The sequence below is a fragment of the Macaca thibetana genome, chromosome 2 (assembly GCF_024542745.1).
Source record: "Macaca thibetana thibetana isolate TM-01 chromosome 2, ASM2454274v1, whole genome shotgun sequence".
Taxonomy (NCBI): Eukaryota; Metazoa; Chordata; class Mammalia; order Primates; family Cercopithecidae; genus Macaca; species Macaca thibetana.
The window spans coordinates 111946196-112090374 of record NC_065579.1 but is presented as its reverse complement, the minus strand read 5'-3'; the positions used below and the strand labels follow the sequence as shown (position 1 = coordinate 112090374).

General features: G+C 41.6%; 2 protein-coding genes and 1 non-coding gene across 8 annotated transcripts in view; 2 read left to right on the top strand and 1 right to left on the bottom strand.

Annotated features, from left to right (window-relative positions):
- Window positions 1–30863: 30863 nt before the first annotated feature.
- Window positions 30864–102137, top strand: DENND6A (DENN domain containing 6A). 5 transcript variants are annotated; one of them, XM_050781173.1, is made up of 20 exons: window positions 30864–31165; window positions 55411–55449; window positions 55551–55593; window positions 61693–61805; window positions 64216–64296; window positions 66345–66450; window positions 67057–67136; window positions 68727–68789; window positions 70177–70232; window positions 80481–80603; window positions 81175–81270; window positions 86165–86259; window positions 92952–93017; window positions 93099–93163; window positions 94368–94457; window positions 96627–96680; window positions 96781–96890; window positions 97382–97484; window positions 98694–98768; window positions 99233–102137. In XM_050781173.1, the coding sequence occupies exons 1-20, from the start codon at window positions 30929–30931 to the stop codon at window positions 99362–99364; spliced, it is 1827 nt and encodes a 608-aa protein (XP_050637130.1). In that variant the 5' UTR covers window positions 30864–30928; the 3' UTR covers window positions 99365–102137. The 5 variants fall into 5 exon arrangements, with proteins under 5 accessions (XP_050637130.1, XP_050637131.1, XP_050637132.1 ...); XM_050781174.1 differs by having other exon boundaries at window positions 30888–31165; window positions 64219–64296; XM_050781177.1 differs by lacking the exon at window positions 30864–31165 and adding an exon at window positions 45613–47738.
- Window positions 102138–108030: 5893 nt separating this feature from the next.
- Window positions 108031–108156, bottom strand: LOC126949529 (U6atac minor spliceosomal RNA). Its single transcript, XR_007723807.1, has one exon. It is a non-coding gene; the product is annotated as a U6atac minor spliceosomal RNA (small nuclear RNA).
- A 13733-nt stretch (window positions 108157–121889) lies between these two features.
- The window catches only part of ARF4 (ADP ribosylation factor 4), a 27207-nt gene continuing 4917 nt past the window's right edge, over window positions 121890–144179 (top strand). Inside the window, exons 1-5 of one of the 2 annotated variants that reach the window (XM_050781184.1) lie at window positions 123368–123449; window positions 125485–125589; window positions 136008–136088; window positions 136462–136571; window positions 143459–143530. In XM_050781184.1, the coding sequence (XP_050637141.1) occupies window positions 125568–125589; window positions 136008–136088; window positions 136462–136571; window positions 143459–143530 (285 nt within the window). In that variant the 5' untranslated portion in view covers window positions 123368–123449; window positions 125485–125567. Of the gene's footprint in view, window positions 123450–125484; window positions 125590–136007; window positions 136089–136461; window positions 136572–143458; window positions 143531–144179 lie in introns of both variants that reach the window. The other variant, XM_050781183.1, reaches the window with a different exon arrangement.

Genomic DNA, 144179 nt, shown 5'->3' with positions numbered 1-144179 from the left:
CTATCAACAAGTATTTATTGGATTTTTCCATGTTCAGCACAGTAAGGCATACAAAAGCATAAATTACAAAACAATTTAACTTGAAAGAAAAATCTTACCCATATAAAAGAAGTTACTATGAGATTGTATGTAAGTCTATGACTAATGGAGCTATTAGTCTTTTTTTTTTTTTTTTTTTTTTTTTTGAGACAGAGTTTTGCTCTTGTTACCCAGGCTGGAGTACAATGGCACGATCTCGGCTCACCGCAACCTCCGTCTCCCAGGTTCAAGCAATTCTCCTGCCCCAGCCTCCTGAGTAGGTGGGATTACAGGCATGCGCCACCATGCCGGGCTAATTTTGTATTTTTAGTAGAGATGGGGTTTCTCCATGTTGAGGCTGGTCTCAAACTCCTGACCTCAGGTGATCCGCCCGCCTCGGTCTCCCAAGGTGCTGGGATTACGGGCGTGAGCCACCGCGTCAGTCCAGAGATACTAGTCTTGATCCAATACAGCTCTGTCCTGGGGGGTACAAAACCACCGAAGACGTGTATGGGTGCCTGGGCCCTCAACTCTAAGAAATGTGGCCATAGAACCTGCAGTAAGATGCCTCCAACAGAGCTGCTTATATTCAAACAGAAAATAAGGCCGGTGAATATCTCCAAGCCATAAGATGATAAACCAAAGGCCAAGTTTCTTCATTCAATTTTCATGTAGTCCATAATTTCCAGGATTTATGTATGCTTCAAGGAGGGAGGGACACGAAAATATTGGTCATTACATGAGACAGGCAAATGAAGCCAATACCAAATTTAATTTGATTTAGGAAACTCAAAACAAAGAAGGAGGCTGGGCATGGTGGCTTGTGCCTGTAATCCCAGCACTTTGGGAGGCCGAGGTGGGAGGATTGCTTGAGCCCAGGAATTTGAGACCAGCCTGGGCAACATAGGGAGACCTCCATCTCTAAAAAAAAATTTTTTTTTAAATTTAGATGGGTGTAATGGCACATGGCTATAGTTCCAGCTACTTGGGAGGCTGAGGCAGGAGGATCACTTAAGCCCAGGAGGTCGAGGCTGCAGTGAGTCATCATTGCACTCCAGCCTGGGTGATGGAGTGAGACCCTAACACAAAAAAGTAGAAAAGAAAGAAAAGAAAGGCTTTATGAATAAAATGGGACTTGAATGAATCAGAGAGATAAGGAGAGAGAAAAGTATAAGAAGTAAATGAGGCCAGATAGGGTGGATCACACCTGTAATCCTGCAAATTGGGAGGCCGAGGCAAGAGGATCACTTGAGCCCAGGGTTTTGAGACCAGCCTGGGCAACAAAGCAATCTCATCTCTACTAGAAAATAAAAATAAAAGTGAATGACTAAAGCCTTGGGGTAGGAAGGATCACATTGGGTCAGTGGAGCCCTGGGAAGAGGAGGAAAAGTATGAGGGAAGACTAGGATGGGAAGTTAAGCCAGATAGGATAGAACTAGATTATGGAGAGCCTTGAAACTGGGGAAAAGGAATTTAATGTGATGGCAATGGGAATGGATTGGTCATTAAGGAAAATTAGAACATGTTTAATGTGGCTAAGGATGTGAGAACCCGATATTAGGAAGACTGACTTTCTGAATTGATGCATTAATTTGAACCTCAAGAGATACAACGGTGGGACCAGCAATGGAGAAGAGACAGAAGGAATAGAAATGAGAGCTGTTCAAGGGAAAAACTTACACATTTTGTGGATATGGAAAGTGAAGAAGATGAGCTACATGTGGGTGGTTCTATCCTTTGAACATTATAGGCAGAACATTGTAAATAGTAAATTGAATACAAGTTAAAACCCAAAAAGGAGTGGGGAATTGGAGAGAAAGAACCAAATTTCCCATCACTATATCAGCTGAGGAGTTCCTTTCTACACCTGTATTTCCACAACAATGATAATATTTTAAAAATCTTTATGTTTCTCTTCATCTTGCCACCATTCTAGTCCAAGCCATCATTGTCTCTCATCTGAATTATTGAAATTGCCTCTCGAAGAATCTTCCCACTTCATTGTTATTTTCTCCTCCTCTGTATAGGGGTCCCCAAGACCACCCCCAGTTTCAATTATTTACTAAGGAGAGTCACAGGACTCAGAATATAGTCATACTCACATCTGTGATTTATTATGGCAAAAAGATTCAAAGCAAAATCAGCAAAAGGAAAAACTCACATGGGATAAAGTTCAGAGGAAATGAGACCCAAGCTTCCAAAGGTTCTCTTCCACTGGTATCACATGGGACATACTTAATTCTCCCAGCGGCCAGGCGCAGTGGTGCACACCTGTAATCCCAGCACTTTGGGAGGCCAAGGCAGACAGATCACCTGAGGTTAGGAGTTCAAAACCAGCCTGGCCGACATGGCAAAACCCCGTCTCTACTAAAAATACAAAAATTAGCCGGGTGTGGTGGCAGGCACCTGTAGTCCTAGCTACTTGGGAGGCTGAGACAGGAGAATCACTGGAATCCAGGAGGCAGAGGTGGCAGTGAGCCAAGATCACGCCATTGCCCTCCAGCCTGGGCGACAAGAGGGAGACTCTGTCTCAAAAAAAAAAAAAAAAAAAAAAAAAAATTCTCCCAGCAATGGGTTGTGACAGTACAAGTGAAGTATTGCCAACCAGGTAAGTTTGTTAAAGACCCAGCACCCCAGGAATTTTTTTTTTTTTTTTTTTTTTTTTTTTTTTTTTTTTTTGAGACAGAGTCTCACTCTGTCACCCAGGCTAGAGTGCAGTGGCGCAGTGGTGCGATCTCAGCTCACTGCAACCTCCGCCTCCCGGGTTCAAGCGATTCTCCTGCCTCAGCCTCCTGAGTAGCTGGGATTACAGGCACCTGCCACCACACGCGGCTAATTTTTGTATTTTTAGTAGACAGGGTTTCACTGTATTAGCCAGGATGGTCTCGATCTTCTGACCTCATGATTCAACTGCCTCGGCCTCCTAAACTGCTGGGATTACAGGCGTGAGCCACGGCGCCCAGCCGCACCCCAGGATTTTATGGGAGCTGATTGCATAGGCACCCCCTGCCTATGCAAAATGTACCAAAATTCCTGATTCCTCACGTGTACCAAAATTCCTGATTCCTCAAAGGAAAGCAGGTGTTCAGCATTGCTGTGGTCTGAATACTTACATGGTTCCAAAATTCATATGTTGAAAACCTCACACAAGGTGATGTTATTAGGAGGTGGGATCTTTGGGATATGATTAGGTCATGGGAGCAGAGTGGGATTAGTCCCCTAATAAAAGAGGCCTGAGAGAGACTCCTCATCTTTCTACCATGTGAGGACTCAGTAAGAAGGTACCTTCTATGAACTAGACCCTCACCAGACACTGAATCTGCCAGTGCCTTGATCTTAGATATCCTAGTCTCCACAGCTGTGAGAAATACATTTCTGTTGTTTATAAGCCACCTCGTTTATGCTATTTTGTTTTATCAGCCTGCACATAGACTAAGATAAGCATAAAGCACAGCATTCATACAATTTAGACACAATGAGCCATTCTTGTCAGTTGGGTGGTGGAAACCCTCCCAAGATCCAAGTTCCAACCAAGGACCACCCTTGTAAACTGGACTTTGCTTTTGTTTTTTTCCTTTGAGATAGGGTCTCACTCTGTTGTCTAGGCTGGAATGCAGTGTCATGATCATAGCTCACAGCTGCCCTGAGCTCCTGGGCTCAAGCAATCCTTCTGCCTCAGCCTCCTGAGTAGCTGGGACTATAGGCATGCACTATCACTCCTGGCTAATATATATATATATATATATATATATATATTTTTTTTTTTTTTTTTTTTTTTTTTTTGAAATGGAGTCTCTCTCTGTCACCCAGGCTGGAGTGCAGTGGCACAATCTTGGCTCACTGCAACCTCCACCTCCTGGGTTCAAGCAATTCTCCTACCTCAGCCTCCTGAACAGCTGGGATTATAAGTGTGTGCCACCACACCCAGCTAACTTTTGTACTTTTAGTAGAGACAGGGTTTCACCACGTTGGCCAGGCTGTTCTCAAACTCCTGACCTCCTGATTCGCCTACTTTGGTGTCCCAAAGTGCTGGGATTACAGGCATGAGCCACCGAGTCTGACCAATTTTTGTATTTTTAGTGGAGACGGGATTTCACCATTCTGGCCAGGCTGTTCTTGAACTCCTGACCTCAGGTTATCTGCCTGCCTGGGCCTCCCAAAGTGCTGAGGTTACAGACATGAGCCAACACGCCCAGCCTAAGCTGGATTTTCAAAGGAGAGCTATTGGACCTACTATTAACCATATTCTGCATACCTTCCAACCTATTATTCAGCAAATAACTAGAGGGAATCTTCTTAAGATATAAACCAGATTATATATGTTAGACTAAAATTCAAACTCTTACCATGGTGCACAATTCCCTGCATGACATTGACATTGCATTCCTCTCCAAACCCATCTCTTGCCAGCTGTCCTCAGCATCACCCTCTAGCCACACTGGCCTCTAAGTTTCTAGAACATTATTGTCCAATAGGACTTTATGTGATTCGCCTATAATCCCAGCACTTTGGGAGGCTGAGGCGGGCGGATCACGAGATCAGGAGATCGAGACCATCCTGGCTAATATAGTGAAACCCCATCTCTACTAAAAATATACAACTTTATGTGATGATAGAAATGTTCTGCACTGTTCAGTTGTCTGTTGGCATTCACCAACCATATGTAACTATTGACCACTTGAAATGTGGCTAATGGACCTGAGCAAATGAATTTTTCATTCTTTTCTTAATTTTAATCGACTTAAATTTAAATAGCCAAATGTGGCTAGTGGCTATTCTACTGCAGTTCTAGAACATATTATTTAGTTTTTCTTATTTTAAGGCATTTTGTTGCGTGGGAAATTACCCTGATGCAATGGTAAACTTCAATTACACTATCAGGCAGGCTATCCCAAAGATCAAAGGACACAAGGGCTTACAGACCAAATTAAAATGCTTGAATCACATACAGTTTATTAAATCAACTTAGGCCAGGCATGGTGGCTCACGCCTGTAATCCCAACATTTGGAGGGCCAAGGTGGGTGGATCACTTGAAGTCAGGAGTTCAAGACCAGGCTGGTCAACGTGGCAAAACCCCATTTCTACTAAAAGTACAGAAAAATATTAGCCAGGCATAGTGGCACATGCCTGTAATCCCAACTACTAGGGAGGCTGAGGCAGGAGAATCACCTGAACCTAGGAGGCGGAGATTGCAGTGACCTGAGATGGTGCCACTGCACTCCAGCCTAGGTGACAGAGCGAGACTCCATCTCAAAAAAAAAATCAACTTAAAACATACAGCAAAAAGCAAAAGAAAAGAAATGGGGTAAATTAACACACAATTAGGGAAGGGTGCAAACAGGATAGAAGGTTCACACAACATAAATCCTGGGTTATACAATGTTGGTATGACTCTTTGCATCAACCTTCTCTGTTGATGAACGGAAGTTGACGTTTAAGTAAAGGTGCCCACAGACAGAAGGTGCCCTGAGTCAGTGGCATACACTTGTTCTACCAGAAGGACTCAGGAGGAACACGTACACCTGGCCTGTAGCTGTCGCTTGCCAATTAACTTGCTGAACAACTATGGGTTTTATTCGGGTTATGAGTTTGTGTTTTTGGGCAGAGGACACATGCACCAGAATAGTTATTACCAATGAGTAGTTGAATTAAGACCTCATAAATATTAAGTATTCATGTATATTTAGTGTATCCTGAATGTTAAATGTCTCGTATATATTTAACTTGCCATGAATATTTAGTGTCTAGGTCCCTCATGCATATTTATGCCTCATGAATATTATTTTTGGTTCTTTCATTTCTTTTTATCTACATTTAAAACACACATGCTGTATCCACTACTTATCTATATTTAACTCATCTTAGGAGTTTCCTCTATTCCATTTGTTTTTTATTTTTTCCTGCAGCATAACTCAGTATTCTCAAACAGTATAACAAATTTACATTTCACTTCTGCACACATTTCTGCTCTGTAGTGACCTTCCTCTGCCTCATATCATAACAAGTTCCTGTAGGTGCTTTCGTTCTCAGTGAAAATGTCACCTCCTCTGAGAGGCCTTCCCCCATTAACTATCTGTTATGGATTGAATTAGGTCCCTCATCCCAAATTCTCATGTTGAAATTTTAATCCCCAATGTGACTGTATTTGGAGATAGGGCCTTCAGTGAGGTAATTAAGGTTAAATGAGGTCATAAGGGTGGAGCCTTAGTCTAATAGGATTTTTGTCCTTATAAGAAGAGGAAGAGACAGGCTGGGCACGTTGACCCATGCCTGTAATCCCAGAACTTTGGGAGGCTGAGGCGGGTGGATCACCTGAAGTCAGGAGTTTGAGACCAGCCTGGCCAACATGGGGAAACCCTGTTTCTACTAAAAAATACAAAAACATTAGCCAGGCATGGTGGCAGGCACCTGTTATCCCAGCTACCCAGGAGGCTGAGGCAGGTGAATTGCTTGAACCTGGGAGGCGGAGGTTGCAGTGAGCCGAGATTGTTCCACTGCACTCCAGCCCAGGCAACAAGAGCAAGACTCCGTCTCAAAAGAAAAAAAAAAAAAGAAGAAGAGGAAGAGACAACAGAGGCCAAGTAAAGTGGCTCATGCCTATAATTCCAACACTTTGGGAGGCCAAGGTGGGAGGACTGCTTGAGCCTGGAAGTTTGAGACCAGCCTGGGCAACATAGTAATACTCTGTCTCTACAAAAAAAAAAAAAAATGCTGATTGTGTAGAGTGTGTCTGTAGTCCCTGCTACTCAGCAGGCTGAGGTGGGTGATAGCTTGAGTTGCAGGTCAAGGCTGCAACAAGCTGAGATCGCGCCACTGCACTCCAGCCTGGGTGACAGATCAAGACCCTGTCTCAAATTTTAAAAATTAAAAATAAATAAAATTGAATTTAAAAAAAGAGAGACAACAGAGAATCTGTGTGTATGTGTGTGTGTGTGTGTGTACAGAAGAAAAGCCACGTAAGGGCATAGCAAGAAGGCAGCTGTCTATAAGCAAGGTAAAAAGGCCTCACTGGAAATCTAACTCTGATAGCACCTTGATCATGGACTTCTAACCTCTAGAACTGTGAGAAAATAAATTTCAGTTGTTTAAGCCACCCAGTTCGTAGTACGTTGTTATGGCAGCCTCTGAACTGTTTTCACTGGCAATATCTCTGATGCCAAATGTGTGGGTTTTTTTCTCATGCCAACCAATTCTCCAGCTCTCCGGATACCAACTGAGTGTCCAACAATTCAGTTCAATTCTGACCCTCTCCCTGGAGTGAGCATGAGATCACACAAGTTATAGGCTCAGTCCCACAAGACTGCTCCCCATTCAGATGTCAGTTGTAAGTCCCAGCTTGCCACCTGTACTTCTGACCAACCAGCTATAAACTGGAGGCTCCCATTACTCCCTCATTACGTTTCATGATTTGCTAGAATGGCTCACATAACTCAGGAAAATGCTTTTTTTTTTTTTTTTTTGAGACGGAGTCTTGCTCTGTCGCCGGAGCTGGAGTGCAGTGGCCGGATCTCAGCTCACTGCAAGCTCCGCCTCCCGGGTTTACGCCATTCTCCTGCCTCAGCCTCCCGAGTAGCTGGGACTACAAGCACCAGCCACCTCGCCCAGCTAGCTTTTTGTATTTTTTTTTTAGTAGAGACGGGGTTTCACCGTGTTAGCCAGGATGGTCTCGAACTCCTGACCTCGTGATCCGCCTGTCTCGGCCTCCCAAAGTGCTGGGATTACAGGCTTGAGCCACCGCGCCCGACCAGGAAAATGCTTTATTTACTATTAATGGTTTGTTTTATTTTATTTTATTTTTTGAGATGGAGTCTTGCTCTGTCGCCTAGGCTGGAGTGCAGTGGCATGATCTCAGCTCACTGCAAGTTCCGCCTCCTGGGTTCAGATGATTCTCCTGCCTCAGCCTCCCAAGTAGCTGGGATTATAGGCACCCACCACCACGCCTGGCTAATTTTTGTATTTTTAGTAGACATGGGGCTTTGCCATGTTGGCCAGGCTGGTCTCGAACTCCTGACCTCGGGTGATCCACTCATCTAAGCCTCCCAAAGTGCTGGGATTATAGGCATGGGCCACTGCGTCCAGCCCTATTAATGTGTGTATATATATATGATATAACTCAAGAACAGTCAAATGGAAGAGATGAATAAGGCAAGGTACGGGTCATGGGGGGGGCTTCCATGCCTTCCCTGGGAGTGCCACCCTCCAAGCATCTTGATGTGTTCACCAATCTGGGAATCTCTCTGAACCCTGTTCTTTAGGGTTTTTATGGACATTTCATTGTGTAGGCATGAATGATTAAATCACTGGCATTGGTGATTAAGTGGATCTCTGGTTCCTCTTCCCTCCCCACAGATGAGGCAGTGGGGCTACAAGTTCCAAGCCTCTAATCATGCCTTGGTCTTTCTGGAAACCAGCCCCAATCCTGAAGCTGTCTAGGGACACCCACGCACCAGTCGTCTTTTAGCATACAGAAAACATTCTTATCTCTCCAGAGATTCCAAGGATTTTAGGAGCTGTGTGCTGGGAACCGAGGTCATAGACCAAGTATTTATTTTTATTATATCACTCAGCTCTAGCATACAATAAAGCAACTATCAGATCCTTCCCCACCCCCATTAATCTGTATCTTAGCACAATGTTTACTTCTTCACATTTATAATTCATTATTTTATATGTTTAAGTTCTTTTTCTTTCTTTTTTTGAGACAGAGTTTCATCCTGTCGCCCAGGCTAGAGTGCAGTGGTGTGATCTCAGCTCACTGCAACCTGTGTCTCCCAGGTTCAAGCAATTCTCTTGCCTCAGCCTCCCGAGTAGCTGGGACTACAGACATGTGCCACCACGCCTGTCTAATTTTTTGTATTTTTAATAGAGATGGGGTTTCACCATGTTGGCCAGGCTGGTCTGGAACTCCTGGCCTCAAGTGATCTGCCCACGTTGGCCTCTCAAAGTGCTGGGATTACAGGCGTTAGCCACTACACCCAACCTATTTATTTAACTTCTTTTTACCTATTTCCCCCAATAAACGGTAAGCGCTGTTGTGGCTGCAACTATGTCTGTTTTGCTCACTGTTGCAACTTCAGCAAGTTGTCAATGAACATTTGTGAATGGAACTTCAAAGCACGCATTCAGCAATGAATGAACGAAACTTCAAAGTGCATATTAACCTTCGGGGGAAAAAGCCCTACAGATAAGCAAGCCTGATTCTTGAAAATTATTCTCAATAATTATGAGCTTAAGACAACAAAAAAAGATGTTTTCAAGGCAGGGTTGCACTCTGTTGCTCAGGCTGGAGTGCAGTGATGGGCTTATGGCTCACTGTAACCTGGACTTCCTGGGCTCAAGTAATGCTTCCACCTCAGCCTCCAGAGTAGCTGGGACTACAGGTGCACCCCACCACAACCAGCTAACTTTTTTGTTTTTGTTTTGTAGTGACAAGGTCCTACTATTTGCCCAGGCTGGTTTCGAGTTCTGGGCTCAAATGATCTTCCTGCCTTGTCTTCCGAAAGTGCTGGGATTACAGGTATGAGCTACTGTGCCTGGTCAACATTTTTTTTTTTTAATTTTGGAAATATATATATAACATAACATTTACCATTTTAAATGTGCAGTTTGATGGCATTAGGTACGTTCCAATTATTGTGCAGCTATCACCACTACTCATCTCCAAAACTTTTTCATCATCCCTAACTGAAACGTACGTCCATTAGGTAATAACATCCCATTCCCTCCTCCCTCTAGCCCTGGGCAGACACCATTCTACTTTGTCTCTGTGGATTTGATTGCTCTAGGTACCCCATATAAATGGAATACGATATTTGTCTTTTCCAGTTGTTACAGTTGGTAGTTAGTTAGACATGAGCAGGGAAGGGGAGCGCCCCCCACATCTAGGGATGTCACAACCATCAGGTGATGGTCAGGCGGTTGTTAAACTGCCTCTCTGAAATAATAATTAGTTGGTCGGATGTGGTGGCTCAGGCCTGTAATCCCAGCATCTGCCGAGGCAGGCAGATCACTTGAGGTCAGGAGTTTGAGACCAGCCGGGCCAACATGGTGAAACACTATCTCTACTAAGAATTTACAAAAATTAGCTGGGTGTGGTGGTGGGCGCTACTCAGGAGGCTGAGGCAGGAGAATCACTTGAACCCAGGAGGCAGAGGTTGCAGTGAGTTGAAAATGAAATAAAATAAAATATCTCAGGAGTTGGGTGAGTGGGCTCAAGCACGTGCACTAAGAGGCAAACTGGCAGAGTTTAACTGGTATGTGACCTTCCTTTAGGAACATTTAACTGGTAAGGGAAAAATGCCTCAAGTCACTAAGAGGCAAAATGGCAGAGTATAAACACACAACTGGTAAGGGAAAAATGCCTCAACTGAGCATGCATACAACTGTAGTAAACACACTGTGCTTGTGGCCCTTCTCAAGTGCTGGCAGGCCGCTTTGCATGCTGACAGCCTACCCCAAAAGGGAAGAAATAGGGGAGAAGGGATACAACCCTCCAGAAGCGTGCCAATGCATAAAACTCCAAGTCAGGCCTGGTGTGGTGGTTCACACCTGCAACCCTAGCACTTTGGGAGACTGAAGTGGGAGCACTGCTTGAGCCCAGGAGTTCAAGACCAGCCTGAATAACAGAGCAAGATCCCATATCTCATCTCAAAAAAAAAAAAAAAAAAGAAAGAAAGAAAGAAAAGAAAAGAAAAAAAAGAAAAGAAAAGAAAAGAAAAGAAAAGAAAACAATTAAAACTCCAAGTCAAAAGCCAAACTGTGCACTTGAGCTCTCAGGTTGCCCACTAGAACCCTCTTGCAAGTGTACTTTACTTCCTTTTGTTCTTGCTCTAAGCTTTTTGATAAACTTTTGCCTCTGCTTTAAAAGTTGAGGCCAGGAGTTTGAGACCAGCCTGGTAACATAGGTAGACTCCTGTCTCTACAACAAGAAGTCTATTCATTTTTAGATGGACATTTGGGTTGTTTCCACTTTTTGGCAATTGTAAATAAAGCTGCTATAAACACTGGTATGCAAATATCTGTCTGAGTCCCTGCTTTCACTTCTTTTGAGTATATACCTAGAAGTGGAATTGCTGGATCATATTGTAATTTTATGTTTAAATTTTTTTATATTTACAAGTATTAAATTTATTGTAACTAAAATGAATGTGGTTGTTCTCAGATTTGGCCACTTTATAGGTCTGTTTAAGGAGGGGATTTTTTTAAAAGAGAAAAATGCATCATAACTTGGTCAAGGCTGGGGACGGTGACTCACACCTGTAATTGCAGCACTTTGGGATGCTGAGGCGGGTGGATCACTTGAGGTCAGGAGTTCCAGACCAGCCTGACCAACACGGTGAAACCTCGTCTCTACTAAAAATACAAAAATTAGTTGGACATGGTGGCAGGTGCCTATAGTCCCAGCTACTCAGGTGACTGAGGCAGGAGAATCACTTGAACCCAGGAAATGATGGTTGCAGTTGTGCCACTTCACTCCAGCCTGGGTGACAGAGTGAGACTCCATCTCGAAATGAACAAAAAAGAAAAAAGCTTGGTCAAATTACTTTCACATTAAGAAAAAAACTTCTGGATGGGCACGGTGGCTCACACCTATAATCTCAGCACTTTGGGAAGCCAAGATGGGCAGATCATTTGAGCTCAGAAGTTCAAGATCAGCCTGGGCAACATGGCAAAACCTCATCTCTACAAAAAATACAAAAATTAGCCAGATGTGATGCTGTGCGCCTGTAGTCCCAGCTGCTTGGGAGGCTGAGGTGGGAGGATGGCTTGAGCCCAGGAGGCGGGGATTGCAGTGAGCGAAGATTGTGCCACTGCACTCCAGCCTGGGCAACAGAGCCAGATCCTGTCTCAAAAAAAAAAAAAAAAGAAAAAGAAAAAATAAACTTCTAAAAAGGAAAACAAAACAAGCAACTCTTCAGTTTCACATAATTAAGGAAAAGGAGAAAGCATGCAAGCTGCATCATAGCTAAATTTATGAATATGTTTAATTTTTTGCCAGGCACGGTGGCTCATGCCTGTAATCCCAGCACTTCGGGAGGCCCAAGCAGGTGGATCACTTGAGGTCAGGAGTTCGAGAACAGCTGGCCAATATGGTGAAACCCCGTCTCTACTAAAAATAAAAAAATTAGCAGGGCATGGTGGTGGGCACCTGTAATCCCAGCTACTCAGGAGGCTAAGGCAGGAGAATCACTTAAGCCTGGGAGGTGGAGGTTGCAGTGAGCCAAAATCACACCATTGCACTCCAGCCTGGGTGACAAAGTTAGACTCTGTCTCAAAAAAAAAAAAAAAAAAAAAACAAAAAAAAAACACACCTTTTTTTTTTGAGGAAACTCCAAGTGTTTTCCACAGAGGCTGCACCATTTTACATTGCCCTGACACCACACAATGTTCCAATTTCTCCACATCCTTGTCAAAATTTAATATTCCCTCCCTCCTTCTCTTCCTCTCTTCCTCCCTTCCTCTCTCCCTTCTTTCCTTCCCTCCTCTCTCTCTCACATTCTTTTGCTGTCCTGATGGATGTGAAGTGGTATCTCATTGTGGCTTTGGTTTGCATTTTCCTAATGATTAGTGATGTTGAACGTCTTTTCAAGTGTTTATTGGCCATCTGTATGCCTGTTTTGGAGAAATGTCTGTTCAAGTCCTTTGCCCATTTTTGAATTGGGTTGTTGGTTTTTATGTTGTTGAGTTATAGGAGTTCTTTATATATTCTGGATATTAATTCCTTATCAGATAAAGGATTTGCAAATGTTTTCTTCCATTCTGTGGGTTGCCTTTTTATTCTGTTGGTGGTGTCTTCTGATATATAAAAGTGTTTAATTTTGATGATGCCCAATTTATCTCTTTTTTTGTTGTTGTTGCCTGTGCTTTTGGCATCATATCAATAAATCATTGCCGAATCCAGTATAGTGAAGCTTTTCTCGTATGTTTTCTTCTAAGAGCTTTACAGTTTTAGCTCTTATGTTTATGTCTTTGATCCATTTTGAGGATTCAGGGCAGTGGGGAGTAATGGTCTTACTCTGTCACCAAGACTGGCATGCAGTGGCATGATCATAGTTCACTGCAGCCTTGAACTCCTGAACTCAAGTGATCCTCCTGCCTCAGCCTTCCCAGTAGCTGAGACTACAGCCGTGGGTCACCATGCCTGGCTTTGAATTGTTTTTCATATATGCTAAAAGGTAAGGGTGCAACTTCATCCTTTTGCATGTGGGTATACAATTTTTCAGTACCCTTTGCTCTTGAAGACTGTCCTTTCCCCATGGAATGGTCTCAGCACTCTAGTCAAAAATCATTTGACTATGCAATGGTTTGTTTCCGGGCTCTGTATGGTACTCTGTTGGTCTGTCTTTATGCAGTACCACACTGTTTTGATTACTGCAGCTTTGTAGTAAGTTTTGAAAATGGGCAGTGTGAGACCTCTACTTTGTTCTTTAAAACCAAATTTTTAATCCACTATCCCAAATTATTTATAGGGAGTTGCCATATCAGTGACACTGTAAAAATTGTACTTCACAGCAATTATTTCTAATGAGAACAGGTCCTGTTTGTAAGTTCTTGACAAGAAGGTGTCTAGAAATAACAGTGCTAGTTTTGAATATTTGTATTTTCATTATTTCCCCTAGACAAAGCTCTTACTCACAAGAGAATTAGAATTTGCAGTGTTTAAGTCTTTTGTTCAGGCTGGCACTGCCACACTGGGAAATCAGCCAAAGAAGACTTCCTGGATTAAGTTTAACTTAGGTAACTAAAGTTTGCACTCCCAGACTCCATTAGTTTGCCCAGAAGAGAAAAGAGAACAAACATGTTCAAAACAAGCTGTTTGGGATTTTGCTCAGGCAAAGCTGTTGCACATTCAAGGTTAGACTAACAAAAAACAAAAGTCAATGAGAGAAAAACCATGACAGAAAACTGAAGCCAAACTCTGAGAACTGAGGCAGAGTCGTGGCTGTTGTACCTCTATAAATGATTTTTAAAAAGAGAGAGAGAGAGAATCACGCTTATTTTAGTGTGGTCTTGGAGATTCTCTCTCCATTTCAGGTTGTGCTGAAGAAAAATTATAGTTCAAGATACTTCTTAGTATTTTGTTTCTCTTCTAACAGAGGTAGGGTGGGGTAATAAGAAAGAATGTTGGACTGTGTCTAAGAAGTCTGGTTTCTAGTGGGATTTTGCCACTGACTTGCTATGGGAACTAAGTCACTGGCTCACTGAACTGCAATTTCCTTCACCACGTGTTGAGAGAATTGTCACATCTCCAAAAACTCTTACAGCTTTAAGAATATTACAGGATTTTTAAAACCTCTTCTAGATATTATTTATTTTTATTCTCTGATTCTCAGGGAACACCGAATAACTTATTTGCATACATGTTTTATCTGTCCTGCTAAATTACAAAGTCCTAAAAAAAACTTACTCGTTTTGCTGTCTCTCAGAGTTTAGCACTGCATTTTTCATAAATGAAACAAATATTTGAAGGAGGGGAGAATGAATTGAGCTATCTCTTTTTGCTTTTTGTTGTTTTTTGTTTGTTTGTTTTTGTTTGAGACAGAGTTCCCTCTGTTGCCCAGGCTGGAGCGCAATGGTGCGATCTCGGCTCACTGAAATCTCTGCCTCCCCAGTTCAAGTGATTCTCCTGCCTCAGCCTCTTGAGTAGCTGGGATTACAGGCATGTGCCACCACACCTGGCTAATTTTTGTATTTTTAGTAGAGACTAGGTTTCACCATGTTGGTCAGGCTGGTCTCAAATTCCAGACCTCAGGTGATCTACCAGCCTGGGATTACAGGCTTGAGCCATCGTGCCCGACCACTATCTCTTTTTGTTTTGAAGATTATTTTTCATGAGAATTGTTTATTTTTTGGTGAAATAAATATCCTTTACTAGGTGATAACGATTATATTATAGTAATGACATTTCCCCTATTTTATCCTATTAAAAATAATTTGTTGGCCAGGCATGGTGGCTCACACCTGTAATCCCAACACTTTGGGAGGCTGAGGAGGGTGGATCACCTGAGGTCGGGAGTTCGAGACTAGCCTGACCAACACAGAGAAACCCCAACTCTACTAAAAACACAAAATTAGCTGGGCCTGGTGGCGCATGCCTGTAATCCCAGCTACTCGGGAGGCTGAGGCAGAAGAATCGCTTGAACCCGGGAGGCGGAGGTTGCAGTGAGCCGAGATTGCACCATTGCACTCCAGCCTTGGCAGCAAGAGTGAAACTCCATCTCAAAAAAAAAAAAGAAAAAGAAAAAAATTAGCCAAAGATGGTGGTACCTGCCTGTGTAGTCCCAGCTACTCAGGTGAGGCAGGATGATTGCTTGAATCCAGGAGGCAGAGGTTGCAGTGAGCCGAGATGGCGAGATGGCGCCACTGCCCTCTAGCCTCTGTCTCAAAAAAAAAAAAACCTGTGAATTATTTTATTTTAAAATTTTTGTAGGTACACAGTAGGTATATATACTTATAGGGTACATGAGATATTTTGATATAGGCATGCAATGCATAATAATCACATCATGGTAAATGGGGGTATCCATCCCTATCTACTTTCCATACTCATTAACCATCCCCTCTTCCCCCTATGCCTCCACTACCTTCCCCAGCCTCTGGTAACCATCCTTCTACTCTCTGTCTCCATGAGTTCAATTGTTTTAATTTTTAGCTCCCACAAATAAGTGAGAGCATGTGAAGTTTGTCTATCGGTGTCTGGCTTATTTCACTTAACATAATGACCTCCAGTTCTATCCATACTGTTGCAAATGACAGGATCTCATTCCTTTTTATGACTGAATCGTACTCCATTGTATCTGTACCATATTTTCTTTATCCATTCATCTGCTGATGGACCCTTAGGTTGCTTTTGTAGATTATTTTAGGATATAAAAATCCAGAAATAATTCATTAGTTAAGTATTGTATCATATGGCTTTTTTGGGGGCAAATAAACTCTAAGGGAAGATTTCTTTTCTTTTTTTTTTTTTTGAGACAGAGTCTTATTCTGTTGCCCAGGCTGGAGTGCAGTAGCACGATCTCGGCTCACTACAACCTCCGCCTCCCGGGCTCAAGCGATTCTCCCATCTCATTTTCCCGAAGAGCTGGGATTACAGGTGTGCACCACCAAGCTGGGCTAATTTTATTTAATTAAATTAATTAATTTATTATTATTATTTTTTTTTGAGACACAGTCTCACTCTGTCGCCGAGGCTGGAGTGCAGTGGCATGATCTCAGCTCACTGCAACCACCGCCTCCTGGGTTCACGCCATTCTCCTGCCTCAGCCTCTCGAGTAGCTGGGACTACAGGTGACTGCCACCATGCCCGGCTAATTTTTTGTGTTTTTAGTAGAGAGGGGGTTTCACTGCGTTAGCCAGGATGGTCTCGATCTCCTGACCTCGTGATCTGCCCGCCTCAGCCTGCCAAAGTGCTGGGATTGCAGGCGTGAGCCACTGTGCCCGGCCTCAAAGTTTTTTGTATTTTTAATAGAGATGCGGTTTCACCATATTGGCCAGGCTGGTCTCGAACTCCTGACCTCAGACAATTTGCCCACCTCGGCCTCTCAAATTGCTGGGATTACAGGCGTGAGCCACCGCCCCCGACCGGGGAGATTTTATATAAGCACTTGGCATGGTAAAAGACTAATGTAATGAATCAGGACTATTAACCATGTGTAATTATATTAGTCAGGACTCCTACAGTTGCACCTGTCAGAAGATCTAGCTCAAACTGGCTTCAATCTAAAAGGAAAATTTATTGACTCATGTATGTGAAAAGTTCAGCCTTGGCTGATTCCAGGGCTGAATGATGTCATTAGGACTTTGTCTTCCTCTTTCTATTTCTTGGCGTTTTCTTTGTTGGGTATGCTCTTCCTTTACAGTGATAAGACTCCAAGTTTATATTCTATCCTTTCAGCAATCCCAGTGTCAGGACAGTGCCTCTTTCAGAACAGTTCTAATGACTCCCAGAGTGGAGTTGCGTTGTTTGATTGGGTCATGCACGGGGAGATGCCTGCACCCATCATTGTTCTAGGTATATCGAATACACTGATGGTCTAGGCCTGCGTTACATGCACATGCTGGAATCCAGGAGTAGTGCTTACCTCCTCTTGAACCTCATAGACTGAGATCACTGGGGGAGGTGGCTCCCCATTAGAAAATTTGGGACTTTTTTTTTTTTTTTGAGATGGAGTTTCCCTCTGTCTTCCAGGCTGGCGTGCAGTGGCACAATCTTGGCTCACTGCAACCTTGCCTCCCGGGTTCAAATGATTCTCCTGCCTCAGCCTCCTGAGTAGCTGGGATTATAGGCGCACTCCACCACTTCCACCTAATTTTTGTATTTTTAATAGAGATGGGGTTTCGATATGTTGGCCAGGCTGGTCTCGAACTCCTGACCTCAGAGGATCCTCCCATCTTGGCCTCCCAAAGTGCTGGGATTACAGGCGTGAGCCACCGTGCCTGACTGAAAACTGGGGACTCTTAAGCAGAAGAGGATACAATGGATGATGGGCAAGTAAAGGCAGTGAGACTCCATAACTAAACAACGACAACAAAATCCTAGTTTTGCAAAACAGAACTTTGTGTTGTTGTTTGAGACAGGGTCTCATTCCCATTGCCTAGGCTGGAGTGCAGTGGGACAATCTCGGCTCACTGCAGCCTCGACCTCCCAAGCTCAAGCAATCCTCCCACCTCAGCCTCTTGAGCAGGTGAGACTACACGTGCGTGCCACCATGCTCAGTTAATTTTTTGTATTTTTAGTGGAGATAGGGTTTCACCACATTGCCCAGGCTGGTCTTGAACACCCAGCCTCAAGCGATCAGCCCACCTCAGCCTCCCAAAGTGCTGAGATTACACCACTGCTCCTGGCCAAAACAAAAGTATTTACAAAAAAAAATAGTAATCTTTACTTTAATTCATAAGTACACTAGTTTAATTTGCTAATTAGGCAATTTTTTGGTTGTCAGAAAAACTGGACATGAAAAAAGTTTTGTTATATGGATTATCAATACTTATATTAGAAATTAAAAGTGTCATGATCTCTTTAATAAAAGAGATCTAGGTTCTTATGTGCTTCTGCATTCCATTAATTCCATTGTGTACCTGTCATGTAATTACTTGGAAACTCCACTATTTACTTGAGAATTGTAAAAAAGTCCAAATAATATCTTTTTTTTGAGTTGGAATCTTGCTCTGTTGCCCAGGCAACAGAGATTCTCCTGCCTCAGCCTCCCAAGTAGCTGGGATTACAGGTGCACGCCACCACACCTGGCTACTTTTTGTACCAAATAGTATCTTAACGTTATTATGACAATTTTTTTCTTCTTTTTCCTTTAAAGATGTGGTCTCACTATGTTGCCCAGGCTGGTCTCAAACTCCTGTCCTCAAGCAATTCTCCTGCCTCAGCCTCCCGAAGCACTAGGATTACAGCATGAGGTATGAGCTACTGTGCCTGGCCATTATAACGAATTTTGACCTCATGGGCACTCTGAAAGGGTCTCTGCCTCCCAGGTCAAAGAATCATACTGTCTTAACAGACTGCCCTTATTCAGTGTCTTCTGTAATTTCTTATAAATTTCAATAGGGGCCAAGCACCATAGCTCACACCTGTAATCTCACCACTTTGGGAAGCCAAGGCAGAATAATCAGTTGAGGTCAGGAGTTCAAGACCAGCCTGAGCAACATAGTGAGACCCCCCCTCCCATCTCTAAAAAATTTTTTATTTTTTTAAATAGCTGGGTGTGGTGGCATGTGCCTGTAGTCCTAGCTACTTGGGAGGCTGAAATGGGAGGGTTGCTTGAGCCAGGATGTTGAGGCTGCAGTAAGCTGTGATCATACCACTGTGCTACAGTCTGGGTGACAGAGCAAGACTCTGTCTCTCAAAAAAAGAAAAAGAGGCCGGGCGCGGTGGCTCAAGCCTGTAATCCCAGCACTTTGGGAGGCCGAGACGGGTGGATCACGAGGTCAGGAGATCGAGACCATCCTGGCTAACACGGTGAAACCCCGTCTCTACTAAAAAATACAAAAAACTAGCCGGGGGCAGTGGCGGGCGCCTGTAGTCCCAACTACTCGGGAGGCTGAGGCAGGAGAATGGCGTGAACCCAGGAGGCGGAGCTTGCAGTGAGCTGAGATCCGGCCACTGCACTCCAGCCTGGGCGGCAGAGCGAGACTCCGTCTCAAAAAAAAAAAAAAAAGAAGAAATCAACGGGCAGCTGGTCAACTGAGCAGTCTATTTTTTTTTTTTTTTTTTTTTTTTTTTTTTTTACTGTTTCTTAAGTTGTGGTTCTGGGATGACATGAGAATTTGCATTTTAACCATTTCCCAGATAATTCAAAAGCCTTTAATTCAGGAATAGCAGACTTTTCTGTTTCCCTCTGATTTACTCCAAAGAGCAAGCTTAAAAAGAAGTCCAAAGTGCCCAAGCATAAGATTTTCAAGCCCTTTCCATACTTATCTTCCAAAAATAGTATACCATTAACTTCACCAACTCTCCCTGCTAAATAAAAAATCCAACATTACATATTAAGTGTCAATCACCAAAAGTCAAGTAAGGTTCCTCTTCTCTTCCCACATCAAAGTTATTTGGAATACTCAGCGAATTTGAACAAAGTGAATGCTGAGTACTGCTAGTCTTTCTTCAAAAGAACAAACCTATTTTCAAGTCTGTTTTTATATAAAAGTAATTAAGAAGTCAACTCTAAACACAAATTTGTTTCTAACTTCTATGTACTATTCGAACTTTCTGATGTAGTTTTGCACATGGTGAAAGTTCTAATGAAAAAGCTGACTCATGTCAGTTACAAATTGCATTTGGCTGCCAGTGACAGATCTAACTAACAGTGCCTTAAACAGATAGGTTAGTTTTTCGCATGTAAGGAGAGGTTCAGAGGCAGACTGTTGCTGGCATTGGTTTGGCACCTTATGGATGTGACTCTCTTGATATTTTTTTTACAGTCCCAAATGGCTGCTGAAATTTTGGCCTTCATGTCCAGGATGCAGTAGGAGGAAGCAAAGGGGTAAAAGGGCAACAAGGATGGGTGAGGTGGCTCACGCTTCTATTTCCAGCACTTTGGCAGCCCAAGGCGGGCAGACCTGTTGAGCCCAGGGGTTCAAGACCAACATGGGCAACACGGTAAAACCCCATCTCTACAAAAATACAAAAATTAGCTGGGTGTCATGTTGCATATCCAGAGTCCCAGCTACTCGGGAGGCTGAGGTAGATCAATTGAACCCGCAGGGCAGAGATAGCAGTGAGCTGAGATAGCACCACTGTACTCCAGTCTGAGCAACAAGTTAGACCTTGTCTCGAAAAAAACAAAAACAAAAACAAAAACAAAAAACAGAAAACTCCAAAAGGGCAACAAGTACTTGCTTTATTTATTTTTTTTCTGCTTGCTTCTTAAAGAATATAACCAGGTATGCCAGGCTGGGCACGGTGGCTCACACCTGTAATCCCAGCACTTTGGGAGGCTGAAGCGGGTGGATCACGAAGGTCAGGAGATCGAGACTATCCTGGCTAATGCAGTGAAACCCCGCCTCAGGCCGGGCGCGGTGGCTCAAGCCTGTAATCCCAGCACTTTGGGAGGCCGAGATGGGCGGATCACGAGGTCAGGAGATCGAGACCAGCCTGGCTAACACGGTGAAACCCCGTCTCTACTAAAAAAATACAAAAAACTAGCTGGGCGAGGTGGCGGGCGCCTGTAGTCCCAACTACTCAGGAGGCTGAGGCAGGAGAATGGTGTAGACCCAGGAGGCGGAGCTTGCAGTGAGCTGAGATCCGGCCACTGCACTCCAGCCTGGGCGACAGAGGGAGATTCCGTCTCAAAAAAAAAAAAAAAAAAAAAAAAAGGAAACCCTGCCTCTACTAAAAATACAAAAAACTAGCCAGGCTAGGTGGTGTGCACCTGTAATCCTAGCTACTTAGGAGGCTGAGGCAGGAGAGTCGCTTGAACCCAAGAGGCAGAGGTTGCCTTGAGCAGAGATCACACCACTGCACTCCAGCCTGGGCTACAGAGCGAGACTCCGTCTCCAAAAAAACATCCATTTCATCCCAATAACTTGAAAAGTCTTATCTTGTTCCACCATTCAACTCTACCTAAAGTTGAAACCCTTACCTAAATACCATCTAAATCAGATATGAGTGACACTCGAGGCAGAGTCAAACTAAGACAAAATTCCTCTCCAGCTACGAACTTCTGAATCAGATAATTACGTGCTTCCAAAATACAATGGTCACGTAGGCATAAAATAGATACAGTAGTTTCCCCTTTTCCATAGGGAATATTTCCAAGACCCCCCCCCCCAGTAGATGCTTAAAGCTGCAGATAGTACCAAATCATATATACACTAACTTTTTCCCTATATATAATACATAATAATGATAAAGTTTAGCTTATAAATTAGGCACAGTAATAGGTTAATAACTGATAACGAATATAACAAGTATAACAATACTGTTCACAGTTTCACAGATAGATTTGCTCTTATTGTAGATCTTAGCAACCTCAGCATATGAGTTTTTTCTTTGCTTATTAAGTCAAGAACTTTTGGCCAGGCACCGTGGCTCACGCCTGTAATCTCACCACTTTGGGAGGCCAAGGCAGGAAGTTTACTTGAGGCCAGGAGTTCGAGACCAGTTGGGGCAACATGGGGAGACCTCGTCTCTACAAAAAAAATACAAGCATTAACTGGGTGTGGTGGCCTATGCTTGCAGTCCCAGATACTTGGTAGGCTGAGCTGGGAGGATTGCTTGAACTTGGGAGGCTGCAGTGAGCCATGACAGCACCACTGTACTCCAGCCTTGCAAGACCCCGTCTCAAAAAAAAAAAAAGAACTTTTACCTTTTCACTTAAAAGAAACACTTTATGGCTTCTCTTTGGTATATCCTAATTGCCAGCATCACTGCTGTTGCACTTTGAGGCCATTTATTTTCAAGTAAAATAAGGGTCACTTGAACACAAGCACTGCAATACTGTTAATAGTCAATCTGGTAACGCAGACAACTACTAAGTGACTAACAGTAGAGTTGCATATACCAGGGGTCCCCAATCCCCTGGGCAAGGGACTGGTATCTGACTCCATGGCCTCTTAGGAACTAGGCCACACAGCAGGAGGTGAGTGGCGGGCCAGTGGACGAACTTCATCTGTATTTACAGCCGCTCCCCATCGCTGGCATTACCGCATGAGCTCCTCCTCCTGTCAGATTAGCAGCGGCATTAGATTCTCATAGGAATGCAAACCCTATCGTGAACTGCTCATGCAAGGGATCTAGGCTGCCTGCTCCTTAGGAGAATCTAATGCCTGATATCCGTCACTGTCTTCCATCACCCCCAGATGGGACTGTCTAGTTGCAGGAAAACAAGCTCAGGGTTCCTGCTGATTCTACATTATAGGGCAAGATGGACCACTCTGGGATTTCATTATGCAACTCAGAATGGTACATAATTTGAAACTTATGAATTTTAAAAATATTTTTATACTTTTACTTTTTCTTTTACCTTGCAGCTCCAGTTCAAAGGAATTAATGTATTCTTATTATTATTGAGACAGAGTTTCCTTCTTGTTGCCCAGGCTTGAGTGCAATGGCATGATCTCGGCTTACTGCAACCTCCACCTCCCAGGTTCAAGTGATTCTCCTGCCTCAGCCTCCCGAGTAGCTGGGATTACAGGCATGAGCCACCACGCCCAGCTAATTTTGTACTTTTAGTAGAGACAGGGTTTCTCCATGTTGGTCAGGCTGATCTCGAACTCCTGACCTCAGATGATCCACACGCCTCGGCCTCCCAAAGTGCTGGGATTACAGGCGTGAGCCACTGCGCCCGGCCTATATTATTGTTATTATTATTAGTAGTATTTTATTTATTTATTTTTTGAGACCGAGTTTTGTTCTTGTTGCCAAGGCTGGAGTGCAATGGCGCGATCTTGGCTTACTACAACCTCTGCCTCCCAGGTTCAAGTGATTCTCCTGCCTCAGCCTCCTGAGTAGCTGGGGTTACAGGCATGCGCCACCATGCCCGGCTAATTCTTTTGTATTTTTAGTAGAGACGGGGTTTCTCTATGTTGGTCAGGCTGGTCTGAACTCCTGATCTCAGGTGATCCACCCGCCTTGGCCTCCCAAAGTGCTGGGATTACAGGTGTGAGCCACCACGTCTGGCCCTATTATTTTTGAAAACTGGTCTCATTCTGTTGCCCAGGATGATGTGCGGTGGCATGATCACAGGTCACTGCAGCCTTGACCTCCTAAGCTCAAGCGATCCTCCAGTCTCAGCCTCCTGAGTAGCTGGAACTACAGGTGCACACCACTATACCAGGCTAATTTTTTTGAATTTTTGTAGAGAAATGTTAACAGGTTGGTCTTGAACTCCTGGGCTCAAGCAATGCGCCCACCTTAGCCTCCCAAAAGGCTGAGATTACAGGCATGAGCCACTGTGCCCAGCCTGTGATATATGATTTTTTCAGTTCAGTTCTCTATTGTTGGACATTTAGGTGGCTTCTAATTTTTTACTACTATAACTAACTCTATATAAATTATCTTAATATTTTACTTACAAAAGCAATATATGTCCTTCCTAAATAATTTGCAAAATATAGTAGTGTGTAAAACAAAAAGCAAAATTCCCCATTTGATTCACCAGTACTTGTATTTCCTGGCACTTTTTTTTTTTTGAGACGGAGTTTCGTTCTTGTTGCCCAGGCTGGAGTGATCTCAGCTCCCTGCAACCTCCGCCCCCCAGGTTCAAGCGATTTTCCTGCCTCAGCCCCCTGAGTATCTGGGATTACAGGCATGTGCCAGCACGGCGGGCTAATTTTGTATTTTTAGTAGAGACGGGGTTCCTCCATGTTGGTTAGGCTGGTCTTGAACTCCCAATCTCAGGTGATCTGCCTGCCTCAGCCTCCTAAAGTGCTGGGATTACAGGTGTGAGCCACCGCACCTGGCCTATTTCCTGGCACTTCTATGCCTCATAAGGAAAGACTATTAATTTACTGTGTATCATCTAAAGTTTTGTTTTCTGACTCATTTTTTTCTTTTTCCTTTTCTTTTCCTTCTATTCTATTAACCTGTGGTGTTTTGTTTTCTGCTCTTGTCATGCTCTGCCTCAAGCAACCTCTTTGCTCTTCATATTTGCTTCTTAGTCTGGGAAACCAGACAAGTAAATCTATTAAAATTATCTGTAAATTTATTTATTTATTTATTTATTTATTTATTTATTTTTGAGACGGAGTCTCGCTGTGTCTCCCAGGCTGGAGTGCAGTGGCGTGATCTCGGCTCACTGCAAACTCCGCCTCCTGGGTTCACGCCATTCTCCCGCCTCAGCCTCCCAAGTAGCTGAGACTACAGGCGCCCGCCACCACGCCCGGCTAGTTTTTTGTATTTTTAGTAGAGACGGGGTTTCACCATGTTAGCCAGGATAGTCTCGATCTCCTGACCTCGTGATCCACCCGCCTCGGCCTCCCAAAGTGCTGGGATTACAGGCTTGAGCCACCGCGCCCGGCCTAATTTATTATTATTTTTAAGGCTAGTCAAAGCAGTGGGAGTAGAAAAGGAACAAGGAAATCTCTAATTGGTTGCACCACTGCATTCCAGCCTGGGTGATGGAGCAAGACTTGGTCTCAAAAAAAAAAAAAAAAGAAGAAGAAGAAATCTCTACTTGGTTGTGTTCAATTAGTTTCAATCAGTTGTAAACACCATTGCACTTGAACCAGCCAGAATTATGTGTAAACCTAGACAAAATAACTTACGAGTGAAGGCCTCACATCTCTGTGATTGAAGAGTATGAATTTGATTATATTCTCTGTTTTGCATTTTGGCTTACATTGAGCCTATTAAACCAACTTCCTAGTGCTAACTGCATCAGACAGTTGGAAAAGTAACCTTTATTTTTATTTTATGTATTTTTTAAATAGAGACAGGATCTGCTCTGTTGCCCAGGCTGTAGTACAGTAGCGTGATCATAGCTCACTGCAGCCTTGAACTCCAGGGCTCAAGAGATCCTCCTGCTTCAGCTTCCCAAATAGCTGGGGCTATGGGTGTTGGCTACCGTGCCCAACTAATGTTTTAAATTTTTCTGTAGAGATGGAGGCAAAGTCAAGATGCTTTTTTAAAGTGCATTCATGGCTGGGCACGGTGGCTCATGCCTGTAATCCCAGCACTTTGGGAGGCTGAAGCGGGCAGATCACGAGGTCAGGAGATTGAGACCATCCTGGATAACCTGGTGAAACCCCATCTCTACTAAAAATACAAAAAATTAGCCAGGCATGGTGGCAGGTGCCTGTAGTCCCAGCTACTCAGGAGGCTGAGGCAGGAGAATAACGTGAACCTGGGAGGCAGAGCTTGCAGTGAGCCGAGATCGCGCTACTGCACTCCAGCCTGGGCGACGGAGGGAGACTCCGACTCAAAAAATATAAAATAAAGTGCATTAATTAATTAATTAAATATTTACTGAGTGCCTGCCACATGTCAGGCACTGTATAAATATTAAGAATGTAAAAACAAAAATAAACAAAAAAGGCTCTTCATTATTTTTTCTTTTCTTTCCTGTTTTTATTTATTATTATTATTATTATTATTATTATTATTATTATTATTTTGAAGGGCTGGGGGGACAGAATCTCACTCTGTTGCCCAGGCTGTGCAGTGGTACAATCACAGCTCACTGCTGCCTTGACCTCCTGGGCTCATGTGATCCTCCAGCCTCAGCCTCCTACGCAGTTAGGACTACAGGTGTGTGTTGTCATGAATCCTCTTGCCTTGGCCTCCCAAAGTGCTGGGATTAGAGGTCTGAGCCACCACCACACCCGACCACCATTTTTTAAAGCTGTCACAAACACTGTTTGGGAAAACCTGTTAGTGCATTTTATTTTTTATTTTATTTTATTTAGATGGAGTCTTGCTCTGTTGCCCAGGCTGGAGTGTAGTGGTGAAATCTTGGCTTACTGCAACCTCTGCCTTCCAGGTTCAAGTGATTCTCCTGCCTCAGCCTCCTGAGCAGCTGGGATTACAGGAGGATGCCACTATGCCCAGCTAATTTTTATATTTTTAGTAGAGATAGGGTTTCACCATGTTGGCCAGGCTGGTCTCGAACTCCTGACCTCAAGTGATCCGCCTGCCTTGGCCTCCCAAAGTACTGGGATTACAGGCGTGAGCCATGGCATCTGGCCATGATCGTGCATTTTATAGTCTTCTTTGGCTGGATCCTCCCTTCAAAATCTGTATTTGAGCATTTTTGTCTTCCAGAGAAGTACAGCAGTAAACTCAGTTCTCTATTGATAACACACTGGTATGGGGCCTCTGTGTATATCTCCATGTAGTTTTTTCACCACCGCAAGTATAGTTATGTCCCAGCAGCCCTGGCAGCATTTACCTTAAGTGCAAGAGGGAAGTCCCCTGGCTGCCCATCTGGGTAAATATCTAGGACATCTGGACCCCCTGTGGGTCCTTTTGGTAAAACTAAACCCAGAGACCTGACACTGCATTTCACAATTCACACCATTGTCTAATGCTCAGCCTTTTATTTTTTCTTTCTTCTGTTAAAACTACTGAAATGCCCGGAGTTTGGTTAAGGGTGAGTAGAGAAGTCTGGAATGTTTTTAATCCTGTGTTCAGTGTTCTTGGTAACATTAGAAGAGCAGCAGAGCCATGAATCTAGTCATGCTCTTGGCTAATGCGGTCTACCCTGACTTAAGTGCTCCTCACATGAAAAGAGATCCAGGGCTTTAGTTGACAGTAAATGCAACCTGAGCCAGTGATGTGACCTGGCTGCCAAAACAAGTAAATGTGATATGAACTGGCGTTAAAAGAAGCCTGGTGGCTGGGACAAGAAAAGTAATAGTCCTAGAGTACATTCTGCAATGGTAAGATCACACCTGGAGGATGGTGTTTCCTCCCACACTATAAGAGTGATGTTGACAAGTTGGAGTATGCCCAAATTGGGCAACAGGATGATGAATGGCCTAGAAACTACATCTTTTGAGGAACAGTTGGAGGATTGGGGTAGTTACCCTGAAAACTGGAAGGCATGTGGGTGTGGGATAACTATTTTCAAATGTTCACAGGGTTATCATGTAGAAGAGTGGGACTCTTCTATGTCATCTCAGCAAGCACAACTTAGACCAATGGGTATGTATTACAAAGTGGCTGATTTTGTCTCCGTAAAGGGAAGAACTTTCTAGCCCTTATGAACACCCAAAAAATAGCAGCTCTGAAAGTAGTTACTTAACTTTTTATTTATTATTTTTGAGATGGAGTCTTGCTCTTATCACCCAGGCTGAAGTGCAGTAGCGCTATCTTGGCTCACTGCAACCTCCACCTCCCGGGTTCAAGCGATTCTCCCACTTTAGCCTCCCAAGTAGCTAGGATTACAGGAGCACGCCAACAGGCCTGGCTAATTTTTTGTATTTTTAGTAGAGACAGGGTCTCACCACGATGGCCAGGCTGGTCTCAAGCTCCTGACCTTAAATGATCTGCCCACCTCGGCCTCCTGAAGTGCTGGGATTACAGGCGTGAGCAACTGCGCCAGGTATATTTTTTTATTTCATTTTATTTTATTTTATCTTATCTTGAGACGGAATCTCACTCTGCCACCCAGGCTGGAGTGCAGTGGTGCCATCTCGGCTCACTGCAAGCTCCCCCTCCCGGGTTCAAGCCGTTCTCTTGCCTCAGCCTCCCAAGTAGCTGGGACTACAGGTGCCCGCCACCGCGCCTGCTAATTTTTTTTGTATTTTTAGTAGAGACAGGGTTTCACCATGGTCTCAATCTCCTGACCTCATGATCCGCCTGCCTTGGCCTCCCAAAATGCTGGGATTACAGGCATGAGCCACTGCGCCCGGCTACTTATTTATTTATTGAGACGGAGTCTCCCTCTGTCACACAGGCTGGAGTGCAGTGGTGTGATCTCAGCTCACGGTCACCTCTGCCTCCCCAAATCAAGGGTTCCTCCCACCTCAGCCTCCCAAGTAGCTGGGATTAAAGGTGTGCACCACCACAACTGGCTAATTTTTGTATTTTTACTAAAGACAGGATTTCACCATGTTGGCCAGGCTGGTCTGGAACTCCTGACCTCAGGTGATCCACCAGCCTTGGCCTCCCAAAATGCTGGGATTACAGGCTAGTGACTTAACTTTAATAGAGAGTGTTAGAAAAGAGGCTGGCTAACTGAATGTCAGAAGATCCATGAATAGGAAGTTTGGAGAGATGATCCTATCCAAGATCCTTTCAGAGTCAAAGGTTCTTTTGATGAACCATAAGAAGGTGTCAGTATCTTGTTCCTCAGCTCCTAGTAACAACAGAAACTGTGTGAAAATAGACTGTAAGGCAGAATGTCAAAGTTATGAAGGTAGAGGGAAATAAAGCCAAAGGTGCTTTGTTTTCCCTGGTGGTTATTCTGTTTCTGTGCATAAAGATTTAAGTAGTGTTTTTTTTTTTTTCTCCCCAAACAAGTTTTTTACTTTTAAAATTCTCTAGAGCTTTGGTGTGCTTTCATTCTCTGGAAACTTCTGGCCCTCCTAATATGTTTTTTTCAGGGTACTGTATTTTGACAAGATTATCCTTAACCCAATATTATAAAGCGACATTTCACAGAATCGTAGTTTGTGTCTATGCACGAAAGAACTAGCCCTGTGGAACAACTAGTTTTCTTTTTTGGTTTTGGTTTTTGACACAGGGTCTTGGTGTGTTGCCCAGGATGGAGTAGAGTGGCACAGTAATGGCTCATTGCAGCCTTCACCTTCTGGGTTCCAGTGATCCTCCCACCTCAGCCTCTCAAGTAGCTGGAACTAGAGGTGTGTGCCACCATGCCCGGCTAATTTTTAATTTTTTTAAGAGACAGGGCCTCCCTATGTTGCCCAGGCTGGTCTCAAACTCCTGGACTCAAGCTATTCTACTGCCTCAGCCTCCCAACGTGCTGGGATTATAGGTGTGACCCACTGTGCTTGGCCACAACTGGTGTTTTGTGATCATTAATAATTAAGTAGCATCTGGTAAAATGGGTACATTAGGATAGCTTAACTTTTTCCAACAGTCAGTGAGGTGAGTAATCATCATTCCCATTGAGCAGAAACTGGGTTTTGGAGCAGCCTGCCCTACCATGATCGTGGGTGGAGCTGGCACTAGAATCCAGAACTTTTGACTTCCAGGCCAGTGTTCTTTCTAATACAAAAGGCTACTGTTCTTTCCTAATACTGGGTTTAGAGCCTTACTTGATCGCAGAATACAGTTTTTCCTCTTTTAACCACAGCGTTCTCTGGAGTAGGATGGCAGGCTACCTTGGTCAAAGACGTGACCTCTAACTTAAGTGCTGTCCCTAAGTTCATTTTTGTCTAAAGGAAGTCTCCAGCAAACATCACTACTGATGTGTGTGCATACCTGGACCACCTCCTTGAAAACAGGGACACTAACACTTGCTCCAAAAAATGAATTCTAAGAATGTTAAGAGGGCAGTATTTGTCAAGTGGAATGGATTTGACTGGGCAGTGCAGCAAAATGCTTAAGTTCTGCAGTGTTTTTTGTTTTGCGTTGTTTTTTAGAGACGCAGTCACGCTATGTTGCCCAGGCCGGAGTGCAATGGCTGTTTGCAGGCATGATCATAGCGCACTGCAGCCTAGAATCCTGCTCAAGATATCCTCCTTGGCCTTAGCTGGCCTCAGCTTCCCAAGAAGCTGGGATTATAGGTGTGACACCTCGCTGGTTTACTCATTTTTCTGTTGAGGTATTATTGTGTGCTTCCTACTTTTACTATGCTATTTATACTTAACATAGTAGGTGCTGAATAAATACTAGTTAGTATCTTGGCTGGTCCCATAATCAGTAAAAACTGATCTCCGAATATGAAGCTGCTTGAGACCAGGCCCTTGCCCCAGTGCTCAGAGATCCACAGGTTGCTGTGGAGGCCAATCTGCCCAACCTGGAGTTCCAGAAAGGTCTGGGGATGTGTGTTGAGTGAGTCACAGCCAAACCAAGAAAGGTGGAGGTGGCGGGGTAGGGAGGCGTTGCTGCAGAAGAAACAGGTCAGTGAATGCACAGATATCTGAGTCAGCAAACTGAGTGAATCGCAAGAAGGTATCGGAGTTGTCATACTTGTTGGGCTAGTCATGTAACCTCCAGACTCTCCATTTCCTTATCTGTAAAAATAAGCAAATACTGTCTACTTATTTGCGATTATGTGAAGATTCAATAAGGTAATATTTGTAAATATTCGCATTTGTACTTGGCATATCAACTGGCACAAAGTAAGCATTCAATGTTAGCCACCGTTACCATTACGCTTTCATATTTTTTATTTTTGAGATGGAATCTCGCTTTGTCGCCCTGGCTGGAATACAGTGGCGCAATCTTGGCTCACCGCAACCTCTGCCTCCCGGGTTCAAGCGATTCTCCTGCCTCAGCCTCCTGAGTAGCTGGGATTTCAGGAGCGCGCTACCAAGCCTGGCTAATTTTTTTGCATTTTTAGTAGAGACGGGGTTTCACCATGTTGGTCAGGCTGGTCTTGAACTCCTGATCTGATGATCCGCCTGCATCGGCCTCCCAAAGTGGGCGCGTGAGCCACCGCGCCCAGCCTACGCTTTCATAATTTAATACCTTATAATAATTATGAACAGTGTCATTCCACGAATAATTTATTCCCTGGTCGTTGACTGCGAACGAGGTTGACAAAGATTCATAAACAACTGCTTCAGTCCCAAAGACGTTTCAGACAAGGTCAGGGCCGGCTTCACAATCCGAGACAAGCGGCGGCGTGACGTCCCCACGTCCGGTCCGGCCCGGGAGGATCTGCGCAGAGCCGCGCTCCCAGGGTCACGTGAGTCGCAGCCCCGCCCGGACTGAGTCTGTCCCCAGCGGCTGCGGCAGCGGCGTCTGCGCCTGCGCCTGCGCGGAGGCAAGCGCGCTCTGCGGCGCGGTCCGCGGTGGAGGCGGCGCGAACGGCCAGGGGGCCGCGGATGGCTTTGAGGGGCCCTGCGGGCTTGGGGCCCGGCTCTCGAAGGCCGTTGGACGAGGCAGTGGCAGGGGCCGTAGAGCGCGAGGCGCCGGCCCTTCTGGCGGCGGGAGGCGCGCCAGAGGACGATGAAGAGGACGATGGCCGTGGCCGGGGCCTGCTGCGCTGGGACGGCTTCTCCGCCTGGCTGCACTGCGTGTGTGTGGTGGGCTTCGACCTGGAGCTGGGCCAGGCCGTGGAGGTGAGGCCCGGCCCCGCCCTGTCTCCGCGCTCCGCCCCTGCGCCTGGGCGGCTGCCGCAAAGCCAAGCGCCCGCGGGCTGGCCGGCCTGGACCCCATCCGCCGCGCATCCGGGCGTGGCCAGTTTCCCCTCCGGCGCTCTTTCGGGCTGCAGTCCTACGGCACTTCCCGTGGGAGGATCTTGGGCTGCGGCTAGGGGTGAAAAGTTCTCTCTTAGGCCCTTCCTAAATACTTGTTGATGTTCATCCTGTTATTTCTTTCTTTCTTTTAAACCCAGAGCCACAGAACTAACTAAAAGGGTTAGTAGCACCCACCCGAGGAAGCCTGCAGGCAGGATGTTTGGTACTTTTTCAAGAACAATGCTCCATAACTAATGATGAACTCTTAATAGCGGAACTTGCACAACCAATTTTTAAGGCTCAGGTTGTTTTGGTCATTTGTAGTAATTCATAGAGCTTTTCCCTCAGCCTGAGCCGAAATACTTATCTCAGCATACATTTTCTCCCGTTCCTCCTTTTGTGCCTCATTTCTGGTTGGTTGGTTGGTTTTTTGAGACGGGGTTTTGCTGTTGTTGCCCAGGCTGGAGTGCAATGGCGCGATCTCGGCTCACCACAACCTCTGAATCCCGGGTTCAGGCGATTCTCCCGCCTCAGCCTCCCGAGTAGCTGGGATTAGAGGCATGCGCCACCACACCCAGCTAATTTTGTATTTTTGGTAGAGACAGGGTTTCTCCATTTTGGTCAGGCTGGTCTCGAACTCCTGACTCAGTTGGTCTGCCCCCCCTCGACCTCCCAAAGTGCTGGGATTACAGGCGTGAGCCATCGTGCCGGGCTTCATTTCTGTTATTTTTTAAATGTTGCCTCTGGAACAGTTGGTGTGAAACAAATGTCAAGATGAATATAGGGAAAATCATTTGCTTGTGAATCAGTCAACTTTTCCATTCTTATTTATGGCCCCTTATCGAAAGACTTTAGAAACATCTATTCTTGGCCGGGCGCGGTGGCTCAAGCCTGTAATCCCAGCACTTTGGGAGGCCGAGACGGGTGGATCACGAGGTCAGGAGATCGAGACCATCCTGGTGAGCACAGTGAAACCCCGTCTCTACTAAAACTACAAAAAAAAAAAAAAAAAAAAACTAGCCGGGCGAGGTGGCGGGCGCCTGTAGTCCCAGCTACTCGGGAGGCTGAGGCAGGAGAATGGCGTGAACCCGGGAGGCGGAGCTTGCAGTGAGCTGAGATCAGGCCACTGCACTCCAGCCTGGGCGACAGAGCGAGACTCCGTCTCAAAAAAAAAAAAAAAAAAAAAAAGAAACATCTATTCTTGACTTTGTTTAAGGTCTTTTTAGCATAAGGAATTGCTTGTTTTCATGTGTCCAAGAAAATCGTTATCAGAAGGGCGTTTGTTTAGATGTTTTTGTTTTTGGTATTGGTGACAGATTTCTATCTCATTCTGACTGTAGTGGCCTGGTTGACTAAGAAAACTGGCTAGGGGTGGTTTTTCTTAATGCCAAGCCACTGCTTTCGTATTCGGCCTGCCTTCTGGGTGTTTTAGTATAACACAGTTCAACATTAAGTTTCCACTAAGAACCAAGCATTATGTTAGTTGCGGAGCATACAAATAGGGTGTGCTCTAACCTATATTTGTAGATTGAGGCAACAATTTAGAGAACCAAGAATTAATCATAGTAGCTGATAAGGCCAAATGCAGTCCCTGGCACCTAGTGGCATTCTGTAAATACTTTTGATAGAATGGGTGAATATGTGAGCAATTCTTCTATCCTATTAAAGTAAGAAAAACAGTTCCCAAAGATTTTGAATAAAAGATTTATAAGCCATTTATTATTCACCTTGCCATGTTAACCTGAAGTTATATGTACAGCAAGAAATTTAACCAGAAAGCTTAAGAATGGGTTGTTGTAGTTGTGTTTTTAAATAGCTAAAGGAGATCCTTTTGGATTCTTATTATTTGGGACATTCTTTATGAATATTTTTGACCAGATAGACAGAAAACAGTGCTGCAAAAATGTGAATTATTAAAGGACTTATTTTGAATTTCATTTTCCATAATGTATGCCACTGTATAGAGTTTTTTTAGGTCAGGAGTTCTTAACCTTTTGCTTCCTGGATCTTTTAAAAATACAAACATTGTGAACTTTCCACTAGGAAAAGGCTGAGTAAACGAAATCATGTATGTGGTTCCATGGACTGTCTGGGTTTATCCATGGACCTTCTGTTCCATTGTCCCCACATTAAGAATCACTGGTTTTAGAAGGTGTAGGATGAGGGTGGGGAAGATTCTCTAATAAAGGAAGGTCGAGGCTGCAGTGAGCCATATTCGTGCCACTGCACTCAAGCCTGGGTGACAGATCGAGACACTGTCCCCCAAAAAACCCCTAACAAAACCCAGACTGTAAAGCTGGGCTGCCTAGGTTAGAATCCAGGTGACTTTGGGCAAGTTACTTAGCTTGTTTGAGTCTCACGTTCTTCTTTATAACAGGATAACAATACCTATATCATGGCATTGTTGTGAGGATTAGGTAATTTAATGTTTGTAAAGCATTTGGAGCAGTTCCTGGGACACAGTAAGATGTATTTAAGGCTTCATTTGAGAAGCATTGATTTTCTAGAAATTTCCTTTTTTTTTTTTTTTTTTTTTTTTTTTTTTTGAGACGGAGTCTCGCTCTGTCGCCCAGGCTGGAGTGCAGTGGCCGGATCTCAGCTCACTGCAAGCTCCGCCTCCCGGGTTTACGCCATTCTCCTGCCTCAGCCTCCCGAGTAGCTGGGACTACAGGCGCCCGCCACCTCGCCCGGCTAGTTTTTTTGTAGTTTTAGTAGAGACGGGGTTTCACCATGTTAGCCAGGATGGTCTCGATCTCCTGACCTTGTGATCCGCCCGTCTCGGCCTCCCAAAGTGCTGGGATTACAGGCTTGAGCCACCGCGCCCGGCCTACATCTTTTTTTTTTTTTTTTTTTTTTTTTTGAGGTGGAGTCTCACCCTGTCACCCAGGCTGGAGGGCAATGGCACAATCTTGGCTTACTGCAACCTCCGCGTCCCGTGTTGAAATGACTCTCTTGCCTCCGCCTCCTGAGTAACTGGGTTTACGGGAACCTGCCATCATGCCTGGCTAAGTTTTATTTATTTAATTAATTAATTTATTTTTGAGACAAAGTCTTGCTCTGTCGCCCAGGCTGGAGTGCAGTGGCCAGATCTTGGCTTACTGCAAGCTCCGCCTCCCGGGTTCACGCCATTCTCCTGCCTCAGCCTCCCGAGTAGCTGGGACTACAGGCGCCCGCCACCTCGTGCGGCTAGTTTTTTGTATTTTTTAGTAGAGACGGGGTTTTACCGTGTTAGCCAGGATGGTCTTGATCTCCTGACCTCGTGATCCACCCGTCTCGGCCTCCCAAAGTGCTGGGATTACAGGCTTGAGCCACCGCGCCCGGCCAGTTTTATATTTTTGTAGAGACAGAGTTTCACCATATTGGCCAGGCTGGTCTTGAACTCCTGACCTCAGGTGATCTGCCTGTCTCGGCCTCCAAAGTGCTGGAATTACAGGTGTGAGCCACCACACCCGGCTGAAATTTACTTTTTTTTTTTTTTTTTGAGACAAGAGTCTCACTCTGTTGCCGAGGCTGGAGTGCAGTGGCCGGATCTCAGCTCACTGCAAGCTCCGCCTCCCAGGTTCACGCCATTCTCCTGCCTCAGCCTCCTGAGTAGCTGGGATTACAGGTGCCCGCCACCTCGCCCGGCTAGTTTTTTGCATTTTTTTAGTAGAGACGGGGTTTCGTCGGGTTAGCCAGGATGGTCTCGATCTCCTGACCTCGTGATCCGCCCGTCTCGGCCTCCCAAAGTGCTGGGATTACAGGCTTGAGCCACCGCGCCCGGCCGAAATTTCCTTTTTAAGTGAAGAGAACTCCTGACTTTTGTTTTGGGAAGTGGGGCCTCAGTTTTCTCACTTGAAATTGAGGTACTAGAATCGATACCTTTTTTTAGTAGGGAACTTTGTTCCCTGTGTAAATAGATATCTAATCTGGAACCTTAATGACTAATCTTGTTGAAATGGGGCGTGTGTGTGTATCTTTATCTACAACAGAAACTAATTTAAGCTACCTCAAGCAGTAAAGGGGAACTTACTGTAAAGACACAGAGCTTAAATACCTGTTTCCAGCGATTTAAGACATAAACATAGTGGGGCTTCAGAAAATGGCTAGAGTTCAGAATCAGGGAATCCTCTTGGTTTTGCTCTTTTATGTGTGTGCAGATCTTGCTTATATTTCATGCTCTCTGCAAACTGCCTTCTTCCTCTTCTCTGATTTTTTTTTTTTTAAGGCAGAGTCTAACTTTATCCCCCAGCCTGGAGTGCAGTGGTGTAATTTCGGCTCACTGCAACCTCCACCTTCCAGGTTCAAGTGATTCTCCTGCCTCAGCCTCCCAAGTAGCTGGGACTACAGGTGCATGCCACCACACCCAGTTAATTTTTGTATATATATATATATATTTTTTTTTTAGTAGAGACAGGATTTCACCATGTTGGCCAGGCTGGTCTTGAACTCCTGACTTCGGTGACAACCCTGCCTCAGCCTCCCAAAGTGCTGGGATTACAGGTGTGAGCCATCGTGCCTGGCTTTTTTTTTTTTTTTTTTCCTTAGAGACATGGTCTGGCTCAGACTGGAGTGCAGTGGCATGATCATAACTCACTACAGCCTCAAACTCCTAAACTCGAGGGATCCTCCTGAGTATCTAGGACTACAGACATGCACCGCTACACCCGGCTATTTTTAAATTTTTTTGTGGAGACGAGGTCTTGCTATTTTGCCCAGGCTGGTCTCAAACTTCTGGCCTCAAATTATCCTGCTGCCTCTGCCTTCCAAAGTACTGGGATTATAGATGTGAGCCACCAGGCCCAGTCCTTCTCTGATCTTTAAGATGAGAAGTTAACGTTTTTAGCCACCTCAGTGAAAAAAGTGAATCTTTAACTCTCTTCCAAAGCCGGAGGAAGATAATCTGGCCTGGTTTGGGGCAGGTTCCCATTCTGATACAGTTGGCTAAAGCTCTGAATGGAAGGGGGAGTGTTTCACCTTGCATAAAATGTCTTTTAAGGCCCTGTCCTAAGTGAAGGGGGTTAAGGAGGTCTTTGAGCTAGAAAGTAACTGAACAAGGTGTTGACTGCAGTGGGTGTGCTGAGCTGCTTTTCACCTGAAGTGGCTGTGGAGGCATTACTACAGAATCAAAGTGTCCTCTGGAACAAGTTTTGAAACCTCCTGGGTTTGATATACTGTACCTCACTTTTAGCTTTGAAATTACCAATATTTAGTAAAGCCTTAATTATCTGAATACAGAATTACCTTATTTATTCAAGGTTTTTTTTTTTTTTTTTTTTTCGGAGTGAATAATAACATACTCATTGCTGAAAACTTGGCAAGTAAAGAAATTATAAACATTAGGCCAGGCGTGGCGGCTCACGCCTGTAATCCCAGCACTTTGGGAGGCCAAGGCAGGCAGATCGCGAGGTCAAGAGATCGAGACCACCCTGGCCAACATGGTGAAACACCGTCTCTACTAAAAATACAAAAATCAGCTGGGCGTAGTGGCATATGCCTGTAGTCCCAGCTACTTAGGAGGCTGAGGCAGGAGAATCGCTTGAACCTGGGAGGCGGAGGTTGCAATGAGATCGCACCGCTGCACTCCTGCCTGGCAATAGAGTGAGACTTTGTCTCAAAAAAAAAAAAAAAAGAAAAAGACAATAAATTATAAACACTAGAAAATATCACTCTTAATTCTACTAAGAGGCAACTGCTATTAATATTTGGCATTTTTGTTAATGCTTTTTTTCTTTATATAATTTTGTATCTGTCAAGGATTAATTTGATTGTTAGGAACAGAAACCTCAAATAAAGTTAAGTAAAGGGACAGTGATTATAAGGATTCCAGGCAGTCTTTTGGAATCCAAGTGTGTGGGAAGCAGGGATGAACTTGTGGGATTTGGAAAGCCCCAGGCTTTTGCCTTTGTCTCTGGAGCTGTGTTTTTTTTTGTTTTTTTGTTTTTTGTCTTTGCTCTTTGCATGTCTTTTCCATTCTCCATGCTGAAGCTGGTTTGTGCTGCAGTGGCCTCAGTTTCTGCTCCCCCATTACTCTGCTTGACTTTGGGTTTCCATGGTACTGATTTTAGCCAAACTCTTTTTCTGGAATGAGGCTGAAGCTTAATACTGGAGTATCTGATTGGCTCAGCATGGGACAGGTGTCCCATTTTGTTCACTTGTGGTTAGGAGACAAGGTTTCGGTAGCAGTAGAAGTCACTTAGGCTCACCCCTGCAATAGGAGGGACACTTCCAAAGCATAGTCTGGGCGGCAGTCTCCTAAACATGTCTACTGAGAGTCTGCTTTTATTCATAAATATTCTCATAAACAGTTTTTGAGATCATTAGACTCTTCATAAGCCAAGTACGGTGGCTCATGCCTGTGATACCAGCACTTTGGGAGGCTGAGGCGGGTGGATCACTTGAAGTCAGGACTTCAAGACCACTGTAGCCAACATGTCTCTACTTAAAAAATACAAAAATTAGCCAGCTTGGTGGCACATTCCTGTAATCCCAGCTACTCGGGAGACTGAGGCAGGAGAATCACTTGAACCTGGGAGACAGAGGTTGCAGTGAACTGAGATTGTACTCCTGCCTGGGCAACAGAGCAAGACTTTGTCTCAAAAAAAAAAAAAAGCCAAAAAACAAAAAACTCTTCATAAATATGATTTTACAAAGCAGACGTTCTTTTCTTTTCTTTTCTTTCTTCTTTTTTTTTTTGAGATGGTCTTACTCTGTCACCCAGGCTGGAGTGCAGTGATGCAATCATGGCTTACTGAAGCCTCGAACTCCCGGCACAGGTGATCCTTCTGTCTCACCTTCCCTGGTAGCTGATACTGCAGGCGTATGCTTATGCACCAGACTAATTTTTAAATTTTTTGTGGAGATGGGGTCTTGCTTTGTTGTCCAGACTGGTCTCAAATTCCTGGCTTCAAGGGATCCTCCTGCCTCCACCTCCTAAAGTGCTAGCATTACAGGCGTGAGCCACTGCACCTGGCTGTCAGCCTGTCCTTTGAAACTTTGAAGCCAGATACTCACTTTTCTCTAGCTATGAAAGTCTTAGAGGGCATAGTCTTCCAATAGAAGGCTGTTTCATCTACAATGAAAATCTGTTATTTAGTGTAGCCACCTTCATCATTTCTCTTAGATTTTCTGGATGACTTGCTGCAGCTCTCTATCAGTCCTTGCGGCTTCACCTTGCACTTTTATGTTATGGAGACAGCTTCTTTCCTTAAACCTCATGAACCAACTTTGGCTAGCTTCCAACTTTTCTTCTGCAGATTCCTCACCTTTCTCAGCCGTAACAGAATTGAAAAACAGAATTGAAAAGAGTTAGGCTGTTGTTCTGAATTAGGCTTCTGGCTTAGGGAATGTTGTAGCTGGTTTGCTCTTCTATCCAGACCACTCAGACTTTCTCCACATCAGCAGTAAGGCTGTTTCACTTTCTTATTCATGTGTTCACTGGAGTAGCACTTTTAATTTCCTTCAAGAACTTTTCCTTTGGCTGGGTGTGGTGGCTCAGGCCTGTAATCTCATCATTTTGGGAGGCTGAGGCAGTAGGATTCCTTGAGCCCAGGAGTTCGAAACCAGACTGGGCAACATGGTGAGATCCTGTTGCATAAAAAAAAGAAAGAAAAAAAGAACTTTTCCTTTGCATTCATAAGTTGGCTCTTTGGTCCAAGAGGCCTAGCTTTTGGCCTATCTCAGCTTTTGACATGCCTACCTCATTAAACTTAAATCGTTTCTAGCTTTTGATTTAAAGTGAGAGATGTGTGACTCATCCTTTTACTTGAACACTTAGAGGCCATTATAGAGTTATTCATTGCCCCAATTGCAATATTGTTGTATCTTACGGAATAGGGAGGCCTGAGGAGAGGGAGAGAGATGGGGTAATGGCTGGTCAGTGGAACCGTGAGAATACATGTATTTATTGATTAAATTTGCCATCTTATATGGGCATGGTTTGTGGTGCCCCAAAACAATTACAATAGTAACATCAAAGATAACTTATCACAGACCACTGTAACAGATACAATAGTAACAAAAAAGGTTGAAATATTGTGAGAATTACCAAAATGTAACACAGAGACACAAAGTGAACACGTTGTTGGAAAAATGATGCTGATAAACTTGCTTAATGTAGGCTTGCCACAAACCTGTAATTTGTAGAAACTAGTAACTGCAAAGCACAATAAAATGATGCACAATAAAACAAGGTATGCCTATATTAATAAAAGGAGAAGGAGGAGTGGTATTGGAAGGCAACAAGCGTTTACTGCCTTACCTGAGAGCAGTTATAATCTTATGTAATCAAATATTTATTTTGAAATATTTCTAAGCTTGGGTTTTAGGCTATAAACTTTAGTAACTTTGAGCTCGTTGAGAGCCAAGGGTATATGTGCCTAAAAATTCTACACCATTATGTAACTTTGAAATAAAGGATTATGTTCTGTTTTACCTGGGATATGGAAATATCTGTTAATGCTTATTGAAAATAAGGCTAAACATTTGTATCTTGGTAAATTTAAGCTAGTTTTGTATCATTGGGATTCTATTTGAGTTATTTTGTTTTTCTTATAAGAATCATCTGGAGCATTTATTACGTATGAGGATTCTGGGGCTCACCCATCTGCTTAATCAGAATCAGTTCCAGATGATCATTATATGTAGGCATGTTTGGAGTATGTTTTTGAATTTTCTCTTTACATATGCTTTTCTGTTTTTCTTGTAAACCAGCTGTTGTCAAAATGTGGTCTGAGGACTTCTGGGCATCTCTGAGACCATTTCAGGAGATTTGTAGGATGTTTTCTTTTCTTCTCTTCTCTTCTCTTCTCTTCTCTTTTCTCTTTTCTTTTCTTTTCTAGACAGAGTCTCGCTCTGTTGCTCAGGCTGGACTGCAGTGGCCCAATCTCGGCTCACTGCAACTCTGCCTCCCGGATTCAAGCAATTCTCCTGCCTCAGCCTCTTGAGTAGCTGGGATTACAGGTGCGTGCCACCACGCCTGGCTAATTTTTGTATTTTTAGTAGAGACGGGGTTTCACCATGTTGGTCAGGCTGGTCTCAAACTCCTGACCTCGTGATCCACCCGCCTCGGCCTCCCAAAGTGCTGGGATTACAGGCGTGAGCCACTGCGCCCGGCCAGGATGTTTTCAAACTATGTGTGGCTTTTCTTCATGTTCTTCAACCAGAACGACATATTGTAATAGAATGAACATAGAATGATTCTGCCAAGAGCAAACATTAAAGAAAAACAAAGTTTTTAAAAAAAGAATGAACGTCGAAGCAGATATGAGAATCTAGTTATTTCTATTAAATCAGACATTAAAGATATTTGCAAACGTGTAAACGATGCCATCTTCTCAGTAAAGTTTTTGTTTTATTTAGAAATATAGGTGGTTTTTTCCTAAACATTCAAAATCTGAAACGCTCCAAAACCTGAAACTTTCTGAGTACTGATGTGATACTTAAAGGAAATGCTCATTGGAGCATTTTGGATTTCAGGTTGTTGGATTTGGGATGTCCAGCTGAGTAAGTATAATTCAAATATTCTAGAATCTGAAAAGATCTGAAATCCAAAACACTTCTGATCCCACCAAGCATTTTGGATAAGGAATACTCAACCTGGCCGGGCGCGGTGGCTCAAGCCTGTAATCCCAGCACTTTGGGAGGCCGAGACGGGCGGATCACGAGGTCAGGAGTTCGAGACCATCCTGGCTAACACGGTGAAACCCCGTCTCTACTAAAAAATACAAAAAACTAGCCGGGCGAGGTGGTGGGCGCCTGTAGTCCCGGCTACTCGGGAGGCTGAGGCAGGAGAATGGCGTAAAAACCCGGGAGGCAGAGCTTGCAGTGAGCTGAGATCCGGCCACTGCACTCCAGCCTGGGCGACACAGCGAGACTCCGTCTCAAAAAAAAAAAAAAAAAAAAAAAAAAAAAAGGAATACTCAACCTGAATATAGTTACTTTTCATGAAAATTGAATATGTTAATGAGTATAGGTTATTATTTTAAAATAACAATTTTTTTAAATGATCACTTTTAGTTTCTACAATGGTGAGTGTTGATAGATGTAACCCATATAAACAAGAGTTCTAGGCCGGACATGGTGGCTCACGCCTGTAATCCCAGCTCTTTAGGAGGCCGAGGCGGGTGGATCTCCTGTCAGGAGTTCATGACTAGCTTGGCCAACATGGTGAAACCCATCTGTACTAAAAATACCAAAAAAAAAATTAGCCGGGTGTGATGGCGCATACATGTAATCCCAGCTACTGGGGAGGCTGAGGCAGGAGAATCACTTGAACCGGGGAGGTGGAGGTTGCAGTGAGCTGAGACTGTGCCATTGCACTCCAGCCTAGGCAACAAGAATGAAACTCTGTCTCAAAAAATGAAACGAAATACCGAGTTCTTTGGGAGCCTCAGTACATTTTAAGAGTATAAAGGGATGTTGGAAACAAAAAGTTTGACAGTTGCAGTTTTACACTCTCTGGCTTGAGATGCTTTGATTAGTTGACTTGTGGGAGGTAGGCTAAAGTAGTAAAGTGAATTGTAAAGTCAGACCAGGGCTGGCATCCTGGTTTGAGTACTTACTAGATGTATTATTTTGATGAAGTCACTCACTCTGTATGCTTCATCTCCTCTGGTATAAACAGGAACCAACTTCACAGAGTTCCCATAAGAGTTAAATCAAGTGTGCGAGGCGCTAAGCACAGTGCCTGGCACACATCAGGGGCTCAGCAACTTCAGGCTCTGTTGTGGTTGACAGGCTTTGAAGGTTGTGGATTCTCACAGAAGATGCAAAACTATGGGCCCCGTTGTTTCTTTGATTGTTCTATGACTTTAAACAGAAAATTTACTTTAAAGAGAAACTTTATTTGTATATCTCATTTCTTTCTTTCTTTTTTTATTTTTTGAGACAGTGTCTCACTTTGTTGCCCAGGCCGGAGTGCAGTGGTGTGTGATCATGACTCACTGCAGTCTTGAACTTTTGGGTTCAAGGGATCCTCCCACCTCAGTTTCACAAGTAGCTGGTACTCCAGGTGTGTGCCACCATACCCAAATAAATTGTTTTATTTTTGTGTCACCCAGTGTGATCTTGAACTCCTGGGCTCAAGGGATCCTCCTGCCTCCACCTCCCAGTGTTGAGATCCCAGGCGTGAGCCATTTTACTTAGCCTCATTTATTCCTTTCCGTCACTCTAATTATTAAGTAATATATAGATTTTATTTATTTGTTTGCGACAGGATCATGCTCTGTCACCAGGCTACAGTGCACTACAGCCTGGACCTCCCAGGCTCAAGCAGTTCTCTCACCTCAGCCTGTCAAGTAGCTGGACTACAGCCTGGCTACTTTTTTATTTTTTGTTTTTTTGTAGAGACAGGGTTTTGCTGTGTTGCCCAGACTGGTCTTGAACTCCTGGCCTCAAGTGATCTGCCTGCCTCAGCCTCCGACAGTCCACGTGCCTTAGTCTCCCAAAGTGCTAGTATTATAGGCATGAGCCACCATGCCCGGCTTTAGACTTTTTTTTTTGAAACAGAGTCTTGCTTTGTCACCCAGGCTAGAGTGCAGTGGCGCAATCTCAGCTCACTGCAACCTCTGTCTCCCGAGTTCCAGCGATTCTCCTGCCTCAACCTCCTGAATAGCTGGGATTACAGGCACGTGGCACCGCACCCAGCTAGTTTTTGTATTTTTAGTAGAGGCAGGGTTTCATCATATTGGTCAGGCTGGTCTCAAACTCCTGACCTCATGATCTGCCCACCTCAGCCTCACAAAGTGCTGGAATTACAGGCGTGAGCCACCGTGCCTGGCCCATAAACTCTTTTTTGAGGTGGAGTCTTACCCTGTCACCCAGGCTGGAGTGCAGTGGCACAATCTTGGCTCACTGCAACCTCTGCCTCCTGGGTTCAAGCAATTCTCTACCTCAGCCTCCTGAGTAGCTGGGATTACAGGTGCCCACCACCACGCCCGGCTAATTTTTGTATTTTTAGTAGAAATGGGGTTTTACCATCTTGGCCAGGCTGGTCTTAAACTCCTAACCTCGTGATCCCCCCCTCCGCCTCCCAAAGTGCTGAGATTATAGGCATGAGCCACCGTGCCCAGCTAAGCTCTTTTTAAATAAGGGAACTGAAACTTAAAAGAGGTAACTTGCCCCATATCACTTGCTTAGTAAGCCAGGATTTGAACCCCGGTCCTTTTGATTCTGAAGCCTAATTTCCCCCCACTATACTGTGTTATCCTGGGTACAAAATTAAGCTACTTTTGTTTACTATTTAGGGGAAACTGAAGCAAAGAAGACGTGAAATGCCAGTGGTAGCTTGAACTAAAATTCTTAAATTCTTGGTAGTAGTAGTTTACCTCATTTCTCAAAGTGTTCCTGTTTACATGCTAATACTAAATGTAATAATAGTACCTAGGGCTATTTTGTGAGTTGTATGAACTGCTTTTAGCATTTTTGTGATCTTTTAGTTGGCAAAATGCTTTACGATCCTGTGAAATGCACAGTAGACACTTGCTTCTGTTTGGACGAAAGAATAACTGAACTCAGACCAGTGTGACCTATGTCAATGACATAAAGTTAGATTTCCTGAATGTAGGTATTCTGACTGAAAGCAGTTTACAACCATGGGCAGATGAAGTGAGATGATAATTTTAATAGTTCTCATTTCTAGTGTATTGTGAGGATTGATTGATACAACACAGTGCCTGGCACAAGGAAAACACTTGATAAAGTTGGCAATTGTAATTATTGAGTTTTTCTGAAATAATGAAATAGGTACTCTTTTGGTCTAGCTTATTTCAGTTCTATCTGTATTACTCATTTAGTGAATTACTGCCTAAGCTTAGAGTCCTTTATAAGTAATATAGGATCAGTATGAGGGTAGCATCACTAAATTTTTGTTGGTACCTATTATAGTAGGAGCACTGGGACTGTTTGCATAGGCCATAATAAGCACCTAACATGCACAAAGGTTTCTGTTATGTTAATCAGTAGATGAAGACATAAGAATCCTTGCTCTCCAGAATTTAACTAAAGAGACAAGTTGGCCAGGTGTGCTGGCTCATGCCTATAGGCCCAGCACTTTGGGAGGCTGAGGTGGGTGGATTACTTGAGTTCAGGAGTCCGAGACCAGCCTGGTCAACATGACGAAACTCCGTCTCTACTAAAAATACAAAAAAATTAGCCGGGTGAGGTGGTGCACACTTGGAATCCTAGTTACTTGAGTGGCTGAGGCAGGAGAATCGCTTGAACTTGGGAGGCGGAGGTTGCAATAAGCTGAGATCGTGCCACTGCTCTCCAGCCTAGGTGACAAAGCCAGACTGTATCTCAAAAACAAAACAAAACAAAACAAACTATATAGTCAGTGGTCCAGAGAGTAAGTGAAATTTTCTGGTGGAAGGTGAAAATTGATTTGAACCTTTAGGGCTGCGTAATTTAAAATTTCAGCTTATATAATTAAAAAATTATACACAATATTTATTGAGGAAAAATTACAGAAATTACAAAAAGAGGCAATAGGAATCACTTATTTCCCCTGCTGGATGGAATTTAATAGGCAGATAAATGGTGAATCAGTTCCTAAGTGTGAGCAAGGGAAGAAGCAGGAAAGTTCAAAGCATCTTTAGAATTAATGAATATATTATGTACTGAAATATTATGATCTTCAAGATCTTAAGGAAAAAAGCAGTGTGTAAAGCAGTGAGAACAGAACAGAATGTAATTTTTTTTTTTTTTTTTTTGGAGATGGAGTCTCACTCTTGTTGCCCAGGCTGGAGTGCAATGGCGCAATCTTGGCTCACCAAAACCTCCGCCTCCTGGGTTCAAGCAATTCTCCTGCCTCAGCCTCCCGCAGAATATAATTTATGTTAAGGAAAAGTACATACATAATTTTTCTTTGAAAGATACATAGGAAATTGTTTAGCAATGGTTATTGAAGGAAGAAAACCTCAAGCTCAATGGGAGAGAGACTATAATGATGATTTTATGCCTTTTTAAGGTTTGAATTATTGTGTCTACGTTTCCGTTTTTAAAAATTCAGGTATTCACATATAAAATTCACACTTTTAAAGTGTATAATTCATTGGTTTTGAGTTTTTCACAAGATGTGCAACTAACACCACTATCTAATTGCAGGACATTTTTCTTCACCCCCAAAAAACGCATACCCATTCCCCTTTTTCCCTGGCGCCTGGCAGCCCCTAATAAGCTTCTGTCAGTATGCTTTTCATGGGAGTGGAATCATATACGTTTGTCCATGTCGTAGTATGTATATATACTTTATTCCTCTTTATGGTTGAATAATATACCTTTGTATGGATATATCACATCTTGTTTATTCATGATTTAATGAAAATTTGGATTTTTTTTTTTAAACAGGGTTTTGCTCTATTGCCCAGGGTGGAGCATAATAGCATGATCATAGTTCACTGTGGCATTGACTGCCTGGGCTCAAGCAACCCTCCTGCCTCAGCCTTCTGAGTAGCTGGGACTACAAGTGCCTGCCACCATGCCTGGCTAATTTTTTTTTTTTTTTAGATGGAGTCTCGCTCTGTCGCCCAGGCTGGAGTGCAGTGGCGCGATCTCGGCTCACTGCAAGCTCTGCCTCCCGGGTTCACGCCATTCTCCTGCCTCAGCCTCCCGAGTAGCTGGGACTACAGGCACCCACCACCACGCCTGGCTAATTTTTATATTTTTAGTAGAGATGGGTTTCACTGTGTTAGCCAGGGTAGTCTCAATTTCCTGACCTCATGATCCGCCTGCCTTAGCCTCCCAAAGTGCTGGGATTACAAGTGTGAGCCACTGTGGCCTGGCTAATTTTTAACTTTTTTGAGGAGACAGAGTCTCACTATGTTGTCCAGGCTTGTTTTTACTTTTTGGCTGTTATGAATATTGCTACTATGAAAATTTGTGTACCAGTTTTTGTGTGAACATGTGTTTTCACTTTTCTTGGATATATACCTAGCATTGAAATTGCAGGGCTATACTGTAACTCTATATTGTAACTTCTTGAGAAACTGCCAAACTGTTTTCCACTACTGGTACATGAGGGTTCCAATTTCTCTGCATCTTTGCCGACTCTTGTTATTGTCTGTCCTTTTGATTACAGGTGTCCTAGTGGGTATAGCCGTGTCTTATTGTGATTTTATTTGCATTTCCCTAGTAACTAATGCTAAACAGTGTTTTTTCATGTGCTTATTGGCCATTTTCATTTTTATTTTTTGGAGAAGTGTCTATTCACATTTGTGCCCATTTTAAAATTGGGTTATTTGTCTTCTTATTGTTATATTGTAGGAGTTCTTTATGTATTTTATATACCAGACCCTTATTAGTTATATTGTGTTTTAGCCTGTTCAGTCTTCTTACAAAATATCACAAACTGGGCAGCTTATAAACAATGTGTTTATTTCTCATAGCTCTGGAGGCTCGGAAGTCCAAGATCAAGGTACTGGCTGATGTGGGGTTTGGTGAGGGTACTTTTTCTGATGCATAGATGGCACCTTTTGGCAGTGTCTTTGCATGGTGGAGAGCTAGTTCTTGGGTCTCTTTTGTAAGAGCACTAATCCCAATCATGAGGGCTCTGCCCTCACGACCTGATCACCTCCCAAAGGTTTCACCTCCTAATACCACTATCACGTTGGGGTTTTTGTTGTTATTGAAACAAGGTTTTAAATTTTGATGATATCCAATTTATTTATGTTTCGTTTTGTTGTTTGTGATTTTGGTGTCATATCTAAGAAACCATTGCCTAATTCAAGGTTGTGAAGATTTATTACTATGTTTTCTTCTAAGAGTTATATAGATTTGGCTCTTACATTTAGGCCTTTGATCCACTTTGAACTCAAAGTTGACTATTGTATATGCTGTGAATTAGAGCTTTTTTTTTTTTTAACTTTATTTTGAGATTAGGTAAGAGTTATAAAAGTAACTTACTCAACTTCACCTGAAGTTAACTTTTGTGCTTCGAAGAACACATAGTCCATTGTTCCCACTACTGCTGCTGCTGCTCTTCTAACAGGTCTAGTTTCTCACAAATTTCTGTCCATAATCCTGCTCAGCACCCTGTACCATCTCTATATCTCACCTTTCCTCCAGAGCTGCTGTTAGGCTGTCTGTTGCATTTGTAATTCCTGTAGCTCCTCACCAGTAGTGGCTGAGCTCCCGCCTTCCCAGCCTGTATTTTTGACTCATTCAAGGTTAAAAATTCTCCAGCAGCTTCTTAAATGTAGCCCACAATCCCTACATAGTCTTCTCTCTCCTTACTTCTTCAGGCTCACCTTGCCCCACTCCATCAGTGAGCAACAATGGACCATTGATGTGGAAGGTACACCCTCATGTTATGGAAGCAGAAACTGAGGCATAGACTGGCTAATGATTTCCCACAAGGACACATCTAATTAGGACCAAAACATGGTTTTGGTACCAGTACTGTACTTTCCATCCTTCCCCACTGCCTCTTAAGAGTTTGAAGATGCAGAGCTGTATTCATTTATTTTTGCCCAAAGTCAAGGTGAGTAAATGTGAATTTTAAAGACAATTTGGGCTTTAAAGAAAAAATTGAAGTGAAGAAGAGATGATAGGAAGAAACTGAAGATTTGGCTTAGGCTGGTAGAATGAGAAGTAACAACAACAGTGAAAAAGAAGGCCAAATGCTAATATTTTGTCTGTTGTCTTCTGTGAGGGCAGGTGGGAATATCTAGTTAACCGTGTTTCCTAGAAGCTAGAAAGGTAAAACAGTAGGATCTTTGCATATGGCAACCATACCAGTGCATCCTATTTTCATATATTTGTCTCGTCTTCCCACAAACCATCTGTATTAGTCTGCTATGGCTACTATAACAAAATACCAGACTGAGTGTCTTTTTGTTTTGTTTTGTTTTTGTTTTGAGACAGGGTCTTACTCTGTCGCCCAGGGTGGAGTGCGGTGGCACCATGTGGGCTCACTGCAACCTCTACCTCATGGGTTCAAGCCATACTCGTGCCTCAGCTTCCTGAGTAGCTGTGATTACAGGTGTGTGCCACCATGCCCAGCTAATTTTTGTAATTTTAGTAGAGACAGGGTTTCGCCATGTTGGCCAGACTGGTCACTGCTGGCCTCAAGTAATCTACCTGCCTCAGTCTCCCAAAGTGCGGGATTACAGGCAAAAGCCACCGCGTACCTGGCTTGGATGTCTTAAATAACAGAAATCTATTTCTCTTGGTTCTGGAGGCTGGGGGAAGTTTAAAATCAAGGTGCTTGCCAATTTTGTTCCTCGTGAGGGTCATCTTCCTGGCTTGCAGATGGCTGTGTCCTTGCTATGTCCTCACATGGTAGAGAGAAAGAGAGAGAGATGTCTTGTGTTTCCTCTTATAAGGGCACTAATGCCATCATGTGAGCTCTACACTCCTGACCTAATTACCTCCCAAAGGCCCTGTCTCTAAATATGATTGGAGGTTAGAGCTTTTATGTGAATTTTTGGGGGATTCAGTCCATAGCACCATCTAACTGGACTAGATATCTCTGGATTTGAGCCCCAACTATATTTCTTATCCCCCCAATTGCCTGGAAAAAAAATTCTCATCTTAAACCATTTTCATTCTCTTTGTAGAAACCAACGACCATTTTATCCTCCCTCTGAGGGCAATTCAGTGTGTGAGGTGCTCTTTATGGGTTTCTCAGAAGAAAATAGTAGCTGTTTATCAAGGCATTTACATGCTGGGAGAATCTCCTATTGATTTCTGATAAAGCTGTAGAGATATCTTTGTTAAAATTTAAACGTCTATATTCTATAAATCTATATTTGTCTTGGAAAAAGTATCAGGAGAAATCATCCTATGATGAAAGAACTTGGTATTTAGTCTAAGTGGTTTATAACAGAAAGTCCTTTTTTTAAAAAAGGGAGTCATTTCCTTGAGGAATGCCTAAATGAGATGTGTTGAACTGGTTTGATGAGATATTGTGATGAATTAGTGATTTTGACAAAAATGGCTCAGTAGTTCAGCATTTAGTTGGTTGGATATTAAAGATGATATAACAGCTTACAAAGAATAGGATATAATTAACTCTTACCAAGTACTTCTATTTAGGAACTGAGAAGGATTATATTAATCACAGCTGGTAGGGGAAAGAGTCAAACTTCTCATAGATGCAGTCTGATACAAAGCCAGAAAGAATGTTGAGCCAGAAAGAAAGAAAGCCAGAAAGAATGTTAAATATACTATTAAGATATAGTAGTGCTTTCTGCTGTCAAAGAAAAAAAGCAACCATGATTCTTTCTGTTAAAAGTGACAGGAAGACTGGACATGGTAGCCTGTAATCGCAGCAATTTGGGAGGTGGAGGCAGGAGGATCGTTTGAGGCCAGGAGTTTGAGACCAGCCTGGGCAACATGGCAGGACTCCATCTCTACAGAAAATTTAAAAATTAGCCAGGTGTGGTGGTGCATGCCTGTAGTCCCAGCTACTGAGATGGCTAAGGTGGGAGGATCACTTGAGCCCTGGAGATTGAGGCTGGGGTGAGCCACAATTGTGCCACTGCACTCTGGCCTTGGTGACAGAATGAGACTCTGGAGACTCTGTCTCAAAAAAAGAAAAGACGACAAAGGTAGCCCAAACTGGCATAAGAAAACAAAGTTTATTGATTCATGTTATTGCAAAGTTCACAGGTAAGCCTGACTCAAGGCACAATTGAATTTATAGTTGAAATAATGTAAGGACTTGGTTTCTTTCCATCTTCCTGCTGTCTTTCACTGTAGAGAATTGATTAAAATGATAGGACATAGGAATAGCAGGTGGAATTTATTAGAAGGTACTATTAGAGCCTTACATATCAATGGGAAATAGTTTTTTGTTTGAGCAAATAGTGTTGGGAAAGTTGACAATTTTAAAAATAACAGTTTGAGGCTGGGCACGGTGGCTCATGCCTGTAATTCCAGCACTTTGGGAGGCCAACGCGGGTGGGATCACTTGAGGTCTGGTGTTTGAGACCAGCCTAGCCAACATGGTGAAACCCTGTCTCTATTAAAAATACAAAAATTAACTGGGCATGGTGGCACACACCTGTAATCCCAGCTACTTGGGTGGCTGAGGCACAAGAATCGCTTGAACTGGGAGGCAGAGGTTGCAGTGAGCTGAGATCACGCCATTGCACTCCAGCCTGGGTGACAGAGCGAGACTCTGTCTCAAAAATAAATAAATAAATAAATAAATAAAAATAAAAAAAATAGCAGTTTGAGCTATAGCTCAGAATTTAAGAAAAAGCCCATAAATATTAGAAGAAAATATGCAAAAACTTAATTCATTGTTGTTTTCTAAGTTTCAGTCATTCCTTGTCATATTATTTGTACTATTAATATTTTTCTTTAACTGGATTCTTCACATCCCTCTGCCCCCTTTTTTTACTTAGCTATATCTTAAGCATTTGTATCCATGGTATATTGATTTTGAGTGTTAGGTCTTTTTTCCTAATACACATTAAATTAAGTGTGGTGCATATAACTATTACAATTTTAAAAGGGCTGTGCACCATGTAATATCTCCTCTGGCATGTGTGCCATGCTTTTACACATTAAATTAAGTGTGGTGCATATAACTATTACAATTTTAAAAGGGCTGTGCGCCATGTAATATCTCCTCTGGCATGTGTGCCATGCTTTTACACATTAAATTAAGTGTGGTGCATGTAACTATTACAATTTTAAAAGGGCTGTGCACCATGTAATATGTCCTCTGGCATGTGTACCATGCTTTTGGAAACAAGGATTTAACTGTTAAAAGATTAGAGAAGGACTTTTTCTAAGTCATCTTGTAACAAGAGAAGGATTTTTTTTTTTTTTTAAGCAATCTTATTCTTTTGCCCAGGCTGAAGGGCAGTGGCATGATTTCGGCTCACTGCAACCTCCGCCTCCCAGGTTCAAGCGATCCTTGTGCCTCAGCCTCCCGTGTAGCTAGGATTACAAGCGCCCACCACCACGTCCGGCTAAGTTTTTTGTATTTTTAGTAGAGATATGGTTTCACCATGTTAGCCGGGCTAGTCTCAAACTCCTGGCCTCAAGTGATCAGCCCACCCTGGCCTCCCAAAATGTTAGAATTACAGGTGTGAGCTGTGGTATCTGGCCAAGAAGGACTTTTTTTTTTTTTTTTTTTTTGAGAGAGAGGGTCTCACCCTGTCACCCAGGCTGGAGTGAAGTGGCATGATCTTGGCTCGTTGCAGCCTCTATGTTCTGGGGCAGGGGCCTGACTCTCCTAAGACAGCCATTGGTACAACCAGGTGGCCTTTAAGGCACCTCTGGTATCCTGTTTGAAATCACTGGCCTTTGATAATTGGTGGCATGAGAGAGGCATTACTACCAATGCACACAGGTTGCCTTCTGTGATTAATGTATAGTGCCAGTTGACTGGTCAAATATTGAGAGTGTAATTTTTGTCACTTTCGTCAATGTAATGTTCATCTCCTAAGGAGGTCAGGTTGGTTATAACAGAGCTTGGTTGGCTTGTAGAGTGTGTGCCCTTGGGTGTGTTGTTTACTAGTATTTGTTCTGGTGGTAGCTGATCTGACCTAGCCCTGCTTCCTTGCAGGGGCTCTGGGGCGGGAGTTTCCTCAGAAGGTGGCTGTAGTCACTGCAGACACTAAAACAACCTAAGAAAATGCATAATAATCCTTTAAAGGGACCAGAGAGAATTAGGATAGCCTTTATTGTAGAGATGGTCCTTGAGGTTTCTTAAAGTGCAGATCATTATTTTTCTTTTTCATTTTTTTTTACTAGTAACTAAGTAGTTAGGATGTGTATTACTTGTTGAAGTCAGTTGAAAATTATTATTTCTTGAAGGAGACGCCAGCTGAAAGATTATCTTCTCTGTACATTATAGGCTACCAAGGAAAAGACTCAGTAAGCTTTGAGTTATTAGTCAGTTGGTAAATAGTTCTTGATAACTTAACGATTTTACCAATCTTTTGGAGATAAATTGAAACCAAAAACTTTTTTTACCTAATGTAAATATTACTCACGGCTCCCAGCTTTCCCCTTTGTTTCATTATTAAAGTTTGTGAACTGTTTGTTTTTTTGTCTTTTAACTTTTATTTTAGGTTTCTGGGTACACGTGAAAGTTTGTTACATATGTAAACTCATGTACCGGGGGTTTGCTGTGCAGATTATTTCATCACCCAGGTGTTAAGCCCAGTCCCCAATAGTTATCTTTTCTGCTCCTCTCCCTCCTCCCACCCTCCACCCTCAAGTAGACCCAATGTCTGTTGTTTCCTTCTTTGTGTTCATAAAGTCTCATTATTTAGCTCCTCCCACTTATGAGAGAGAGTATACAGTATTTGGTTTTCTGTTCCTGCATTAGTTAGCTGAGAATAATAGCCTCCAGCTCCATCCATGTTCCCATAAAAGACATGATCCCATTCTTTTTTTATGGCTGCATGGTATTTCATGGTATATATGTACCACATTTTCTTTATCCAATCTGTCATTGATGGGCATTTAGTTTGATTTAATGTCTTTGCTATTGTGACTAGTGGTGTAGAACTATTTGTTTATTTATTTATTTATTTATTGAGATAGAGTCTTGCTCTATAGCCCAGGCTGGAGTGCAGTGGCACGATCTTGGGCCCACTACTACCTCCACCTCCCGGGTCCTGGTTCAAGCAGTTCTCCTGCTTCAGCCTCCCGAATAGCTGGGATTACAGGCACGCGCTGCCATGCCCAGCTAATTTTTGTATTTTTAGTAGAGATGGGGTTTTACCGTGTTGGCCAGGCTGGTCTTGAACTCCTGACCTCGGCGTGATCCACCTGCCTCGGCCTCCGAAAAATTTTTTTTTTTTTTTTGAGACGAAGTCTTGCTCTGTCACCCAGGCTGGAGTGCAGTGGCGCGATCTCGGCTCACTGCAACCTCCGCCTCCCGGGTTCATGCCATTCTCCTGCCTCAGCCTCCCCATCAGCTGGGACTACAGGCGAACGCCACCACGCCCGGCTAATTTTTTTGCATTTTCAGTAGAGATGGGGTTTCGCCGTGTTAGCCAGGATGGTCTCGATCTCCTGCCGTTGTGATCCGCCCGCCTCAGCCTCCCAAAGTGCTGAGATTACAGGTGTGAGCCACTGCGCCCGGCCGGCCTCCCAGTATTTTTAAAAAAATATTCTTGACTGGGCGCGGTGGCTCATGCCTGAAATCCTGCACTTTGGGAGGCCAAGGCAGGTGGATCACCTGAGGTCAGGAGTTCAAGACCACCCTGACCAACATGGTGAAATCCCCGTCTCTACTAAACATACAAAATTGGCCGGGTGTGGTGGCACATTCCTGTAATTCCAGCTACTCAGGAGGCTGAGGCAGGAGGATTGCTTGAACCCGGGAGACGGAAGAATCACTTGAACCTGGGAGGTGGCGGTTACAGTGGGCTAAGATTGCACCATTACACTCCAGCCTGGGCAACAAGAGTGAAACTCCTTCTCAAAAACAAACAAACAAACAAAAAAACCACAAAAAATTCTTCATTATTGTGGATATATAATACTTGCACATGTATATGGGGTACATGTGATACTTTGATGCAGACATGCAATGTATAATGATCAAATCAGAGTTATTGGGATATCCATCCCCTCAAGCATTTATCATTTCTTTGTGTTAGGAACATTCCAGTTCTTTTTTTTTTTGAGGCAGAGTCTCGCTCTGTCGCCCAGGCTGGAGTGCAGTGGCGCAATCTCGGCTCACTGCAAGCTCCGCCTCCCGGGTTCACGCCATTCTCCTGCCTCAGCCTCCTGAGTAGCTGGGACTACAGGCGCCCGCCACCGCGCCCGGCTAATTTTTTGTATTTTTAGTAGAAACAGGGTTTCACCGTGGTCTCGATCTCCTGACCTTGTGATCCGCCCGCCTCGGCCTCCCAAAGTGCTGGGATTACAGGCGTGAGCCACCGCGCCTGGCATGGAACATTCCAGTTCTACTCTTTAGTGATTTTGAAATATACGATAAATTATTTTTAACTATGGTTGTCCTATTGTGCTACCAAACACTAGCTTCAGTCTAACTTTTGTACTAATTTTTGTACCCCTTAACCATGCTTTCTTTATTCCGCCTCTCAAACCCTTACTACCCTTCCCAGCCTCTGGTAACTTACCATCATTATTCTACTTTCTATCTCTGTGAGTTCCTCTTTTTAGCCCTTACATATGAGTGAGAACATGTGATACTTGTCTGTCTGTGCCTGGTTTATTTCACTTAACATAGTGTCCTCCAGTTCTACCCATGGTGTTGCAAATGACAGGATTTCATTCTTTTTTTTTTTCCTTTTTCTTTTTCTTTCTTTCTTTCTTTTTTTTTTTTTTTTTACTCTGTCGCCCAGGCTGGAGTGCAGTGGCGTAATCTGAGCTCACTGCAACCTCTGTCTCCTGGGTTCAAGTGATTCTCATGTCTCAGGCTCCCGAGTAGCTGGGATTACAGGCATGAGCCACCATACCCAGCTAATTTTTATATTGTAGTAGAGATGGGATTTCATCATGTTGACCAGGCTGGTATTGAACTCTGCATGTCTCGGCCTCCCAAAGTGCGGGGATTACAGATATGAGCCAATATGCCTGGCCTGGATTTCATTTTTTTAATGGCTGAATAATATCCCATTATGTATATGTACTGCATTTTCTTTATCTGTGCTTCTGTGAACTATTTCTGAAAGTGATTTGACCATAACCAACTACTATTTTAGACTGAAGTTTTTTTTATATATATAATGTATATTATATATATATTATATTTTGTATTTTTATATAATATATGTGAAACAGTCTAAAATAGTAGACTAATTAAAGACAGTAGTCTAAAATATATATATGTGTGTGTGTGTGTATATATATATATATATATTTTTTTTGAGACGGGGTCTTGCTCTGTCACCCAGGCTGTAGTGCAATGGCGTGATCTCAGCTTACTACAACCTCCGTCTCCCGGGTTCAAGTGATCCTCCCTCCTGAGCCTCCCAAGTAGTTGGGACTACAGGTGCATGCTACCACACCTGGCTAATTTTGTATTTTTAGTAGAGATGGGGTTTCGGCATGTTGGCCAGGTTGGTCTTAAACACCTGACTTCAAGTGATCCGCCTGCCTCGGGCTCCCAAAGTGCTGGGATTACAAGCGTGAGCCACTGTGCCGGCCTATAATATGTTTATAACTAACGTTTATAATATGTTTAACAAAATTTAACTCTTTTCTTCCAGGTAATTTATCCTCAGCATTCCAAACTTACTGACAAAGAAGTAAGTAAAAATACTGCTCTGTATAGTTTACTGTTATATTTCTGTTTATTTTTATTGATTATGTGTGTGTCAGCATACGTCGCTTTTGTTTTCTTTTTCAGAAAACCAATATTTGCTATTTGTCTTTTCCAGATTCAAATTCAGGTAACTATTTTTCATCTATTGTTTCTGTTTAATTTTATGCTAAGAATACCGGTTATACTGTTAATGTATGAAAATTGATTGAAATAGCATATTAGAATGCAAACAGATCAATGATTTTTATTCCTATTTTAATGATGCCAAGTCATATCATTGTTGATTTTACTAGCTTCAACTCTTAAAATAACTGTTATGGTGTGATGAAGTAAACCATCAAGGAACAATAAACTCTTGAAATAGTGAAGAGGTTGAAAATCAGCGACACTGATGTATTTAGGGTTCATGGAGTATGTATTAAATAGTTTATATAGTGTGTAGTTTACTTTCAATTCAGAATCTGGGAGCTTACCAGGAACTCTGTAAAAGCAGTGAACCTAAAAAAAGCCAGGATAAATTTGGTCAGGAAGCAAGGCCATAAGTTGTGTGCAATAGTTTATATGGGTTAATATATGTAAAGCCTTGGCATAGTGCTTGGTGTATAGAAAAAAACATATAAGGGTCTGTTTATTGTTCAGCTTGGTTTTGCTGGTCTCTTTCAAGCTATTCCTTTTGTGTGGTCCTAATCATTGACATCCTTCAGGTTACCTCTTGTGTTTCACTTTCAAACTAGCTTTTCTTGGCTTATAGTGACCAAAACATTCAGCTTCTCAGGCCACACACAGTTATAACCCTATAAAGCAGAGACAGTCTAGTTTTCTCTCCTTTTATGGTTACTTTTTTTTTTTTTTTTTGAGACAGAGTCTCACTCTGTCACCCAGGCTGAAGTGCAGTGGCGCTATCTCGGCTCACTGCAAGCTCTGCCTCCTGGGTTCACACTATTCTCTTGCCTCAGCCTCCCAAGTAGCTAGGACTACAGGTGCCTGCCACCACGCCCGGCTAATTTTTTGTTTTTGTATTTTTAGTAGAGAGGGGGTTTCACCGTGTTAACCAGGATGGTCTCAATCGCCTGACCTCGTGATCTGCCCACCTCGGCCTCCCAAAGTGCTGGGATTACAGGCATGAGCCACTGCACCCGGCCAGTTATTTCTAATATTCTGTTAATTAGTTCTTTCAATCTGATTTGAGAGATTTGACAGTTAAAAATTTTTTTTTTAGCATTTTCTCCTTTCTGTGTAAATGCTTCCAGAATTTTTTTCCTATACATTTGGAACTCAGCTTTGGTGAACTATATGAAAGAAAAGTGATATCTTGGTGAATTAGATATTGCCTTTTAGAGATCCCAGTGAGGCATTTTTTCTGACCTGGAATTATTTTACTGTTCTTTGACCCATTTATGGAATAATGATACAGAGGTCTTGTAGGAATGTATCTTCATTTCAGTTAACATTTTTTTTATAAAATCTGTACATACACTTCCTATATATTGTGATGGGTTAGATTTCCAGGACTCAAAGTTAGCTGAGTTGTATGGATTGCGGGATGAACTGACTTTTTGCATGGAATCCCAGTGAATTACACTGGATGCTCTTCTCTTTCAGATCATAGCTGGTTGTCATGGCTCCCCTCTGTTTTTTACTTCTCTACACAAGCATGAAGGGGATCAGAATATACCACCCCGAAATATACCACTTTGGCTTAAGAATTGTTTTGAATTGAAGGCAACTGGGAAACAGCAGATGCAAAAAGAGCCCTTTACCCTCCCCCATATGCCTAAAAGCAGGACATACATTTCCCTTTGTGAAGGTGTCACCCCTCCCCTTTCCCATACCAGGAAGAGGAGAAAGATTCTGAATCACCAGAGAAAACTCTTATCACTGGAGATGGTACCAGCTTGGTTCTGCATAAATAAACCTTGCTAAAATAACCCTTATCTTTCATTAGTTTCACCCATATGTTTACCTTCCCACAATTTACTACCCCTAGAAGTCCAAATCCTTTTTCCTTTGTCTAGTTGCTGTGTGCATTTTATTTTATTTTGTTAAAATGGTATCTAAGCTCCCAAGTTTAACCACCTCCTTTAGGTTTTACTTTTTTTTCTCTGAAGCCTTTGTATGCATTCGAACTAAATATTTTCTCATTAATCTGTTGTTCGTTTATTTCACAGCCCAGTTAGTGAACCTAAGATGGTAGAGGAAAAGTCCCCCACACTCATACATCAAGGCTAAGAAGTTAATTCTGTGGTGTTTAGGTAGCCTATATCTAGTTTTATAGCCTCTGCATGTGTCATTATCAAAACAATTTTTAAGTACTTTTGGCTTATGAATGACCTTTAGATTTTTTTTTTTCTTTTTTCTTTGTTTTGTTTTTGTTTTTGTGTTTTTTTGAGATGGAGTCTTGCTCTGTCACCCAGGCTGGAGTGCAGTGGCACAATCGCAGCTCCCTGCAACCTCAGCCTCCCAGTTCAAGTGATTCTCCTGCCTCAGCCTGCCAAGTAGCTGGGACTACACTTGCCTGCCACCATGTCCGGCTAATTTTTGTATGTTTAGTAGAGACGGGGTTTCACCATGTTGGTCAGGCTGGTCATGAACTCCCGACTTCAAGTGATCCGCCCGCTTCAGGCTCCCAAAGTGCTGGGATTACAGGCATGAACCACCACACCTGGCTGATTGTTTTTCTTTTTTTTTTGAGATGGAGTCTCACTCTGTCACCCAGGCTGGAGTGCAGTGGCGCAATCTCCACTCACTGCAAGCTCCGCCTCCTGGGTTCACGCCATTCTCTTGCCTCAGTCTTCTGAGTAGCTGGGACTACAGGAGTCCACCACCACGCCCGGCTAATTTTTTGCATTTTTAGTAGAGATGGAGTTTCACTGTGTTAGCCAGGATGGTCTTGATCTCCTGACCTTGTGATCTGCCCACCTCGGCCTCCCAAAGTGCTGGGATTACAGGTGTGAGCTACCACGTCCAACCGATTTTTTTCCTCATAGATATTATTTAATGCTTTTTTTATGTGCTGCACATCAAATGAAGTGTGGTTCCTGTGACTTGAAGTATGGTTGGTACGAGGAAAATCTACAAAAGACCTGAAAGCAGGCACTTTGCTGTCTTAACAGATCATCATTATTCTAGGTAGCAAGAAGACCGTATGTTTTGTAAATATTTGAAATTGCTATTTTCAGTTGTAGTTATCCAAAGAGTTTGGTTTTTTAAATGTGTTTATTAAATGAAAGTTGGAGGCCGGGTGCAGTGGCTCACACTTGTAATCTCAACACTTTGGGAGGCTGAGGCGGACAGATAACTTGAGGTCAGGAGTTCGAGACCAGCCTGGCCAACATGGTGAAACCCCGTCTCTACTGAAGAATATACAAAATTAGTTGGGCATGGTGGTGTGTGCCTGTAGTCCCAGCTACTCAGGAGGCTGAGGCAGGAGAATCTCATGAATCAGGGATGCCAAGGTTGCAGTGAGCCTAGATTGTGCCACTGCACTCCAGCCTGGGCAACAGAGCGAGACTCCATCTCATGAAAAAAAAAAAAGTTGGGATTACTGTACCAACTTTGAAATAGATTTATTATTTCCCAGGATAGCTTTTAGTTTCTGTAGAAGGAAATCCAGACACAGTAGAGCAGTCTTTAGGAAAGAGACATAAATCAAGCCTGTATTTCCATTGTATACACTTAAAGTAAAACAGCTTGTTAGACTGGATGAAAAAATGACACAGATAAAAATGCTTTTGAGATTGGAATGGTTTGCCCTTCCCAGCCCCTCTGCCACTTTAGATTCTCCTGACTTTAAAAAAGCTTTGTTTGGTTGGTTTTTTAGGTTTTGGTGTTTTGTTCTATTTGAATGGCTTTTATCTTTAGGAGCCTAAGTTTAAAGTGGATCTTCCCTCTGATAAATATTTGTCCAGTGTTTTTTTCCTTATCATTTACCATTAACATCATCTGGATGTAGGTGTTCCTGAGGCTTAAGCTGTGATGAGTGCCCAAGGACAGTAGTCACTGTATTTTAAACATGTCCAGAGAACAAACTCAGCATTAGTAGAGAGAGTTTGAAGCAGTGATGAATCTGAGGGAATCATTAATCCTCCTTGTTCTGGATGAACTTAACATGGAGACAATATTTGTCTCAACACATTTCTTCTCTGTAGACAGCAGTGACATCATGATGTGCTTTACACTTCCCAGTAGCTAAATCAGCACTTCTCAGACTGTGTTGAAGGGCCAGTTAGGGTTTTTAATATTTCCAGTCTGTGGTAATTGAATTAGAAAAATAAAATGAAATGAGGAAAAAAAGAAATGTAAAATAAAAGTCTATTTTTTTTTTTTTTGAGACAGGGTCTTGCTCTGTTGCCCAGGCTGGAGTGTAGTGGTGTGATCTTGGGTCACTGCAACCTCTGCCTACTAGATTCAAGCAATTCTCCTGCCTCAGTCTCCTGAGTAGCTGGGATTACAGGTGCCTGCCATTGCATCTGGCTAATTTTTGTATTTTTAGTAGAGACGGGGTTTCACCATGTTGGCCAGGCTGGTCTCAAACTCCTGACCTCAGGTGATCTACCCGCCGTGGCCTCCTGAAGTGCTGGGATTATAGGCGTGAGCCACTGTGCCTGGCCTAAAAGTACAAATTTACTACAGTAATATCAAGTTGCTATGAAAGTTTCTAAATGTATATTCTCAACTTGCATATTTATTTGGTTATGAAACAGTAACGCGTTTATGGACTGGCATCAGTCTATGGAATAAACTGTGAGAAGCTCTGGTCTAAAGTACCGTTTCTCAGCAATCCAGCTTAACCACCTTAATCAGAGAGAGTGACTATATAAGCTGAGGGTCAAGGGAGGGGGCTGGCTCTTGAAGTTTCATGTTTTGTCTTAGTCTTAGACATTTTGATCACTCTGTAGCTGTGATTGTACAAATGTAGAAATAACATTTTAAGGCCGGGTGTGGTGGCTCTCCCCTGTAATCCCAACACTTTGGGAGGCTGAGGTCATTTTAAGGCCGGGTGTGGTGGCTCTCCCCTGTAATCCCAACACTTTGGGAGGCTGAGGTGGGAGGATCACTTGAGCCCAGGAGTTCAAGACCAGCCTGGGCAACATAGCAAGATCCCATCTCTAATGAAAACTTTTTTTAAAAAGGCCAGGCGCAGTGGCTCACGCCTGTAATCCCAGCACTTTGGGAGGCCGAGGTGGGCAGATCACCTGAGATCAGGAGTTCGAGACCAACCTGGCCAACATGGTGAAACCCCATCTCTACTAAAAATACAAAAAATTGACCAGGCATGGTAGTGCGCACCTGTAATCCCAGCTACTCGGGAGGCTGAGGCAGGAGAATCTCTTGAACCCGGGTGGTGAAGGTTGCAGTGAGCCTAGATCCCGCCACTGCACTCCAGCCTGGGCAACAGAGCAAGACTCTGTTTCAAAAAAATAAAATTATGTAAGTTCATTCTTATAACTCTGTTTATAAAAGAAAAAGTCAATTTCCATTAAAATTTTTTCTGTTTTTGAGTGAATCATCAGAAAGCTATGGTGCTCACAGCATAACTGTTATATCTTTTTGGATCTTGTAGGTCTTTAGTTTTCTTAGTGAGTATATTGGGTAAGATGCTTGGAATTCAGTACAGTCATAGGTCAAGTTGGGGAATTTTATTTTAGTATCTTTGAATGTTACTACTGGAAGTGACTTTAGAGATTATCTAATAGTACTCCTTGATTTTGTTGACAAGGAAATTGAGGTGAATCTTTCCTCCAAATGTAACCACTATCCTTTCTTATAACAATACTTTTCTTTTCTTTATACTTTTATCATCCAGTAATGCATCTCTAAGCACTACAGTTTAGTTTTGCCTGCTTTCAAAACATTTTATAAAAGTGGATTTGAACAATATGTGTTCTTTTGTGTTTGGCATCTTTTGCTCATTATTATGTTTGTGAGTCAACATTATATGCAGATATATTCCAAAAAATTTTTATTACATGAGGGATATGGAATAGGAAAAAATAGTAAAGAGACTTAGGAATTAAGATGCATGTTTTACTCTGGCTTTGCCTCTGATGAGCAAGGATGGCTTTGAGCAAGTCACTTGAACTCTTAGGATTTCCTTTTTTTCCTCCAAAACATGACAGAATGGGTTAAAATGATTGATAGGATTGTTTTCAGCTCTAAAATTGATGAAACTGGATAAATGTTATACTAAACTATCCTTAATTTATTTCATTTTTATTTTCATTAGGTTGTCTTGGAGATACCCAGTTTTGTTTTAGATTTCGACAGTCTTCTGGGAGGAGGGTGTCGCTGCATTGTCTCCTGGATCAATTTGACAAAGATTTACCAGTTTACTTAAAGGTTGGAAAAGTAGTCATAGAAAAATGTCCATTTGAGAGGAAACTTTAGAACTCATTTATTCAGTTACCTCTGACACCATTCAGAAATATTTTGCTTTTGTTTTGCTACTATATTATATAGCTGAATTTCCTAAGTGAGTCTTACTCATAAGGATTCAGCATCTGAATGAAAGAGACTTTATACAGTTGCTGTGCTTGAAACATAATGTCATTGTGAATTATAAAAATGGATTAGAATGTTGAGGTAATATTCTTTCATTTGTTAATAAACTCTTGAATTAGATTTGGGAGTGGAGTTGTACTGTACAGTAAATATCATCTAGAGTTGAGGTAGTCATACTTGATGATAACATAGTTGTCTCTTTTTGATTTTTGAATGAGCCTTGTTTTAGTTATTATTTATTTAAAACATTTTAATAATTCAGATGATCTTAGAGCCTAGATTTTTTTTTAACTACATGAGGAACGTTTTCATCTGGATGCCCTATCAGCACATCCAGTGTGACTTGGACATAATTAGCCTGATACCAGTTTTTATAGTTTACCTCCCTGGTTCCACTAAGGGCAGAGATACTCCCTGTGAAATGTCTCTTAGAGCCATCTCCTCCTTGCTGTCACTACTAATATATTCTTCCAACCAATGATGATAATAGCTGTTATTTGTTAGGGCTTTTTATGTTCTAGATACTGTATTAATAAGCATATATCATCTAATTAATCCTCCCTACAGTGTTCCAAGAGAGATCCTTTTGTAGATGAGGGAATTGAGGGCTATTGAGGATAAGAAATTTACCCATGGACGTCCCACCTCTTGTTTTGTTCCAGCACAATATATCTTATACAGTGTTACCAGCTAAAGTGTACAATATATTATATAAGTAAAATCTAAAATGACTGCGAATTGTTTAATGAGTAAAGAGGTTACTACTTCCTTGTCTTCACTTTTTGGACCTTCCAAAATAAGACCTTTATCCTATCAAAATTTCACCTTCATCTGCTTTCTATGTGTGCCATATGTATGCCATATTTTAGTCAAACTGAACTATGTGCTTTTTCCTGAGATAGCATGTAGTTTTTTTGTCTTTTGTGTTTTTACCAAAACTCCTAGCCCTTTCAACCTGGAATGCCTTTGTCTTTGTTTAAGTCATATCCATCCTTCAATTCCCAATTCAAATACAGCTGCCTCCATGAAATCTTTACTCTTTGCCCTTAGCTTTCCTATAACACTTTGTGCTCTTTCATGGTACCCACCCTCCTATTACAATAATACTCATTTTTCTACTTTTTTTTTTGAGATAGAGTCTCACTGTGTCACCAGGCTGGAGTGCAGTGGTGTGATCTCGTCTCACTGCAACCTCTGCCTCCTGGGTTCAGGCGATTCTCCTGCCTCAGCCTCCTGAGTAGCTGGGATTACAGGCACATGCCACCACACTCAGCTAATTTTTGTATTTTTGGTAGAGACAGGGTTTCATCATGTTGGTCAGGATGCTCTTGATCTCCTGACTTCATGATCCATCCACCTCGGCCTCCCAAAGTGTTGGGATTACAGGCATGAGCCACTGCACCTGGCCTCATTTTTCTACTTTTCTTATCCCTCCTAAATCATGATATCCTTGAGGAAGAACTGTGTCTTATGCATCTTTTTATCTTCTCTAACACATTACCCTGTTCAAAGTAGGTGGTCAATATATATTTGTTTAAGCAATAATAATCAAATAAGGAACTGAGCCAAAGTTTACTCCATTAAGATGTAAATGCTTAAATTTTTTGGAATGGAATTACCTTTCAGATTGTATGTTGATAAACATTGTTATGCTTCATTATTATTGGGTTAATGTATAACTGACTATATAAGATTCAGATTGTCATTTAACTCCTTTTATTTTCTCTCTTGAAATTGTGTGTTAGGATACCTCATTTTGTTTTAAGATTGATCCCTTAATATGACAATCTCAAAAGTGTAGGTAGAATTTTTTAGAAACGAAATACAACATTGGGGAAAACAGAATTTGACTGTTTTTTAATTTCAATCACCTAGTATAGAGATGAATAAAGAATATAAGCTGAGTAAGTTATAGGGGGAAAATCTGACTTTAGTACTTAGATTGTGATTAGTACTTTGCCATCTTTGGGCAAGTTAGGAGGGTTTTTTTTTGTTTTAATTTTAAGTTTTTACACACATCATATGGGCCACGTCAAGAGTTAGAAGGTTCTGATCTGGCTGTTGCTATCATGATTATTATTTGTTGGTGGAAAAGCATAACTAGCTCTTTGTGTATATCTCATGTCTTGATTTGGGTTTATAAAGGAACCTGATGTTAATATTAAAAGATAAAGATATGGATATAGGTATAGATACATATATGTACCCCCCCCCCCACACACACACTTACTTGTCACTTTCTTCATAGAAGGATCCTGCTTATTTTTATGGGTATGTGTATTTCCGGCAAGTTCGAGATAAAACTCTAAAAAGAGGCTACTTTCAGAAGGTAATTGTCATATACACTATTAATGAAAAGTATTTTTTTATTTTGTGATTAGAAAAACAGAAACTGTTAGTTTTAAGAGTCTTTAAAGTCTTTGGTATTTTATATATATATATAAAATATATATATATATATATATATTTTTTTGAGACAGAGTCTCATGCTGTCACCCAGACTGAAGTGCAGTGGCGCGATGTCGGCTCACTGCAACCTCTGCCTCCCAGGTTCAAGCAATTCTGTGCCTCAGCCTCCTGAGTAGCTGGGATTATAGGTGCCCACCCCACGCCTGCCCAATTTTTTGTATTTTTAGTAGAGACAGGGTTTCACCATCTTGGCCAGGCTGGTCTTGAACTCTTGACCTCATGATCCACCTGCCTCAGCCTCCCAAAGTTCTGGGATTACAGGTGTGAGCCACTGCACCCGGCCTATATATACATATATTTTTTTTGAGATAGAGTTTTGCTGTTATCGCCCAGGCTGGAGTTCAGTGGTGTGATTTCAGCTCACTGCAACCTCCGCCTCCCAGGTTCAAGTAGCTGGGAGTATAGGTACTGTATTCCCGAGTACCTGGGATTACAGGCACCTCCCAAGTAGCTGAGATTACAGGTGTGCGCCACCATGCCCAGCTAAGTTTTGTATTTTTAGTAGAGATGGGGTTTCACCATGTTGGCCAGGCTGGTCTTGAACTCCTGACTTTAGGTGATCCACCCACGTCAGCTTCCCAAAGTGCTGGGATTACAGGTGTGAGCCACCGTGCTTAGCCTTGGGTTTATATTTTATCTTGTTTTTTTTTTTTTTTTTTTTTTTTTTTTTTTTTTTTTTTAAGTATCATGGACACCTGTCTCTATATGTTTAACTGCTATTGAATTTTTGCTCTCTCTGCTAGATTCCTGACAGTAAGTTACAATTATTGCACAGGATTCTGTCAAAAGCCAGAGGAGTCCACTTAATTTTTACACTTTAGAATAAGGGAAGGAATAAGCAGGTTGTAATATTGTTACAACTAATAAAAGCCTGAACTATTATATCTTTTTTTAAAGAGCTAGTAAATAAACTTTAGCAACATCTTAGCCATTATTGTTTCTATTCCAAATATACAATTCCTTTTGTTTCTTAAAAAGAATCAGGTAAGTCACAGTAGCTTACATTTGTAATCCCAGCACTTTGGGAGGAAAAGGTGGGCAGATTGCTTGAGTCTGGGAGTTTGAGAGCAGCCTGGGCAATATGGCAAAACCGTATCTCTACCAAAAATCCACCGTGCCCCCCAAAAATAGCCATACTTGATGGCATATACCTGTAGTCCCAGCTACTTCGGAGGCTGAGGTGGGAGGATCACCTGAACCCAAGAAGTTGAGGCAGCAGTGAGCCATGATCACACCATTACATTGTAGCCTGGGTGACAGAGTGAGACCTTGTCTCAAAAAAAAAAAAAAAAAGAAAAAAAGAAACAAAAATAAAAGAATCTTTCCTATTTAATCCCAGCTAGCAAGACATACCTTTCCCTTTTGTACTCAGAATTTGCCCTGACCACTGATTGGTGTTAGAAAGATAGAGTGGTTTTTAAGAAAAAAAAAAGTTTAAAAATTGGTATAATTTGTATCTGAAATGATCAAACCATAACGTTACAATTTCCAACTATGTGGCTATGGCAGTTGAACTATAAAATATAACTCGTAAGTATTTTGCAAAAGTATCAAAATTTGCTCTTTCTTTAATAGGAAGAGTTCATATGGCTAATTCATGATATTGCTATTTTAAGGATAGCAGGAGCTAGGCTTTCGAAGTTACTCATGACATTAGTTTGTTGGTAGGAAATTCTTTTTTTGAAGAGCAGAAAAATCCGTTACATGCTTTTATGTTCTTAAAGTGTAACAATAAGGTTAAACTTTTTGTATTCTGTAGCTATGGTTTTGTTTCCTTTTAGCTAACCACTGTAAAAGCCTTTTTATTTTAAAATCCACACTTTTTGCTCAATTTAGCTTGTTAGTTATTGCTTATGCGAGAAATGAATGCAAAGCAATTTTTAAAACGTTGTTTTTTTTTTTCCTCAGTCCTTGGTTTTGATCAGCAAACTACCTTATATTCATTTTTTTCACACTGTGCTCAAACAGATAGCACCAGAGTATTTTGAAAAGAGTGAACCTTATTTGGAAGCAGGTAAGTTTAACATGGTATGAGTTGAGTACCTTTATGAAAGAGTTTTAAGATTTTTACTGGAAATGAATGATTAAAATGAAGTTGATTTATAACAATTTATAAAAATTCAGGCAAGAATTTAAGGAATATATGATAGGAGAAAGGTATAAAACTATTTGTCTGGCATCTGTACCTACAGATATCCAAAACTGTCTGTTGTTATTTCCTTTAACTACTTTGATGATGCTTATTATTATTAGGATAATAATAAATGAATATCGAGTTGACAGTTCTAATACTTAGAGTACTGTTGAAAAATCCTTTTGTCACTTGCTACAGATGGAAGGCCTTTGCCAGTTGATGTGCTTTTGTAGCTAATTAGTGGTAATAAATGAATACGAAAACTCCCTTTAATACTTAGGATATAAATTAACCAACATATGTGTATTTCTGAGTGAAATATAAAATGTTTTCATCACTTTCACTTTTCTTTTGCCTTTTATCTTTCATTCTTCCCAGTATATTTTTTCTGCTATATGGAAAGTAGTTTTCTTATTTCTAATGCCTCATTTTTAATACTTTGATGTTTTCACTTATTCTAAGAAAATATTTTGTTATATTTTTCAGCTTGTAATGATGTTGATCGATGGCCTGCTCCAGTGCCAGGGAAAACATTACACCTGCCAATCATGGGGGTGGTAATGAAGGTAGTGTCTTATATCTCAGTTGTCTCCTTCTTATTTTTATTTTTATTTTTATTTTTATTTTTATTTTTTTGAGACAGGGTCTTGTGCTGTCACCCAGGCTGGAGTACAGTGGCACGATCACAGCTTACTGCAGCCTCAACTTTCCAGGCTCAAGCGACCCTCCCACTTCAGCCCCCCAAGTAGCCAGGACCACAGGCATGCACCAACACACCTGGCTAATTTTTAAACTTTTTGTAGACAGAATCTTGCTATGTTTCCCGGGGTAATTGTGATCTTTTTAGAGAACTTTTGAACAGGCATGGTGGCTCACACCTGTGATCCCAGCACTTTGGGAGGCTGAGGTGGGTGGATCCCTCGAGCCCAAAAGTTCAAGACCACCCTAGGCAACATGGCAAAACCTTGTCTCTACAAAAAATACAAAAATTAGTGGGGTGTGGTGGTGCACACCTGTAGTCCTAGATACTCGGGATATTGCTTGAGCCTGGGAAGTCGAGGCTGCAGTGAGGCATGTTTGCATCACTGCACTCCAGCCTGCACGACAAAAGAAGACCCTGTCTCAAAAAACAAAAACAACAACAAAAAAAAGAACTTTGTAGGAAGCTCACATATGGGCTTTGCTTTTTAACCTAATATTAATATTAGTCATGTTATTGCTTTCCCTTGTTTGTCATTGATGTGAGGCATTATAGAGATATTGCAATTCATTTTGCTTCCCAGAACCATTAGTCACACAACTTCAGGCGCCTCTGATCTCATGGCATCCTCTAGAGTTTGCAGAACAGTGTCATTTATATGTTATATATGTACATGTACATCCTACCTCCTAGAATTCTGCAACTCCATGGCCCTGCCAGTGCCTCCAGAGATGAGTGATATGCAGAAACAGATTACTTGGTAGAATTGAGTATGAATTAATAAAAATTAAGATAAATTGGGAAAGCCATTCGTTCTTAGTCCTAAATGATGTTCTTAACACGTGATGTCAGACCACACATGTTCATCCCAGGGTATTGTTCTCTGTTAGATTTTTCTTTTAAATGAATTACCATTTTCCTCTCAGACTTTGTATGAGTTGTACTCTAAGTGCTTTGCAGTTCACTATGGAGTAGGACTTATTTTTGACAATGTTCTCTCTCTACATTTGCCCATTTTTGTAGGATCTGTATTGTGTTTTTCCTTGGGAAATCATCAAAAGTAATACTGATAGCTCTGGATGGAGTGTTCTCATTGTTTCCTGTGAGATTTATCCAAAAATTTGGCAAGCTTGAGAGGGTGTGTTTGGGTGTGTGTATATTAATGAAGCAAAGATTGGAACAATAAACAGGAAGCATTATGAAGCTGATGTCCATTTTGTTTTTCAACATACTTCTCAGGGAGTTAGTGATTACTGTGTATGTGGGTATGGAGACTTTGATTTACTTTCTGCTGTGACTAAAAATAAATATGACCTTAGTTTTTAACTCTGACATATATAATTTTATTTTTGTAGCTTTTTTGGCATTAATGACCATACCTTTTTAGCAGCAGGATATAGCACTTCTCATCCCCCATTCTTTTATAGCCAAAAATAATTTCCTGTCTTTCTTTTAGGTACGGATTCCCACATGTCATGACAAGCCTGGGACAACTCAAATAGTGCAGTTAACTCAGCAGGTATTGTGTGGTACTATGGTAGAATGATCCAGCACATATAGTCTCTTTAACAGAATTTTTGAACTAGCAAATGCAGAGTTTCTTGAGGTTATTACATATTTCTGAATATTACTGAAATGTCCCATTAAATAATTTTTAATGAATTGGTAATCTCTAATGTTTCTTAGGGTGTTTTTTCTTGTTATTTCTCCAGTAGAGACTGGAGAACTCAAAATCTATATTTTAATTGTGAGGAAAAGGGAAAAGTGAATTTTTTTCAATAAGCCTTGATTCTGGCAAAACCTCTTAGGAGAGTGACCAGCAGACTTCCGATTTTAGGAAACTCAGTTAAAAGGATTCTGTAGTTACAATTGCCCTTTATTTTTCCAAAAGCACCATCTGTTCATGGGTGGGGTTGAAGTTTTCATTTGAAATGTTTTAACTGGTGTAAATTTTTTTGTTGTACTTTGTTCTTTGAATCGAATAAAAAACAAGTAGCAGTAGGAAAATTAGTATTCCTGTTACATATCAACCAGTATAATGGGAGTATTTCATACAGTTGCAAATTAATCTAATTTTGACTATTGGATTAATTTTTTTTTAAACAAGGACAGGGTCTCCCTCTGTCACCCAGGCTGGAGTACAGTGGCACTATCGTAGCTCACTGCAGCCTCCAATTCCTGGGCCGAAGTGATTCTCCGACCTCAGCCTCCTAAGTAGCTAGGACTATAGGTGCATGCCACCACACCTGGCTAATTTTTAATATTTTTTGTAAAGATGAGATTTCGCTCTGTTACCCAGGCTGGTCTCGAATTCCTGGCATCAAGCGATTCTTCCTTCTGGATTCCCAACGTGCTAGGATTACAGGCATGAACTTGGGATTAATTCCTTTTTTTTTTTTTTTTGAGATGGAGTCTCGCTTTGTTGCCCAGGCTGGAGGGCAGTGGTGCGATCTTGGTTCACTGCAAGCTCCGCCTCCTGGGTTCACGCCATTCTCCTGCGTCAGCCTCCCGAGTAGCTGGGACTACAGGCGCCTGCCACCATGCCCAGCTAATTTTTTGTGTTTTTAGTAGAGACAGGATTTCACTGTGTTAGCCAGGATGGTCTCGATCTCCTGACCTCATGATCCACCTGCCTTGGCCTACTAAAGTTCTGGGATTACAGGCGTGAGCCACCGCGCCCAGCCAGGATTAATTCTTTATCCATGATATCTGCATTATTTTTGACCTTCTGCTATATTAGGGAAGATTGGTAAGACCCATTCCTTCTCTGGCTGCTCCTAAAGGAAGAGAATCTTAAAAGTTAAACGGGGCAACATGGCTTATTGATCACAAGATAGATATATTTTAAAATTTTCTGTAAATTTTGGTGATATCTTCTCTTATTATTTTTTTTTTTTGTCTCTCAGGCAGACACAAATATATCTGTTATTTTACCTACTGTTCATGAGGTGGATATTTTCAGGTAAAGAATAAAAAATTTTGTTAACTGACTTTTCTTTTGCTTTGTGGTGGTGATGTTAATTTATTTAAAAAATGAATGTTCTTTTATAGGATGTGGAAAAAATTGGAAGAAAATAGTTATGTTTTACATGTTATAAATCAATGGTTCATCCCTGGCTACATGTTATAAGCTTTGGCAATTAGGGAAATTTAGATATAGAATATGTATTATATGTAAAAATATTTTTGTTTGGTTTAGTGTGAGAATCATATTGTAATGATGTTAGAAAATGTACTTTTTAAAAAAAGATGCATTTTATTTGGGAGTGAAATGTCATGAGGTTTGTGTTTTATTTTAAAATACTTCAGTAAGAAAAAATAGATTATATGAAAAATGGCAAATATTAATCATTAAGTGATATGTACATGACGTTTCTTATACTGTTGTCTTTATTTTTCTGTATGTTTGAAAAATGTCAACATGGAAAATGAAAAAACAAAAAAGAGATACTGTTAGCACTTAGAAGAGAAATAGAGGAAAAAGAAAAAGTAATGTTTGTGCCTTTACCCAGAGCAGCTAAATCTTTTGATTGGTGCCCAAGTTCTAGTTCCCCAGGTAGTTCTGATGTATAGGCCAGCTTGAAAAACCACTGCTATCAATGAGCAGTTACCAAATGTTCAAAAAGTTGTGAAAGACTTGAAATGGATTTTTTTGGTGGGATCTTTTTTCTTTCTTTTTTTGAGACAGAGTCTCACTCTGTTGCCTAGGCTGGAGTGCAATGCTGCAGTCTTGGCTCACTGCAGCCTCCGCCTCCCAGGTTCAAGCAATTCTCCTGCCTCAGCCACCCAAGCAGCTAGGACTACAGGTGCACACCACCATGCCTGGCTACATTTTTGTATTTTTAGTAGAGATGGGGTTTCATCATGTTGGCCAGGCTGATCTGGAACTCCTTACCTCAAGTGATCCACCTGCCTTGCCCTCCCAGAGTGCTGGGATTACAGGTGTGAGCCACTGCACCTGGCCAACCTTTTTGTTTGTTCATTTGCTTGTTTGTTTTTTATGACTTGTAAACTACATGGAATACTGCTTCAAAAGATTGATTAGTTAAAAAAAAAAGAGTGGTTAGTTTTGTATGTTGCTCTAGCACAGTACATTCATCCTATTTCTAGGTATTTATTCAATAAAAATGAAAATTTGTCTACATGAAGACCTGTATGCAAATGTCTATATAGTAGCTTTATTCATAACAGTATAAAACTATATATAACCGAAGTATCCATCAATGGTAAATGGACAAACAAAATGCAATACATGAATGCACATAGAATACTATTCAGCATTAAAAAAAAAGAAGCAACAGTTGATATATGCAATAATATGAAAGACTTCCAAAAGCATTATGCTAAGTGAAAGTTTCCAGATATTTAAAGATACTTACTGAATGATTCCATTTATATGATGTTCTGGAAAAGACAAAAATATAGGGACAGAAATCAGATCAGTGGTTACCTGGTGCTGGGGGAGGAAATCTACATAAGGGCTGCAGGGATTTTGTGAGGTGATGGAACTATTCTAGATCTTTGATAAGGGTAAATGTTACTGCATATAAATTATAAATGTGGGCCGGGCACGGTGGCTCAAGCCTGTGATCCCAGCACTTTGGGAGGCCGAGACGGGCATATCACGAGGTCAGGAGATCGAGACCAGCCTGGCTAACATGGTGAAACCCCGTCTCTACTAAAAATACAAAAAACTAGCCGGGCGAGGTGGCGGGCACCTGTAGTCCCAGCTATTTGGGAGGCTGAGGCAGGAGAATGGCGTAAACCTGGGAGGCAGAGCTTGTAGTGAGCTGAGATCAGGCCACTGCACTCCAGCCTGGGTGACAGAGCGAGACTCTTGTCTCAAAAAAAAAAAAAAAAAAAAAAAAAAAAAATTATAAATGTGACTTTTAAAACAAATTAATTTTCTTAAAAATTACATGTTATAGCATTGTTAGGTTGAAAAGAGGGAGTGTCCCCCAAATAAATGAATAAATATTACAGGAAAAATATACAAAGAAGAATGTGTACTATTTCTCGTTTTGATACTTGACTCATGAGGGAATAATTTGTTTGCGGAATTGGCATAAATTAATATGGAGTTCAATTATCAGACAATTTTTCTTTTGAACTTTCGGGTATGAGTCTTAGGCTTTATTGTTTGTCACTGATTATCTTAGCTTTTGTGGTACATCTTGCATATCCCATATCTGAAATGCTTAGAATCAGAAGTGTTTCGGATTTTGGACTTTTTTGCATTTGGGGATTTTTTCATATACATAATGAGATATCTTGGGGACGGGCCCCAGTCTAAACACAAGGGTCACTTGTGCTTCATATACACATTATACACATAGCCTGAACGTAATTAAAAAAAAAATGTTTAATGATTTTGTGCACGAAACTAAATTTTGATTGCATTTTGACTTTGACTCATCTCGAGGTCATGTGTGGAATTTTCCACTTGTTGCATCATGTCAATGCTCAAAACCTTTTGGATTTGGGAACATTTTGGAATGTAGATTTTCACATTAGGGATGCTCAACCCCTAGTTAATTACCTCCATCACTAACACCTTTGATTAGCACGTGTCTCGTCTCCTGGATGTGAATTACATAATATTGGTTTAAGAGTGGGGCAAGTTAGTTTGTTGTTTTTAAGTTCTTGTTTCCCGCCAGATGTGGTGGCTCAAGCCTGTAATCCCAGCACTTTGGGAGGCTGAGGCGGGTGGATCATGAGGTCAGGATTTCAAGACCAGCCTGACCAACATGGTGAAACCCTGTCTCTACTAAAAATACAAAAACTAGCTGGGCATGGTGGTGGGCACCTGTAATCTCAGCTACTCAGGAGGCTGAGGCAGGAGAATCGTTTGAACCCGGGAAGCGGAGGTTGCAGTGAGCTGAGATCGTGCCACTGCACTCCAGCCTGGGCGACACAGTGAGACTCCATCTCAAAAAAAAAGAAGTGAATTTCTAATTATTTTCCCAAGGCATGGCTGTTTTGGTGGGAGGAGCTTAGCATAAAGGCATGGTACTCCAAAACGGGAATATAAATGTGGTACTAAAAAAAAAGAACCAGTGATTTCCTTACAGACCTTCATTTCAGTAATCCTATACTGCAGTTAATTTGATGCACACTACTGGTTTTTTTTGAGACAGTCTCGCTCTGTCACCCAGGCTGGAGTGCAGTGGTGCGATCTCGGCTCATTGCAACCTCCGCCTCCTGGGTTCAAGCGATTCTTCTGCCTCAGCCTCCCAAGTAGCTGGGACTACAGGCTTGTGCCACCAAATCCGGCTAATTTTTTGTGTTTTTAGTAGAGACGGGGTTTCACCATTGTTAGCCAGGATGGTCTCGATCTCCTGATCTCGTGATCTGCCCGCCTCAGCCTCCCAAAGTGCTGGAATTACAGGCGTGAGCCACTGCACCCAGCCTACTACTAATATTTTTTTAGTTCGAGACAAGTTGCCTTTCCTGAATATTAAAAACTTAACCTCTCACCCAAAAAAACGACTTTGATAACATATTATCAGTATAATACAAAGCTTTCAAAGAGTGATTTATCTTGTAACTATACTTCCTATCTTCTATTTGTGCCCTTTGTTAATAATATATTAATATACTTGAAAGACAATAATTTGCAACTTGGTGCCTTAAAGGAATCCCATTATTAAAGTTGGTCAGATGTTTTCATGTAGGACTTTTTCATTTTTCCTTTGCTTATTTTTACAAACCAACAGAAAAGTGGCAAGTACAATACAGAAGACTTTTTTCTTGAACCATTTGGTAGTAAGCTGGAGACTTGGTGCCCTGTCATCCCTTAATACTTTAGATTCTATTTCCTACAAACGAGTATACAATGCAACCATCAAAATTGGTAAAATCAACATTGATAAGTTAATATCATCTAATACTAAGACCAGTTCAAATGTTACCAGTTATTACAATAATGTCTAGTTAAACTGAGAATAATCTGTTGCATGTAACTGTCACATCTCATTAGTCATCTTCAGTCTAGAATAGTTCTTTAGTTTCTGACTTTCATGATCCTGATATTCTTATAGATTACAGGACGGTTATTTTGCAGAAACTCCTCAGTTTAGGATTGTCTGGTATTTACTCATGATTAGATTGGGGCTCTGCCATCTGTCAGGAGGTGGCACATAAGTTGAGCTTGCCTTGTTTTTGATGATGTTCAGTTTGATCACTTGATTAATGTGGTATCCTCCAAGCTTCTCCACTAATAAGTTGTTTTTCCTTTTGTAACTGGGTATTTTTGGGGAAGATATTTGAAATTATGTTTGTTACTTATTGATGTGTAACAAATTATCCCAATACTTAGGCTTAGAAGAGCAAACATTATTTCACACAGTTTCTGAGGGTTGGAAATCTGGGAGCTGCTTAGGTGGGTCGTTCTGGCGCTCAGAGTTTTTTATGTGGTTGCAGTCAAGATGTTATCTGTGGTTTCAGTCAGCTGGACATAGGAGTCTGGAGAGTCTGCTTCCCTACAGGGCTTACTTACACAGCTGTTGACTGGAGATCGCAGTTCTCTGTGGCTGTTGTTAGGAGGTCTCAGCCCTAGCCTTATGGACTTCTCCATAGGGCTGCCTAATGTTCTCACAACATGGCAGCTAACTTTTCCCAGAGCAGGTACTGAGAGAAGGCTGAAGCCACAGTGTCCTATATGACCTAGCCTTCAAAGTTGTACATTGTCATTTCTACCATATTCTGTTCATTACAATCAAACCACTAATCTGGTCCACACTCAAGAACAGGAGAATTAGGCTCCATGTTTTGAAAGGAGTGTCAAAGAATTTGTGGACAGATGTTATTTATTTATTTTATTTTATTTTTTATTATTATTTTTGTAGAGACGTATCTTCCTATGTTACCCAGGCTGGCCTTGAACTCCTGCCTCAAGTGATCCTCCCACCTAGGTGTTGGGGTTACAGGAGTGAGCCACCATGCACAGCCTGGACATATTTTAAATCACCACACTATTTTTATATGTCTATTTGGACTCTGATTTCTTGTTTTATTCAATGGATTCTAATCCATTATTACCTATTTTGATATTCAAATTGTCCCTGTTTAGCCAGGGAGAACTTACTACAGGCTGGCTTCTATGTTCTTTTGCCATATCTCTGTCATTCTTTGAACACTTTCTTGCTTTCTGGTGTAAGATACTCCAGATTTATCTTTTTTTTTTTTTTGGTAATTAAATAAACTGGGTTGTAATTATCATACCATACAATATTCAACCTTTTAAAGTACAATTCACTAGTGTTTTAATATATTCACAAAGTTATGCAACCATCAATGCTAATTCCAGAACATTTTCATCACTTCAAAATGTAACACTGTACCTATTAGCAGTTCCCATTCCCTCTTCTTCCCAACCTCTTGCCATTACTAGCTTACTTTCTGTCTCTATGCACTTGCCTATTTTGGACATTACATTTAACTAGAATCATGCAAAATGTGACCTTTTGTGTCTGTCTTCCTTCACCCAGAATAATGTTTATAAGGTTCATCTGTGCAGTATCATGAATCAGTACAGATGCTCCTAGACTTACAAGGGGGTTATGTCTTGTTAAACCCATTGTAAGTTTGAAAATTATAAGTTCAAAGTGCGTTTTTGATATTTTCAGTTTACAATGGCCTTATCCGGAGGTAAGTTGTCATATGTTGAGGAGCGTACTGAATGCATACTGAATTGCAACATCATAAAGTTAAAAATTGTAAGTTGAACCGTTGTAACATGGGGAGTGTCTGTACTTCATTTTTTTAATGGCTGAATAATATTCCATGTGGATGGGCCAGGTGTGGTGGCTCATGCCTATAATCCCAGCACTTTGGGAGGCCAAGGCGGTCAGATCACCTGAGGTTGTGAGTTCGAGACCAGTCTGACTGGCATAGAGAAACCCCATCTCAACTAAAAATACAAAACTAGCCGGGTGTGGTGGCACATGCCTGTAATCCCAGCTACTCGGGATGCTGAGGCACGAGAATCGCTTGAACCTGGGAGGTGGAGGTTTTGGTGAGCCAAGATCATGCCATTGCACTCCTGCCTGGGCAACAAGAGCAAAGCTCCATTTCGAAAAAAAAAAAAAAAAAAAATTCCCTGTGGATATGTTACATTTTGTCTATCCATTTACTTTTTGATGGAGACTTGGATGGTTTACACTTTTGGTTATTATGAATAATGCTGCTGTCAACATTTCTGTATTGGTCTTTGTGTGGACATGTTTTTTATTCTCTTGGGTTCCAGATTATCTTGTATTTTCTCTTCCCTAGCTCTAGAATCAGCCATTTCTCTAAAAAGCCTTGGTTCTTTTTAGCAGAGAATAGGATTTAGAAGACAAGATCTGGGCACTTGGTGTGCTTATTGATATTGAGATATCATTGCTTTTAGACCCTTTCAAGTGGACAAAGCTAGGATGTGTGTGTGTGTATGCATGTATGTATGTGTGTGTGTATATATATATGTATATGTAGATGCATGTATATATACACATCATATATATTATATTAAATTATTCTTTATTTACTGATTTAATCAATACCCCTGTTGGTAATCAATGCCCCATCTCTTCTGCAACTTTTTTTTTAAGTTTTTTGTTTGTTTATTTCAAAAGGTTTTTGGGGAATAGGTGGTGTTTGGTTGCATAAATAAGTTCTTTAGTGATGATTTCTGAGATTTTGATGTACCCATCACATGAGGAATGTACACTGTACCCAATCTGTAGTCTTTTTATCCCTCACCCCCTCCCTCCCTTTCCCCACTGAAGTCCCAAAGTTCATTGTATCATTCTTATGTCTTTGCATCCTCATAGCATAGCTCCCACTTTTGAGTGAGAACATATGATGTTTGGTTTTCCATTCCTAAGTTACTTTAGAATAATGGTCTCCAATTCCATCTAGGTTACTGTGAATGCCATTATTTCATTCCTTTTTATGGCTGAGTAGTATTCCATGGGGTGTGTATGTATCTATATATACACACACACACAACTATATATATATATATATATATAACATTTTCTTTATCCTCTCATTGATTGATGGGCATTTGGGCTTGTTCCATATTTTTGCAGTTGTGAATTGTGCTGCTATAAACATGCATGTGCAAGTATCTTTTTTTTTTTTTTAATGACTTCTTTTCCTCTGGGTAGATACCCAGTAGTGGGATTGCTAGATCAAATGGTAGATCCATTTTAATTCTTTAAGGAATCTCCATACTGTTTTCGATAGTGGTTGTACTAGTTTATGTTCCTACCAACAGTGTAAAAATATTCCCTTTTCACCACATCCACACCAGCATTTATTTATTTTTATTTTTATTTTTATTGTGGCCATTCTTGCAGGAGTGAGGTACTAGAGTATTGTGGGTTTGATTTGCATTTCCCTGATAATTAGTGATGTTAAGCATTTTTAATGTTTGTTGGCAATTTGTATATCTTCTTTTGAGAATTGTCTATTCATGTCCTTAGCCTACTTTTTGATGGGATTGTTTGTTTTGTTCTTGCTGATTTAAGTTCCTTATAGATTCTAGATATTTGTCCTTTGTTTGGATGTATAGATTGTGAAGATTTTCTCCTATTCTGTGAGTTGTCTGTTTACTCTGCTGATTATTTCTTTTGCTGTACAGAAGCAAAATAAGTCCCATCTATTTATCCTTGTTTTTGTAGCATTTGCTTTTGAGTTCTTGGTCATGAAGTCTTTGCCTAAGCTAATGCCTAGATGGGTTTTTTCCAATGTTATCTTCTAGAATTTTTATGATTTCAGGTCTTAGATTTAAGTCTTTGATTAATCTTGAGTTGATTTTTGTAAAGGATGAGAGATGAGGATCCAGTTTCATTCTTCTACATGTGGCTTGCCAATTATCTCAGCACCATTTGTTAAATAGGGTGCCCCTTCCCCACTTTATGTTTTTGTTTGCTTTGTTGAAGATCAGTTAACTGTAAGCATTTGGCTTTGTTTCTGGGTTCTCTGTTCTGTTCCATTGGTCTATATGCCTATTTTTATACCAGTACCATGCTGTTTTGGTGACTATGGCTTTACAGTATAGTTTGAAGGCAGATAATATATTGCTTCCAGATTTGTTCTTTTTGCTTAGTTTTACTTTGGCTATGCAGGCTCTTTTTTGGTTCCATGTGAATTTTAGGATTGTTTTTTCTAGTTCTGTGAAGAATGATGGTGGTATTTTGATGGGAATTGCATTGAATTTGTAGATTCTTTTGGCGGTATGGTCATTTTCACAATATTGACTCTACCCATCCATGAGTATAGGATGTGTTTCCATTCGTTTATGTCATCTGTGATTTTTTTCAGCAGTGTTTTGTCATTTTCCTTGTAGAGGTCTTTCACCTCCTTGGGTAAGTGTATTACTAAGTATTTTATTTTATTTATTGCAGCTATTGTAAAAGGGGTTGATGTGATTCTCAGCTTGGTTGCTGTTGGTGTATAGGAGAGCTACTGATTTGTATACATTAATTTTGTATTTGGAAACTTTGCTGAATTCATTTACCAGTTCTAGGAGCTTTTTGGGTGAGTTTTTAGGATTTTCTAGGTATATGATGTCATCAGCAAACAGTGACACTTTAACTTCCTTATTACCAATTTGCATGCTCTTTATTTCTTTCTCTTGTCTGATTGTTCAGGGTAGGACTCTGCTGCAACTTTGTCCCCCATGCTAATAGTTTTCTCATCCCCCTTGGGCCCTGCCATTCTATACCTGGCTTCCCTTCTGCATGGATACCCTCCTTACCCTGCTCACTCTCTGATTCTCCTTGTTGGATTGACTCTACCCGCGCCTCCATGGATACCCTCCTGTCTCATTCAGGTTATTCTGTCCCACTAGACCACATCTCCAAGTGGGTGCCATCTTCCCCTTTTTGGGCTCTGACTCTTGACACTAGGTCGAGCCTCACATGAATGCCCTCCTTACCCTGCTTGTGTGCTTACCCACTCCAGGGTACTTCTCCTTGGAGATACCCTCGTTCCTCTGCTCTGACACCTTGTGCCAGTTGGTCCCACATTGTGACAACCTCCTCAACTCATTCTGTCTTTGATACGACACATCAGGCTACCCCTCTGTGCTTCCTGGGCTCTGTGAACTCAAACCAAATAATCCCCACACATGTATACGTTCCTCACCACATTTGGGCTCCAGCAGCTCCACAGTAGGCCACCATCTGCATGTAGATGTCTACCTTACCTTACATAAGCTCTGACATGCCTCCCTGGTCAATACGGCTCTCTTTCCCTCGTGGCAGAGATACCTACCATGTTCTGCTTTAGGACTGAGTTGTTTAGGAAGGGAAGAGGAAGAGCTCCTTTGCCTTACCCATGAGCTGTTTTTTTTGTTGTTGTTGTTTGTTTCTTTTGTGGCACTTGTCTTGTTTTTGAATAGTTAAAATTAACTCCCCTAATTTCCATCTCATGATTTGTTGCATATTTTTGCACTTAATTGTTGTTTGATTTTTCTTTTCTTTTTATTTGCATGTGTGTCTTTTCAACCGAGTGGATTGGTTATGATTTTCATAAATAGATAAGATTCTCCCCCCTAATCTAATAGGAAAAATTTTTACCAAGCCAGGAGGAAATTCCTAAATAAGTGAAAGTTACCAAGTGTCTTAGGCTTAGTAACATACTAGTGGAGTTGTGTCCCAACAGGCCTCCACCCAATTCCAGGGCTGCTGTAAAAATACTCAACATTTCCGTAGAGAGAGTATCTGCCCAGGAGGTTCGCTCTTGTTCAGGATTAGCACTCCCCCTTGTGATCTGTCATCATTCTTTAATGTCAAAAGTATTGGGTTTTAAATTAAGTGTATCCAATAAGTGCCCTTGGAAAATTAATTTTTCTTGTTTCCTTAAAAATATTTAGGATTGAAATTCAAATGTATCAAAGCAATATTGATAAAATAGATCTATCATATGGTACAACAATTTAAGAATTATATGCTTTTATTGTCAGTTATTCTGTGTGTCATTATATTACATTTAATTTTGTAAAAATTAGAATGAGTCAAATTGATAGACATTTTTATGTGGATAAAAGGGACTTACGTCTCTATACATTACCATATTCTAAATGAATTTGTGTATCAGATCAAGATACAAATAGCAGAAGAATTTATATCATTGTGGAGTTTTTAGAAAGATTATGTAGGAATTTTAAAAACAGGATTGGCTACATTAAAAAATATTTCTACTGTGCATCACCTTTCAGATGTTTCTGCCCAGTTTTCCTTCATAGTCAGATGCTCTGGGAGCTGGTGCTGTTGGGGGAGCCCCTTGTGGTTATGGCGCCATCACCATCGGAATCATCAGAGACTGTATTGGCACTTGTTAAGTGAGTATATTTAGTTACTATTTCTGACTTTTTTTTTTTTTTTTTTTTTTTGATGCTGCAGTACTGAACCTCTTGGTGATATTTGCAGCACTTCCCACCTGTCGTATGTTTCCCCACCCATTATTGCATTGATCCATGCAACAACCCTATCAGAAGGTAATGCTTATTATAGCACCATTTTATGGATGAGAAAATTGAATCAGGCTCCGTGAGGGCTGGAACCATGCCTTTGTTGTTCTGAGTGACAGGCACATTGATTCATTACATGAAGTTAATCCTTGATAAATATTACTTGTTTGAATGATCAGTGTAGAGTCAAAGGCACATAGCTAGTGAATGGTAGAGCCAGAATTTCATCCCATCTTCTGCCCCAAACCCAGTGTGTTCTTTCAGTATGCCATTTCACATTATATATATATGTCTTTCTAATTCTGTGAAATGAGTTTACCATTTTTTAAAATAAACAAAGTATCCCTTTGTGTGTATACTGTTTGTGTAGATGTTTTCTAGTTACAGATTAGGATTTTTAATTTCTGTGTCCTTTATTTTACATGTTCTTCCTGCTCCACAGCTGTATTTCTCCATTAAAGTACTTCAGTGATTTCCGACCTTATTTCACTATTCATGATAGTGAATTCAAAGAATATACTACCCGTACTCAAGCTCCGTAAGTAAACAGAATAACTTATATTGACCAGGTATTACCTTTATAACCACAATTATGTAGAATTATTTTTGGTAATAAAAGCTTATAGGCAGAATGATCTTATAAAAGGAAAGTTTGAGGAGTTTTAGATTTTATAGATTTTAAGAAATCTATAAATAATTTTAGATTTTAAGAGTACGTTATTTGAGTGATTTTATTTATTTATTTATTTATTTATTTATTTTTATTTTTGAGACCGAGGTTTGCTCTGTCACCCAGGCTGGAGTGCAGTGGCATGATCTCGGCTCACTACAATCTCTGCCTCCCAGGTTCAAGCAATTCTCCTGCCTCAGCCTCCTGAGTAGCTGGGATTACAGGCACGTGCCACTACTCCCAGCTAATTTTTGTATTTTTAGTAGAAACGGGGTTTCACCATGTTGACCAGGCTGGTGTTGAACTCCTGACCTCGTGATCCACCCACCTCAGCCTCCCAAAGTGCTGGGATTACAGGTGTGAGCCACCGTGCCTGGCCCAAGTGATTTTATTTATTAATGGAAGCTGTATTGTCATTAATAGCCGCTGGGTTGTACTTTCTTTTTTTTTTTTTTTTTTTTTTTGAGACGGAGTCTCGCTCTGTCGCCCAGGCTGGAGCGCAGTGGCCAGATCTCAGCTCACTGCAAGCTCCGCCTCCCGGGTTCACGCCATTCTCCTGCCTCAGCCTCCCTAGTAGCTGGGACTACAGGCGCCGCCACCTCGCCTGGCTAGTTTTTTGTATTTTAAAGTAGAGACGGGGTTTCACTGTGTTAGCCAGGCTGGTCTCGATCTCCTGACCTCGTGATCCGCCCGCCTCGGCCTCCCAAAGTGCTGGGATTACAGGCGTGAGCCACCGCGCCCGGCCTGTACTTTCAATTCTACTTTTTTATGAAAAATCTTTCCAGTCTGTAAAAAGAAAAAATAATCTTACCCTTTCCCTTGTAGCTCCTGCTCTATCGCTCACCTTCTTTTTACAGCTGGATTTCTAAAGCAACAACAATCTGCATGTACTATCTCCACTTCTTGATTTTCTGGTTGCTTCTAGTCAACTGCAGATTGACTTCTTCTTATTTACTGAATTTGTTTTTGCCAAATAATCAAGACCCATCTCACTGTTTGACCCAGTAGGCATATCATTGCCCTGTTTTTTCTCTTTCTTTCTTTCTTCCTCTCTCTCTCTCTTTCCTTCCTTCCTTTCCTTCCTTCCTTTCCTCCCTCCCTCCCTCCCTCCCCTCCTTTCCTTCCCTCCCTCCCTTCCTTCTCTCCCTTCCCTCCCTTCTCTCCCTCCCTTCCTCCCTCCCTCCCTTCCTTCCCTCCCTCCCTCCCTTCCTTCCCTCCCTCCCTCCCTTCCTTCCTTCCCTCCCTCTGTTCCCTTCCCTCCCTTCCTTCCTTCCTTTCTTCCTTCCTTCCTTTCCCTCCGTTCCCTTCCCTCCCTTCCTTCCTTCCCTCCCTTCCTTCCTTCCTTCCCTTCCTTCCCTCCCTTCCTTCCTTCTCCCTCCCTTCTGTTCCCTCCCTTCCTTCCCTCATTCCTTCCTTCCCTCCCTTCCTTCCCTCCCTCCCTTCTGTTCCTTCCCTTTCTTCCTTCCCTCCCTTCCTTCCCTCCCTCCCTTCCCTTCCCTCCCTTTCTTCCCTCCCTTCCTTCCCTCCCTCCCTTCCCTTCCTTCCCTTTCCTTCCTTCCTTCCTTCCCTTCCCTTTCTTCCCTTCCTTCCTTCCGTTCCTTCCTTCTTCCCTTCCCTTCCCTTCCTCCCTTCCCCTCCCTCCCTCCCTCCCCCTCCCTCCCTCCCTCCCTTTCTTTCTTTCTTTCTTTCTTTCTTTCTTTCTTTCTTTCTTTCTTTCTTTCTTTCTTTCTTTCTTTCTTTCTTTCTTTCTTTCTTTCTTTCTTTCTTTCTTTCTCTCTCTCTCTCTTTCTTTCCTTCTTTCTTCTCCCCTTCGCCTTCCCCTTCCCCTCCTCCCCCTCCCTTCCACTTCCCTTCCCCCTCCCCATTGCTGAGGCTGGTGTGCCACCTCTTCTTTCTTGTAACATTTACACTTTTAACCTTACAAATATTTTAATCACCAGCCAGTCATGATGGCTCATGCCTCTAATCCCAGCACTTTGGGAGGCTGAGGTGGGCATTTCACATAAGCCCAGGAGTTAGAGACCAGCCTGGGCAACATGGCAAAACCCTGTCTCCACACACACACACAAAAAAAACACAAAAATTAGCTGGATGTGGTGGCATGCGTCTGTAGTCCCAGCTACTCATGAGGCTGAGGTGGGAGGATGGCTTGAGCCTAGGAGGCAGAGGTTGCAGTGAACTCAGATTGTGCCACTGGAACAAAAAAATTTTTTTTGAATCTCTAATACCATTCTCTCCTGGGCAATCTTGTGGTGCATCCCAATCTCCTTTGCAGACTTCTTTTCTCTACGAATCCCTTAAATGTTGGTGTTCACTAGGTATTGTCTTCTGGGTTCTGATTTCAGACTGATAGTTTTTTTTTTCTTTTGAGACGGAGTCTGGCACTGTCACCCAGGAGGGAGTGCAATGGCATCATCTTGGCTTACTGCAACCTCTGCCTCCCAGGTTCACGTGTTTCTCCTGCCTTAGCCTCCCAAGTAGCTGGGATTACAGGTGCACACTGTCTAATTTTTTGTATTTTTAGTAGAGACAGGGTTTCACTGTATTGGCCAGACTGGTCTCGAACTCCTGATCTTGTGATCTGCCCACCTTGGACTCCCAAAGTGTTAGAATTACAGACATGAGCCACCACACCCAGCCCAGACTGATAATTATTTCTGTACAATCTTTTTTTTTTTTTGAGACAGTCTCACACTGTTGCCTAGGCTGGAGTGCAGTGGCACGACCTTGGGTCACTGCAACCTTCATCTCCTGGGTTCAAGTGATTCTCCTGCCTCAGCCTCCCAAGTAGCTGGGATTATAGGCATACACCACCACACCCAGCTAATTTTTGTATTTTTAGTAGAGATGGGGTTTCACCATGTTGGCCAGACTGGTCTCGAACTCCTGATCTCAAGTGATCCGCCTGCCTTAGCCTCCCAAAGTGCTGGGATTACAGGTGTGAGCCACCGTGCCTGGCCCTTTCTGTACAATCTTATCTGTACCCATGGCTTCTGTTAATACCCCATGCTAATGACTGAAATGTATCTTTCTAGCCAATATCTCTGTGAGGTTCAGACCTATATAACCAGGCATGTGTGTGTGTTGCGGGGGGAGAGGGGATGTTTTAAGCACATTGCCCCATAGAAGATAGAGGTCTTAATGGCATCTGAAACTAAACACGTGCAAACTGAATTATTTTTGTCTCCCTCTTTTCTCCCCTAATCTCATACCTCTTCTTTCTTTTCATGGATGGCATTAGTTTTCACTTAGTCCTCAAAACCTTAATTGTCATAAATTTCTCCTTTGTAACATGCCCCACATTAAATTTTACCAAATTCTGTCAATTTGATATCCTAAAATATCTCTGATTACATTTCTTATCTTCTTTGTGTAGCTCCCTTTCCAGTCTTACTGTGTCTCATGTTTTGCATATCCAAATTTGCTTTTCCCTCAACCCCTTCTCTCCTCATAAGGTAACTTCCAAATTTCTTCCAGAGTGATCTTCCTTTTTTTTTTTGGAGACAGAGTGTCACTCTTGTCCCCCAAGTTGGAGTGCAATGGTGCGATCTCAGCTCACTGCAACCTCTGCCTCCTGGGTTCAAGTGATTCTTCTGCCTCAGCCTCCCCAGTAGCTGAGATTACAGGCACCTGCCACCACGCCTGGCTAATTTTTGTATTTTTAGTAGAGATGGGGTTTCACCGTGTTGGCCAGGTTGGTCTCAAACTCCTGACATCAGGTGATCCGCCCGCCTCGGCCTCCCAAAGGGCTGGGATTACAGGCGTGAGCCACTGCACCCGGCCGAGTGATCTTTCTAATAAGCACTTTTTCTTTCATGCAACATTCCTCCACTTGGTTATCTAGTAGTTTCCCTTTGCCTGTAAGATAACATCTAAACTTCTTAGCATGCTAACATGGTACTAATGATTGGGCAACAATATTCTCATTTCTGACTATTCATCCTTTCTGCTTTTGCTCCAGGAATGCTGAACTCGGTGTAGTTCTACAGACAGGCCATAATGTCACTTCATTGCTTTGCACATAGTTTGTTCTGCATCACTCTTCCTTCTCTCATCCACTTGGCAAAAAACACCTACTCATCTTTCATGTCTTCCTGTAAATATTATCTCTTTGGTGAGGCTGTCTTTTAATCCCCTCGTAGACATAGGTTCTCCTTTCTGATTATTGTGCCTTTTTTTTTTTTTTTTTTTTTTTTTTGAGACAGAGAGTCTCACTCTGTTGCCCAGGCTGGAGTGCAGTGGTGCAATCTTGGCTCACTGCAACCTCCACCTCCTGGTTTCAAGCGATTCTTCTGCCTCAGCCTCCTGAGTAGCTGGGATTACAGGCATGCACCACCACACCCAGCTAATTTTTGTATTTTTAGTAGAGATGGGGTTTCATCATGTTGGCCAGACTGGTCTCGAACTCCTGACCTCATGATCCACCCACCTCGGCCTCTGAAAGTGCTGGGATTATAGGCGTGAGTCACCGCGCTCCGCCGATGTTGTGCATTTTAAACCACCTTCACTGTCTTCTAATTTTGGCATCATAACTGGGTGTGTATACCCTTCTTCCTGTGTGTGCTGTTGGAAGGATCGTGTCCTTTCATCTTTATATGCCTAGCGTAAAACATGTTGCTTGGCCGTGTAGTTGATATGTAATGTTTGAATAAAGTAAAAAGCAATCTGTGTATTGTTCATTGAAAAGAAAATGTAAGCTATTCTTCACTGATTTAACATTCATCTTTTTCTCACCTTTTTAATTTTGTTTTGTTTTATATAGGCCCTCAGTTATATTAGGAGTAACCAACCCTTTTTTTGCTAAGACACTCCAGCACTGGCCACACATTATTCGAATAGGAGACCTTAAACCTACAGGTAAAGTATAAACTTGGTGTTCTGTTTTTAGTGTGCAGTGTTGCTGAACAGGTTTCTTTCTTCCTTTCTTTTCATCCTTGATTACTTTTTATGTTGATGGCAGCTTTCTTCAAGGCCTTTGGAGAAGAGTATAATTTCCTGCTAATTTCCAACTGAAATACGCAGGTTCTTATAATATGTCTAATCTGTCATATCCTCCTACCAAAAAGTATACTTATAGTGTTACAGACATTGAATGAATTATAGTAAAATGAAGTCTCAAAAATGTTAGCTTTATATATATATTAAATATTATATAATAATATATTTAAATATATATTTACAGATTTAAATATATATTTAAATATAAATATAAAAAATATATATTTAAAAGCCCAATAAAACAGAACTTTCTATATATATAGAAGTCCAATAAAACAGAACTTTGCAATACTGCTTGAGTAAAACCTTATAGAAAACTAGAATTATTCCCGACTTGTTGCAAAATACTCAGCTAGGTCTCAAAACAAGTATATGTCCCTGTAACACAGGTTATTGATTTAGGGAGTGGTTCACAGTGTCTTTTCATATGGAAAAGACATACAGTACCTTGTTCATGGTAGGAGTTTAACAAATGTTTAAGTATATGAATTCTGAGGTTGGAAGTTTTGTTAATCTAGATGACAACTAAATGGTACATTAATTAAGGACATGAATCTTGGGTATGAGAAGATACGAGAAATTTTTAAAATCTTAATTTAATTTTGACATTTATTTTCATGGTTTGCGCGTACTAATTTAGACTATTTTATTGATTGTAATGTAGTGGACTACTGACTATTTTCTCCTTCCAGTGGAAGACTTCTCTCTGACATGACAATGGACATTCATGAATTTTCCACTGGAATAGTTGGGATTATAAAGTTATTTTCTAATAACTTTATAATGTACTATGTTTATTTATTTATCTATGAGACAGAGTCTCACTCTGTTGCCCAGACTGGAATACAGTGGCACTATCTCAGCTCTCCCAGGTTCAGGTGTTTCTCCTGCCTCAGCCTCCCAAGTAGCTGGGATTACAGGCACCCACCTCCATGCCTGGCTAATTTTTGTATTTTTAGTAGAGACGGGGTTTTGCTATGTTGGCAAGGCTGGTCTCAAACTCCTGACCTCAGGTTATCTGCCCGCCTTGGCCTCCCAACGTGCTGGGATTACAGGTGTGACCCACCACTCTCGGCCATTACAGTTTTTTGTTTTGTTTTGTTTTGTTTTCAAAACAGAGTCTCACTCTGCTGCCCAGGCTGGAGTGTAGTGGTGTGATCTCGGCTCACTGCAACTTCTGCTTCACGGGTTCAGGAGATTCTCCTGCCTCAGCCTCCTGAGTAGCTGGGATTACAGGTGCCCGCCACCATGCCTGGCTAATTTTTGTATTTTTAGTAGAGACGAGGTTTTGCCATGTTGGCCAGGCTGGGCTCAAACTCCAGACCTCCAGTGATCCGACCACCCCGGCTTCCCAAAGTGCTGGGATTACAGGCTGAGCCACTGCGTCTGGCCAGCAGCCACTACTTTTAAATCTTGTTCCTTTTGTTATACATAGATATATTTAAAACATGACTTAATAATCTGATTTTATAAGATTTTCCTTCTGGTATATACATGTATCTAAATGGAAGTGTTAGAATCAAGGATAACATTTTAAATAGTACTGTTTACAAATTCTGGACTCAGTGTTACTGAAATTTTTAGAAGCTTTATGAAATAGAGGAAAAAGCAAAGGGCTTCACCTTGGCAATCAGAACTGTGTGCTAATAGGCTGAATATCATTTTTAAGTCTCAAATTTTTTGTCTGCTAGGAGGATTAAACACAGTGCCTGATGCATGGTACTCTGTAAATGGCATGGTCCCCTGCCATTCTGTTACTGTTCTGTCTGAGTATTAATGATAGTTCAGAGAACAACAGTTGCTAGAGTCTTGGATATGAGACGATATGAGAAATTTTTTAAAATCTTAATTTAATCTTGACATTCATGATTTGGGCCTACTAATTTAGACTATTAGTTGTAATGTAGTAGACTGCTGATTGTTTTCTCTTTCCAGTGGAAGAAGTCTCTCTGCTAGATGTAGGTAGGAACTTTTGCACAAAATCATTGGTAGAGCAGCATGAGTTGATAAATCTGTTTAAGAAATCACCAAACTGTTTGCCAAAGTGGCCCATCAGTTTACATTCTTACCAGCAACGTGTGAGGGTTCCTATTTCGTAACATCTTTTCCAACATTTGATGTTGTCATTTTCATCATGGCCATTCTAGAATATTTGAAATGGTGATTTTAATTTGCTTTTCTCTAATGTCTAGTGATAGTGAGCACATTTTCATCTACTTCCTTTCATTCATATATCTTTGGTGAAATGTCTATTTATTTTGCCTTTAAAAAAAATTTTTTTTTGTGATAGGGTCTTGTGCTATTGCTCAGGCTGGAGTGCATTGGCACAATCATAGCTTACTGTAACCTTGAACTCCTGGGCCCAAGTGATCCTTCTGCCTCAGCCTTCCCAGTAGCTGGGAGTACAGGCGTACACCACCACGCCTGGCTGATTTTTAATTTTTTCTGTAGAGACAGGATCTTGCAATGTTGCTGGTCCTGAACTCCTGTGCTCAAGCAGTCCTCCTGCCTTGGCCTCCCAAAGTGTTGGGATTACAGGTGGAAGCCACCACACCCGGCCTGTTAGTTTCCATTTTTTTGATAGTAGCCATCCTAATGGGCATGAGTTAGTATTTTATTGTGGGTTTCAGTTTCATTTCCCTCATGATCAGTGATGTTGAGTATCTTTCCATTGTTTATTGGCCATTTATTTTATTTATTTATTTATGAAACGGAGTCTCACTCTGTTGCCTGGCTGGAGTGCAGTGGCATGATCTTGGCTCACTGCAACCTCCGTCTCCCAGGTTCAAGCAATTCTCCTGTCTTAGTCCCCCGAGTAGCTGGGATTACAGGCATGCACCACCACACCCAGCTAATTTTTGTATTTTTAGTAGAGATGGAGTTTCACCATGTTGGCCAGGCTGGTCTCAAACTCCTGACCTCAGGTGATCCACCTGCCTTGGCCTCCCAAAGTGCTGCAATTACAGGTGTGAGCCACCGCACCCAGCCTATTTATTGGCCATTTATATATCTTCTTTGGAGAAATGTCTATTCAAGTCCTTTGCCCACTTTTAATAGGATTGTTTGAATGGGGTTTTTTTTTTTTTTTTTTTTTTAGTTATAAGAATTCTTTATATATTCTAAATAGTAATCCTTATTAGATACATGCTTTGTGAATCTTTTGTTCTATTTTGTATTGTCTTTTTGTTCTCTTGATGGTGTCCTTTGATGCACAGAAGTTTATTTTACCTTATTTATTTATTTTTTGAGATGGAGTCTTGCTCTGTCTTCTAGGCTGGAGTGCCGTGGCCTGGTCTTGGCTCACTGCAACCTCCACCTCCTGGGTTCAAGTGATTCTCCTGTCTCAGCCTCCCCAGTGGCTGGGATTACAGGTGTGCGCCACCACACTCAGCTAATTTTTGTATTTTTAGTAGAGAGAGAGTTTCACCATTTTGGCCAGGCTGGTTGAACTCCTGACCTCATGATCCACCCGCCTCAACCTCCCAAAGTGCTAGGGTTACAAGTGTGAGCCACCACACCTGGCCTGTGCACAGAAGTTTATAATTTAATGGTCTTATTTATCGTTTTTTTGTTTTCTTCTTTTTTTTTTTAAGTCTTATTTATTTTTTCCTTGTATTGCTTGAGTATTTGGTGTCATAGTCATGAAATCTCATATATCTTTTAATTTATGAGTGGTATATATCTTGGAGTATTTTTCCGCTTGTTAAGTTAAAAACCAGCCAGGCCCACTGCAAATGCTGTACAAGTTGTGCAACACAGCCCTGCTCAGGATTCTGGCTTTGAAACCTGAGATAGATGTGAGTTCTACAAGGAAAAAAAAAATCTGGCAGGGTCAGTAAAATTATAGAAAAAAGCGTCTTCTTTAGGACCAAGAGGGAAGGCACAGCAGAATTAAGATTTTGCTCTCCTGTGTCCTGAAACTTTACCAGAAACATATATTTAGCGTTAACCTTGCAGAAGGATCATTCCTCCTGATATAAAGGAATTGCTTTTTCTGGATTATACCTAGTTTTAGTGCACCCACATCCTTGGACAAGATGTTCCTCTGTGTCTAGTTATGACAGAGCTAACAACCTGTCTTAATAGGGCACTCATTAATCAGAATGAATGATGGCAGTAACCAACTGGTTCTGGTGCATACCAGGTGAATATCAAGTTTTGTCCATGCTTTAGTTTCTTCATCTGTGAAATGGGCATCATAAATAAACTCTTATTGTGAAGATTAAATGTGATAATTTGTGCAGTGTTCTTGGACCAGAGACTGGCACGGAGGACATCTTCAGTAAATGGTGGCTATTACCGTCCTTACCATTATCTGCAACTCTTTAAGCAGCATGTTCATGCTTCTGTATTTAACTTTTTACTCAAAAGGCCTTTTCTCCTTCCTATGGATAACTTTTTTTTTTTTTTTGAGACAGAGTCTCGCTCTGCCACCCACGCTGGAGTGCAGTGGCGCAATCTCGGCTCACTGCAAACTCTGCCTTCTGGGTTCAAGTGATTCTCCTGCATCAGCCTCCCGAGTAGCTGGGACTACAGGTGCCTGCCACCATGCCCGGCTAATTTTTGTATTTTTAGTGGAGATGGGGTTTCCCCATGTTGGCCAGGATGGTCTCGAACTCCTGACCTCAGGTGATCCACCCGCCTCAGCCTCCCAAAGTGCTGGGATTACAGGTGTGAGCCACCATGCCTGGCCAAGTTTTTCTCTCTCTTATAGGTTCGCTTAAATGCTACCTCCTTTAGGAATCCTAAATACTTTTCTTACTCCTCTTTGGCCAGGACACTCTTCTGTGTCTCATAGTATCTTGTTCATAATTCTGTCCCAGCACCTTTCCCTCTGTATTATCATTTCTCTGTGTCATATTTTGCTGTTAGACTGTGGCTCATTGATATGAGGAATTAGCTGTTTTGTTCCTGTACTGCCAGTATCTTATATTTACTTAATATATACTGAGTCAATGAAAAATTAAGTCTGTGTATCCATGATACTGCTTTTTTAACAAGTATCTGTTTAAAATTATTATTGGGGCAGTTGACACATTTGCAGTATAGACTAATTTTTTTAATCTCTTTCGCTCTTTCCTTTATAGACTGTGTTACTTGGCAGCTTCTTTGCAAGATTGAAATTACAGTTAACCCTTGAACAACAGAGGGATTAGAAATGCCAACCTCCTATGTAGTAGAAAATCTGTGTATACCTTTAACTCCTCCAAAACTTAACTTCCAACAGCCTACTGTTGACCAGAGCCTTAGCAATAACATAAACAGTTGATTAACACACATTTTGTATGTTGTTTGTATTATATACTATATCCTTACAATAAAGTTATCTAGGGGAAATAAAATGTTACTAAGAAAGTCATGAGGAAGATAAAATATATACTGACTATTCATTAAGTGGAAGTGGATCATCATAAAAGTCTTCATCCTCATAACCTTCGCATTGAGTAGGTTGAGGAGGAAGAGGAGGGAATGGTCTTGCTGACTCAGGGGTGGCAGAAGGAGGAGAAAAAAATCATGTATAAGTGAATATGCACAGTTTAAACCCACATTATTAAATGTTCAACTGTATTTCAAAGTAAAAAGTTTATAGAAATAGCTGTTTTATCATACTACATGCTCTTAAAATTTTTTAGCAATATAAGATTGCAAAGGAAAATGTTCCTTGTTCTTAAAATCCCACCTCCAGATATACCACAATTAGCAGTTTGATCTATGTAACTATTTAAACAAAGGTATTTTGTGAATTTAGAGGCTTGAATTATATTATAATCTCTATAATAATATAATCTCTAGATTGTGTTTCAGTTCTTAGGTTCTTTTAGCCCTTGTGCAGAGAAGAGGGAGGGTGGAGAAAGTCTTTGAAATTAGGTTTGTTCACGACACTTTTAAGTGTGTATCTTGAGGCATTTTTCTGCCCGTTATAAGAGTTGTTTAGGTGTTAGCTTTCTTTGACCCTAAGACCAGGGCCTGCATATACTACACAAGCTATTCAACATAGCAGTCTGCTCAGGAGTCCTGTCCATCTGTGGCTCAGACCTGTGGTTGCTGCACACACCGTTGCCACTTGCTGGCAGTGTAAGTTTCTGTAATGGAAAAGCTGAATTTGAGGAGGCATCAAAAAAAAACACACAAACCCTTGAAGACTACATCTGCACAGTCATTTAAGAATTACTCTGTATTCCATTTATACTTAAAGGGTATTTTATTCCTCTTCAGCACCTAAATTTTCAGTTTTATGTATTTGGCATGTAGATTTTGAATTACAGGTTGAGTGACAAAAAGGGAAAAATTTAAGTAATGATAGATATTAATGAAAGATAAAATATCCATTTTATATAATTTACATGAATTGTTTCTGTACTATTGTAATAATCCAGTATTCTTGTAATCCAGTTTTAAAATACCAAGAATGAACCCTTAACTTATTAATTGATGTTAAGAATGCTTTAATTATAACATGCAATAAGTAATAAACAGTAGATTATAAAGTTCCAATTTTATAATATGTATGATTCGAATAATTATAAAAATCTTCATGCTGCTTCCTGCAGGTGAAATTCCTAAGCAGGTTAAAGTGAAAAAACTGAAGAATCTAAAGACTCTGGATTCTAAACCTGGTATTGACTTTTATTGATTTTTAAATATATATTTGTATGGTACTTGGGTTTTTTTGTTTACCTTCTTTTCTTTGCTCTTAGGAGTTTATACTTCATATAAGCCATATTTAAATAGAGATGAAGAGATCATAAAACAATTACAGAAGGTAATTAGTTGCTCATATTATTAATTTAAATTTCCTTGTTCAGGTATGTAATATCCACTTAGGCAATATGTCCTTTATGTATACTAATGTGAAATAGGATCTTTTCTTTTTATGGGGGGGGCGGGGAGATGGAGTCTTACTCTGTCACCCAGGTTGGAGTGCAGTGGTGTGATCTCAGCTCACTGTAACCTCCACCTCCCAGGTTCAGGTGATTCTCATGCCTCAGCCTCCTGAGCAGCTGGAATTACAGGAGTGCACCATCATGCCTGGCTAATTTCTGTATTTTTAGTAGAGATAGGGTTTCATCATGTTGGCCAGGCTGGTCTTGAACTCCTGGCCTTAAGTGATATGCCCACCTCGGTCTCCCAAAGTCCTGGGATTACAGGTGTCAGCCACCACACCCTGCCGGGGTATCTTTTTTGACTCAAAGTTTTATGAAAATCAGGAGACTAAGCTAGCAACAGTATGGGCATGAATTTGGGACTGTAGCTATACATGAGTGTCAGTCTTTCTAGAAACTTGGGAGTTATAGTGAAAAAGCCATGGATTCTACCATGATAGCATCTAACAGTAAGGGATTATAATTTTTTAAAAAATGTAAATCACATAATATAGCAAATATAAAATATTGTCTTTATTTTGAACTCACTTTTTTTTTTTTTTTTTTTTTTGAGATGGAGTTTTGCTCTTGTTACCCAGGCTGGTGTGCAATAGCATGATCTCGGCTCACTGCAACCTCCACCTCCCAGGTTCAAGCAATTCTTCTTTCTCAGCCTCCCAAGTAGCTGGGATTATAGGTGGCCACCACCACGCCTGGCTAATTTTTGTATTTTTTAGTAGAGACAGGGTTTCACTATGATGGCCAGGCTGGTCCTGAACCCCTGACCTCAGGTAATCCACCTGCCTCAGCTTCCCAAAGTGCTGGGATTACAGACACGAGCCACAGTGCCCAGCTGTGAACTCACATTTTCACAGTATGGGATGAACAGTATTCCCTAAGCTAAGAACTCTTATGTTTTGCTCTGGTAAAGATTATTTTCACAGGATATTGCACAATTAACTTCACATTAAATTACTTCAAGGTGAAGTTCTAGTTTTTTAAATATCAAGTGTAAATGTATATTTACATAGCAGTTGAATATGATAATTATCCATTGTTTTATGTTCCATCACTAGAAAACATTCTCATTATTTCCTCTTTAAGGGTGTACAACAGAAACGTCCTTCTGAGGCGCAAAGTGTCATTCTTCGACGCTATTTTTTGGAACTGACACAAAGTTTCATCATTCCATTAGTAAGTTAATAAAATACATTTTTGCATAATTTAATGATTTGGTGAAGGGTATATAAATGTTTTTCCCACCCTCCAAAACCATATCTTAAGTTGTGTGTTTTGCCAGCCTGGTATATTTGAGTGATTAAAAGTAAACCCCTTTGCAAGAGACCTGGATTATTTGTTCTAGTGTTAACTGTTTAGCTTTGGTAAGTCACTCCCTCTGAACCTCAATTTTCTTACCTATGAAATGTGGCTGATTCCACTTTTCCTAAGTATCTTTCAAGACTGTTGTGAATATTAAATGATATACTTTATATGAACTGTTAAGTAGTTACTACATTTTTCACCTTAAAAGAAGATTATTGTAGAGCTTCTGTGATAGTTATCTTGAAAAAAATTTGACATAATGTCTATGAGGCTGTAGCTCCATAATAACAGGGACTGTATCTGTCTTGCTCGTTATTAATTTGCCAGTCTGGCATATGGTAGCACTCAAATGTTTATGGAATCAATGACTAGATGATATGGTTATTCTAAGAAATTCAGAAGGATGTCATATTAAAGTATAGGGAGTACTATGATGTGGTCCTACTCTGGAGACTGCATCATAGAGAAACTTTGCACAGTTATTAATATAAAGTAATATATCTATGAATATTATATAGGGCATCCTGGAGATCTTTGCTGTTATATTTTAGAAAGAAATATTATTTCTTGGTCTATGGATGTCAACTTATTTATTCCATTAAATCTATTTGTTTGAATAAATAAGCTTTTCTGTAGTGCTTATGAGCATGGACTAGGCTGGGCACAGTGGCTCAGGCCTGCTACTTTGGGAGGCCAAGATGAGAGGATTGTTTAAGACCAGGACTTTGAGACTACAGTAGGCTATGATTGCACCACTGCACTCCATCTTGGGCAACAGCAAGACTCTCTTAAAGAAAAAAAAAAGAGCATGGACTGGGCGTGGCGGCTCACATCTGTAATCCCAGCACTTTGGGAGGCCGAGGCGGGCAGATCACGAGGTCAGGAGATCGAGACCATCCTAGTTAACGTGGTGAAACCCCGTCTCTACTAAAAATACAAAAACTTGGTCGGGCATGGTGGCATGCACCTGTAGTCCCAGCTGCTCTGGAGGCTGAGGCAGGAGAATCACTTGAACCTGGGAGGTGGAGGTTGCAGTGAGCCAAGATCACGCCAGTGCACTCAGCCTGGGCAAAAGAGTGAGACTCCGTCTCAACAACAACAACAAAAGCATGGATGAAAGTCAAGTAGACCTCAATTCAAGTCTAAATTGTATTAGCCTTTTGGAGAATCTTCAGTTTCCCAATAATACCTACCACATAGGATCATTCCAAGGATTACAAGAGATCACGCGTGTAAAATGTTGAGTGCATTATCTGGCCTATAGTTACTCAGTAAGGTTAGCTATTATCATTAAGACAGGGTGAAACCCTGACTCAACTAAAAATATAAAAATTAGCCAGGCGTGGTGGTGGGTTCCTGAAATTCCAGCTACCTGGGAGGCTGAGGCAGATAATTGCTTAAACTCTGGAGGCAGAGTTTGCAGTGAGCTGAGATTGCGCCACTGCACTCCACTGCCATGTGCCACTGGGCAACAGAGCGAGACTGCATCTCAAAAAATAAAAATAAAAATAAAATAAAGGGCTGGGCACGGTGGCTCACGCCTGTAATCCCAGCACTTTGGGAGGCCAAGGCGGGTGGATCATGAGGTCAGGAGTTTGAGACTAGCCTGACCAACATGGTAAAACCTTGTCTCTACTAAAAATACAAAATTAGCAAGGCGTGGTGGTGCACACCTGTAATCCCAGCTACTTGGGAGACTGAGGCAGGAGAATTGCTTGAACCCGAAGGGGCGGAGGTTGTAGTGAGCCAAGATCACGCCATTGCACTCCAGCCTGGGCAACAGAACAAGATTCTGTCTCAAAAAAGAAAAAAAAAATGTAGTCCCTTGGTTTACCCAAGATTTAGTTGAATTTTATTTGAAATCTGACTTCCCACGTCAGTCTAAATTTAGCTATATCTGTTGTGGGGAGTGATGGAGTTGTTGCCGTCCATTGAAAGGGCATATGATTAAAAACTTAAAAGACCCATTTCTTTTAAGTAGGTCTGTTTAAATATTTTTGAAGACACTCCTTTTATTAACTTTTTTTTTTTTGGTTTTAGGAAAGGTATGTGGCAAGCTTGATGCCTTTGCAGAAAAGTATTTCCCCATGGAAGGTATGAATATATTCAAATCTATTTGGGTCCTCTAACTGTAATTAACTTCTGTGAACATATCCACTCCTAATTTCTAAATATTATATTTCCTGTTTTCTAGAGTCCACCTCAATTAAGACAGTTTCTTCCAGAAGAATTTATGAAAACACTTGAGAAAACAGGACCTCAGCTAACCTCTAGAATAAAAGGCGATTGGATTGGACTTTACCGGTTAGTCTTTTTTTCCTGTTTTACACCCATGTGTCGTGCTTTATTTAAAAACAAAACAAGGCCGGGCGCGGTGGCTCAAGCCTGTAATCCCAGCACTTTGGGAGGCCGAGACGGGTGGATCACGAGGTCAGGAGATCGAGACCATCCTGGCTAACACGGTGAAACCCCGTCTCTACTAAAAAAATACAAAAAAATAGCCGGGCGAGGTGGTGGGCGCCTGTAGTCCCAGCTACTCGGGAGGCTGAGGCAGGAGAATGGCGTGAACCCGGGAGGCAGAGCTTGCAGTGAGCTGAGATCCGGCCACTGCACTCCAGCCTGGGCGACAGAGCGAGACTCCGTCTCAAAAAATAAAAACAAAACAAAAAACTAGACTTAAACTTATTCTTTTTAAAGAATTCTAAAGTTTGACATGGTTCTCTGAATAGGAAAGGTATTGAGGAAAGGAAATAAGTTATAATCAAACTTTACTTTTTTAAAATGTATTTTTATAGGCATTTCCTAAAGTCTCCAAATTTTGATGGCTGGTTTAAGACCCGGAGGAAGGAAATGATCCAAAAATTGGAGGCACTCCATCTAGAAGCTCTTTGTGAAGAGGTTCGAAAACTGTGTGTTTGTGTAATGATTAACAACTGTTGAAAATAAAGATAATTATGCTTAGAGGTTGAAGATTGTACCCTTTATCCACTCTTTATAAATAGTAATAATGACTAACTTTTCTAGATCATGTGCTGTGTGCCAAGGACATTATAGGGGCTTTATATAGATAATCTCTTTTAATCTTCATAATGATTCTTTGAGGTAGGTGTGTTATGAACTACATTATGGGAAACATATAAATGACTTGCCTCAGATCACATCCCTGCTAAGTAGTGGAGCCAACAGTGTGCTGGAGTCCACTTGCATTGGCTCACAAGAGCCAACTGTGCACATCTCTTCTCTGTGCACATCTCTTCTCAGCTCTGCATTCAGTGACCTCAGGTTGGCAGCTTGAAATAGCCTACAGCGGGAGTACTACACCACAGAAATTGGCAAATGCGACAAACCAGAAACCTCTTTTGGAGAACCACTTGTTAAATATTTACCAGCACATTACTGGGTAGAGTAAGGATTCTAATCCAAGAAGCCTAACTCCACATCTTTTGCTGTTACGATGTATTTACCTTTTTTAGTGAGTATTAACACTTTTAAAAATGTGGACTGATTTGTTTTTTATGTTCTGTATTACCAGGCTCTTTTAAACTACTTACGAAAATAAAAGGGGATAGTCTTACTTTCATTTATATTTAGCTTTAAATGCGAGGCGTGCTAGCCTCAGTGATAACTTTCTGCTCATAAACTCCCAGTGACTGTGGCTTTGAGAAAAGGAATTTGATGAATGCACCTGCAGCACAAGTCCAGGAAGAGCTTATCTGAAAACATGAAGTTTACATCCAGTAGTAAATTCATGTTCAGTTCTCTTGATTTGTTAACAAATGTTCCTTATAAATTAGTCACTATTTAGTGGCAGTGGGGGTTACTATTACAGTTTGAGTTGCAATTTTGTTTTTCTTGCTTGATCTAAAAAAGCCACCTCAGTACATTTTGTTTTGCTTCCAAATATGAGACAATTATTCTGGCTAATGCAGAAAATTAACAGTTATTAGAATATTATGAGAATTATTCTTGCACTTAATGCTATATCTGGGATAAATACTTTGTTCTCCTTTTCCTTCTTGTCTTTCCTTCACAGTAGCCTTACCTATTGAAATAGAGGTTTGAATATTATTTTGAGAATTTACTGATTTGGGATTTTATTTATTCTAGGACTTACTTCTCTGGATCCAGAAACACACAGAAGTAGAAACAGTAGACCTTGTCTTGAAGCTGAAAAATAAGCTGGTATGTAGCCAAAACAGCCAATGATTAAATTGACTTCTCTGTGAAGATATTTTCCTCTCATATGAGCTGACAACCCATGATAGTTCACAGAAGTAACTTTTTAAATGAGAGGGCTTGAAATTGGTCAATTGATGGTAGGTATTGCTGAAAATACTTGGTCACTGAAACAGACCATAATGATGCCATATTATTCTAACGTTATCTACATAGAATCTAATAAGCTCTATCAAAACATTGTTGCTTATATTTCTAGGTATTATTATGAATTTACATAGAAGACTTTTACTGAGCTCAATAACGTATTGTTTAAATGGAATGCTCCTTGCTTTTTTAGTTTCTGTAAATTTTGGTCTAAGACTGAAAGTATCCAATTGTTAGACTTTTAAAATGGTTTATTTAGAGAATGTAATGTATTAATACAGATTCTGAGCATAATTTAAATGCTATGAAATGTCCTTATATAGTTGCAGGCTGATCGAGAGCACTTACCTGTGAAACCTGACACTATGGAAAAGTTACGGACACACATAGATGCCATTATCTTAGCATTGCCAGAGGACCTGCAAGGCATACTGCTCAAAACGGGCATGACATGATATTTGCCAAGATTTTCCAGCCAAAAAGGATTATGCATCAGGAAGCATACTGACATTTCAACCAGACGCACAAAGGAGATCTCTCAGTGGCAGCAGAGTGGAGAATTGCCATGAATGCTAGTTAACAGGGTAGAAAGACTGTATTGTATAAACAGAACTTTTTAGTGCATTATTTTTAAAGTGGATATCTGTGGTGGTTCCACTTTAATACTGAAACACCGAAAGGCATTTCTATATTTTTAATCATGTTCTAAAGTGCTCTTATGAGAGACTTGTGGGCCATCAGTATTAGTGATTTCATACTGCAGTGCTGGCATTGCAGATATTTTTTTAAATTGGTGCTGCTTTGCCCAATCATGTTAAAACTCAGGGGGATATAAAAATAACATTCACACTGGCTATCTTCTTAAGAACAGAAAGACTGAACTGTCCTATGGTTAGAAGGAATTGATGCTTATGTAGTGCCTTCTGTTGTCCTACATGTTTCACAGTTCAGCTGCTAGTCTTGAAGCTTTTCCTTAGCTTCATTATGATATGTAATTTTATAAGGTATTCTGTTGAGTGATCATTGTTTAAAAAAAATGTTTCTTGCTACCCATTGTGTTTATTAATATACATGATGGATTTTTTTCAGTTGTCATATAGATTTTCATTATTTTCTCTTCCATTTTCAAAATTTAATCTTACCAGTTTCTCCAAAGACAAGGAGGCATCTAGTATTAATTATGGAAGAGTTTATTTTCTCTTACCCTTTATTAATTTAAACATTAGGCCAGGTGCAGTGGCTCACACCTGTAATCCTAGCACTTTCGGAGGCCAAGGTGGACAGGTCACCTTAGGTCAGGAGTTCGAGACCAGCCTGGTCAACGTGGTGAAACCCCATCTCTACTAAAAATACAAAAATTAGCCAGGCATGGTGGCACACACCTGTAATACCAGCTACTTGGGAGGTTGAGATGCGAGAATCACTTGAACCTGGGAGGTGGAGGCTGCAGTGAGCTGAGATTACACCACTGGACTCCAGCTTGGGTGATGTAGTGAGACTTTGTCTCAACAAAAATAAAAAATTAAATAATAAATACTAATTTAAATATTATTAAATGTTTAAGCTAATGAACTTGGATGCTTTTCAAAGACATTTTAATTATAAATATCATAATCAGCTATTTTTTTAAACTGAACTATTCTTATTTCAAAGGCATTCATGAGTTTTTTTATGTGATACTTATTTGAGTGATGATAAGATTGATGTCAGGCATTATTTGTTTGGTAGTGTTTTATTTTTCCCAACATTAATGTTTCTCAGAACGCTTTTCCTCCTGTTGTTTGACATGGAAACTTTTGCATGAGTCACTGTTATGGTTAGCTTTTGTTGTTGTTGTTTTTGTTTCTGTTTTGTTTAAACAATACTGCCTTGCCAAAAATAGAAGAATGTGATTTGGTAGAGTAAGGTTGTTTGGTTTGTGTTTGAATAAGAGTATCCTGCAGAAGCCACTTTGTTTTTTTTTTTTTTTTTTTTTTTTTGAGACGGAGTTTCACTCGTTGCCCAGGCCAGAGTGCAATGGTGTGATCTTGGCTCACTGCATCCTACACCTGCCGGGTTCAAGCGATTCTCCTGCCTCAGCCTCCCAAGTAGCTGGGATTACAGGCATGCGCCACCACGCCTGGCTGATTTTGTATTTTTAGTAGAGACGGGGTTTCTGCTTGTTGGTCAGGCTGGTCTCAAACTCCCAACCTCAAGTGATCCGCCTGCCTTGGCCTCCTAAAGTGTTGGGATTACAGGCGTGAGCCATGACGCCCGGCCAGAAGCCACTAATTATAATAGGCACACATGACACAGCATGTGGTTAATAGCTGTGTCTTGAATTATCCTCTAAATAACCAAATTTAGTTGTATGTATTTGTAAAGGATATGGCTTCAGAAGCTATCTTTTGTTCTCTTGCTATAACTTTTAAGGGCATTCCTGACCCAAGAAAGATTCCTTGCATTTGTAACTGTGGTCTGATACCCAAATGTGCCCTGTTCTTATGGATACAGTCTCTTGAAGCATACCTCAAAGTCATAGAGAGAATATGGCATTCAAGAAATCATTTGCCTTGGATCATATGAGTTATTTTGTGAAACAACAGCTGACTTTTCAGAAAAGGGGCAACTACTTTTATATGCTAAAAGTATTTCATAACTTTCTGGGAAACCTTATTTAGGTATAAATGGTTATCTTATTATTTTTCAAAAAGGTATATTTTAATAATCGTACAATTTATATACAGTTTGTGACCAGAATTTGCAAGTTGTTGGTGTCATATCAAGGATCTTTTAAATTATACCACTACAGGATGTATCATTTCAAGTTTATTTTGCACAGCTAAACAGTAGCAAAAGATGCCAATTAGCATGATAATGGTGTCTTCATTTTTACTGTATTTAACTGAAACCTAACACATGTTGAAAACCGTATCATACCTAGTTTATCTCTTAATTTCAAACTATGTACTTGTAAAAATGATGTAAATTTGCATTGGGAACCTGAGAAAGACTGATAATTTTTGGTTTGTGATTTTCAGATTTGTCTTTTTTTTTTTTAAAGAAGACTTTGTTACTGTGTAAACCCTGACGTTAAATGTTTTATCTCTACCAGCATCAGGAGGAATCACTGCTTTAAGGGTATTATGTAATGCCTAGTGCCTTCTATTTACAGTGAAAAAGAGGTTTTTATGAAGGCATTTATGGTCATTACCAAAAACTAAATTAAAGGCCTTGGATTTTAAAGCACTTGGATATTTTGTGTTATTTCTGAGTGGGGTTGGACTACTTGGAGAAAATGCATAGTTAATGAAACCTGAGCATTATGAGATTCCTTTTGTTTCCTGCCAGATTGTTTGTTTTTTTAAGGACTTCAAATGAAAACCCTGTGTACTTCACTATCAACAGGTGAACAGTTCTGTTTAGACAGATCAGTTAAGCGGCTGCATATCTTTCCTAGCAGTGCATTGATTTTATGAAATATTCTGGTAAAAATATTGGCCGTATGTATTGGCTCATACCTATAATATCAGCACTTCAGGAGGCTGAGGCAGGAGGGTCGTTTAAGCTCAGGAGTTCAAGATCTGCCTAGGCAACAAAGTGAGACCCCGTCTCTACAAAAAAATAAAAAAATTAGCAGAGCATGGTGGCACACGCCTGCAGTCCCAGCTACTCAGGTGGCTCAGGCAGGTGAGGGGGGGATGGCCTAAGTCTAGGAGGTAGAGGTTGTGGTGAGCCATAATCACACCATTGCACTCCAGCCTGGGTGACAGAGCAAGACCTCTCTCAAAAAAATATTTTAATTGCTAGATTCTCCTTCATTTGCTACTTTTTTTAAAACCCAAATCTCCAATTATTTTTACTTCTTCCTCTTATTTTTTAAAAGTAGCAACTACATTATATTATTCTTTTTTTTTTTTTTCTTGAGACAGAGTTTCACACTGTCACCCAGGCTGGAGTGCAGTGGTATGATCTCTGCTCACTGCAACCTCCACCTCCCAGGTTGAAGCCATCCTCCTGCCTCGGCCTCTCAAGTAGCTGGGATTATAGGTATGTGCCACCACACCTGGCTAATTTTTGTATTTTTAGTAGAGACAGGGTTTCACCATGTTGGCCAGGCTGGTCTTGAACTTCTGACCTCAAGTGATCTGTCTTGGCCTGCCAAAATCCTGGGATTACATGCATGAGTGACTGCACCTGAGACCCCATCTCTAAAAAAAGTTTTTTAAAAGTAGTCAGACATGGTGGTACATGCCTGTGGTCAAAGCTACTCGGGAGGCTAAGGTGGGAGGATAGTGTGTGCCCAGGAGTTGGAGGCTGCAGTGAGCTGTTATCATGCCATTTCACTCAGCCTGAACAGCAGAGTGAGACCCTGTCTATAAAAGAAAAAATATTTTTAAAAGAAAAAATATTTTTAAAAAATTTTAAAAGATTTTGTTGTTCAATAATCATGCCTCATTCCATTTTACTAGCTTTACCACTAGACTTGCAATCTTCTGTTTATTTTTGCCTCCCATTCTTGTCATCATTATGCTATTTTTGTCTTAACTATTAGAAAGCCGGACTTCATAGATCCTACATGTTTTTGCCTGTCCCTCACATTTTTCCATGTCAGCCAGTCTGAATACATTATGGTATAAATTGCTTCTACATTGACTGAAATACTTTTGGAAAATAGTAACTTTATATTCCAGAGTTATACTTCTTATTAAGTGAATGATTTTTTTTTTGAGAGTGAGTCTTGTTCTGTCACCCAGGCTGGAGTGCAATGGCGCCATCTCGGCTCACTGCAACCCCCACCTCCCAGGTTCAAGCTATTCTCCTGCCTGAGCCTCCCGAGTAGCTGGGATTACAGGCGTGCATCACCACACCCAGCTAATTTTTGTACTTTTAGTCGAGACAGGGTTTCACCATGTTGGTCAGGTTGGTCTCAAACTCCTGACCTCAGGTGATCCACCCGCCTCAGCCTCCCAAAGTGCTGGGATTACAGGTGTGAGCCACTGCGCCCAGCCTTAAGTGAATGAATTTTTATCCTTCAGTAGGAAACTTGAAATGATTGCATTCATTTAATGAAATGGGTAAATATTTTTATAATCAGAGGCTCTGGTGGTAGAACTCAACAAATCAGTTTTTTTGTTTGTTTATTTGTTGTTGTTTTGTAGAGATGAGTTCTCGCTATGTTGCCCAGGCTGGTCTGAAACTCCTTGGGCTCAAGCAATCCTCCTGCCTCCACCTCCCAAAGTACTGGGATTACAGGCGTTAGCCACCTTACGCAGCCACAAATCATACTTTTTAAAAACAGCTTTATTGAGGTATAATAGACATACAATAAGCTGAACATATTTAAATTGTATAATTTGATAAGTTTTCACATTTGAATACACCCATAAAACCGTCATCACAGCCAAGATAGTGAACATTTTCATCACCCCCAAAATTTCCTTATGCCCATTTGCACTCCTTTCTGTCTCCCCCAAACAACCATTATAGATGTTTTCTGTTGCTATAGTTTGTATTTTCTAGAGTTTTATGTAAGTGGAATCATACAGTATATATACTCTTTCTGTTTTTTGGTGGGGAGGAGGTCTGACTTCTTTCACTCAGCGTGATGATTTTGAGATTCATTCATGTTGTTGACTGTATCAGCAAGTCATTTCTTTTTATTGGTAAGTAGTATTGTGTTATAGGGGTATAACACATTTTTTACCCACTTACCTGTTGATAGACATTTGGATTGTTTCTAGTTTTTGGCTATTACAGATAAAGCTGCTGTGAACTCATGTACTAGTCCTTGGATGGACATATATTTCCTTTTTTCTTATGTAAATACCTAGGAGTGGTATGAGGGGGATGTCTTGGTCATATGGTAGGTGAATGTTTAACTTTTTTAAGAGATTGCCAAACTGTCCCAAAGTGGTTGTACTATTTTATTTCTAGGAGTATTGTATGAAAGTTCCACGTCTCAACTAACAATTGGTGTGGTCAGCCTTTTTAATGTCAGCCATTCTAATAGGTTTGTATTGGTACCTTATTGAGATGTTAATTTACATTTTGCTAATGACCTTTGATGCTGAGCATGTTTTCATGTGCTTATTAGCCTTCTCTGTATCTTCTTGGTAAAGTGCTCCAAGCTTTTGCTTATTATGTAATTTCCTGTGGTTGTGCCTTGAGAGTTCTCTATAATGTTCTTTTTGTTTGTTTTTGGTTTGGTTTGGTTTGGTTTTTGAGATGGAGTCTCACTCTGTTGCCCAGGCTGGAATACAGTGGCACGATCTTGGCTCACTGCAACCTCTACCTCCAGGTTCAAGTGATTCCCCTGCCTCAGCCTCCTGAGTAGCTAGGATTACAGACACCCACCACCATGCCTGGCTAATTTTTGTATTTTTAGTAGAGATGGGGTTTCGCCATGTTGACCAGGCTGGTCTTGGACTCTTGACCTTAAGTGATCCACCCACCTTGGCCTCCCAAAGTGCTGGGATTACAGGTGTGAGCCACTGAGCCCAGCCAGAGTTCTCCATATGTTCTTGATACAAGTTCTTTTTCAGATACATGCTTTGCAAAGATCCCTCCACCCCTAGTTTATGACTTTTTTTTCATTTTTAAAAGTGTCTTTTGAAAAGCAGTTTTTAATTTTGATTTAGTTCAACTTACGAATTTGTTCTTTTAAGTGTTGTGTTCTTACCCAAGGTCACAAAGACCTATGTTTTTTTCTATTATTTTTATTTTTATTTTTTTTGAGATGGACTCTTGCTCTGTCATCCAGGCTGGAGTGCAGCGGTGCAATCTCAGCTCACTGCAACCTCTGCCTCCCGGGTTCAAGCAATTCTCCTGCCTCAGCCTCCCCAGTAGCTGGGATTACAGGCGTGCACCACCGCACCTGGCTAATTTTTGTATTTTTAGAAGAGATGGGGTTTTACCATACTGGTCAGGCTGGTCTCCAACTCCTGACCTCACGTGATCCACCTGCCTCAGCCCCTCAAAGTGCTGGGATTACAGGTGTTAGCCAACATGCTCAGCCTCTGCTAGCAGTTTTACAGTTCTAGGTTTTGCATTTAGGTTTATAAACCATTTGGAATTAGTTTTAGTGTGTATGTGAAGTATGAATTTAAGGGTTTTTTTTGTTTTGTTTTTTGCATATGAATATTAATTGTCCCAGCACCATTTGTTGAAAGGTGATTATTATTGCCAAAAATCAGTTGCATTGGCTTTGTTGTACCTTTGTCAAAATTCAGTTGTCCATATATATATGTGTGGGTTTATTTTTATTTTTATGCTTCCTATTCTGTGCCACTATTCTGTATATGTCTGTCTTTATGCCAATACCACATTGCTTGATTACTGTAGCTTTATTGTTGAAACCGGTGGTGTTAGCCCTCCAGTTTGTGTCCTTTTTAAAGGCTGTTTTGCTTACTTAATTACTTTACATTTCCATACGAATTCTAGAATCAGCTTATGAATTTCTGCACAAATTCCTGCTGGGATTTTGATTGGGATTGCATTGAATTTATGGATCAATTTGAGGGAGAATTGAATAATTTCAAGTCTTCTGAATCATGAACAAAGTATATGTATGTTTGTTTTCCATTTATGTATATTTTAATTTCAGCAATATTTTGTAATTATCAACACAAGTCTATCATATCTTCTGTCAGATTTATCTCTAAGCCTATCATATTTTTGATGTTGCAAATGATATTTTTAAAAAATTTAAATTTACAATTTTTCAAAAATTTGTTCAAAATACTAGTACTGTACATATATGTATATTGATCTTGTATCCTATAATCTTGCTATACTCATTTATTCTAGTAGCCTTTTTTGAAGATTCCATCAGATTTTTTACATAGAAGACTATGCCATCTGTGAATAAAGACTGTTTTACTTCTTTCCAATCTGGGTGACCTTTATTTATTTTTCTTTGATTACACTGGCTAGAATCCCCAATGCAATGTTGAACAGCATTGGTAAGAGCAGACATACTCATTTTTTTTTTTTTTTTTTTTTTTTTTTTTTTGGAGACGGAGTCTTGCTTTGTCGCCCAAACTGGAGTGCAGTGGCCGGATCTCAGCTCACTGCAAGCTCCGCCTCCCAGGTATACGCCATTCTCCTGCCTCAGCCTCCCGAGTAGCTGGGACTACAGGCGCCCGCCACATCGCCCGACTAGTTTTTTGTATTTTTTAGTAGAGACGGGGTTTCACCGTGTTAGCCAGGATGGTCTCGATCTCCTGACCTCGTGATCCGCCCGTCTCAGCCTCCCAAAGTGCTGGGATTACAGGCTTGAGCCACCGTGCCCGGCCGACATACTCATTTTTAAACATTTTTCTTTTTTTAAACTTTTTTTTTTTTTTTTTTGAGAGGGGTTTGTGCTATGTTGCTGTCAAACTCCTGGGCTCAAATGATCCTCCTGCCTCAGCCTCCTGAGTAGTTGGGATTACAGACATGTACCACTTTGTCCAGCTCTTTCTGATCTTAAAAGAAAAGCATTCAATTTTTCTTTTCTTTTCTTTTTTTTTTTTTTGAGATGGAGTCCTGCTCTGTCACCCAGGCTGGAGTGCAGTGGCACGATCTCGGCTCACTGCAGCCTCCATCTCCCAGGTTCAAAGTGATTCTCCTGTCTTAGCCTCCCGAGTAGCTGGGACTACAGGTGCCCGCCACTGTGCCCAGCTAATTTTTGTATTTTTAGTTGACACGGGGTTTTACCATCTTGGCCAGGCTGGTCTCAAACTCCTGATCTGGTGATTCACCCGCCTCAGCCTCCCAAAGTGCTGGAATTACAGGCGTGAGCCACTGCGCCTGGCCTCAATTTTTCATCACTAATTATGATACTAGCTGTAGGTTTTTTATAGATGTTCTTTTTTTTTTTTTGAGACAGAGTCTTGCTCTGTTGCCCAGGCTGGGGTCCCGTGGCATGATCTTGGCTCACTGCAATCTCCGCCTCCCAGGTTCAAGCAATTCTCCTGCCTCAGCCTCCTGAGTAGCTGGGACTACAGGCCCACCACCATGCCCAGCTAATTTTTGTGTTTTAGTAGAGATGGGGTTCCACCATGTTTGCTAGGATGGTCTCCAACATCTGACCTCATGATCCACCTGCCTTGGCTTCCAAAGTGCTGGGATTACAGGTGTGAGCCACTGCACCCACCAAAAATAACGATGGCTAGACGCCATGAAGTAGGTGGCAATGCCTTAACCGTATACATGTTGTCAGGCCTGAGGCCCTCTTCCATCCTTGCCAAGGGAAGTGCTAACCTTCTCTCCTTTCATACAACACGTAGATGTTCTTTATCAAGTTGATGAAGTCCCCTTCTGTTTCTAGTTTGCCTGAGAGGTGTTTTATTTATTTATGTATTTTTTGAGGCAGAGTCTCGCTCTGTTGCCCAGGCTGGAGTGCAGTGGCGCGATCTTAGCTCACTGCAACCTCCGCCTACCGGGTTCGCACCATTCTCCTGTCTCAGCCTCCTGAGGTGCTGAGACTACAGGCGCCTGCCACCACACTGGGCTAATTTTTTGTATTTTTAGTAGAGACAGGGTTTCACCGTGTTAGCCAGGATGGCCTCGATCTCCTGACACCATGATCCACCCGCTTTGGCCTCCCAAAGTGCTGGGATTACAGGCATGAACCACTGTGCCCGGCCTGCCTGAGAGTTTTTATCAATAACGGGCTACATATAAACTATTTAACAAATGTATTTGTTAAATCTATTTAACAAGTGTGTATATTAATATACATTTAACAAATATATTTGCCAAACACATTTGTTGGCTGGGTGGAGTGGCTTACACCTGTAATCCCAGCACTTCGAGATGCTGAGGCAAGCAGATCACTTGAGCCCAGGAGTTTGAGACTAGCCTGGGCAACATGGTGAAACCCTCCCCAGTGTTTATTGTTCCCATCTTTGTGTCTGTGTGTACCCAGTGTTTAGTTCCCACTTACAGGTGAGAACCTGTTGCATTTGGTTTTCTGTTTCTGCATTAATTTGCTTAGGATAATAGCCTCCAGCTACAACCACCTTGTTGCAAAGGACTCAATTTTGTTCTTTTTTTATGGGTATATAGTATTCCTTGGTGTATATGTACCACACTTATTTATTTATTTATTTATTTATTTATTTATTTATTTATTTTTGAGGCAGAGTCTCACTCTGTTGCCCAGGCTAGAGTGTGGTGGCATGATTTCGGCTTACTGCAGCCTTGACCTCCCAGGCTCAAGGGGTCCCCCCACCTCAGCCTTCCTGGTAGCTGGGACCACAGGTGTGTGCCCCTACACTTGGCTAATTTTTTAAAAATAATTTTTGTAGAGATGAGGTTTCACAGTGTTGCCCAGGCTGGTCTCAAACTCCTGGGCTTAAGTGATCCTCCCACCTTGGCCTACCATAGTGCTAGAATTACAGGTGTGAGCCACCAAGCCTGGCCCTATCCACTCTTGATGGGCACCTGGGTAGATTCCATGTCTTTGCTATTGTGAATAGTGCTGCAATAAAGACATGAGTGCAGGTGTTTTTTTTTGGTAGAATGATTTATTTTCCTTTGGGTATATACCCTGTAATGGGATTGCTAGGTCAAATGATAGTTCTATTTTTACTTTGAGAAATCTCCAAACTGCTTTCCACAGGGACTGAACTAATCTGCATTCCTATCAATGGCATATAAGCATTCTCTTTTTCTCCACAACCTTGCCAACATCTGTTATTTTTTGACTTTTTAATAACAGCCATTCTGACTGGTGTGAGATGGTATCTCATTGTGGTTTTGATTCACATCTCTAGAATTTTTTATTAGACAGGGTCTTGCTTTGTCACTCAGGCTGGAGTGCAGTGGTTTGATCATAGCTCACTGCATCCTTGACCTCCTGGGCTTAAGCAACCCTCTAGCCTCAGCCTCCAAGTAACTGGGACTACAGGCTTGTGTCACTACACCTGGCTAATTTTTAAATTTTTTGTAGAGACGAGGTTTCACTGTGTTACCCAGGCTGGTCTCAAACTCCTGAGCTCAAATGATCTTCCTGCTTCAGCCTCCCAAAGTGCAAGGATCACAGACACGAGTCACTGTGCCTGGCCTAGAATTTTTTTTATGATCTTTGCTAAAATTTTTTTGAATTTTTGCATCTATGTTCATGAGACATACTGGTTTGTCATTTTTTTGGTAATGTCTTTGTCTGCTTTCGGTATCAGGCTTCATAGAATGAGTTGGAAGTTTGTGTCAAATTGGTATTATATCTTCCTTAAAGGTCTGGTAGGATCTACCAGTTAAGCTATTTGGACCTAGAATTTTCTGTGGGATGGTATTTAACTACATTTTTAGTTTTTAAAATAGATACAAGGCTATTAAGGTAGTCTGTTTCTTCTCCTCTTCCTCCTCTTCCTCCTCTTCCTCCTTTATTCTTTCTCCTTCTCTTTCTTCTTCTTTCTTTCTTCTTCTTTCTCCTCCTCCTACTCTTCTCTTCCTTCTCTTCCTCCTCCTCTTCTCCTCCTCCTCCTCCTCTTCCCCCCCTCCTCCTTCTTCTTTTCTTCTTCTTCTTCCTTCTTTTTTCTTTGAGACAAGGTCTCACTTTGTAGCCTAAGCTACTACAGTGGTGCACTCATGTCTCACTGCAGCCTCTCTCTGCTGGGCTCAAGTGATCCTGCCACATCAGCCTCCTGAGTAGCTGGGAGTACAGCCGTACACCACCACACCAGGCTAATTTTTTGTATTTTTCTGTAGAGATGAGGTTTTGCCATGTTGCCCAGGCTGCTTTCTAACTACTGGGCTTAAGCGATCCTCCTGCCTTGGCCTCTCAAAGTGCAAGGATTACAGGCATGAGCAGCACACCTGGCCTGTCTGTTTCTTCAAGTGAGCTTTGGTAGTTTGTCTTTCGAGAAATTTGTCCATTTCATCTAAGTTGTCAAATTTATGGACATGAAATTACTCCCTCATTATCCTTTTAATATCTGGAGACCCTGTGGTGATGTAACCTCTCATTCCTGATATCAGAGGCTTATCAGTTTTACTGATCTCAATCATGTTTTGGTTGTATTTATTGATTTTCTGTATTTTTTTTTTTTTCTTGAGACAGAGTCTCGCTCCATCATCCAGACTGGAGTGCAGTAGCATGATCTTGGCTCACTGCAACCTCCGTCTCCCGGGTTCAAGCGATTCTCCTGCCTCAGCCTCCTGGGTTGCTGGGATTACAGGAGCACGCCACCACGCCCAGCTTTTATGTTTTTAGTAGAGATGAGGTTTCACCATGCTGGCCAGGCTAGTCTCAAACTCCTGACCTCAAATGATCCGCCCGCCTCAGTCTCCCAAGGTGCTGGCTCACGCCTGGCCTATATTTTTCTTTCAATTTCATAGACTTCTGCTTTTGTCTTTTGTTTACTTTGGTTTTAATTTTATCTCTCTTTTTTTAGTTACTCAAGGCAGAAGTTGAAGTTGTTGACGTGAGACCATTCTTCTTTTCTAAGCTTTTAGTGCTATAAACTTCCCCCTATGTACTGCTTTAGTGTCATCACACAAATTCTAATATGTTCTATATTTTTTTTCGTTCAGTTCAGAGTCCTTATAATTTTTTTTCCATGTGTACATATTGTTCAGCTCCTACTTATAAGTGAGATCATTAGTATTAACTTTCTGTTTGAGTTATTTCATTTAAGATAATGACTTCCAGTTCTTTTTCCTAGCACTTTGGGAGGCCGAGGTGGGTGAACTGCCTGAGCTCAGGAGTTCGAGACCAGCCTGGACAACACAGTGAAACCTCGTCTCTACTAAAATACAAAAAATTAGCGAGGTGCAGGGGTGGATACCTGTAGTACTAGGATTACAGGTGGAGCCACTGCCCGGCCATAAAAAAAAAAAAACTTTTTTTTTTTTTTTTTTGAGACACAGTTTCACTCTGTCACCCAGGCTAGAGTGCAATGGCACAATCTCGGCTTACTGCAAACTCTGTCGCCTGGGTTCAAGCGATTCTCCTGCCTCAGCCTCCCAAGTAGCTGGCATTACAAGCGCCTGCCACTGCGCCTGGATAATTTTTGTATTTTTCTTTTTTTTTTTTTTTTTTTTTGAGACGGAGTCTCGCTCTGTCACCCAGGCTGGAGTGCAGTGGCCGGATCTCAGCTCACTGCAAGCTCCGCCTCCCGGGTTCACGCCATTCTCCTGCCTCAGCCTCCCGAGTAGCTGGGACTACAGGCGCCCGCCACCTTGCCCGGCTAGTTTTTTGTATTTTTTAGTAGACACGGGGTTTCACCGGTTAGCCAGGATGGTCTCGATCTCCTGACCTTGTGATCCACCCGTCTCGGCCTCCCAAAGTGCTAGGATTACAGGCTTGAGCCACCGCGCCCGGCAATTTTTGTATTTTTCGTAGAGACCACCTTGGTCAGGCTGGTCTTGAACTCCTGACCTTTGTGTTTTTAGAAAAAAAGGATTACACCCGCCTCGGCCTCCCTCTACTATAAAATACAAAAATAATTAGCTGGGCGTGGTGGCAGGCACCTGTAGTCGCAGCTACTCGGGAGGCTGAGGCAGGAGAATGGTGTGAACCCGGGAGGCGGAGGTTGCAGTGAGCCGAGATCACGCCACTGCACTCCAGCCTGGGCCACAGAGCGAGACTCCGTTTCAAAAAAAAAAAAAAAAAAAAAAAAAAAAAAACGATTACAAGTGTGAGCCACTGTGTCCAGCAGGTGTTTTTTTTTTTAATATATAATGACTTCTTGATCCATGGGTTATTTAGAAGGGTGTTATTTGCAGATTTCCCCTTCAAAATTTTTTTTCTAAAAACACAAACTAAAGCAGCAGATTTTCCAAAAATCTTTTGTTATTGACTTCTAATTTAATTTCAGTGTGGTCTGTGAACATACTTGGTATGACTTGAATCCTTTCCAATTTAAGATTTGTTTTATGGCCCAGAATATAGTTTATCTTGGTAAATGTTCTGGGTACACACTTGAGAACAATGTGTATTTTGCTGTTGTTGGGTGGAGTGTTTTATAAATGTCAGTTAGGTCAAGTTGGCTGATAGTATTGTTCATGTCAGATTTTCTGTCTATTTGTTGTCATATATAAGAGAGGGCTATTGAAATCTCTTGATTATAATAATTGTAATTGTGGATTCATGTATTCCTTGTTCTAAAATCTACTTTATCTGATATTAGTAGAATTATCCTAGCTTTCTTTTGACTAGTGTTAGCATGGTACATCTTTTCCATACTTACACTCTTAACCAATTTGTGTCTTTATATTTCTTTTATCCTTTTTTTTTTTTTTTTTGAGACGGAGTCTCATTCTGTCACCCAGGCTGGAGTGCAGTGGCATGATCTTGGCTCACTGCAAACTGAGTTCACGCCTCCCGGGTTCACGCCATTCTCCTGCCTAAGCCTCCCGAGTAGCTGGGACTACAGGCGCCTGCCACCATGCCCGGCTAATTTTTTTGTACTTTTAGTAGAGATGGGGTTTCACTGTGTTAGCCAGGATGGTCTCGATCTCCTGACCTTGTGATCCACCCGCCGCGGCTCCCAAAGTGCTGGGATTACAGGCGTGAGTCACAGGTGTGCCGTCTATGTCTTTATATTTTAGAAATTTTTTAGTCCGGGTGTGGTGGCTTACGCTTGTAATCCCAGCACTTTGGGAGGCTGAGGTGGATAGATAACAAGGTCAGGAATTTGAGACCAACCTGACCAAGAGGGTGAAACCCTGTCCCTACGAAAAATACAAAAATTAGCCAGGCGCAGTGGCGGGCACTTGTAATCCCAGCTACTTGGGAGCCAAGAGGCAGGAGAATCACTTGAACCTGGGTGGCAGAGGTTGCAGTAAGCCGAGATCGTGCCACTGCACTCTAGCCTGGGTGACAGAGTAAGACTGTGTCTCAAAAAAAAAAAAAAGTTTTTTTTATGGCCGGGCAGTGGCTCATGCCTGTAATCCTAGCACTTTGGGAGGCCGAGGCAGGCAAATGGCCTGAGCTCAGCAGTTTGAGACCAGCCTGGGCAACACGGTGAAACCCCATCTCTACTAAAATGCAAAAAATTAGCTGGTTGTGGTGGTGGGCGCCTGTAATCCCAGCTACTTGGGAGGCTGAGACAGGAGAATCACTTGAACCCGGGAGGCGGAGGTTGCAGTGAGCTGAGATCACACCACTGTACTCCAGCCTGGGTGACAGAGCGAGACTCTGTCTCCAAAAAAATAAAAAAAGAAGTTTTTTTTGTATGTAGCATATAGTTCATTCTTGCTTTTTTATTCAGACGTTTGCCTTTTTAATTGGTATGTTTATATCATTTCATTATAGAGTTAGGTTTGAGTCTATTATCTTGCTATTTGTTTTCTATTTGTCTTATCTGCTCTTTGTTCTCTTTTTCCTTTTTTTCCTGGGTTCTTTCAAATTAATAGATTTTTTTTTTTTTTTTTTTTTTTTTTTTTGAGGCGGACTCTCGCTCTGTCACCAGGCTGAAGTACAGTGTCAAGATATCAGTATTTTTAGAAGACACGGGGTTTCACCATGTTGGCCAGGATGGTCTCAATCTCCTGGCTTTGTGATCCACCTGCCTCGGCCTCCTGAAGTGTTGGGACTAAGACGTGAGCCACTGTAATAGAATATTGCTAATGGTTTCACTTTCTCTCTTTTGAGTGATTATTAGGTATAATTCTTTTATTATTTTAGTGGTTACTTTAAGGTATATTGTATACATGTTTAACTTAACTAGTCTACCTTCAATGATATTATACCACTTCCTGTATAGAATAGGAATCTTACAATAATGTTTCCATTTTTTTATTCCAGTCCTTACATTATTGTTGATAAATTTTACTTTTGTGTGTTAAAACTCTCACAATATGTTATTTTTGTTTAAACAGTTATCTTTTTTTAAAAAAAGTTTTAAATTGAAAAGTTAACATATATACTATTATACTTAATCTTTTCCTGTGCTATTTCCTTGGGTAGATTCATATGGTATCATTTTTCTTTTGCCTAAAACACTGCCTTTAACATTTCTGGTAGTATACGTATACTTCAAGGAATTCTTTCAACTTTTGCGTGTCTGAAAGCATCTTTATTTTTCCTTCTTTTTATAAGATATTTTTGCTGGATATATATTTCTAGGGTGACTTTTTTTACTTTCACTATTTTAAGGTGTTACTCCACTGTCTTCTTGCCTGCAGTGTTTCCAGTGAGAAATATGATGTCACCCTTATCTTTGTTCCTATATGGTTACTAAGTCTCTTTTTCTCTGACTGCTTTTAAGATTTCCTCTTTATCACTGGTTTTGACTTATTTGATGGCAATATACTTTGATATAATTTTCTTCATGTTTCTTGTGCTTGGGGTTAGTAAAGCATCTGTACCTGTGGTTTAACCAAATTTGGGAAAATGTGGATCATTGGTCATTATTTCTTAACATATTTTTTTCTGTCCCTCTTCCCTTCTTTTAGGGACTTCAGTTACCCATGTATTAGGCTACTTGAGGCTATTTCACAGCTCACTGATGCTCTTCATTTTTCCTTTTTGACTCTTTTCTATTTCATTTTGAATAGCTCCTATTTCTATGAGTTTATTAATCTTTTCTTCTGTGTAGTTTAATCTACTATTAATTCCATCTAGTGTATTTTTCATCTCAGACATTGTAGTTATTTCTAGATGCTCAAGTCTTTTAAAAAATATCTTACATGTCTTTACTTATTTAAAGTAACATCTCTGTCAGTTCTATGTTGGTTTCAATTGATAGATTATTCTCATCATGATGGTCATGTATTCCTTCCTCTTTGCATGCCCAGTAATTTTGGATTAGATGCCAGATTTTTACCTTGTTGGATATTGTGTATTTTTGTTTTACTTTAAATCCTTGTGAGCTTTGTTCTAGGATGTAGTTAAATGACTGGGAAATAATTTGATCTTTTCAGGTTTTTAATAATTTGTTAGGTAGATCCAGAGTAGTGCTCAATCTAGAATTATTTTTCATCAGTGAGGCAAGACCTTTTTGAGTACTCCACCCACTGTCCCACAGGTTATGGGATTTTTTCAATCTGGCTGATAGGACCAGGCATTGTTTCCAGCCAACCCTGGGCACTGTTTCCTCTAACCTTACCTGTCGATTTTCTCCGTGGTTTTGGGTAGTTTGCTCAGATTCATGTGCTAATAAGTACTCTGCTGAATATTCTAAGGAAACTTCTGCAGATTTCTCTCTTTCTGTGCTGCTCTCTCCTCTCTGGAATTCTGTCCTAAGGTTTGGTTTCCCTAGACTCTCAGCTCAAAGAGTCCACCAGGCTAACTCTGTTCCCCGTTTCTGTGCTGCAACTTAGACACATTCCCAAGGCAATAAACTGGGGCAATCTCCCGGCTCCCTGCATTTGTGTTCTTTTTTAGGGATTATTGTCCTTTGATACATGATGTCCAGTGTCTTCAAAAACCATTATTTCTTATTTGCTGCCTAGTTTGTTTCTGTTTATTTTAGGTGAGTGGGTAAATCTGGTTTTTGTTACTTCATCTTGGCTAGAAGTGACAGTCCCAGCAATTTATTTTGTTTTAAAAGATGGAGTCGGCTGGGCGCGGTGGCTCAAGCCTGTAATCCCAGCACTTTGGGAGGCCGAGGCGGGTGGATCACGAGGTCAGGAGATCGAGACCATCCTGGCTAATATGGTGAAACCCCGTCTCTACTAAAAATACAAAAAATTAGCCAGACGTGGTGGCGGGCGCCTGTAGTCCCAGCTACTCGGAGGCTGAGGCGGGAGAATGGCGTAAACCCGGGAGGCGGAGCTTGCAGTGAGCCGAGATCGCGCCACTGCACTCCAGCCTGGGTGACACAGCGAGACTCCGTCTCAAAAAAAAAAAAAAAAAAAAAAAAAAAGATGGAGTCTTGGCTGGCATGGTGGCTCACACCTTTAATCACAATACTTCGGGAGGCTCAGGTGGGAGGATTGCTTGAAGCCAGGGGGTCAAGACCAGCATAGGCAACAAAGCAAGACCCCATCTATAAAAAAAACTTTAAAAATTAACCAGGCATGGGGGCACATGCCTATAGTCCAAGCTGCTCAGGAGAAGAGGATCACTTGAGCCTAAGAGCTTGAGGTTGCAGTGAGCCATGATCATACCACTGCATTCCAGCCTGGGTAATAGAGTGACACTCTGTGTCAAAAAAAAAAAAAAAAAGGAAGAAAGAAAGAAAAAGAAAGACATGACACATGAGGTCTTGCTTTGTTGTCCAGGCTAGACTCTAACTCCTAGGCTCCAATGAGCCTCCTAAGTAGTTGGGACTACAGGTGTGGGCCACCATGCCCAGTTTTTAGCATTCCAGTTTTAACAAACCCTCAGGCTTTGTTTGAGAATTCTGTTAAAATTTGAGAACCATATAGATACATGAATTTAACAGTAGGTGATTATTTCATTAACACTATCAACCACCATTTATCATGAAGACAGTATTACATGAATCAGTAAATCTAATTTTTAGAGGAAAAAAATCTGTAGATTAATCTCTTTTCTATGTTTTGTAGCTTGGAAGATATTTAAGTAATTGTGATACATTAAAAAAAATTTCTGCCGGGCATAGTGGCTCATGCCTGTATCCCAGCACTTTGGGAGGCCAAGGCGGGTGGATCACGAGGTCGAGTTCAAGACCAGCCTGGCCAAGATGGTGAAACCCTGTCTCTACTAAAATTACAAAAATTAGCCAGGTGTGGGGGCAGATGCCTGTAATCTCAGCTACTTGGGAGATTAGGCAGAGAACTGCTTGAACCCGGGAGGCGGAGGCTGCAGTGAGTTGAGGTCATGCCACTGCACTCTAGCATGGGTGACAGAGCAAGACTCTGTCTCAAAAAAAAAAAAAAAAAAAAAAAAAAAAAAAAATTCTGGGCTGGGTGCGGTGGCTCACGCCTGTAATCCCAGCACTTTGGGAGGCTGAGATCAGGAGTTTGAGACCAGCCTGACCAACATGGAGAAACCCCACCTCTACTAAAAATACAAAATTAGCCAGGTGTGGTGGTGCATGCCTGTAATCCCAGCTACTTGGGAGGCTGAGACAGGAGAATCACTTGAATCCAGGAGGTGGGGGTGGTGAGCTGAGATCGCACCATTGCACTCCAGCCTGGGCAACCAGAGCAAAACTCCATCTCAAAAAAAAATATATATATATATATATACACACATATATATATACACACACATTTCTGGCCATGGTGGCTGATGCTTGTAATCCCAACACTTTGGGAGGTGGACAGATCACTTGAGGCTAGGAGTTGAAGACCAGCCTGGCCAACATATGAAACCCTGTCTCTACTTAAAATACAAAAATTAGCCAGGCGTGGTGGCTCATGCCTGTAGTCCCAGCTACTCTGGAGGCTGAGGCACAAGAATCACTTGAACCTGGGAGGGAGAGGTTGCAGTGAGCCAAAATCATGCCACTGCACTCCAGCCTGGGCAACAGAATAAGACTCTGTCTTTAAAAAAATAAAATAAAAATAAAAAATAAACATGAAAATATTTGTACAGCCAGGAAGGATGGAGATTTGGGCAAGGGGAGGAAGATTTTGTGAAATAACCTTATTTCATTAATGTTGCAGCGGTACATGGCAAATAGTCTTGGATATTTAGCTTTAAGCTACCTAATTTCTTCAACTGTGAAACTTTTTTTTTTTTGAGACGGAGTCTCGCTCTGTTGCCCAGGCTAGAGTGCAGTGGCACGATCTTGGCTCACTGCAACCTCTGCCTCCCGGGTTCAAGTCATTCTCCTGCCCCAACCTGCCGAGTAGTTGGGATTACAGGCGCCCACCACCACGCCTGGCTAATTTTTGTGTTTTTAGTAGAGACGGGGTTTCACTCTGTTGGCCAGGTTGGTCTCAAACTCCCAACCTCAGGTAATCTACCTGCCTCAGCCTCCCAAAGTGCTGGGATTACAGGCACAAGCCACCGCACTTGGCCTAACTGTGAAACTTTTATAAATGCTAAATGGTAGGCTGGACGTAGTGGCTCATGCCTGTAATCTCAGCCCTTTGGGAGGCTGAGGTGGGTGGATCACCTGAGGTCAGGAGTTGGAGATCAGCCTGGCCAACATGGTGAAACCCCATCTCTACTAAAAATACAAAAATTAGCCAGGCGTGCTGGCGCGCACCTGTAGTCCCAGCTGAGGCAGGAGTATCGCTTGAACCCGGGAGGTAGAGGTTGCAGTGAGCTGAGATCATGCCACTGCATTCCAGCCTGGGCGGCAGAGCGAGACTCTGTCTCAAAAAAAAAAAAAAAAAAAAAAAAAGAGAAAATAAAGGGCACTGAACGTAAGGGAAGGTTTTTAACTACATGGCTTGAGTTGTTGAGAGGTAATAGGTTGGGCCAAATGATCTAAACACTCAGAATTCACATACCACTCCCCTTCTGGAAGGGAAAGTGGGTGGACAAGACTCTCTGTAGAAGCACAGATATTCTTGTACTGTGCAGATAAATAACAATGTTTAGAGAATGTGAACTTTAAACAAGAGCGGTGGTGGATTACAGTCAGATGAGATCAAAGTAGAGTTTACAAAGGTTAGGAGGAAATGGCAAAAATTATATTGTCGTGCAATGAATAAGGGGACTAACACAGAATTGAATCAGTCTTGCAGAGAACAAGGTGAGTGGCATGGATTAAACTGTTGAGAGGATTAAATGGGATAATGCACATTAAGTACAATGACTGGCGTATTGTAAGTGCTCAATAACCACTTATTGGTTATTGTACCACTATTTATAGAATATATCTGCTCAAATGCTTTAAAAAATTCAAAGGAGGGCCATGCACAGTGGCTCACAGCTGTAATCCCAGCACTCTGGGAGGCTGAGGCGGGCAGATCACTGGAGGTCAGGTGTTCAAGACCAGCCTGGTTAACATAGTGAAACCCATCTCTACTAAAAAAAAAAAATTAGCCGGGTGTGGTGGTGAGCACCTGTAGTCCCAGCTACTTGGGCAGCTGAGGCAGGAGAATCACCTGAACCCAGGAGGCAGCGATTGCAGTGAGCTGAAGATAGCTCCACTGCACTCCAGCCTGGGAGACAGAGCGAGACTGTCTCAAAAAAAAAAAAAAAAAAAAAAAAAAGGAAAGAAAAAAGGAAGAGATATAAGAAAAAAGGAAGAGATATGGAAGATGGCATCTTCTATATTGCCAAGGCTGGTCTGGAACTTCTGGGCTCAAGTGATTCTCCCATCTTGGCCTCCCAATGTGCTGGGATTACAGGTGTGAGCCACCGTGCCTGACCTAGAAAAATAAAATAAAATAAAATAAAAACAAATCTGGGGTCCAGGCACGGTGGCTCACACCTCTACTATCAACACTTTGGGAGGTCAAGGTGAGTGGATCACCTGAGCTCAGGAGTTGGATACTAGCTTGGGCAACATGCTGGTCTCTACCAAACGCCGACTCTACCAAAAATACATAAAATAGCTGAGCATGGTGGGACATGTCTGTGGTACCAGCTACTTGGGAGGCTGAGGCGGGAGGAAAAAGGGAAGGGAGGGAGAAGGGAGGGAAGGGAAAAGGGAACGGAAGGGGGAAGGGAAGGGAAAAGGGAAGGGAAAGGGAGAGAATGATGAAGGAAATAAAAAAAGAGAAAGAAAGGAAAGAAAGAAAAAGAAATTTGGCCAGAAACAGTGGCTCAGGCCTCCAGTGGGAGGATCACTTGAAACCAGGAGGTTGAGGCTCCAGTAAGCCGAGATGATGCCACTGCACTTCAGCTTGGGTGACAAAGTGAGACCCTGTCTCGAATAAATAAATAAATAAATAAATAAATAAATAAATAAATGTAAGAAGGTAGTATAGTATAGTGGTTAAGAGTGTTAATGGCTGGGTGCACTGGCTCACACCTGTAATCCCAACACTTTGGAGGCCGAGGTAGAAGGATCGCTTGGGCCCAGGAATTCCAGACCAGCCTGAATCCACTTATTTAAAAAAAAAAAAAAAAGTGTTAATACTAGAAGAAATGGATTCTTATACCTGTTCCACTGCTTTTAGCTGTGTGACCTTAGGCAGATTATTTAATCTCTCTGACCCTTATTATTTTATCTGTACAATAGGGATATTATAGTCTGCCATTAACATCCTGTTTTGTAATTTACATTAACCACTTGATGTGTAGCGTATTCTTACTGAAAAATCTGTTTTGACAACTTTTGTTTTGGTTCAGGTTTTGGAGGCTAGAGATGGAGAAAAGAATTCTTTAGATTTATTTTGCATAACTAAACAGAAAACATGGATTAAGATTTGGAATAAGTTACAGGGAGGAGGGCTCATACGATTTGTCTTTTGCGAAATTTAGTCAATTTAAGAAGACCCTAAGAATCAGCTGAAGACTGGGGCCTCCACCTCACTAAGTTAAAGAGAAAAGTCAAGCTGGGAACTGCTTAGGGCCAACCTGCCTCCCATCTATTGAAAGTCACCCCTCTGCTCACTGAGATAAACGCGTATCTGATTGCCTCCTTTGGAGAGGCTAATCAGAAACTCAAAGGAATGCAACCATTTTTCTCTTATCTACCTATGCCCTGGAAGCCCTCTCCCCAATTAGTCTTCCTGCCTTTGCTTTGAGTTGTCCCGTCTTTTCAGAACGAACCAATGTTCATCTTACATATGTTGATTGATGTCTCATGTCTCCCTAAAATGTATATAACTAAACCGTGCTCTGATCACCTTGGGCACATGTCTACACAGGACCTCCTGAGGCTGTGTCACGGGCGCGTGTCCTCAACTTTGGCAAAATTAACTTTCTAAATTAGCTGGGACCTGTCTCAGATTTTGGGGGTTCACAAAAGGATACAAGGTCTGTCATTTAGCAAGCTTCCAAAATGCAATTTTAGGTTATTCAACTGCTAAGCAACTCTTTACATGTATCTCCAGTGCAAAGGAGGGTACTTCTGAGTAAAGAAGTTTTCGTGTTTTTTTTTTTTGTTTGTTTTTTTTTTTTTTGAGACGGAGCCTTGCTCTGTCGCCCAGGCTGGAGTGCAGTGGCGCGATCTCGGCTCACTGCAACCTCCGCTCCCAGGTTCACGCCGTTCTCCTGCCTCAGCCTCCTGAAGAGCTGGGACCACAGGCGCCCGCCACCACGCCCGGCTAATGTATTCCGTTTTTAGTAGAGACGGGGTTTCATCGTGTTAGCCAGGATGGTCTGGATCTCCTGACCTCGTGATCCGCCCACCTCGGCCTCCCAAAGTGCTGGGATTACAAGCCTGAGCCTCTGTGCCTGGCCAGAAGTTTTTGCTTTTAATTGCCCAGGGCCACTCCTAAGAAACAACAGTCTCTGAAGGGTAGATAAGGTAGTGGTACCAAGAGAAGCGTTACTCAGCAAGCCTTCAAAAATACAAAAATAGCTTACTGTTTTTGAAAGTTTGCAAGTTTTTCTTATTCAACCCCATCCTATGGAAATATGCCAGTTGGAATAAGCAACTACAGAACCACAAAGGACGGCACTATTAGAAAAACAGATTAAATCTTTATCCTGGCAATGAGTCTAATAAATTAATCATTGTTGTGAATTTAAGAAGGTGTAGCAGGCCGGGCACGGTGAGCCACCGCGCCAGGCCTGATCAAGAGGCTTTCCACTTCCTCAACCTAAGGAGTAAGTCTTTCATGCTGCTTCTAGGAGAAAAAGTACAAGAAAAGCAAGACTTCCTCGTTGCCTTCTCTTTAAAAAGCAATAGCCGATGAACATGTCTTGGAGCGCTCTCGCCTTGATAGAATTAAAGATCTTCAGAATAACCTAGCGTGGTGGTCGAAGCGTCTCGCCTTAGCTCATTAGGATGCCACAGTTTCTCGGCCCAAAGTCGGCTTTTAACCACTTTTCTCCGCAAAAGGCCGGGCCGGTCTTCACGCGTTAACTAAGGCAAGCGTCTGGCCCCGTGTGTGAGACGTCTAAGTTCATGGCATCAGGGAATTCCCATCGCGCGTACCGTAATAGAAGAGGGCGAGGTTCCTCACCTAACCCATAATGCTCAGCTCGCCTTTCCGGAAGCAAGTACTATCACCCCGACAATGCCTTTATCCGAGCGGAAGCGTCTCGCCCTGAGTCTGATTGGAAGTGACGAAGCGAGGTATTGTGGGACTCTGTCCGTCGCCCAGTACGCATGTGCCCCAGCCAGCGTCTCCCGACTCTTGGAGCCACGTCCAGACGGTGGCGTCGTCGAGAGATGCACGTCAGCGAAACTGGCCAATCCCCTGAGCGCGCAAGCGCAGTGGTTTGGGCGCACCGGAAGCGCAGGGGGATGGGGCGGCGGTGACGCGATTCTGTCCGCGTTGGAGGGGCCGGGCCGCTGCTGGAGTCGCCGCGGCCGCCGCGTGACGTGGCACAGCCAGATCCTAAAGGCTGGAGCCGGAGCTGCCGCGCCAGTCGCCTAGCAGGTCCTCTACCGGCTTATTCCTGTGCCGGAGCTTCATCAGCACAGCGGCCAGCTAGACGGGCCTGCCTCCCCCTTTCTTCCTCCGCTCTTTCTCTTCTCTCTCTTTTAGTTTGCCTGGGAGCTTGAAAGAAGAAAGCACGGGGTCGCCCCAAACCCCTTCTGCTTCTGCCCATCACAAGTGCCACTACCGCCATGGGCCTCACTATCTCCTCCCTCTTCTCCCGACTATTTGGCAAGAAGCAGATGCGCATTTTGATGGGTGAGTGAAGGGCTGCGAGTCGAGGCGGGACCTGGGAAAGGCAGGATCTCTACAATTCAGGTGGCCTCTGGGCCTGTTTTTCTCTCCGCCCGCCGTGGTGGGGGAGGGGCGCCGGGTCGGGGGTCGGGAGGAATTCTTAAGGGGGAACAATGGAGCGGAGGGTGAGCGATCCCTCCCCAGATCTGTTGCCAGACGAGGCAGCGACAGGGTTTTGGGCAAGGTTTCTTCTTTCTGGACTTGACTTTTTCCCCTTGATCTTATTGAAAGCTGGACAACATTAGGCAGAGATGTGGGGAAAGCCAACTCTGGGAAGCAAACACTTGGCGAGGCCCTTTCTGGGGTGCGATCTGCATACCTTCTTGCCCGCGTGTGGACAGCCGTCAAGAGGAAGGCAGAGCCACTCTAGCCTTTTCCTTCCCACTCTGCGCTTCGTGTACAGTCCCTGCACAGTCCGTTGGTATGTGAGCCAGCGGCCACCCGGAGCCTGGAGTCGCCCGGGGCAGGAAGTTGCGGTGGCCAGGGAGCACCCAAGGTTTCCTAAGAGTCTGGAGTCCTTCAGCGCCCACTTTGCTAAACTTGGCCTGCGCTGGATTCCCTTTCAAGTTTTTCCCTCCTTGTTAATCTCATTCTCCGAAAACCAAGCTTATCTTCTATTTCTTTGGCTATTTTCAAAAACTTTAAATGTATTTGGTTTGTTCTCCTAGGTTTTCAAACTTATTTAGCCGGCTTAAAGTCTAATGCAAAAAAAAAATTAGAAACGAATTTTTAAAAAATACCTGATAAATTTTCAGTAACTGAACTGAACAGAACATCATGACGCTGAATTTTAAGGTAGCCTTGTTAAATAGTAACTACAATTTTTAAAAATTTCTTTTTAGAAAATTGACTTTTAAAAAACTGCTTTTTAGGGGGCGTGTTTTTGCTCAGCTAAGGGAGAAGGGCTGTCAGTTGGCTGATGTAAGCAACCGCTCCCGGTTACTGTGACCAGCCTACATCACAGCTGAGCTCCATGGACTAGAATAACGCTGAAAGAAGCCCCTCTAACTTTGAACGTTGAAACTTGTTGGTTCATTAGCTTGTGTTCTACCAGAGGAGGTTTTATTTTCTTTCTTCCTTTCTTTCCTTTTCTTTGTTTCGACGGAGTTTTGCTTTTGTCACCCAGGCTGGAGTGCAGTGGCGCAATCTCCGCTCACTGCAACCTCCACCTCCCGGGTTCAAGAGATTCTCCTGCCTCAGCCTCCCAAATAGCTGGGATTACAGGCATGCAACACCACGCCCGGCTAATTTTTTGTATTATTAGTAGAGACGGGGGTTTCACCATGTTGGCCAGTCTGGTCTCGAACTCCTGACCTCAGGTGATCCACCCACCCGGGCCTCCCAGGGTACTGGGATTACAGGCGTGAACCACCATGCCGGGCCGGAGGTTTTATTTTGGAACTGTACTACCATCGAAAGCTTTCAAACACAAGCTTCTGTAATATTTCAAGGTATATAAAGAGTAACAGTATATACATTGGCTCGTTTAATTTTCCTCTTAACTCATCGTATTTACATTTTGTGAAACAATTGTTTATGATTCATAAAGTGTTTTCTTTTTCAAAGTTTCTTAGATTTCCTTTGTCAAGAGAACAGAATTATTTTAGGAGGGCAAGCATATTTAAGTTAAGACTGAAAGTTGGCAGTCTGAAAAAGGATCGGAAGTTAATGGGAGGACTTTGGACTGCGATAAATGAATTTCCAGCCTGTTCTTTAAAGAGATTTAACAATATATGGTTGTGTTCCAGAACACGTAGTATATTGGTCTTTTTACTTAAGATTTATTGTAAATAAATTGCTATTTTTCGTTTCCTTAGTCTTTTGTGATTGATGAAAGTATCAGAGGGGCAAGGAAGATAGAAGTATGCTAGATTTGAAGAAAATGGGAGAGAAAAAATATTGAAGTTTCTGCATTTGTGCGGAGGATTTAGGAGTTACTTGTTTTGAATGTTTAACTCAGGCATGCTATTGTTTTGCACTTTAATTTTGGGATAATCAGTTTTCCTTGACTAAAAACACTTCAGTCACAAGATCAACATTTATGGTAACTCATCAAAGGAGGTATCAACGTACGAGGAAGATATGTGCATGAACAGGGAAAAAGGTGGTTTGGAAGTTTGATAATTCTTAATTTTTCTGTCTGGCTTTATGAGTGACTGACCGCAAAAATAATAGATCACTTTTTTTTTTCTACCCCATTCAACTGTTGGAATTATTGGTTAATGTTTTACATTAGTGTGCTTCTTTTTTCTTTATAAAGCTTAGATAAGATTCATGCCCTCCTGAGTCAGACTTTTTTCAGACTTTACCATTTTAAAGTATAAAGGAGATAGGAGTTAGCTGATGTCTCGGGTTTGCCAAACTACTGTGGAGAAGTTTTAAATTTAATTCCTACACCTGGTGTTCTTCCAAAAGTTCAAGTAACTTTAAAAGATGTTGGAAGTCAGCTTGTAGTTAACTGTAATTAAAAAACCAACACAGTGTATCAAATTTAACATAATCTGGACTATTGATTGACAGAAATTATGTACTAGTTATAAGGGGAAGTTACGCAAGTGATGGTATTGCCCATGCTGCTTTAGTTAGAAAGCAGCATAGACTCACACCTATAATCCCAGCACTTTGGGAGGCCAGGTTGGGAGGATTGCATTGAGGCCAGGAGTTTTTGACCAGCCTGGTCAATTTAGCAAGACCCCATCTCTATTTGAAAAAAAATAAAAATAAAGCAATAGCTTCTGTATTTAATTTAATTTAATTTTTTTTTTTTTTTTTTTTGAGATGGAGTTTCACTCTTGTCTGCCAGGCTGGAGTGCAGTATGGCATGATTTAGGCTCACTGCAACCTCTGCCTCCTGAGTATCTGGGATTACAAGCGCCTGCCACCAAGCCCGGCTAATGTTTGTGTTTTTAGTAGAGATGGGGTTTCACCATGTTGGCCAGGCTAGTCACAAACTCCTGACCTCAGGTGATCCACCCGCCTTGGCCTCCCAAAGTGCTGGAATTACAAACAGGAGCCATCACACCCGGCCAGCTTCTGTATTTTGTATATATTTTTAAAATAATTATGTTTTTTTCCTTTTGAGTAGCTGAGACAACAAGGACATGCCATTCGACCTGCCTGGCTAATTTTTGAAATTTTTTGTAGCAAGAAGGTCTCACTATCTTGCCTATTCTTGGGCTGAAGCAATCCCCCCACCTTGGCCTCGAAAAGTGCTGGTGTTACAGGGTGAGCCACTGAGCCTGGCTGCATTGTCCTGTTTTAAGTCTGGTTTCTGTATCTTGATCCATGATAAGATGTAATGTTGTTAAGTGAATCCTTAAATTATGTATATATCCAAAAATACTAATGTGTTCTGCAGAGGAATTATTAATTCTGATCTCTTTACTTTGAACTTTCCAGTCCTTGCCTGTAGAACAGCTGAAAAAGTGTTAGTTTTTTTTCTTTTTTTTGAGACAGAGTCTGGCTCTGCCGCCCAGGCTGGAGTACAATGGCCGGATCTCAGCTCACTGCAAGCTCCGCCTCCCGGATTCACGCCATTCTCCTGCCTCAGCCTCCCGAGTAGCTGGAACTACAGGCGCCCGCCACCTCGCCCGGCTAATGTTTTGTATTTTTAGTAGAGACGGGGTTTCACCGTGTTAGCCAGGATGGTCTCGATCTCCTGACCTCGTGATCCACCCGTCTCGGCCTCCCAAAGTGCTGGGATTACAGGCTTGAGCCACCGCGCCCGGCCAAAAGTGTTAGTTTTTAAAAGCTTGTTGATACCAGTGTAGTGTAGTATGCCAGTGTAGTTCTGTATTGTCTTGAATGTGACTGTGGTTTTGGGGGTCTAGAGATGTTCGGGAGAAAGGATCCTATATTTGTCACTTTAAAAAATATTACCAAGCTAAAGAGTGGTGTTTTATATTTGTTTCTTAGCATATTTTGCAAATCCATCTATTTATGTAATTTTTTTTCCTCCTGATTCTTTTTTTTTTTTTTTTTTTTTGAGACGGAGTCTCGCTCTGTCGCCCAGGCTGGAGTGCAGTGGCCACATCTCAGCTCACTGCAAGCTCCGCCTCCCGGGTCTACGCCATTCTCCTGCCTCAGCCTCCTGAGTAGCTGGGACTACAGGAGCCCGCCACCTCACCCGGCTAGTTTTTTGTATTTTTTAGTAGAGACGGGGTTTCACCGTATTAGCCAGGCTGGTCTCGATCTCCTGACCTTGTGATCCGCCCGTCTCGGCCTCCCAAAGTGCTGGGATTACAGGCTTGAGCCACCGCGCCCGGCCTTTTCCTCCTGATTCTAAAAGTAGTATATGTTCCTTCTGTTACATTTAGAAAACAGGTAAAGAATAAAGTGATAATTACCTATCTGTAATTCCACTATTCTGTCATATTTACTCTCAGCCTTATTTTTATTTTTATTTTTTGAGACAGGGTTTTGCTCTGTCAACCATACTCTGGGGCACATACAGGTGGCATGATCATAGCTCACTGTAGCCTTGAACTCCTGGATTCAAGCGATCCCTCCTACCTTAGGCTCTGGAGTAGCTAGGACTACAGGCACCACTATGCCCAGCTCATTTTTAAATTATTTTGTAGAGAATGGGGGTCTTGTTCTGTTGCTAGCTGATTTCAAACTCCTGGACTCAAGAGATCCTCCTGCCTCAACCTCCCAAAGTGCTGGGATTACAGGTGTAAGCCACCACACCTGGTACATGCTCAGTCAGCCTTTTAAGAGGAAGTTTTTGTTCCTCTAAAATTGTAGTTGTGATATTTAGTTTTGTGTCCTCTCTTTTTGATTTAGCTTATTACAAGCATTTTCTGAGGTTATTGGTTGAACATATAACTGCCAACCTTTGAAAAAACAGGCTCTTCTCATTATGTGAATATAGGAAATGGAAAAGGCAAAAATCCTGTTTCATGCCACTGGTTGATAGGTACAGCCATCCTTAGATGCACCCTTTTGCATTATTATAGTAGTGCAATAGGCTGTAAGAAACTTTGATAATTTGCTGCTAATTAACTGATAAAAATGCAGATGTTTCTCATCCGTGCATAGAAGCAGAACTTAAGTTCACATTTTTCCATATACCTGGTGGCCTCAGTTTCAGTTTGGATGGTCAAGCCTCTGATGAATTCGATAAAATATATTTGAGACAAAGTCTCAGTGTGTCACCCAGGCTCGAGTGCAGTGGTGCAATCTCCGTTCCCTGCAACCTCCACCTCCCGGGTTCAAGCAATCCTCCTGCCTCAGTCTCTCGAGTAGCTGGCATTACAGGCCCCTGCCACCATGCCTGGCTAATGTTCATATTTTTAGTAGAGATAGGGTTTCACGATATTGGTCAAGCTGGTCTGGAACTCCTGACCTCAGGTGATCCACCTGCCTCACTCTCCCAAAATGCTGGGATTACAGGTGTGAGTCACCATGCCCAACCAAGATATTAAGATACAGTATGTCCACCAGAAAAACCTAAAGTCAGGATGGCAGTATGTAAATAGTATTTGAGGTCTCTGGCATCAGAACTAGGGTTTGTTGGTTCTGGCTTTTTAGAAATTTTTTTTAAAAATTGAGATATAATACATATACCATAAAATTTACCCTGTTAAAGTGTACAGTTCTGTGGGTTTTAGTATATGTATTGACAAAGTTGTGTAACCATCACCATTGTCTAATTCCAGAATTTTTCATCATCCCTCAAAAAACCTGATACCCATTAGTAGTAATTCCCATTCCCCCTTCTTCCCATCTTCTGGCAGCCAGTTATCTCTTTTCTGTTTCTATGGGTTAATCTATTCCAGACACTTCATTTAATGGAATCATGATTTATGGCCTCTTATGTCTGGCTTTTTTCACTTGGCATGATGTTTTGAAAGTTCATTCATAGTGGACGGGCGCAGTGGCTCACGCCTGTAATCCCAGCACTTTGGGAGGCCGAGGCGGGCAGATCACGAAGTCAGGAGTTCGAGACCAGCCTGTACAACATAGTGAAACCCTGTCTATTCTAAAAATACAAAAATTAGCTAGGTGTGGTGGCAGGCACTTGTAGTCCCAGCTACTCAGGAGGCCGAGGCATGAGAATCCCTTGAACCCGGGAGGCAGAGGTTGCAGTGAGCTGAGATTGTGCCATTGCATTCCAGCCTAGGCGACAGAGTGAGACTCTGTCTCAAAAAAAAAAAAAAAAGGAAAAGAAAAGAAAAAAATTCATTCATATTATAGTGTATATTAGTCCTTCATTCTTCTCATTTTTTTCCTTTTCACAAAATTCACATAAGCATCTCATTTCTTTTGATGGCCAAATAGTAATTACATTGTATGGATAAACCACATTTTATTTATTCATTCATCAGTTGATGAAAATTAGGTCATTTCCACTTTCTAGCTCTTCAACATTTATGAACAAGTTTTTGTGTGGGCATGTGTTTTAAATTCTTTGATAAATACTTAGGAGCGGAATTGTGTCATGGTAACTGTCTTGAACATTTTGAGGACCTGACAAACGTTTCCATTTTACATCCTCATTTACATCCCACTAGCAATGTATGAGGGTTCTAATTTCTCTGCAAGACTTAGGTTTTTAAATATCTGTTCTTCTTTTTCTGTGATTATGGGGGACATTTCTGGACATTAAATGTCTCATCTGTAAAATGAAAGGTTATTGTGAGGATTAAATTCCAAAAATGTATGGAATCACCTAGTACTATGCTTAGAATGCAGTAAATATTCAATTTTAAATTATTGTTTAAAATTATTATGCAGCGTGGGCACCATGGCAAGACCTCATCTCTACAAAAAAATTTTAAACATTAGCTGGGCATGGTGGCGTGCTCCTGTAGTCCCAGCTACTGGGGAGGCTGAGGTGAGAGGATTGCTGGAGCTTAGAAGTTTGAGGCTACAGTGAGCTGTGTTTGCACTACTGCATTCCAGGCTGGGTGACAGATCGAGACCCTGTCTCGAAAAAAAAATGTATATATATACACACACACACACACTTAAAATAATGAAGGTATATTTCAAACTTGTAGATAATTTGAAAGATAAAGGAAAACATGAAAAATCTTTTTATCCATCTGAAAATACTCTTTTGTCTTTCCAGTCTTACTCCTTTCTGCAATATTTTTTTCTCCCTCAAAGTTGAGATCATTGGATCTAACTTTTTTTTTTTCCTTTTTTTGAGACAGAGTCTTGCTTTGTCGCCCAGGCTAGAGTGCAGTGGTGCTATCTCGGCTCACTGCAGACCCTGCCTCCCAGGTTCAAGCCATTTTCCTGCCTCAAGCCTCCCGAGTAGCTGGGATTACAGGCGCCTGCCACCGTGCCCAGCTAATTTTTTTATTTTTTAGTAGAGACGGGGTTTCACCATCTTGGGCAGCTGGTCTCGAACTCCTGACCTTATGATCCACCTACCTCGGCCTCCCAAAGTGCTGGGATTTCAGGCATGAGACGCCGTGCCTGGCCGGATCTAACTTCTTTAATTTAAAATATAAGTATTTCTTGCTGCCCTAATTATGGGCAAAGGTTTGTTTTGTGGGGATTTTTTTGTTTGTTTTTCTGAGACCGAGTCTCGCTCTGTTGCCCAGGCTGGAGTGCAGTGGCGCCGTCTGGGCTCACTGCAACCTCCACCTCCCGGGTTCAAGCTATTCTCCTGCCTCAGCCTCCCAAGTAGCTGGGATTACAGGCACCCACCACCATGCCTAGCTAATTTTTGTATTTTTAGTAGAGATGAGTTTCACCATGTTGGCCAGGCTGGTTGCGAACTGCTGACCATGTGATCCGCCCACTTCAGCCTCCCACAGTGTTGGGATTACAGGCGTGAGCCACGGCGCCTGGACTTGTTTGAGACAGGGTCTTGCTCTGTTGTTCAGGCTGAGGTGCAGTGGTGCGATCATGACTCACTGCAGACTCGATCCCCTGGGCTCAAGGGATCCTCCTTCTTCAGCTTCCCATGTAGCTGGGAATATAGATGCACACCACCCTAATTTTTTGTTTGACACAGGGTCTCAACTTTGTTGCCCAGGCTGAAGCACGGTGGTGTGGTCACAGCTCACTGCAGCCTTGACCTCCTGGGGTCAAGTGATCCTCCCATCTCAGCCTCCCCCAGTAGCTGGGACTTCAGGCATGTGCCATTACACCTGGCCAAATTTTTTTTTTTTTTTTTGAGATGTAGTTTTGCTCTTGTTGCCCAGGTTGGAGTGTAATGGCGCGATCTCGGCTCACTGCGACCTCCGCCTTTCAGGTTCAAGGGATCCTCCTGCCCAGCCTCCCGAGTAGCTGGGATTACTGGCATGCGCCACCACACCCAGCTAATTTTGTATTTTTAGTAGAGACGGGGTTTCTCCATGTTGGTCAGGCTGGTCTCAAACTCCTGACCTCAGGCAATTCACCCTTCTCAGCCTCCCAAAGTGCTGGGATTACAGGTATGAGCCACCATGCCCCACTCACACCTGGCAAAGTTTTGTATTTTTTGTAGAGACAGGGTTTTGCCATGTTGCCCAGGCTGGTCACAAACTCCTGAGCTCAGGCGATCCACCTGCCTCAGCCTTCCAACGTGCTGGGATTACAGGTGTGAGCCACCATGCACAGCTTCCCAGCTAATTTAATTTTTCTTTTTTTAAAAGATGGATCTTGCTCTGTTGACCAGGCTGGTTTCAAACTCCTGGGCTCAAGCGATCCGCCTGCCTCCGCCTCCCAAAGTGCTAGGATTACAGGCGCGAGTGACTGCCTGAGCAAAGATTTCTGAGGTAGTTTTCCTGCTATATTAACACTTTGGTCAAAGTGCAGGTCTAGTTAAGGAGAACAAGTATTATTCCAGTACATCTTTCAATACAGTTGCTTGTTTCTGGACACGAAGGGGAGGGAGGACATTGCTGGGCTATACAGATTAGTCTTATCTCGGCTCGTTGAAAATTGGTAATAGTTTTCATTTTGTGGAGAAATTTCACTGCCAAATATTGCACCATTAAGGAAATACGTAAGAAATGACTAAAGTGGCTCGAAGTTGTTGGACCAATATGTTTTTGAGCAAAGAACTGTAAGTTTTTTTTTTTTTTTTTTTTTTTTGAGACGGAGTCTCGCTCTGTCGCCCAGGCTGGAGTGCAGTGGCGCGATCTCGGCTCACTGCAAGCTCCGCCTCCTGGGTTTACGTCATTCTCCTGCCTCAGCCTCCTGAGTAGCTGGGACTACAGGCGCCCGCCACCACGCCCGGCTAATTTTTTGTATTTTTAGTAGAGACGGGGTTTCACTGTGGTCTCGATCTCCTGACCTTGTGATCCGCCCGCCTCGGCCTCCCAAAGTGCTGGGATTACAGGCGTGAGCCACCGCGCCCGGCCAAGAACTGTAAGTTTTAACTGACGACGGTATATGTTTAATTTGTGCATTAAAGCTTAGAAATAGCTTTTTAAAAAACTCTTAGTTTGCATTTATATAGCATTGTTATTTTTGATACAACTGCATAAGATACATTCTGTGTTGCTGTGAGCCATTAAACTGTTGTCTTGTAATTTATATTTAGAAAATAATTTGTGGATGCTTAAAAGTCATTGTGGGTAAATTATTTTTCCCCTGGAATTCTGGGGTGACCTAGAAATGGTTGCATGATTTTGTAAACACTTCCCTTTTTGAAAAAGTAAAATGAGTATATAAAATACTATATATTTAAAGCCCTCAAGGAGTCATCTTCAAAAAGATATATCAGGAAATGTAAACAGCCCAACATTTTAATTAAAAAAAAAATCTACTTGGACAATTTTTTTTCTCTTTTCATAAAAGTAATACATGTTTTTTGGGTAAAAAAAATTCCTATCAGTAGAGGAGCAAGGAAACTATTAATTATTCATACAAGCACATATAAAACCTATTAAAAGAAAATTTGGAGTACCTACATGCTTTTGTATAATTTAAAATAATATAATCATGATTTGTCTTGGATTTCTTCCATTCTTTGTCAATATTTTTGGATTTACTTTTTTTTTTTGAGACCGAGTTCCGCTCTTGTTGCCCAGGCTGGAGTGCAATGGCATGATCTTGGCTCACTGCAACATTCGCCTCCTGGGTTCAAGCGATTCTCCTGCCTCAGCCTCCAGAGTAGCTGGGATTACAGGCATGTGCCACCACATCCAGCTAATTTTTGTATTTTTAGTAGAGACAGGGTTTCACCATGTTGGCCAGGCTGGTCTCAAACTCCTGACCTCAGGTGATCCGCCCACCACAGCCTCCCAAAGTGCTGGGATTACAGGCATGAGCCATGGCGCCAGGCCTTACATTGTTTTTAATTGGCAGTCTGAGGTCCAGTTGGACCTCTGGTGGTAACTGGCAGGTACCATAGTTTTGTGTGTGTGCGTGTGTGTGTGTGTTTCCTAATCAGCGTCTGTTTCATTTCTGACTTGGCTGAATCATATTTGAACTTAAAGGTTAATTTTAGTTAACTTAAAAATCTGATGCTTTCAACAGACAGCTTTGTTGAACCATTTAAAGATCCAGTTGTTTTTTGCCACCCCCCCTTTGTTTTATATCTTGTTACTAAAGATGCCAAACTTAATAGCTCCTTTTTATATATTTTTTAGAATTATGTTTTCTGATCTTTTTGATACTGTTCCATACTCAAAAAATAAAACACTTGTGTAACAGTTGGCTTTTATTATTATGCTCATGAATGAGGGCTTGATGTGGGCTGATCACACTGACTAGTATTTGGGAAGAAATAAACCTGTATCCCAGTACGAAGTGGGGAACAGGGTTTTACGGGACAAAGGAATAAAAGGCTTGAGTCTCCAAAAAGAATTTAAAGTTATTGTTGGTAGGGTACAGAGCAGAAAGGGTTGTTAAGAGGGTGGAAGGAATCGGAATTGCCTGTAGCCTTCAATTCTGTTTTGGACTAACTGATAAAAGATAGACTTACTTGCATAGGAATGTAAATTAGATAAGTGAGATAATTTCAGCTCTTTTTTTAACTTACTAGCATTGCTTTTATGTGCTAAGTCATGCTTTGATTTAAATATTAAGAAAGTGTCCTTGCTTAAATCAATACTCAATTGAATTGATATAAAAATCTGTGATAAATCCAGGCAGCCAGATACGATATCCTAAGAACAATGATAAATTCAATGAGGTTATTAGATATTGATCTTTCATTTGTGAGGGCTTTAACAAACACTGCAGAATATTCAGGTTTTGAGAGATTCATACTTACAAGCATTTAATTTGTTCTTCACTGTCACTCTAATAAAGAGGTATAGCCTCTTGTTCTAGTGTGGATTTTTTTTCACAAGCAAACACATTCCTCCCTACTTGTACTTCTGCCTCAAATGAATCATTTTAAGAATTTAGGTCGGGCACAGTGGCTCACACCTGTAATCCCAGCAGTTTGGGAGGCTGTGGTGGGCAGATCAAGACCAGCTTGGCCAACATGGTGAAACCCCGTCTCTACTGAAAATACAAATTAGCTGGGGTGTGGTGGCACGTGCCTGTAATCCCAGTTATTCGGGAAGCTGAGGTAGGAGAATTGCTTGAACCTGGGACATGGAGGTTGCAGTGAGCTGAGATCATGCCATTGCACGCCAGCCTTGGTGACAGAGTGATACTCTGTCTCAACAACAACAACAACAAAAATTTAGATATTACTTAATATTGTAGATGAATGTGATAGGGCCATTTTTATAACACAGGTTAATCAGACTTTGGTTTTCATTTTGGCACATTTAATGTTGAAATGGATTTAAGCAGGGGTAAAATTGGCTTCATCTTCTTTTATTATCATTATAAGGTCACTAGGACATAGTTATAGAAGGTCACTAGAACATAGTTACACCACTAGGACATAGTTATACCAGTGTATTTTTACCCCTTAGCATCAAAATCTGTTACCCAAATTGTACTCTGTAAATAAGAGAAAATATTTTTACAAATCTTAAGATAATTCTTTATTCAGTTTTGTGTTCTCTGAATCAACTTCTAATCTGTGTTTTAAAAAATGGTAGTATGGCTGGGCACGGTGGCTCACGCTTGTAATCCCAGCACTTTGGGAGGCCCAGACTGGCAGATCACTTGAGGCCAGGAGTTTGAGACCATCCTGGCCAACATGGTGAAACCCCATCTCTACAAAAAATACAAAAATTAGCTGGGCGTGGTGCTGGGCGCCTGGACAACAGAGCAAGAGTATGTCCCCCCCTCCTCTGCCCCCCCGCAAAAATGCTGGTAGTTCATAGAATAAAGTCTTGAATTGGAAGAGATCTTAGATGATCTGATCCAGTCCCTTTATTTATGGCTAATTTCTCTTTCCTCAGTGTCCTAAAGTCACTCAACTAGTTTGTGGCAAAGCTAGAGATTAGAGCCTAAGTCAGCTATATACTCGTTTCCTTTTACTAGTACATGCTGTCTCTCTTGGTCTAGAAAGAAGAATGGAAAGGCTTTCTGTAGGAAGTGTTGCCTTTGGGAATCAGAAATAAGATCATTTCATTTAGACAACTTCTACTTTTGACTTATACTGTAAAATTATTTCTTGGAGTGTGCTTTTGGTCTGGATTTTAAATCTATAATGTCTTCTTCTAGTTGGATTGGATGCTGCTGGCAAGACAACCATTCTGTATAAACTGAAGTTAGGGGAGATAGTCACCACCATTCCTACTATTGGTAAGAAAGTTTACAGATGACTTTATATCATGATGATATGTTGTAAAGTGAAATATATACAGTCTTGTTTTGAGACTGTCTTTTTGTTAAGCATGTTGATTATCTTAGAAGTACTTTTAAAACAGGCCGGGTGTGGTGGCTCATGCCTGTAATCCCAGCACTTTGGGAGGCCGAGGTGGGTGGATCGCTTGAGTCCAGGAGTTCAAGACCAGCCTGCATAACATATTGAGTCCTTGTCTCTGTTGATGTTTAGGTTTAAATATATTTTTTTTAATAAAAAGAAGTACTTTTAAAACACTAAGAAAATTCCACAATAAAAGGTTTTATTTTCTTAATGACGCCACACAGCAGTCATTTTTGTTTTTCTTTGTAGGTTTTAACGTGGAAACAGTAGAATATAAGAACATTTGTTTCACAGTATGGGATGTTGGTGGTCAAGATAGAATTAGGCCTCTCTGGAAGCATTACTTCCAGAATACCCAGGTAAGGGATACTATATGTTTTTATAACTTTTCTCTGTGGGTTTCATGCTCTAAAGTTTATGTTAGTATCTAGTATTTACTTGGATATTGGTGTTTACTATGAGTTGGCATTTGTCTTATCACCATTTCTACATTCTTCAGTGGACTCTCACGTATGCCTCGAAGGCTAACTTATATAGGGTGGAAGAGTTGTAAAGCAATTACGGTAAGTGTTTGGAAGATGGGGTGGGTGCTGGTGTACTTCTCAAGAATGAATTAGGTCTCGTATCCATAGTTCTTTGCTTTCCATCTTAGTTTAGAAAGTAAGGTCTGTATAAACTGTCATTGTAGTTTCTGATGAATGTAAGACAATTGATAGTCTTTTGTTTAGCTCAGTTACTTGTTTACTTTATTAAATACATTAAGGTCAGTTCGCTGCATTGATTTGTAAGATATTTTTATATTGCCACATAGTGTGTATATATAATACTGGCATGGAAGAGACTTTAGTGAGTGATCCTATAGAACAAGAGTTCTCAAATTTGGGGGTGGCACGTAAGAGTCACATGGGGAACTTTAAAAATCCCAAGACCTAGATCATCCCCTAGACCACTTGAATCAGAATCTCAGGGGATAATCCAGGTACAGTAGTGTTTCTTAAACTGTAATATGCATATCAATCACTTGGGTATTTGTTAAAAATACACATTAATTCCGTAGGTCCTGGCTAAGGCCTGAGATTCTGTATTTCTAGCAAGTTCTTGGGTTGTGCTGATACTACTGGTCTGGTATCTTACACAACAGCACTATTGACATTTTGGGCTGGGTTATTCTTTGTTGTTGGGTATGGGGAGGGCTCTCTATGCATTGTAGGTTGTTTAGTGGCATCCTTGTCCTCTACCCACTAGATGGCAATAGCAGTTCCCCTCAATTAGCAGCCAAAAATCTCTCCACACCTGCAAAATATCCCGTGGAGCAAAATTGTCCCCTGCTGAGAACCACCGTTCTAATCTAACTCTCTTACATATGAGGAAACTGAAACTTGTAATGACTTACCCAAGACGGGAGAGTTTCTTCTTACTCTTCCTTTGTTTAACCTGGTCCCACCTCAATTGTTTTTTCTACCACCCAAGGAATTTGTCAGTTTTTGTTTACTACTTGGTAATTATTTTTTAAGTGGATATCACTGCCACTTTATATGTTTAAGATTTGCAATGTCATCTTGTTATCCAGCTCTTAAAATATTGCATACAAGTGGGGTTTATTGCCATCAGGTGGCAGTGAATACCTTAGGTGAGTGGCTGGGACAACCAGGTTTACATAGTATGTCATATTAAATAAGTGGTATACTTTTTTATTTAAAAATGAGAATGTTTAGGCCAGGTGCAGTGGCTCACGCCTGTAATCCCAGCACTTTAGGAGGCTGAGGCGGGCAGATCACGAGGTCAGGAGTTCAGGACCAGCCTGACCAACACAGTGAAACCCTGTCTTTACTAAAAATACAAAAATTAGCCAGGCATGGTGGCGTGCACCTGTAATCCCAGCTACTCAGGAGGCTGAGGCAGGAGAATTGCTTGAACCCGGGAGGTGGAGGTTGTGGTGAGCGGAGGTTGCACCATTGTACTCCAGCCTGGGTGACTGGGTGACAGAGCATGACTCTGTCTCAAAAAAACAAACAAACAAACAAAAAAAGAATGTTTATGGTCATCAATATACAGCTATGACTAGAAAAGATATTTGATACAGAGGCACATGCTTTAAAAAGCTTCATTATGGAAAATGTTAAATACAAGGTGAACATTGCTTATCCGAAATTCTTGGGACCAGAAACCACTGTTTCTGATCTCAAAATTTTGGAATATTTGCATTGTACCCAGTTGAGCATCCTAAATCCAGAAATCCAAAATCTGATATACTGCAGGGAGTTTTTCCTTTGTCACGTTGGTGCTCAGAAAGTTTTGCATTTGGATTTTTGGATTAAGGAAACTCAATCTGTATACATAAAAGTAGAGAGAATAGCATAATAAACTCACATGTATATATAATGCAGCTTCAGTTAACAGGATATAACCAGTGCTGTGTTATTTGATACTCATCTCTAATATGCTCTACCCTCTGGACTGTTTTTTAATTTTTTTTTGAGATGGAGTTCTCGTTCTGTCACTCAGGCTAGAGTGCAGCGGTGCAATCTTGGCTCACTGCAGCCTCCGCCTCCCGGGTTCAAGTGATTCTCCTGCCTCAGCCTCCCAAGTAGCTGGGACTTCAGGCATGCGCCACCACACCTGGCTAATTTTGTATGTTTAGTAGAGATGGGGTTTCACCATGTTAGCCAGGCTGGTCTTGATCTCCTGACCTCATGTGATCCCCCTGCCTAGGCCTCCCAAAGTGCTGGGATTACAGGCATGAGCTACCACACCTGGCCAATATATTTTGAAGAGTTAGATATGAAGTAAAACCTTGCTAATCCTTAAGCCTAATAATTCTTGACCAAGGGTAACCCTGGGTTTATCCCTAGATTTCTTTAGAATGCTTTGTAATTTACTTTGCGTTCTTAATTTGAGATTAGACCCAATTCTGGCCTCTTTGGACCACCTTAGAATTAAAAGTCCAAGTACTACTTCCCAGGGAGTTCATGCTAGCTGGGGAAAGCTTTATGTGTTACCTGATAGAATCAAAGCTGAGCTCTTAGCTTGCATTCCCAGCATTACTGATCAGTTCTTCTAGCTATAAAATTTAAAAGAAACTATAGCTTTAACCATGTTTCTAACCTATACTAACAAACCATGGCATAGTGTGTAGTAAATTCCTCTTATTAGATAATTCCAACTAATTTGCCATTCTAAATAATTAAGCAAATATTTGGCTTTTAAAATAATCTCATAGCAGCTGGGCTTATCTGTAGAATCCTAGCTTTTCTTCATTCTTGATTCTAGGCTGTTCCAGGAAGAAAATAATTAGGGATTAATTCCTAAAATAATTCTCCTTCTCAATGTTACTTTGGGACTGATAGCATTATTTGCGTTTTAAAACAAATAAAGGCTGGGTGCAGTGGCTCATGCCTGTATTCTCAGCACTTTGGGAGGCTGAGGCGGGAGGATCGCTTGAGCTCAGGAGTTTGAGGCCAGCCTGGGGAACATAGCAAGACCCTGTCTTTACATCAAAAAAAAAAAAAAAAAAAGAATAAAAATGGAAAGTTGGTAGTCAAGATAAAATTAGGTCCCTTTTAAGGGCATTACCTCTTGTAAAGGATAGGTTTCAGGACTGGGTACTATGGCTTGCGCCTGAAACACCAACACTTTGGGAGGCCATAACAGGAGGATCACTTGAGGCCAGTAATAGTTCAAGACTAGTCCAGGCAACAGAGTGAAACCCTGTCTCTACCAAAAAAAAAAAAAAAAAAGATTACCTGGGCATGGTGGCATGCTCCTGTAGTCCCAGCTACTTGAGAGGCTGAGGTGGGAGGACCACCTGAACACAGGAGGTGGAGGCCCAAGTGAGCTATGATTGTGCCTCTGTACTCCTTGCCTTTTTTTTGAAAAAAATGGAAGGTTTGGTTCTAAAAAGGAGTAGCTTTTGAAATATGGAAAGGAAGAGACAGATTTGGTAAATAAATGCCTGTGATAAGCCAAGCACAATGATAGCTCTTTTCTCTTTGACTGCATTTAATCTTTAACAAGCTTATGAAGTTAGTAGTATTTTTATTTTATTTAGACAAGGCATATTCAAGGATTAGGTAATATTATAACAAGTAGTGTAAGATTTGAATTTGAGTCTATGTTTCCAAGCATCAAACATTATTTTTTGTTTTTGAGATGGGGTCTTTCTCTGTTGCCCAGGCTAGAGTGCAGTGGCACCATCGTGGTTCAGTGCAGCTTCAGTCAACCTCCTGGGCTCAAGTGATCCTCCCTTCTCAGCTTTCTAAGTAGTTAGGACTATAGACACGTGCCACTACGCCCTACTAAAATTTTAATTTTTTTCGTAGAGACAGTGTCTTACTCTGCCCAGGCTGATCTTGAACTCCTGACCTCACGTGATCCTCCCACCTCAGCCTCCCAAAGTGGTGGGATTAGAGGTGCCATGCCAGCCAAAAGGTTTTTCAAAGGATAGATATTTAAAGTGATGGTTTTCCAGGTGGTGTAGATGCAGTGTAAAATAAGATAAAAAAGTTATTGGCCGGGCGCGGTGGCTCACACCTGTAATCCCAGCACTTTGGGAGGCCGAGGCAGGTGGAACATGAGGTCGGGATCAAGACCATCCTGGTGAACACGGTGAAACCCCGTCTCTACTGAAAATACAAAAAAATTAGCCGGGCATGGTGGCAGGCGCCTATAGTCCCAGATTCTAGGGAGGCCGAGGCAGGAGAATGGGGTTAATCCGGGAGGCGGCGGAGCTTGCAGTGAGTGGAGATCGCGCCACTGCACTCCAGCCTGGGTGACAGAGCGAGACTCCGTCTCAAAAAAAAAAAAAAAAATTAAGTTATGGTTTCCAACAGAGATAAAGGAAATGGACTTATCATTTGCTAAAACAAAGGAAATTGTCGTTAAGTGGATGTAAAATAAGTGTTAGATACCCCTGGAGAGCCCAGTACTGTGATAATCCTGAGAGGTAAATAGAAAATGATGTAGGATGGGGCTGGGCACGGTGGCTCATACCTGTAATCCCAGCACTTTGGGAGGCCAAGGCAGGTGGATCACCTGAGGTCAAGAGTTCAAGACCAACCTGGCCAACATAGTAAAATCCCGTCTCTACTAAAAATACAAAAATTAGCCAGGTGTAATGGTGGCCACCTGTAATCCCAGCTACTCAGGAGGCTGAGGCAGAATTGCTTAAACCTGGGAGGAGGGGTTTGCAGTGAGCTGAGATGGCACCACTGAACTCCAGCCTGGGCAACAGAGCGAGACTCTCTCAAAAAAAAAAAAGATGTAGTATAGTCCTTTGCCCTCCGTGAATGTTAATCTAGTTACTTTTTTTTTTTTTTGAGATGTAGTTTGCCCTTGTTGCCCAGGCTGGAGTGCAATGGCACAATCTCGGCTCACTGCAGCCTTCGCCTGCCGAGTAGCTGGGATTACAGGCGTGCCACCATGCCTGGCTAATTTTTGTATATTTAGTAGAGATGAGGTTTCACCAGGCTTGTCTCAAACTCCTAATCTCAGGTGATCCACCTGCCTCGGCCTCCCAGAATAGTGGGATTACAGGTGAAAGCCACCGCACCCAGCCTAGTTACTTAAATAAATCAGTAGTACAAGACAATCTGTGATAAGTGACATGATCAAAAGTACTTTTGGGGTCAGGGTTTATCTTTTTTCTTTTTTATTATTTTTATTATTTTATTATTTTTATTTTTGCTCCCTTTTTCTAACTGAAAATTCTGTAATTTCCCATTTGAAAGTTTTTAGAAAAAGAGTTCAACTAATTGCTTCCTAATTCCTTCCATTTCTCTTGTAGTATAGAATTCTAATAATGGGCCAGGTGCCATGGCTCATGCCTGTAATCCCAACACTTTGGGAGGCCCAGATGGGTGGATCACTTGAGTCCAGGAGTTTAAGACCACATGGGCAACATGGTGAAACCCCATCTCTACAAAAAATAGAAAAATTAGCCAGGTGTGGTGGCACGCACCTGTAGTCCCAGCCACTTGGGAGGCTGAGGCGGGAGGATCATTTGAGCCCAGGAGGTCAAGGCTGCAGTGAGCCAAGATTACGCCACTGTGCTCCTAGGCAACAGAGTTGAGACCCTGTCTGAAAAGAAGGTAATATTTATATCTCTGAGAATTGATACTACCTTCTTTTTTTTTAAAGAATGTCTTAATCAAGTAAATCTTTCTCTCTCTCTCTCTCTTCCTCTTTCCCTCCCTCCCTCCCTTCCTTCCTTTCTCTTTCTTCTTTTCAAGAGATACGGTTTTGCCATATTGTCCTGGCTGGCCTCAAACGGCTGGGCTCCAATGATTCTCCTGCCTTGGCTTCCCAAAGTGCTGGGATTACAGGAGTGAGCCACTGCGCCCAATCTTGGAGTTTTCTTGCTATCTTTTTCTTAAGATGTCCTCCTGATTCTAGAGTTGGCAGGCAGCATTCTGGAGCAAGTTAATTTTTTCCTTCCATGATAAAGCAGATAAAAACTGTAGTGTACCCACTCCCGCTATCCCACCCCCCTTTTATTACACTCTGTACATGCCTTTGATACAATAAGCTAATTCAGTTAGTAAATTCATGGTTTTATTTGTTTGTTTGTTTTTTGAAATAGGGGCTCTCTCTGCCACCCAGGCTGCAGTGCAGTGGCGTGATCTCAGCCCCCTGCAACCTCCATCTCTTGGGCTCAAGTGATCCCTCCCACCTCAGTCTCTCAGATAGCTGGGACTACAGGAGTGCACCACCACGCCTGGCTAATTTTTGTATTTTTTTGTAGAGATAGGCTTTCGCCATGTTGCCCAGGCTGGTCTCCAAATCCTGAGTTCAAGCGATTTCAGGCCTGATCCCTTGACTGCCTCGGCCTCCCAAAGTGCTGGGATTACAGGATGAGCCACCATGCCTGGCCAAATTCACAATTCTTTAGGATCCTTGATTTGTTATTTTTCTTTTTGTTCCTACTTTGTGGCTATTTTGGTACCTGCACTTAAATGTGAGAGTACAGAGGGAAGAGGGGAAAATAGATACAATTTATTCTTAGGGTAGTTGAGAAAAGTAGTTAATTGGTGAAGAATAAAAAGTTTTTAGATTTGAAATAGCACTAATAAATTAAACTTACAAATAGTTCTCAAATAAGCTTTTAGCATTACAGCTTTAAGTTCTTACTTTTAATGAGATATTTTCTTCCTAATGTCTAACCATTGGTACCATTTTGCTGCCTACACTTCTGTTTCATATAGAGAATGTCATTTAACTGTTAAAATTTACTGAAACAATTTTTCCCCAGGGTCTTATTTTTGTGGTAGACAGCAATGATCGTGAAAGAATTCAGGAAGTAGCAGATGAGCTGCAGAAAATGGTAAGAATATACTTTAAATTTATTATTATGATTAGTTTACACAAGTGGATTTGGGGGGCTAGAAATAAACTTAAGAAACTCTATTATCCACAGGTTCTTAATGTACTTCAAAATCTCTTATAGAGCATTTTGAAAAACACATGGAAGAGTACTTCAGTAAATTGGGAGGAAGGGCAGAGCAGCTTTTTTTTTTTTTTTTTTTTTTTTTTTTTAGAATGCCTCATGGGTAATCTTGATGCCTATCTCTGGCTGAGGATATCTGATTTAGCTCAGTCCCTTATTTTACAGGTACCAAATCTATAGTGCTATAGCAGTTTTGACCCTAGGAATCTTGATTCAAATGTTTTGTTCCCAAGGTCATCGGTTCCATTTTCTCTATGCTGTGCCAATAATTATTTCAGAAATGTTTTTTAATAGTAACCATTTAAGGATAAGGAATTTCTTCTGAAAGTAGAGACAAACGTTTGGTTCACAGTGGCATTTTGCAGCCTTGCCATATATTGGATTTCATGTGTTTGTGGTGTTAAATGTACTAAATGGAGGAAGACTGCTGAGAATCCTTGTCATGATTTTAAACTTGTAGCCATAAAATATTTACTGAAATGAAATTTTAATTATCATTCATTCCTCCTAAGACTAGAGGGCAGTT

What these genes read in the sequence shown, in the direction of transcription:
- DENND6A (XM_050781173.1), top strand. Translation starts at nt 30,929, where the DNA reads ATGGCTTTGAGGGGCCCTGCGGGCTTGGGGCCCGGCTCTCGAAGGCCG. An exon ending in CCAAACTTACTGACAAAGAA is followed by an intron (nt 55,450 to 55,550) that starts GTAAGTAAAAAT and finishes TTTCTTTTTCAG; the next exon opens with AAAACCAATATTTGCTATTT. An exon ending in TGAACCTTATTTGGAAGCAG is followed by an intron (nt 66,451 to 67,056) that starts GTAAGTTTAACA and finishes TATATTTTTCAG; the next exon opens with CTTGTAATGATGTTGATCGA.